The 144,179-nt window shown below is 46.4% G+C and overlaps 1 pseudogene; it reads left to right on the top strand.

Moving 5' to 3' along the window:
- Window positions 1-56,851: 56,851 nt before the first annotated feature.
- LOC147124301 (protein sel-1 homolog 1-like) lies at window positions 56,852-115,591 on the top strand (annotated as a pseudogene).
- The last annotated feature ends 28,588 nt before the right edge of the window (window positions 115,592-144,179 follow it).

Genomic DNA, 144,179 nt, shown 5'->3' with positions numbered 1-144,179 from the left:
AGTCGATTGTGGCGGATGATCCGAGCCGGTCCCCTCAGAGAGCCAGTGTGTCGTCCGACCATGGTGCAGGTGTCCTCTCTCGGCAGGTGAGCATTGCTCATGCCACCGCTGGAACGTCTGCAGTGCAGCTGCCACCACCTGCAGGGCACACTGCTTCCAGCCATGCCCAGTTCAAGCAGCCAGCTTCGGCGCCCTCCAAGCCCAGAGGTCATCCAGGCCGTCCCTCAGGGGCTTCTGCGCTTCCAGACAGTCAGCAGGCGTCCCCCAGCCTTGACGCCACCACTGGGGTTCAATTACGTAGGAGCTGCAGGGAGGGAAGGGGCCGACCGCGAAAGAGAAGTCAGTCTCCATCAAGGGGCCAGCAGTAGAGGGAGGTGCTGAGACATTTCTTTCTCCAAATTCAAGGACGCCCTCACCTGTTGTGATTGTTTGTGATGGTTTGTTTAGTTTTGCGGCTTTGCCAGAGAGTTAACTGTTATTTTGTTTATTATGGTTTCTGTTGACATGATGTTGTTATGCTGGAAGGAAGCACTTTTTTGACAATAAAGAATTTTTTAAATTTACAATGGTAATCGTAACTATTTACACTCATGGTGGCCTTCATAGGCTTTGTACGAGCCGAAGTGCGCAGTACGAATGACACCCATCATTCCGTCAGAGGGGCCTAGGACTGAGTCCTTATGAGCCTCTGACGGACGGCCCTTCCAGTTTCAGGAGCCCTCCCATCTTCCTCCTCCTCCTCCTCCTCCTCGTCCGCCTGCTCTTCCTCCTCCTCCTCCTCGTCCGCCTGCTCTGCTGGACCTTGAGGGTCGGCTGGCATTGGCTGGGTTCGTCGAATGGCCAAGTTGTGGAGCATGCAGCAGATGACGACGATGCAACCCACTTGCTCCGGCGAGTACTGCAGGGCTCCCCCCGAATGGTCTAGACAGCGGAAACGCTGTTTGAGCACACCAATAGTGTGCTCCACAATGTTCCTGGTCGCCTGATGGCTGCTGTTGTAAAGCTCTTCTGCCGGGGTGGCGGGCAAACGGAGTGGGGTCATGAGCCATGGGCAGAGAGGATAGCCCTTGTCGCCAAGAAGCCAGCCTCGTGGGTGAGCCGGGCCCTCAAAAAGGTCAGAAACTGAGGTCTGCCGCAGGATGAACGCATCGTGGCTGCTCCCAGGGAATTGTGCGTTGACTGCCATGATCATCTGGCGGTGGTCACACGCCAGCTGGACATTGAGGGAGTGGAACCCCTTGCGGTTGCGGAACTCCTCCGGATTCTGTAATGGCGCCCGCAAAGCCACGTGTGTGCAATCAATGGACCCCTGCACCATGGGGAAGTCCGCAATAGCAGCGAAGCCCTGCGCATGCTCCCCCTGCTTCTCCAGGGTCACAGGGAAGGTGATTAATTCACGCCTCCTTCTGTAGAGGGCAGCTGTCACTTGCTGGATGCAACAATGCACTGCAAATTGTGATATATTCGCGATGTCCCCAGTGGCTGACTGAAAGGATCCGCTGGCGTAAAAGTTCAGGGCAACAGTCACTTTGACGGCCACCGACAGAGAGGTCCTGCATCGTAGGCGCGGCTGCAGATCTTCAGCAAGCAGGTGGCAAAGCTCAGTCACAACCTCCTTACCGAATCTGAGCCTTCACAGACACTGCTCCTCCGACATGGTAAGGTATGACACCTGCTGCCTGAAAACCCTCGCAGCGTATCGTCGGATTGGGCGACCTCCATTGCCCCTCCTCCTTCTGGCCAATCCTGGCCCTCTCTCTCGCCGTCTCTGTGCCCTTCCAAGTGTCCGGCCATGAGGACGTTCCCCTCCAAAGCAGCTCCCATTGCTATGCCAGACAGGCAACACGCAGTAATGTCTAGCGCTCCAACTGCTCCGGACAGGGCTGCAGGTCCCAAGCCTCCGAAGGCTAAATCCGAAGAATTCTGTGCTACAGTAGTTCACCAACTCTCTCCAGCAACGCTCAGAATGACCAGGCCAAGTGGCTGCAGCTTTTATACTAGAGCTGTCCCCTTTAAATAGCGCCCCCCGACTCCGAGAAGGGCCTGGGAACGTTCCATCCAACTGTCACTAATAGCGCCAGGCAGAAAGGTTCTGGGCGCCACCGAATATCCGGTCAGGGGTGCCAAAAAGGCATTGCACACTGAAATGACGTCATGATCTGCCTGCGCACGCGGGCGCGTGCTAAGAGTTAGCGCAGGCGCTAAATGGATGCTCAATATGGGAGGTGGCGCTATCTTCACTGCGCCCGCCCGAACATTGGGTAACGCCCCAATTCTCGGGCTCTTTAGGCGCTAATCGCTGGCGCAAACAACCGAATTTCTAGGCCAAAGTTCTTAAGGAGCTTGAGACGGTAGATGCTGGGAGGATGTTTACCCTGTCTGCAGAGTCTAGAACTAGGGGTCACAGAATAAGGGGTCGGCCATTTAGGATTGAGATGAGGAGTAATTTCTTCAATCAAAGGTTTGTGAATCCTTGAAATTCTCTATCCCAGAGGGGTGTGGATGCTCAGTCATTGAGTATATTCAAGGCTGAGAGTGATAGATTTTTGGCTACTAAGGGAATCAAGGGATATGGGGATAGTGTGAGAAGGTGGAGTTGAGGTAGAAGATCAGCCATGATCTTATTGAATGGTCTACTCCTGCCCCTATTTCTTATGTTCTTATTGGAAAATTATGGGTGAAACTGCTTTTGATTTGACAGTTAATAATATACAGATCACTAAAAAATTACGGAACGTACTCTTTATTATACCAGAAGGGGGAGACAGAATCCTTAAATAGAAATTGGATATAATCAACAGAGTACTTGCTTATTGCTGTTGGATCTGTAAATTTCCTGTCTTTGAATAAAAAAAATTTGCACAGTAGAAACTTACACAGGGTGAAAAACAGCTCTTCTTTGCCCTTTTGTATTACCTGGCAAGAAATAAAGAAAAAAACAAAACTTGCATTTGTATAGTGCCTTTCATGACCTCAGGACATACCAAAGCTCTTCACAAATAAAATACTTTTGAAGTGTAGTCGTTGTTGTAATGTAGAAAATGCAGCAGCCAATGTGTACATAGGAGAGTTATGATGGGCTGTAAAGCGCTTTGGGACTTCCTGAGCTCATGAAAGGCACTATATAAATACAAGTCTTTCTTTTCTTTTCATAGCAAGCTCCCACAAACAGCAATGAAATAAATGACCATATCATGTCCCAGAATTTTCTGGAGAGCAGCATCGCGTGGAGTGGCCCGTTAGTCAGACATTTTCTCGCACCCTTCAGTTCAAAATATTTTTGTGTCGTAAATTGTTGGACCTGAGAGCTGATAACAGCATGAGGGCAGTGGGGCATCTGAGACCTTGGTGAATGACAGGACCAACAGTCCTTTAAACAACGAGATACAATGATAGACAAAGAAACAGAGGAACGACAGAGAAGGAAATCGGGTAATTTAGAGTCAAAACAGGTACAGAAAGAAATAAAGAGAGGAAAAGAAAGATTGGATTAAGAGAGAGAAAATGGAGTCAAAAAGGAGAAGTAAGAATTTAAAAAAAAAATTAAATTTTAAAACCTCTAAGAACAATTTACTACCTACAGGAGTGAGATGCCACAGTTTCAATTGTACCCTTTCTGGGCTAGAGAGGTTGAATGGCATTACAGGAACATATATCTTGTCATTAAAAAATCCTTAAGTAGGAGCCCTACCTTTCTGTGGAGAGTTTAATTCATAGTTCATTCACAAATGCAGCAATTTCTTGAAACTCACAGGCCATTGAGAGTGAGCTGTTGTTTTTGCGAAGCTAATGGGGGAGCAGCGAAAATTGTCCAGCAATTTGTGGTGATTCACAACTCACGGGGTGTCTCTTCTTTGAAATAGTGCTGTGGGATCTTTTATGTCCACCTGAGAGGATAGACGGGGCCTCGGTTTAATGTCTCAATGCGAAAGACAGCAATTCCAACAGTGCAGCACTCCCTCAGTACTGCACTGAAGTACCAGCCTAGATTATGTGCTCAAGTCTCTGGAGTGGAGCTTGATCCCACAACTTTCTGACTCAGAAGTGAGAATGTTACCACTCTGTCAAGGCTGACAAATAACAAATCTCATTTATATTCTTCCACATCACAAGGTTTCGTATGATGGGAAAAGCTTATAATGGGATGTCTAGTTTGGCTATCCATTCGATGGCCTCCTGAAATGCCAAGTGGAGAAATGAGGCACCCTTGTGTAAATGTCATAATGTATCAAGTACATATAGCGTGCCGATAGCCACTCCAATACCACCCTGAAATAGATACTTCGTCCTCAGAAAGTAGTAGAATAATATATTGCTGTGAGTTTATGGCAGCAATTCATTCTCAGCGTTATACTGATATTCATCAACCAAAGTGTATGATGTTGTTAGAATCACTTGGTTGAACCACTGACAATCATCTATTACCCTGTATATATTTATGCTTTGTATCATTGTAAAATTGAACAATTGAAGTTTCATTTTGGATTTGGCTCTGGTGGAATTTGAATGATGTGAAGCCAATTTGCAATGTAAACTTTAGATTTTTTAAAGGGCTAGAAATTGGGTACCTTAGCACCTCCTATTAGCACCTTTGGGGGGCATTAACGGGGTGCAAACGACTTTTTGCCCAGGTGCGGTGCCACTAACAACTCCCGCTAAATTCAGCGGAAGTTTAGCGACGGCGGTAACCGATAGCAGCCCACTCCGCTGCGCAGGCAATGATGACATCATTACCATGCGTAGCGCCCCATTGATGGCATGGCACCCCACTCCCTGGTGGTCCAGAGTTGTGGACTTGAGCCCTCCTCTTTAATGAGGGGAAGAGCCCTTCCATGTGGTAGCATTGCAGAAGGCACTGCCCCGATATTCGGGGTTAGCACTCTAAGAAGGAAGTGGAGCACTTGAATTAGCGCTCCACCTCCCTCTTGGGGAGCTAAAACTGAATTTCACGGTCGCCACGTTAATTAGCGCCAGGCACTAAAGTTAGCGCCCAGGTGATGTTAGCGCCCCAAAATGGTCGCTACCAAATTTTTCCCCCTAGATTTTTTTCAATTTATTTAGCTTTCTGTAACTGAAGTACAAATAATTGGAAACCAGAGGTATTCGACCATCCAGACTGTATCCAAACTGAGAGCTGTAGTCCGGGGGCCAGCCCTATTGATCACAAATAAAAAATGACAAAGAAGCTTCGGGAAAATTCATTAATAAGAAATCTGAGAACTGATGGGAATAAATAAATTAAAGAGATGTGACTAAATAATGTATGTGTTTAGTGGGATCAATTTAATCATTGTATTGAATATCTAGTGCAGACCTGAAATTTGAAACAATTGTCCTCTTCGACTTTTACATAAACCATGCAATTTCTTAATTTTTCTGACAGATAATCATTTTGAACATTATCTGTTGGCTCTATCCATGAGATCACAGGCCAAAGTTAGCAGGAGTGAATATTTCAACTAGGGATACCAAGTCAGGCTTCCTCCTTGCCTACCTCCAACCCCTATCACTTTGCTAAAGTTGTGTGTGCAAGTAATACTCTTAAACATTTAATTAAAATAAAAATATTAATTAGAGTAGAATATCCTCAATTCCAGAACGTTTAATGCAAAAGACTATATTCAGGGCTGGTTTTGTGTTATTGGTTGTTTTTTGGGTTGCCTACTTTTCAGTAACTATTGAGAGTCCTCTGTGTTAGCATGTATTCATTTAGTTCTCATTTTTGGAGAAAAGAGAGGAAGGATTTCAAAGTATATAGCTTTCTGTTCAGGCTCCTTTTCTGAGAAAAACATAAGGGGAAGTGGTAGAAAATATTCAGTTTCTTTATTCTCATAATTAACATTCAACCCTTTCTTTGGTCTAAGATCCAGTTTACTACATTAGCCAAAAATGAGATTAATTAAAAAGGGGAAACATGGGATAATGATTGAGACTCTCCAAGAACCAAGTTTCAAAACTCTTCCTCATTCTTAGATACAATGTAAGTGGGGAGCATCATAGCCAGGACTGATCTTAAGCACAGGTCAACTTGATAGTGAGCATAAACAGGAATTCTGGCTGATTTTTCCATTTCCCTAGCCCAATGGTGTTTAGTGTCCAAATTGCTGCCCAGTGAAGCTCAGCTAGCTGGTGCACATGGCTCAATTCCAGCACATTTACCAACTACTGGGGGAGCTGGGGAATCTTCTTTTGACAGTAACTGCTCAATCAAATAGAAAAGATACAAAGACAACAATTCCTAGAGTCCTACTAATTTTTGTTAAGAACTTTTGTTTTTGTTTTTATTCTTTTATTGGGAACGGGAAATCCTACACCTCATTCTTGGGAACTGACTGCAATTCTGAGAAATACAGCAAATTGGCAGATGTCCTACCATCATCATCAGAAGTATTGGAGAATTGCCATGCAGTCCTTACAAACTTGACAATGAACAACTTTTGAGTTTGATAATTGCTTTTGATAAGCTGTTGCTGTACAACAAATTCATAATGGTATATAACACTGCTGAATTGTAGTTCTGCATCTTTACCCTGCTGCTGGCTGGCACCCTGCATTAACATACTGCAAACTCCACTATAACATGTGGTGCTGCTGGCACAGTGAGCTGCAAGATCAGAGGAATAATCTCAAATACATGTTAGATTTGTTTCTATGTTTTCAGAAACTGTACAGTTGTCACACTTCCTGAGATATAGGAAATCAGTGAGAATGACACATCCAGGGTACAATAGAGCCATCTCTCTAATGGGACCTCTTCCCTTTCCTGGTTATAATGTAGTTTGTGCTAGGCAGGCACTTGTTACATAATGAGAAGACCTTATTTACAGTGATGTGACAAAGGTCAGAGCTGTACCAGTGTTTTGTCATCCCTGACCTTCAGATCACAAAAGTAGGAAATCTAAATGTGAAATAATTAGAATGTTGAACACCTTGGTCCATGCAGTAACAAAAATCACATTGGTTCACAATGATACTGGCACAATTTAGGTCCCCACCCATGATCATTGTACCTTCCATATGTGTGGGAAAGTTGGAGATTTTCTGATTCAGGATATATATGTTAAGAATCGTTAAGTATTTTTCCACTATTCAGCTCTTCACTAGGATGGAGTGGTCATCCTCTGCAGGGACGCTGGCCTTTACTGCCAGTCAGGAAGGAGTGGCACTGGGAGTCCTCAACATTGACTCCGGACCCCATGAGGTCTCATGGCTTCAGGTCAAGCATGGGCAAGGAAATCTCCTGCTGATTACCACCTACCACCCTCCCTCAGCTGATGAATCAGTACTCCTCCATGTTCAACGCCACTTGGAAGAAGCACTGAGAGTAGCAAGGGCATAGAAGGTACTCTGGGTGGGGGACTTCAATGTCCATCACCAAGAGTGGCTCGGTAGCACCACTACTGACCGAGCTGGTTGAGTCCTGATAGACATAACTGCCAGTCTGGGCCTGCAACAGGTGGTGAGAGAATAAACACGAAGGAAAAACCTACTTGACCTCGTCCTCACCAATCTACCTGTTGCAGATGCATCTGTCCATGACAGTATTGGTAGCAGTGACCACTGCACAGTCATTGTGGAGATGAAGTCCCGTCTTCACACTGGGGACACCCTCCATCGTGTTGTGTGGCACTACCACCGTGCTAAATGGGATAAATTCAGAACAGATCTAGCAACTCAAAACTGGGCATCTATGAGGTGCTGTGGGCCATCAGCAGCTGCAGAATTGTATTTAAACACAATCTGTAACCTCATGGCCTGGCATATCCCTCACTCTACCATTACCATCACCATCAAGTCAGGGGACCAACTCTGGTTCAATAAGGAGTGTAGAAGAGCGTGCCAGGAGCAGCACCAGGCATACCTAAAAATGAGGTGTCAACTTGGGAAAGCTGCAACACAGGGCTACATGCATGCTAAAAAGCAGAAGCAGCATACTATAGGCAGGGCTAAGCAATCCCACAATCAACGGATCAGATTAAAGCTCTGCAGTTCTGCCACATCCAGTCGTGAATGGTGGTGGACCATTGAACAACTAACGGGAGGAGGCTCCATGAATATCCCCATCCTCAATGATGGTGTAGCCCAGCACATGAGTGCAAAAGACAAGGCTGAAGCGTTTGCAACCATCTTCAGCCAGAAGTGCCGAGTGGATGATCCATATCGGCCTGCTCCTGAGGTCCCCACCGTCACAGAAGCCAGTCTTCAGCCAATTCGATTCACTCCACATGATATCAAGAAACGGCTGAGTGCACTGGATATAGCAAAGGCTTTGGGCCCCGACAACATCCCGGCCATCATGCTGAAGACTTGTGCTCCAGAACTAGCTGCACTTCTAGCCAAGCTGTTCCAGTACAGCTACAACACTGTCATCTATCTGACAATGTGGAAAACTGCCCAGGTATGTCCTGTCCACAAAAAGCAGGACAAATCCAATCCGGCCAATTACCGTCCCATCAATCTACTCTCAATCATCAGCAAAGTGATGGAAGGTGTCATCGACAGTGCTATCAAGCGGCACTTACTCACCAATAACCTGCGCACTGATGCCCAGTTTGGGTTCCGCCAGGACCACTCGGCTCCCGACCTCATTACAGCCTTGGTCCAAACATGGACAATGGAGCTGAATTCCAGAGGCGAGGTGACCTGAATTCCACAAGGCAGCATTGCACTGAGTGTGGCATCAAGGAGCCCTAGTAAAACTGAAGTCAATGGGAATCGGGGGGACAACGCTCCACTGGCTGGAGTCATACCTAGCACAAAGGAAGATAGATGTGGTGGTTGAAGGTCAATCATCACAGCCCCAGGACATCACCGCAGGAGTTCCTCAGGGCATAGTCCTACGCCCAACTATCTTCAGCTGCTTCATCAATGACCTTCCCTCCATCATAAGGTCAGAAGTGGGGATGTTCGCTGATGATTGCACAGTGTTCAGTTCCATTTGCAACTCCTCAGATAATGAAGCAGTCTGTGCCAGCATGCAGCAAGACCTGGAAAACATTCAAGCTTGGGCTGATAAGTGGCAGGTAACATTCGTGTCACACAAGTGCCAGGCAATGACCATCTCCAACAAGAGAGTCTAACTACTTCCCCATAACATTTAATGGCATTACTATAGTCAAATCCCTCACCATCAACATCCTGGGGGTTACCATTGATCAGAAACTTGACTGGACCACCAGCCACATAAATACTGTGGCAACAAGAGCAGGTCAGAGGCTGGGTATGCTGCGGCGAGTGACTCACCTCCTGACTCCCCAAAGCCTTTCCACCATCTACAAGGCACAATCAGGAGTGTGATGGAATACTCTCCATTTGTCTGGATGATTGCAGCTCCATTAACACTCAAGAAGCTCGACACCATCCAGGACAAAGCAGCCCGCTTGATTGGCACCTCATCCACCACCTTAAACATTCACTCGCTCCACCACTGGCATACCATGGCTGTAGTGTGTACCATCTACAAGATGCACTGCAGCAATTCGCCAAGGCTTCTTCAACAGCACCTCCCAAACCTGCGACCTCTACCACCTAGAAGGACAAGGGCAGCAGGCACATGGGAACACCACCACCTGCAAGATCCCCTCCAAATATATCGCCATTCCTTCATCCTCACTGGGTCAAATTTCTGAAACTCTCTCTCTAACAGCACAGTGGGACTACCTTCACCTCACATAGAATCATAGAAAGTTACAGCACGGAAGGAGGCCATTTTGGCCCATCGTGTCCAGAATGGCCAAAAAAGAGCTATCCAGCCTAATCCCACTTCCCAGCTCTTGGTCTGTAGCCCTGCAGGTTAGAGCATCCCAAGTGCACATCCAAGTACTTTTTAAATGTGGTTAGGGTTCCTGCCTCTATCACCCTTTCAGACAGTGAGTTCCAGACCTCCACAACCCTCTGGGTGAAGACATTTCCCCTCAAATCCCCTCTAAACCTTCCACCAATTACTTTAAATCTGTGCCCCCTGGTTTTTGACCCCTCTGCTAAGGGAAGTAGGTCCTTTCTATCCACTTTATCTAGGCCTCTCATAATTTTATACACCTCCCCTCAGCCTCCTTTGTTCCAAGGAAAGCAGACCCAGCCTATCCAGTCTTTCCCCATAGCTAAGATTCTCTACTGCCGGCAACATCCTTGTAAATCTCCTCTGTACCCTCTCTAGTGCAATCACATCTTTCCTGTAATGTGGTGACCAGAAATGCACGCAGTACTCTAGCTGAGGCCTAACTAATGCTTTATACAGTTGAAGCATAACCCCCCTGCTCTTATATTCCATGTCACGGCTAATAAAGGCAAGCATTCTGTATGCCTTCTTAACCACCTTATCTACTTGGCCTGCTACCTTCAGGGATCTGTGGACATGCACTCCAAAGTCCCTTTGTTCCTCTACACTACTCAGTGTCCTACCATTTAATGTGTATTCCCTTTCCTTGTTAGCCCTCCCCAAATGCATTACCTCACACTTCTCCAGATTGAATTCCATTTGCCACTGTTCTGTCCACCTGACTAATTTATTGATATCTTACTACAATCTACAGCTTCCTTCTTCAGTATCAACCACACAGCCGATTTTAGTATCACGGACTGCTGTGGTTCAAGAAGGCAGCTCACTACCACCTTCTCAAGGGCAATTAGGGATGGGCAATAAATGCTGACCTTGCCAGTGATGCTTACATCCCAGGAACGAATAAAAAAAAACATTGGGGATCAACCTTGTTGCTCTTGTCTGCATTACCTCTATCACTTAAATGTTTCCCTTTTTTCTTGGTAATCAGAAGAGGACACAATCCTCAAGGTGCAGTCTGAATAAAGAAGTGTACCCTTTACTTTGTTAGCTATGTAGTTCAATATCTTAATAGCTATGTTGATTGCTACTTTGCATTGAATGGACATGTTTAGCATCAAGTCAACTAAAACTTCTGAGTCCCTTTCAACTTCATCCTTAGCTATTTCAACACCTTTCATGGAGTACTTATGGCATTTTCCCTCCCTATGTGCGGTACTTTATATTCATGTGCATTAAATTTCATCTGTTATTTTCAGCCCACATTATATTTTGTCCAACTCATTCAATAAGTTCTATGCTGCCTCCTTTAATTACACTGTCCCTTCTAGTTTGGTAGCATCTGCAAATTTGACTAATATGCATTGAGTTCTGCTCCATCTTTTAAGCTAAACATCGCAACCATATTCCACCTCCCAGAATGCCCATGGCAAGATGAGAGGAATGTGGATCAGCTATTTATTATATCTAACACATCCATCACTCTTCTATTGCAACTATTTGTCACACAAGCAACTTCTGTGTGTCGCACCTAAAAAAAGGAAAAGAGAGAGGGGGTAATTTAACCTAACTCGCCAATGGGAAACCCACAGGATCGGGTGGAATGCCAGTTTTACACCCCACCCAATATTACTAAGAGTAAAATTGAGCTGGGTGTAAAACCAGTATTGCACCCAATCCCATTAGTTTCCTGACAAGCAGATTAGTTTAAAATTGCCTCCAGAGAAACCAATAAAATCTTTTGTACTCGAGAGCAATTAGCCTGCAATTGACCTCAATGTATGCTATTAACAATAATACTAACTTGCAACCTTAAAAGGACAGGCATAGGTAACACAATATAATGGTCTTGTCCTACAGCTAGAGTACTGTGTATAGTTCTGGTCACCTCATTACAGAAATGATGTGATTGCACTTGTAAGTTGCAGGGTTCTCAAAATTCCCGCACTCCCCAAGTTATGGATCAAGGGACCCTGTTTTGGACAAGTTATTAAAACCAGGGTACCCAAAATGGCTTCTGTTACCGCGTGACCAAAACTGACAGGATTTTTAAAGCAAGGTTCTGCAGGCAAGCAGGCCCGGAGACAAAACTTAAAATGCAGGAATCTGTGAGAACAGGACTCTCTGGAAGCCAGCCAGACAAAGTAAACACAGAATACGCATTCATTCGACTTGAATCCAATCAAGCTAGAATGGGCCCATAATCGTGGCCATTAGGTTTTTGCATGTTAATCGGTAACAGCTCCCAGTAGCCATCAAGTCAGGATGGGGACAATTAGGTCTTATCCATGACAAGCAACCAGGACATCGGGGCCATTAGACCCGGAGACAACCACTCCAAAAGTCGTTAAAGTAAATGGTTGTAATTATTCAAACAAGCCCACCAAAAGTTAAACAATGGACTGACCTGATTTGGTGCGCAGATAAGGAGTTGAAGAACGGGTATAATTGTAGGCCTATCGGTAGCAATCGCTCGCTTATCGCTCTTGACTCTGACCTCTTGCCTGTGGCCTTGGCCGGCTGCCGCTCATACTCGCGCCCTGGCCTCGTGGCGGGTTCCCTTCTTGCTCCTCGCAGCGCTCAACAACCAAGGACGCCCATTACACCGGGGCCAAACGCGGAAGGAGAACGAGACCCGAGTTCAAAAGCCACCCAGGACACACAGGCCACAAAAGGGACAGATGAGACGAGACGAGACGAGAAGAAGAAGGTAAACCGATAAGAGCAGAGAAGGGCAGCGAAAGACACATTGGTAAAAACCAAACGCTTAGTTATAAGCTGGCGTTTGGGGAAGAAATTGGCAGTGTATGTATGGACAGTGAGAATAAGTTGGCATTTGAACACTGCGAATAAGCTGGCGTTAAACGCGGGTGGCGGCGCCCGTGACGAATAAACCGGCGTTCGAAGCCTGAGTAGTAAAATCATCTAAGCGGTGAAAACCGCCAACCAACCCCCAACCGCAACATTACCGCCGACGACTGCCCGAGGGAGAAGAAAAAGAAAACCCATTGCGACGAGACGACGACGGTAGCTGAGGAAAAGGAGGGTGCTTCGCATCAACAACTTCAGCGCCGCGCCCTGAGACCACATGGCGACAGGGACCCCAAAGGACAGAGAGACCAGACCTCAAAACTCACAACCGTTAAGGCAACAGGTTTTGGATTGGTGAGCATGAATTCCTGGCCTCTCATAGCTTAATCTAGTTAGGTAATAGGGGGTGGGATTAAGGGTAAGGGGATTGTTAATGTAATTGTTTTCCCTCGATGTGCCGTGTGTTCCCCATTCCCGCATAAGTGTAATTGTTTATGCCTGTAATTTTCATACCAGTAATTCTCATAAGATTGTGTTTTATTCTACTTTAATAAAATCTTGGTTTTCTTACACCAAACCACTTGTCTACTCGATTTTCTGTATCGCCGCCTGTACCTAAGCCCGGTGTCTAGAACCCAGGGGGTGTGGGAGCGGTTTGAACCGCTCAGAGACAGTCAGAGGTGAAGCTGACAGGGTGCCCACACGACACCAAACCCCCTACAACTAGAAAGGGTACAGAGGAGATTTATGAGGATGTCATAGAGTCATAGAGTTATACAGCACAGAAAGAGGCCCTTCGGCCCATCACGTCCACGCCGGCTATCAGGCCCTGTCTAATCTAATCCCATTTTCTAGCATTTGGTCTGTAGCCTTGTATGCTATGGCATTTCAAGTGCTCATCCAAATGCTTCTTGAATGTTGTGAGGGTTCCTGCCTCTACCACCCTTTCAGGCAGTGAGTTCCAGGTTCCAACCACCCTCTGGGTGAAAAAGCTCTTCCTCAAATCCCCTCTAAACCTCCTGCCCCTTACCTTGAATCTATGCCCCCTTGTTATTGACCCCTTTACTAAGGGAAAAAGTTCCTTTCTATCTACCCTATCTATGCCCCTCATAATTTTGTACACCTCAATCAGGTCCCCCCTCAGCCTTCTCTGCTCCAAGGAAAACAACCCCAGCCTGTCCAGTCTTTCTTCATAGCTGAAGCGCTCCAGCCCAGGTAACATCCTGGTGAATCTCCTCTGCACCCTCTCCAAAGCAATCACATCCTTCCTATAGTGTGGCGACCAGAACTGCACACAGTACTCCAGCTGTGGCCTAACCAGCGTTCTGTACAGCTCCATCATAACCTCCCTGCTCCTATATTCTATGCCTCGGCTAATGAAGGCAAGTATCCCATATGCCTTTTTAACCACCTTATCCACCTGTTCTGCTGCCTTCAGGGATCTATGTACATGCACACCAAGGTCCCTCTGATCCTCTGTCTTGCCCAGGGTCTTACCATTCATTGTGTATTCCCTAGCCTTGTTAGTCCCTCCAAAATGCATCACCTCACACTTTTCAGGGTTAAATTCCATTTGCCACTGTTCCGCCCATCTGACCAACCCATCTATATCGTCCTGCAGACTGAGGCTACATTCCTCGATATTTACCACCGCACCAATTTTCATGTCATCTGCGAACTGACTGATCATACATAGAAACATAGGGCTAAAAATTCAGTTTGGGGCGCCCAGCTCGCCTGGGCGCCGGAATTACCGCTGCGCGCGGAGCCACTTGCGCCATCGGGATATTCAGTTTCAGCACCCCAAGTGGAAGCCGACCGCTAAACAAGGCTTTCGGCGCCCCGCTTGGGGGCGCCGAAACTGAATATCGGCGCGCAAAGTGCCGCAGCGCCACCCGCTGCGGCACGGCAGGCTGCAGTACTGCAGGCCTTCCTCCCACTGTTAAGGGGGAGGTGCCTGCAACAGCGCGATCCCCGCTCGCGAGTGCCGGCAAATGAGCCCGGCACCAAGGAGAAGTGCCGGGCTCTCGGGAAACAGCCGGCAATGCCGCGGGGGGGGGGGGGGGTGGTGGAAGGAGGCTGGGGACGGAGGTGCGGGCAGGCGGCTGCCGAAAAAGCGGCCGGCTGCACCTCCACCTTAACTCGCCCCACTACCGCCACAGGTAGGCCCCTGTGTACCGGTCGGTGTTTGCGGCCGGCGCGGAGGAGGCGGGCGTGACCAAATATGGCCAGCGGGGCGATAGCGGGGCGCTGCACACACCGATGACGTCATCGATGGCGGCGCAGCGCTACAGGCTAACGCCGCCATTAGCGCCCCGCTAAATATCGCGGTGGTTGTGGCCAGAGGCGCAAAAGCCCTCTTTGGGTGCAAACTGGCGGCGCAGGCCACTGAATTTCTAGGCCATAGAAACATAGAAGATAGGAGCAGGAGTAGGCCATTCGGCCCTTCGAGCCTGCTCCGCCATTCAATGAGATCATGGCTGATCCTCCAAATTCAGTACCCTGTCCCTGCCTTCTCCCCATATCCCTTGATCCCTTTAGCCTCAAGAAATATATCCAACTCTTTCTTGAATATACTTAATGAACTGGCCTCCACCGCCCTCTGTGGCAGAGAATTCCACAGGTTCACCACTCTCTGGGTGAAGAAATTCCTCCTCATTTCAGTCCTAAATGGCTTACCCCTTATCCTTAGACTATGACCCCTGGTTCTGGACTCCCCGGCCATCTGAAACATCCTTCCTGCATCTAGTCTGTCCAGGCCTGACAGAATTTTATAGGTTTCGATGAGATCCCCTCTCAATCTTCTAAACTCCAGTGAGTATAAGCCCAATCGACACAATCTCTCCTCATACGTCATTCCTGCCATCCCAGGTATCAGCCTGGTGAATCTTCGCTGCACTCCTTCCATGGCAAGAACATCCTTCCTCAGGTAAGGCGACCAAAATTGCACACAATACTCAAGGTGTGGTCTCACCAAGGCCCTGTACAGCTGCAGCAAGACATCCTTGTTCTTGTACTCGAACCCTCTTGCTACGAAGGCCAACATACCATTTGCCTTCTTAACCGCCTGCTGCACCTGCATGCTTACCTTCAGCGACTGGTGTACAAGAACACCCAGGTCTCTTTGCACTTCCCCTTCTCCCAATCTATTGCCATTCAAATAATAATCTGCCTTCCTGTTTTTGCCACCAAAGTGGATAACCTCACATTTATCCACATTATAGTGCATTTGCCATGTTTCTGCCCAATCACCCAACCTGTCCAAATCGTACTGGAGTTTCACGACATCCTCCTCACAGCATACCCTCCCACCCAGCTTTGTGTCATCTGCAAATTTGGAGATATTACATCCAATTCCCTCGTACAGATCATTAATATATATTGTGAACAGTTGGGGTCCTAGGACCGATCCTTGCGGTACCCCACTAGTCACTGCCTGCCACTCGGAAAATGACCCGGTTATTCCAACTCTTTACTTTCTGTCCGCCAACCAGTTCTCTATCCAAGTCAATACCTTGCCCCCAATCCCAATGTGGTGATTATTTCCTATGTTTAATAAGAAGTATTGTGATTGGTGAATGGGGTGGTTGTTCTCTGTGTTAGTAAGAAGTATTGTAATTGGTTGTTTGTTTCTACCTTGAGATATATGCTGTAAACTCATTGGTAGTAGATGTCAGGTGATTTGTGGTGGCCATCTTAAATTCAGTTCTCTCCAGTCATGGTTGGAGACTGGTGTTGAAAGATGTGCTACTGGATTTTTAAAGTTAATAAAGCCTAGATTAGAAAGGCAAATCTACTCTTTATTTCACCCATGTGCCTTAATTTTGCACGCTAATCCCTTATGCGGGACCTTATCGAAAGCCTTCTGAAAGTCCAAATACACCACATCCACTGGTTCTCCCTTATCTATTTTACCAGTTACATCCTCAAAAAATTCCAGTAGATTCGTCAAGCATGATTTACCTTTTGTAAATCCATGTTGACTTTGTCCGATCCAGTCACTGCTTTCCAAGTGCTCTGCTATTACATCTTTTATAATGGACTCTTGCATTTTCCCCATTACCGATGTCAAGCTTACCAGTCTATAATTCCCCGCCTTTTCTCTACCACCTTTTTTGAATAGTGGGGTAACATTAGCTACCCGCCAATCCATGGGTACCGTTCCAGAGTCTATCGAGTTCTGGAAGATGACCAGCAATGCATCTACTATTTCTAGGGCCACTTCCTTAAGTACCCTGGGATGTAGATTATCAGGCCCTGGGGATTTATCGGCCTTCAGTCCCATCAATTTTCCTAACACCATTTCCCTACAAATACTGATTTCTTTCAGTTCCACCCTTTCATCAGACCCTATGTTTCCCGGCATCTCTGGGAGGTTATTTGTGTCCTCCTTTGTGAAGACAGAACCAAAATATGTATTTAGTTGGTCTGCCATTTCTTTGTTCCCCATTATAAATTCCCCCGATTCTTTTACATTCACATCCAAATCATTAATGTAGACCACAAACAGCAAGGGACCCAGCACCGATCCCTGTGGTACCCCACTGGACACAGGCTTCCAGTCACAAAAACAACCTTCGACCATCACCCTCTGCCTTCTGCCACTAAGCCAGTTTTGGATCCAATGTGCCAAGGCACCCTGGATCCCATGGGCTCTTACCTTCTTGACCAGTCTCCTATGCGGGACTTTATCGAAAGCCTTACTGAAATCCATGTATACCACATCCACTGCACTACCCTCATCCACACACCTAGTCACCCCCTCGAAAAATTCAATCAAATTAGCCAGACACGATCTTCCCCGGACAAAGCCATGCTGACTATGCCTGATTAATCCTTGCCTCTCCAAGTGGAGACTAATTCTGTCCCTCAGAATTTTTTCCAATAATTTCCCTACCACTGATGTTAGGCTCACTGGCCTGTAATTCCCTGGTTTATCCCTACTACCCTTCTTGAATAATGGTACTACGTTAGCTGTTCTCCAGTCCTCTGGCACATCCCCTGTGGCCAGAGAGGTTTTGAAAATTTGTGTCAGAGCCCCTGCAATCTCCTCCTTTGCCTCACACAGCAGCCTGGGATACATCTCGTCCGGGCCTGGGGATTTATCCACTTTTAAGCCTGCTAAAACCGCTAGTACCTCCTCCCTCTCGATGCTAATATGTTCAAGTATATCACAGTCCCCCTGCCCGATTTCTATGGTCTACAGATGCAAAAAATTCATTTAAACCCCACCTACATCTTCTGGCTCCACACACAGATTGCCACTTTGTTCCCTAATGGGCCCTACTCTTTCCCTAGTTATCCTCTTGCCCTTAATATACTTATAAAACACCATAGGATTTTCCTTTATTTTGCTCGCCAGTGTTATTTTATGGCCCCTCCTCGCTCTCCTAATTTCTTTTTTAAGTATCCCCCTGCACTTTTTATACTCCTCTAGGGCTTCCTCTGTCTTTAGTCCTTTGTATCTGCCAAAAGCCCCCCTTTTTTTCCTAATCCATTCTCGTATATCCCTTGACATCCAAGGTTCCCTGGGCTTGTTGGTCCCACCCTTGACCTTTACAGGAACATGTTGCCATTGTACTCTCTCAATTTCCTTTCTGAAAGACTCCCATTTCTCCGATGTGGATTTTCCTACAAGTAGCTGATCCCAGTCCACTTTGGCCAGATCCTGCCTTATCATATTAAAATCGGCCTTCCCCCAATTTAGAACCTTTATTTCCGGTCCATCTCTGTCCTTTTCCATGACTACCTTAAACCTCACCGAATTATGGTCACTGTCACCAAAGTGCTCACCTACTAACACTTCTACCACTTGCCCGGCCACATTCCCTAGCATTAGGTCCAGTACCGCCCCCTCTCTTGTAGGACTTTCTACATGCTGGCTCAAAAAGCTCTCCTGGATGCACTTTAGGAATTCTGCACCCTCTAAGCCTTTCACACTCTGACTATCCCAGTTAATATTGGGGAAGTTGAAATCGCCCACTATTATTACCCTATTATTTGCACAGTTCTCTGAGATTTGCCTGCATTTCTGTTCCTCTATCTCCCCCTGACTGTTTGGGGGCCTATAGTACACTCACAGCAAAGTGCTTGCCCCCTTTTTGTTTTTAAGTTCTACCCATATGGCCTCATTAGAGGAACCTGTTAATATATCATCCCTCCTTACAGCAGTAGTTGACTCCTTAATTAATATTGCAACACCCCCTCCTCTTTTACCTCCCCCCCCCGTCTCGCCTGAAGATTCTATACCCCGGAATATTGAGCTGCCAGTCTTGCCCCTCCCTCAACCATGTCTCTGTCATAGCAACAATATCATACTCCCATGTGTTCATCAACACCTTCAGTTCATCCACCTTATTCGCAAGACTCCTTGCATTAAAATAAATGCCATCCAGCCTTGCCCTACTCCCTTGTGCTGTTACATATTTGCTCTGCCTTCCAGGCTGACTTGTTTTTTCCTCTATATTTGGCTGTACATCACCCCCTATTATAGCTCCACTCTGTATCCCATCCCCCTGCCAAGTTAGTTTAAACCCCCCCCAACAGTGCTAGCAAACCTCCCCGCAAGGATATTTGTCCCATTCTGGTTCAGGTGCAACCCGTCCGACTTGTACAAGTCCCACCTTCCCCAGAAGCAGACCCAGTGATCCAGGAAACTAAAGCCCTCCCTCCTGCACCAACTCTTTAGCCACGTATTCATCTGCTCTATCCTGCTATTCCTATACTCACTAGCACGTGGCACCGGGATTAATCCAGAGATTACAACCTTTGAGGTCCTGCTCTTTAATCTGCTACCTAGCTCCCTAAATTCTTGCTGCAGGACCTCATCCCTCTTCCTACCCATGTCGTTGGTCCCAATGTGAACCACGACCTCTGACTATTCACCCTCCCCCTTCAGAATGCTCTGCAGCTGTTCAGTGACATCCTTGACCCTGGCACCAGGGAGGCAACAAACCATCCTGGAGTCACGTCTACGGCCAAGGAAATGCCTATCTGTTCCCCTTACGATAGAATCCCCTACCACTATTGCTCTCCCGCTCTTTTTCCTCCCTTTCTGAGCAGCAGAAGCACACCAGGAAGTTGGATGCTGCTGCCTTCCCCTGGTAAGTCATCCCCCTCAACAGTATCCAAATCGGTATACCTGTTTGAGAGCGGGATGGCCACAGGGGTCCCCTGCACTACCTGCCTGCTTCTACTGCTCTGCCTGATAGTCACCCATTTCCCTTCTGCCTGTGCAGCCCTTACCTGCGGTGTGACCAACTCACTAAACGTGCTATCCACGACCCTCTCAGCATCGCGAATGCTCCAAAACTCACCCATCCGCAGCTGCAGCGCCTCAATGCGGTCTGCTGGTAGCTGCAGCTGGATGCATTTCCGGCACACATGGTCGTCAGGGACACCGGCAGCGTCCCTGAATTCCCACATAGCGCAGGTGGAGCATAACACGGGGCTGGGCTGTCCTGACATGACTTACCCTTTAATTAATTACATTTAATCCAATACCACCAATTAAAGATATACTCTAGGGCACTTGTATGGCAGAAGTCCCCGCTACACCAGAGAGACCCTAGAAAATATAAACCGCAGAATTGAAGTTACCTTACAGCTAAATGATACATTTAAGGGCTCTGGTTTATAAACAAACTATAAACCACAGAGTTTAAAAAGAGAGAAATACTCACCAACCAATCACTTACCTGCTTTCTGGTGACGTCACACTTTGATTATTTTTTACCTCTCTCCTTCCCTCTGAGTTCCGAGTTCGGAGACTGGTACGCCTTACCTGGTCTCTGGAGCCTTTTATAGCGCCGCTGCCGCTCGAGTTTCCCGCCAACGCTCTGAGGCCTTACCTGGTCTCTGGCCAGGACTGGAGAATTCTAGCTATAAGGAAAGATTGGATAGGCTGGGGTTGTTTTCATTGGAGCAGAGGAGGTTGAGGGGAGACTTGATTAAGGTATATAAAATTATGAGGGGCCTAGATAGAGACGAGAGGAAGGACTTATTTCCTTTAGCAGAGAGGTCAATAACCAGGGGGTATAGATTTAAAGTAATTGGTAGAAGGATTAGATGGAATTGAGAAGATCTTTTCTCACCCAGAGTGTGGTGGGTGTCTGGAACTCACTGCCTGAAAGGGTGGTAGAGGCAGAAACCCTCATCACATTTAAGAAGTACTTGGATATGCACTTGAAGTTTCGTAAACTGCAAGGCTACGGACCAGGAGCTGGAAAGTGGGATTAGGCTAGATGACTCTTTTACGGCTGGCACAGACACGATGTGCCGAATGGCCTCTTTCTGTGCCATAAATTTCTATGATTTTCTATGATTCTATAATTAGCATATCCTCCGCAGGAGCATCATTTGCCTTATGGGACCGCTGCACAAGGGTCGGTTTGGAGCCACTGCATTTTACTGGACAAACATATCACTAAATCCGCTTGGATTCCGTGACTGGCTCGGGTTGCCTGGTCCTAATGCCATGGAAGATCTGATAGTACAAATTATATTTGTAAGTGTTCTGCTAGGCGCAGAGGTGTTACTCAGATTGCTTTTACAGAAATTCTAAAATAAGGTAATTATTGAGACTTCTTGTGGAGTATTTCTTTAATAAATATCTAGTTCAATTGTATAGGCTGTATCTTATTTCAATTGAGCAGTCTGAGTAGACCATTGTTCATCTTCACAAGCAGATTGTTACCACGATAGGGCACTGTGCTTTCAGCAGCTGTAAAAAATTAGTTTGCACAAGGGACATAAGGTTTTAGAAAATAGAGAAAATGTAATGATGTAAGCTACTAGAAAACAAAGTGATACCTTGGCAAATCAAATAATCCAGCACTTTAGTTGATAAAAATCTTGTGAGAAAAATGATATCCACTCCTGTGAAGTGCCCTGGGATGTTTTACTACGTTAAAGGCGCTATATAAATGCAAGTTGTTGTTGTTGAGAAACTCTGAAATAGTGAAACCTTACTTTCTTTCTCCAGAACAATACAATACGCTAAATAAATTATGTTATTACAGCTTTCTTTGCAGAGGAATGAGGTTATAACACACCAAGGTATTAAAGTATGCGTGCAATTTATCAGCTGTGAAGTCAAACGAATAAAGGAGGTTGGTGACTTCGTTGTCTGGTTGGGTAACCTTAATGTCTGTCTGGATGGCCCAGGGTTATTAAAACCACAGAGCTCACAAACTGTGAACCGCACCTATTTTGAAGAGCGTAGTCATGACACATTTTCTCTGAAACTTCAAAAAAATTGTACTGCATCTTCAATGACTTCAATAGCTTATGTACAACTAACACGATGACTCGTAAGCTCTAATATTAGGGTGTCAGCCGTGGCTCAGTTGGCAGCACGCACCTCTGGGTCAGAAGGTTGTAGGCACTACTTCAAAGAAGAGCAGAGGAGTTCTCCCCTGTGTATTTTTCATAGTTCTGTGAACCTGCCCTACTCTTGCTTACTCTTTCTTAATTTTCTAATTTTGTTACGAAATCATTAAGTAAGATTAGGATGAAACAATAAACTGAGGCTCTGCCTACCCTCTTAGATGGATGTAAAAGATCCCATGGCACTATTGAAGAAGAGCAGGGGAGCTCTCCCAGTGTCTTGGCGAATATTTATCCCTCAACCAACATCACTAAAACAGATTATCTGGTCATTATTACTTTGCTGTTTGTGGGACCCTGCTGTGCGCAAATTGGCTGCCGCGTTTCCTACATTATAACAGTGACTACATTTCAAAAGTACTTTATTGGCTGTAAAGTGTTTTGGGATGTCCTGAGGTTGTGAAAGGCGCTATATAAATGCAAGTCTTTCTTTCTTACTTTGGGTTACTCCTGATGCAATTGAATTATATCAAGGCACACCTTTAAAAAAATTGCTGTACAGGCCTTAGAAACAGCAAAGGACACACAATATTGCAACAACCCAGTTTGGACAGCTGTAGACGCTGGAAACATGACCATGGAGGAAAAATAAAGATGCAAGCATGGAAAACTGAAGGAAATGGTGAAAGTTGCCCCCTTCACCTCTTCCCTTCTCCAGCTGCACTCCATAAAGAGCCTTGTAATGATCACATTGTTAGTAGTCCTCTGAAATTTTAAGGGGAAAAAATTGTCTTTTTGATAAACAGGATCTGAGTGAAGTCATCTGTCCTTTAATTTACATTTACAAAAACCAGATGAGCTAAAATAAATGGAAAGTATGTGTTTGCAGACACTGGACAATCACATAAATTTATTAAGCCAAGATGCTGTTTCCAGCTGGCCAAAGAGTATTAGATTACTGCATTCAGTGTGTTTTCAGTGGATAAATACAACTTGATCTTTACAGCCTCTGGGTCCTGTATAATCGAATTATGGCACTCAGCAGACATTAATATAAAATATTCTGGTATAATATTACCTAAATAAATAAAAAGGAAAGAAAAAGATACTGCAGCATTTGTGTCTTGAGGGCATCATTGCAGAGATCTACAAATCAATGTCTGTCTGTCCATTTCTACTAACAGTTCTCTTTTGGATTATCCTGCTTGTCACTCATATTGGTGTGTGAACTGGTGATTATTTTATATGCAGTCTGTAGGATATGGTCACAATTTACTTTGTAAAATGTGTTTTTGCCTGGAAAAGAATCCTGCTATTTCACAAATACATTGACAAAATCAATACAAGCATGTGTTTACCTATTTTGTTCCCCCTACCCTGTAAATTCTGGATACCGGACATCTGGTTGTGGTGCAGGAAGGACATGAAGACTGTTTGGTGGATCCTTATTTGAATTTAGTGCTGATTACGGATTCATTCTTTAGAGATCTCTGAATCTGATTTCAGTCAGGATTTAAAACACTTTTTTTTCACCTTTGAATCTGAACTCAATCTGCATTTGGGATTCTATATTTGAAATTCTTGATTCTGAATTTATCTGTATGTGATATTTGAGATATCAGAATCAGAATTCAGTTCTGATTTGGGACTTGGTATTTGACATTTCTGAACTCAATTCAGGTCCTTTAGATTTCCATGGAGCACCTTCAATTTTTTTCAAAGCAGCAACACCTATGCTCAAATAACCTAAATCTCTTTTACCTGAAACAGTAAGGAAATGAAGTCTGAAATCCAAATGAATTACTGGACATGTATAGATCTGAAGAGAACAACTTGATCCATTTAAATACAAAAATTACTTTAGAGTGGGTTGCTATGGGAAGGTAGCCGAACAGTAGCCCAAAAAAGGCTCAGTACTGTGTTGCATCATTGCTGTATTCATGAAGCAATGGCAACTAAACCCAAGCTACTATATTCTTACCACCAGCATCAGTAGGTAGAAAAATACATTTCACTGAAAAGCAATGAGACCTCTGCATCTAAAAGACACCTGTTTCCATAAAAAGAGGGAATTTTGTGCCTCAAGAATAGAAATAAAGAACAACAAAACCACCTGGAAAAACAGAAGTAAACGTGACACTCCCTCAAACCTTGGCTGATGTACAGGCCCTGAGGCTGGAATGGCTGTAGTTTAGGAAATGTTTTGGTGTGAGCATGGCTAAAAAGAAATACACTCATGTGGGTACTGCCAAAGTACAACAGAAACACACCTTAAAATAATGGTGCAGTTCTAATGAGCAGAGGGTGCTGTTTTGTGTCTTTTGAGTAGTGCAGGCTATAATGGTAAAATTAAATGTAAACTATGTTTAGTTTGCTAAATGGGTCAGTTCAGGCTTTTGTGACAGACTAATGGTTAAAACCAGACATTATTATAGACTGTCTGACAAATTGATTCTGTAAGAGTTTTGAGGCAGTTACATTTTGTTTTAGTTCCTCAAGCAATAAGGAGAAGATTTTTCAAATTAACAATGCTATTTCAACTGACAAATTCTGTCGTGTTGCAATCTTCCATACTTGTCATAATGGTAAATAAGTGTCGATAAGCTGAATAAAAGGATCCCTTGTACATATTTTAATTATTTTCTTTGATCTTTTTTCATCATTACAAGTGATATAGTGATCATGCTATTCCTCAATCTGACTGAAGCAATATCTGTTCTTTTTAATTTGTTCCCTGGATGTGGGTGACACTAGCAAGGCCACATTTATTGCCCATTCCTAGCTGCCCTGAAAAGGTGGCAGTGGGTTTTCTTCTTGAAGCACTGAAGACTTGGTGGTGATACCACTCCCACAATGGTGTTGGGTAAGGAATTTTAGCATTTTGACATGATAGCAGTGAAAGAACAGCAGTGTGTGTCCAGGATCATGGGTGAGTTGGAGGGAACTTGTAGGTGATGGTATTCCCATGGTGTAGCTGTTCTTGAACTTCTTCGTGGTAGAGGTCATGTGGCGGGGATGTACTTTAGAAGTAAGCTTGGCATGTTTTTGTGGTACATCCTACAGATAGTACATGCTGCAGTCACAGTGTGCCTGTTGTGAAGGGGTGAATATTGAGTTCAGTGGCAAGAGTGCTAATTAATTAAATTGGTTTGTTCTGGGTGGTATCAATTTTCTTGAGATTTGTTAAAGATGCACTCATCCAGCTAAGGGGTAAGTATTCCATCACACTCCTGACCTAAGCCTTGTAGATGGTGGAGAGGCTTTGAATGGTGAGGAAGTGAGCCATTCTGTAGAGTACCCAGACTCTGCCCAGCTTTTATAACCATGGTGTTGACATTGCTGGTCCAGTTAAAGTCCTTGTCAAAGGTGACTCCCAGGATGTTGATGGTGGGGGACTTGACAATGGTGTCACTGTTGAGGGTCAAGGTGAGGTGACTGAGTCTTGTTGGAAATAATGATTACCTGGCCTTATGTGGCATGAATGTTACCTGCCATCTGTCATCCCACGTCTGGATGTTGGAGACAAAAAAATCTGGGCCTGAGTGTCAGCTGACCACTCAACTGTTGGGGGAGGGGCCATCTCAGCTGAATTCAGCCCTGTTCTAACCTGACATCCACACATGCACACTTTTCAGCAAGGATCATTAGATAGCAATCAGAAGTGGGAGTGATGGCTGTTTCTTTCTCCCTCCCTAGTTTGGAGAAACTGAGGCCAACAATGATGCCCTCATGATAGCAAAATACTGTGGATGCTGGAAATCTGAAATAACAGAAAACGCTGGAAAAACTCAGCAGGCCAGGGCAGCATCCATGGAGAGAGAAACAGAGCTAACGTTTCAGGTCGATGACCTTTCGTCAGAACTGGAAAAAAGCAGGATGCCCTCACCACTGGCCAGTCTGAGATTAGCTAACTCAATACTGACAAGAGGTTCAACCAGAGATCTTCCTGGTTTGTTTGCCTCAGACCATCCCTGATGACGCTTTTAGCTACTGAACTATCGCAGAGGCCAATGTTGCATATTTTAATAACATTATTTATCCAAATATATGACTGTTGCTCCTTTTGAAATATCAATGATTTTATGACTTTTCATTGTCTGATGGAGATCTGTTCCTTACTGACCATTGTTAACATGTAAACTTGAACAGTGAATTTCAGCAGGCTATTCGAAAAAAGGAGGGCGGTATATTAAAAACCCAATGTAAACTTCACCCAGAAGGAAATTCTCAGTCTGTAAGTGACACTAAGCAGAACAGTTGAGCATTTGGCAATATAACAGTACATCACCGGAAGAGATCAAAACTGATTATCAGTTTCATTAATAAGGATGTTTAAATAGGCTCCATTTATATGAAAAGTAATTATCTTATTTTTGTATAATATATATACTGTTGATTGTTCACACACAAATAAACCTCAGAAACAGCTAACCACTTTAGTGAAGTGTAGTTTCTAATTCTCTCCTGAAGATGCTGACTCCTGCTGTGGTATGGTTCCATGGGTTCTCGCAGTCCTCCACTACCTCACCCACGTGCCATTCTTCACAGTAGGCTTTTGATCAAGGAGGAAATTAAATTTGAACCCAATGTGCACACACAAGCACTTTCCAATGGGAGTCACTGGATAACAATCAAAAGCAGGACCTCTATCTGACTTTTCCCTCTCTAGCCCAGGGGACTGTTTCTCTGTCTGAAATTAGCTAAATCAGCACAGACTGAAAACTGAACCCGAGGCCTTGATGGTCTATATGGTTTAATATTACACTGGCAGTGCCTTAGCTCACTAAGCCATGGGGGAAGCTCATAAGCCATAGTCTTATTATCGGACAATTTTATGGAATAGTGAGGAGTATGGACAGACTCACTCAAAATGCTTGGAACACTTTTAATTATATCATTACAGTTACTGTGAAGATGGTTTTCACTATAGGGACATTGCCAGTGAAAAATTGGCATTTTTCTCATCTGTAGGATTTGAGAGAGAAAAAAAGATTGAATGGGAGGCAGAAGGGCCTCAGCTTATCAAGAAACCTGCCCCTCATGTGTGTAAATAGCATTACAAGTACTATTGTTACACAGCTTGGATTATACATATTCTGCACTGAAAATAAATTGCAGTGGAGTCTGTTGCATCCGAAAGATGCATCAAAAGCAACTCAAAAGAGGCAATCAGCTCCATCTACACAAGAGTTGTAACTCTCATGTCCCTGCCATTTGTAAGTAAAACAGTGAGAAAAAGGGATAATAGAGAAGAGAACAAATATAACCTCGAGTATTAATTTTGTTCTAAAGTGGAAAAATTGGTTCATAGAATCATTGAATAGTACAGCATAGAAGGAGGCCATTCGGCCCATCGAGTCTGCACCAGCTCTTTTGAAGAGCAATCCAGTTAGTCCCACTCCCCTGCTCTTTCCCCATATCCCTGCAATTTTTTCTCCTTCAAGTATTTATCCAATTCCCTTTTGAAGACTACTATTGAATCTGTATCCACCACCCTATCAGGCAATGCATTCCAAATCCTAACCACTCCTTGCGTAAAAAAGGTTTTCCTCATGTCACCTCTGGTTCTTTTGCCAATCACCTTAAACCTGTGCCCTCTGATTATTGACCCATCAGCCATTGGAAACAGTTTCTCTTTATTTATTCTATCTAAATCCTTCATGATTTTAAACACCTCTATCAAATCTCCTCTTAGCCTTCTCTGCTCTAAGAAGAACAACCCCAGCTTCTCTAGTCTATCTACGTAACTGTATTCCCTCATCCCTGGAACCATTCTACTAAACCTCTTCTGTACCCTCTCCAAGGCCTTCATGTCCTTCCTAAAGCATGGTGTCCAGATTTGGCCACAATACTCCAGCTGGGGCTGAACGAGTGTTTTATATAGGGTTAGCATAACTTCCCGGCTTTTGTACTCTATGCCTCTATTTATAAAGCCGAGGATCCCATATGCTTTATTAATTGTTTGCTAACCTGCCCTGCCACCTTCAAAGGTTTGTGCACAAACAGCCCCAGGTCCCTCTCTTCTTGCACCATTTAGTGTGTATAGTCTCTCCTCATTCTTCCTACCAAAATGAATCACCTCACACTTCTCCGCATTGAATTTCATCTGCCATATGCCCACCCATTCCATCAGCCTGTCTATGTCATCTTGAAGTCTATTACTATCTTCCTCACCATTTATTACACTTTCAAGTTTTGTGTCAACTGCAAATTTCAAAATTGTGCCCTGTACCCCAAGTCCAAGTCATTAATGTATATCAAAAACAGCAGTGGTCCTAAAGCTGAACCTTGGGGAACACCACTGTATACCTCGCTCCAGTCTGAAAAACAGCCATTCACCACAACTCGATTTTTTGTATCCCTTAGCCAATTTTGTATCCATGCTGCTACTGCCCCTTTTATCCCATGGCTTCAATTTTGCTAACAAACCTAATCTGTGGTACTTTATCAAATGCTATTTGAAAATCCATATACACAACATCAACTTCACTGCCCTCATCAACCCTTTCCGTTGCCTCATCAAAAAAACTCAATCAAGTTAGTCAAACACGATTTTCCCTTAACAAATCCATGCTGGCTCTCCTTTATCAGTCCATGCTTGTCCAAGTGGCTGTTAATTTTCTCTCGGATTAATATTTCTAAAAGCTTCCCCACCACCGATGTTAAACTGACTGGCCTGTTTATAACCAGGTTTATCCTTCTCCCCTTTTTTGAACAGGAGTGTAACATTTGCAATCCTCCAGTCATTTGGCACCACCCCTGTATCGAAGGAGGGTTGGAAGCTTGTGGCCAGCACCTCTGCAATTTCCACCCTTGCTTCCTTTAGCATCGCATCCAGACTGGGTGACCTCTGCACTTTAAATACTGACAGCTTTTCTAGTATATATTTTATCACATCCAGATTCCCGGCAACCTCCTCATTTACCATAGCTTTGGCAAAGTCCTCTTCCTTGGTAAACACCGATGCAAAGTACTCATTTAGTACCTCAGCTAAGCCTTCTGCCTCCACCAAAAGATCTCCATTTTGGTCCTTAATTGGCCCCATCACTCCTCTGACAAGCGACAGTAATACTGTTTAATTGGTTTGCAGTTAATTGTTTGTTCACCTTTTAATATAAAGTTTTACACATTCATAATTTATGCCATTGATACCACAAACAACTCAGAGATTTTCTAATGTAATGGCATAACATGAAATATACTGTTTGGTGCATTTAGTTAACAGCAACTTTCAAACTGTGGGGCACTAAATAGTACAATTTACTGCTGTGCTTGGGTGTGTTTCAAAGCTGCAACAATTAGTAAAGTGGAGAGTTAACCACACAGCCACCAAGGGGCTGGTAATGAATTACTGCTCTGCTATCGAGTTGATTATTCTAGATCGAATCACATGTTTATGCTCCTGTTTGTGGATTTACAGAATGCAGGAATCATTTGCAAACTCTGAGAGATTTATTGCATCGCCAACATCTGTTTTAAATTAAAATCAGGCTGTCCTGTTTGTTACACGCCAGTAAAACCTCAGTAGACGGTATAGTAGGTAATGTTCTAAAGTGCAGACTAATATTTGTGATACCATCTCAATATTATTCATTACTCTCAGTTAATATCTTTTTTTGACGTTAGGAAACAAGAGGCAACGATTATTTTAATATAAACTATTCAACAATGGAAAATAGAACAAAGCTTTATTTTTAACACAGCAGCTATCAATTGTTTTCTTATTTTCAAACATTTGGCTAAAATATTAACATAGGAAGAGTTCATATAAGAAACACCAAAGTCCAAAAGCTGTTTTTTCCCCCAAAAAATTCTTTTTATAGTTACAATATTGAATCGTTTGGAACCATGTGCCCAACTTACATTGTTGTATTGACATGGGCACTGCTGCCATACCGACATCCAGATCTCTCAGGGCAAAGAAAGTGGGAACAGAACTTCAGCCCACCCTTACCACAGTGGGAGTTCTCAGATTGATGTTTTCAGGGTGGAGACCCTGCGTTTTCGGGACCCGCCTTCGACGGTCCTCTTCTGCCTCTTTCACGTCGGAACCATGCGCCAGGCCCCAAGGAAATTTGAGACCCACCTCTCTATATTTGTTTTTGAACAAATAGATGAATTTTCTGTGCATCAATGCGAGCAATCTAAGTGCAGGGAAAGGAGATCATTTTGCACTTTTCGCACCCATGGCTAATAATGTGATCTTGGTGCTGAGGCCGCTACTTTATGGCTGCTGCTCACTGAGCTGACCTTGACATATAAAGTGAGGTCAGCTCACTTAAGTACATTTTCAGTGCTCCGGGCACACAGCACATGACCTGCTAGGAATACACAAGCTTCAAGGGTGGAATATCCGGTACCAGGGGCTCTTAAAGGGGACTGACTACAAATTTTCAAAATGACAAAAGAAAGAAGTAGAGGCAGAAAAACACCATTCCAAGATGCTACTCTGGAGATGTTACTTCAGGAGGTGCTACAAAGAAGGTTGGGTCTTTTTGGAGTGGAGGAGCAAGAGTATTACCAGAGCAGCTTAGATGGAGTTTTTTGAATGAGTTAATGCCAGCTCACCTGTGCCCTGATCCTGGGAGTAGGTGAGGAATAAGTTTGGCTACACTAGGTTGCCAGAGTATGATCCCAACTTGCAAAATATTGCAATGTTCCTTTAAAAAGCAGCTTCCTACGCACTTCACTGTAACCTTGGTGCAGCATGGCAGAGGGACAATGGACAGTTCTCTAGCAACTGCTCACCTACTTTCCAAATATACAGGCATGATCATGTTTTACCAGTGCACTCTGCATAGTTTCCTTCAAAAAGCATTTTCACTGTAGGCCATTACATGTGGCAGGCAACCAACACCAAGTACACCGCAAATGCAACCTGATTTCCACTTGTTTACACACTCACATAAGGCGGCTGCTTGTCTGGGTGACACACGGGGTAGATTTTGTCTTTTGAGCCTCATTGCTGTCCAGTGGTGTGCTCCAGCACACATCTCTAACCATGATGAGGAAGTCCCCAGGGAAATGCCAGGAATTGGTATGGATAAGAGGCATCTCTCAGGGCAAAGCCACATCCATATGGTCCAACCACCCTGCTTAAAAGCTACATAGCATAGAGACTGAGGCAGCCACCCAAGGTGTCAGCAGCGCCAGGGCCATCTAATAACCCAGCAAAAGGAGCTACTAGGCCACTTCTATTCCTAGACACTGACACGCAGTAGCCATCCACCTTATTTCCTCACACAAAAGCAAAATACTGCAGATGCTGGAAATCTGAAATAACAACAGAAGATGCTGGAAACTATCACCAGTTCAAGCAGTATCTGTGGAGAGAGAAATAGAGTTAACGTTTCTGGTTGTTGACCTTTCATCAGTTTTATTTCTGTAGGGAATTCAAGGGATTGATTATCTTTGTCACTTAACATGTTTGGGGCCTTGGGAAGGTCCACAACAAGCAGGTGTGGCTTCCACCCATCCTAAGCTGGCGGAATTCCCGGGTGGATCAGGATTCCCTAGACACCAAACCAAAGCTGCCTGCAGATGTAGGGAGAGGGAGTGGGCAGAATTTAGGATGCAGCATTACTAGGGTCACAACCCAATGGATTTGGGTTCTACCCAAGAATACTGCTCCTACCCACCACTCACCCACCACCCCCACCCCCCACCCCAGCGAGCAATCTACCTGAGTTGTGCCTTTTCCCACCGTTGTAATTTTGGACTCTGTGTTTTTTCTTTTATCATTGTTTGCTTTCTACTTTCATTATCTACCAATCAAACTGAGCAAAAGTTTTCTCCCTGCCTCCAAATTTTCTGCCCAATCACATTGCAACAAAGAAATGTCATAGCACACTGCAGAAAAAAAAGCACAGTGATATTACCACCACTACGCTCTACATGTAGGCATAGAATTTAAATGTTGTAAATTCTGAGGTGAGTACATAAGAACATAAGAAGTAGGAGCAGGAGTAGGCCATACAGCCCCTCGGGCCTGCTCCGCCATTCAATAGGATCATGGCTGATCCGAACCTAGACTCACGTCCACTTCCCTGCCCGCTCCCCATAACCCCTAATTCCCTTATCTGCTAAGAAACTGTCTATCTCCATTTTAAATCTATTTAATGTTGCAGCTTCCACAGCTCTCTGGGGTAGCAAATTCCATAGTTTAACAACCCTCTGAGTAAAGAAGTTTCTTCTCATCTCAGTTTTGAAATGGCAGGCCCTTATTCTAAGATTATGCCCCCTAGTTCTAGTCTCACCCATCAGTGGAAACATCCTCACCGCATCCACCTGATCAATCCCCCTCACAATCTTATGTGTTTCAATAAGATCGCCTCTCATTCTTCTGAATTCCAATGAGTAGAGGCCCAGCCTACTCAACCTTTCCTCATACGTCAACCCCCTCATCTCCGGAATCAACCGAGTGAACCTTCTCTGAACCGCCTCGAGAGCAAGTATATCTTTTCTTAAATATGGAAACCAAAACTGCACGCAGTATTCCAGGTGTGGCCTCACCAATACCCTGTATAACTGCAGCAAGACTTCCCTGTTTTTATACTCCATCCCCCTTGCAATAAAAGCCAAGATTCCATTGGCCTTCCTGATCACCTGCTGCACCTGCATACTAACTTTTTGTGTTTCATGCACCAGGACCCCCAGATCCCTTTGTACTCAGTAGATCATCATATACCCATAGGAATAAAATGGCAAAGAGAATACCAACACAAATCTTCAACTCCATTTATGTGTAAGATGTAGAGACATCTGACTCAATTTAAGTACCGCACCATCCCTACATCTGTCTGGATTCTACTCCCAGACCCACCTGTGCCCTAACTCGCAGGCCCACCCCAAGTAACTTTGCTCCATATCATCCTCAAACTCTGCTCCCTTCCAGCTTCAGCCACAGATCCCAGGCAATGCGTCCACCTTAAAAAAGTAAAGGCACTAATTAAAATAAAAATAATAGGGTTGAATTTCCTGCTTGTCTGCCGTAACTTTGTCAGAAACCTCGAAGAAGTGGCGTAAACGGCCCTTTCTGCCAATATTCAACCGAAGTTATGGTGGATGATTGAGAGAACCCTCAAGGAAATCTCAGGCTCACATGTTTTAAAAGAATATAAAGTTTTGAGTATATTTAGGGGACTGTGAAACAGATTAGCAACCGATTTCATTAACTGGTTCTTAAATAGCTTTCATTCTGTAACACACCTTATATATTATTTATATTTTTACTGAGCTGCTAGAAGCCATTTACTTATTTTGGTCCCTTTTACAAATAACACTGTTTAAGTGGAAATCAATACTCCCCACAACATGTTGCACACTGTAGGATCAATTAGACATGAATCTGGATGAAGTAGTCACTCATTTATTACTTTATCCTCAGCAGTGAGGATCATGTCATAGTAGTACAGCTGTAGTGACACAAGAGCCAATTTTGCAGCTTCATGGTTCTGGTGGGGTGCCTTGCCTGTCAGGAGTGCATATCTGTAACTTGTCTACACCATGCACATGTAGTTTGATATACAATGCCAGTGGGAGTACACAGTCGGAAAAAATACCTCTGCAGTTCACTAATGGCTAGTGCAGTGCTATATCACATGGTGCATTGACATGCATGGATTACAAAGGAAATGAGTGTCTGTCCTTTGAATTAGCTCGCTGAGAGCTCTCTTCCACTGCCAGACTGTAGGGCAAATCATTTTTCCAAATCTGTCAACTCTTGTGATCTTTCATGTATCTTGTATGTGTTAACATGCATGTGCCAGAGTATGGTTAGAGTAGTTAAAATATATGGCCAAGAGTTTTCGCTTTGGGAACAATTGGCGATCCAGGTGCAAATTGCACTCAAAAGTGCGTTAGTTTTACTGAGTTCTTTTTTGCTCAAATTTCTGCTCAAACTCATTTGCATATCACCAAATGTAAAATCTTCCATGAACCAGCACAATCGGGCAATGTTTTAGGACATAATCTTAAAAAAAAAAATTTGCGTTAAAAAATATTCCTTGATATATTTAAGAGCAGTAACCTGGTGCACTTTCATTAATACAGCTAAAAATGGATTTATCACAAGAAATAAACATTTTTAATCAGAGTGTATAGTCCACCACCTTTGAGTAAACCAATTTTAAATAATTGCTTTAAAAACCTATACAGAACCATTTGCTAGTTACATTGGTGTACAGTAATGAGTTTCTTAGTAAAATAAAAAAAATATTTAAAAGCTTTTAAAACATGCCTATTGCATCTTTGCACCTAAAAAACTTAATTTTAAGAGCCTTCTCGAAGGCCCGCAAATGGGCACAATTAGCGGAAACTCGCAATGGTAATTAATTCGATCTGGGGGTCGTGGCCAGTTTTGTAAGTGGGCCGGCTTCTAGCACGATGTTTCTTCAACTATAGTAGAAGATCGAGGAAACTCGATCTGCACTGACATAATTTGCACTTGAAATTCCTAAATCTTTTGTGCTGGTTTGGTCGGATCTGGGTGAATTGCGCTGAAAAAACCACTGTATCCTAGCAGAAACTCCAGGCCATGATGTTAAAGAAAGAAAGAACTTGCATTTGCATAGCGCCTTTTATGATCTCAGGGCATCCCAAAGCGCTTTACACCCACCTCCCCCATTAAGTATTTTGATGTAGGAAACATGGCAGCTAATTTGAGCACAGCAAACTCTCGCTAACAGCAATTAGATAATGACCAGATAATGTTTTAGAGATGCTGGTTGAAAGATAAATATTTGCCAGGATACCAGGGAGAACTACCCTATTCTTCTTCAAATAGTACCATGTTATCTTTTATGTCCACCTAAGAGGGAAGATGGGGCTGTGGTTTAATGGCTCTTCTGAAACACAACACCCCCAACAGTGCAGTATCCCTCAGTACTACACTGGAGTGTCAGATTAGATTTAGTGCCCAAGTCTCTGGAGTGGGACTTGAACATATAACATGTAGATTGGGCTAAACAAATTAGTAACAATACTGTGGAGGAGGAATTCCTGGAGTGTATACGGGATGGTTTCTTGGACCAATATGCCGAGGAACCAACTAGAGACCAGGCCATCTTAGACTGGGTATTATGTAATGAGAAAGGATTAATTAGTAATCTTGTTGTGCGAGGCCCTTGGGGCGGAGCGATCATAACATGATAGAATTCTTCATTAAGATGGAGAGTGAAGTAGTTGACTCAGAGACCAGGGGCTTGAACTTAAATAAAGGAAACTACGATGGTATGAGGCGCGAGTTGGGTAGGATTGATTGGGGAATGTTACACAAAGTGTTGACGGTGGATAGGCAATGGTAAACATTCAAAGATTGCATGGATGAACTACAGAATTTGTTCATCCCTGTTTGGCATAAAAATAAAACAAAAAAGGTGACTCAACCGTGGCTAACAAGGGAAATTAGGGATAGCATAAGATCCAAGGAGAGGACATATAAATTGGCCAGAAAAAGCAGTAAACCTGAGGATTGGGAACAGTTTAGGATTCAGCAAAGGAGGACAAAGGGATTAATTAAGAGGGGGAAAATAGAGTATGAGAGTAAGCTTTCAGGGAACATAAAAATTGACTGTAAAAGCTTTTATAGATATGTGAAGAGAAAAATATTGGTGAAGTCAAGCGTAGGTCCCTTGCAGTCAGAATCAGGGGAATTTATAATGGGGAACAAAGAAATGGTTGACCAATTAAATACATACTTTGATTCTGTCTTCAAAAAGGAGGACACAAATAACCTCCCAGAGATGTCGTGGAACATAGGGTCCAATGAGAGGGAGGAACTGAATGAAATCAGTATTTGTAGAGAAATGGTGTTAGGGAAATTGATGGGATTGAAGGCCGATAAATCCCCAGGGCCTGATAATCGACATCCTAGGGTACTTAAGGAAGTGGCCCTAGAAATAGTAGATGCATTGCTGGTCATCTTCCAAAATTCTACAGACTCTGGAACAGTACCCATGGATTAGAGGGTAGCTAATGTTACCCCACTATTCAAACAGGTAGTAGAGAGAAAATGGGGAATTATAGACCGGGTAAGCCTGACATCGGTAGTGGGGAAAATGCTAGAGTCCATTATAAAAGATGTAATAGCAGAGCACTTGGAAAGCAGTGACCAGATCGGACAAAGTCAACATGGATTTACAAAAAGTAAATCGTGCTTGACTAATCTACTGGAATTTTTTGAGGATGTAACTGGTAGAATAGATAAGGGAGAACCAGTGGATGTGGTGTATTTGGACTTTCAGAAGGCTTTCGATAAGGTCCCGCATAAGAGATTAGCGTGTACAGTTAAGGCACATGGGATTGGGGGCAAGGTACTGACTTGGATAGAGAACTGGTTGGCAGACAGGAAGCAAAGAGTTGGAATAAATGTGTCTTTTTCCGAGTGGCAGGCAGTGACTAGTGGGGTACCACAGGGATCGGTCCTAGGACCCCAGCTGTTCACAATATATATTAATGATCGAGACGAGGGAACTAGATGTAATATCTCCAAGTTTGCAGACAACACAAAACTGGGTGGGCGTGTGTGCTGTGAGGAGGATGCCGAGAAACTCCAGTATGATTTGGACAGGTTGGGTGATTGGGCAGATGCAGTATAATGTGGATAAATGCGAGGTTATCCACTTTGGTGGCAAAAACAGGAAGGCAGATTATTATCTGAACGGCAATAGATTGGGAGAATGGGAAGTGCAACGAGACCTGGGTGTCCTTGTGCACCAGTCACTGAAGGTAAGCATGCAGGTGCAGCAGGCGGTTAAGAAGGCAAATGGTATGTTGGCCTTTGTAGTGAGAGAGTTTGAGTACAGGAACAAGGATGTCTTGCTGCAGTTGTACAGGGCCTTGGTGAGAGCACATCTTGAGTATTGGGTGCAGTTTTGGTCACCTTATCTGAGGAAGGATGTTCTTGCCATGGAGGGAGCGTAGCGAAGATTCACCAGACTGATACCTGGGATGGCAGGAATGACGTACAAGGAGAGATTGGGTCGATTGGGCTTATACTCGCTTGAGTTTAGAAGAATGAGAGGGGATCTCATTGAAACTTATAAAATTCTAACAGGACTAGACAGACTAGATGCAGGAAGGATGTTCCCGATGGCGGGGGAGTCCAGAACCAGGGGTCACAGTCTAAAGATAAGGGGTGAGCCATTTAGGACAGAGATGAGGAGGAATTTCTTCACCCAGAGAGTGGTGAACCTATGGAATTCTCTACCACAGAAGGCAGTTGAGGCCAATTCATTAAATATATTCAAGAAGGTGTTAGATATATTTCTTAAGGCTAAAGGGATCAAGGGATATGGGGAGAAGGCAGTGACAGGGTACTGAATTTGGATGATCAGCCATGGTCTCATTGAATGGCGGAGCAGGCTCGAGGGGCCGAATGGCATATTCCTGCTCCTATCTTCTATGTTTCTATGTTTCTATATAACCTTCTGACTCAGTGGAGCTACCAGTGAGCCATGGCTGACTCCTGAATGACTATGCCCAATAAATGGTTGTTTTTGCAATTCAAAGCTATTAATATGATTAAAGTTGAGTACTTCATGATTGTTCCCCTTCAAAACCTGTGGGAGCTGAATTATTTTGCAGTGCCCCCACTGCCGCCACGACTGAGATCAGTGTGCTCAGCAGAGACTAGGGATTGAATCTAGGACCTTCTCAGTTTACATGACTCTGTACCACTCTATCCAGTGAATCAACTCACTGGGCCATTAGAAAAGCCCCAAGAGCAATTGTTGTAAAAATAAATTCCATTTATAAAATCATAATGAGCCTTAAAAAAGCTACAAAATCAATTGGGGTGACTTTCTCGTTGCTGGTAGTGCTTCTAACTAATGGAACCTGAAAGCAGCAGTGTTACGCACATTAAATCAAATCAATTCTCCATTCATAGAAAACATAGAAACATAGAAGATAGGAGCAGGAGTAGGCCATTCGGCCCTTCGAGCCTGCTCCGCCATTCAACGAGATCATGGCTGATCATCCAAACCCTAGCACTCGGTCTCTACACCAACAGCCATCCCACCCAAGCCCCGTAACCCCGTAACCCCACATATTTAATCCCCCCTAACACTAAGGGCCAATTTTTATCATGGCCAATCAACCTAACCCGCACATCTTTGGACTGTGGGAGGAAACCGGAGCACCCGGAGGAAACCCACGCAAACACGGGGAGAATGTGCAAACTCCACACAGACAGTCACCCGAGGCCGGATTTGAACCCGGGTCCCTGGCGCTGTGAGGCAACAGTGCTAACCACTATGCCACCACTTTCCACCATGGGGGAAAGTTTCTTTGGGGCTTCACCCACTGCGCCACCATAACTGCGGCGGATGTTCGGTTAAAACCCGTTTACGCATGTAAACAGGGTTTCCGCTGATCTTCAGCCAAAGTTACGGTAGTGCACAGTTGGAGTAGCCCTGAGGATATTCATCCCCATGAGTTTACAGCTTGGGAAACAGATTTGCAAACCTGTTGTAAAAACACTTGTGAAACTTATTAGCTGAATAGATCCAATCAAAGCAGGACACATTGGTCGCAAAATTCCTTGGTCCAGCAAAAGTGCAGCAAAGCAGGGTTTCTGTCTGGCTGCAACCAAGGACGTGGAGCCCATTCCAAATCAAGGGGACAGTGTCATGTAAACGTTTGGCAGAAGGCATGCCCCTGTACAGGTGAAACAGAGGCAGCTGCCTTGTTGATGCCCCAGATAATCGGAGTGGAATATGAGGCTTTTAAAGGGCCGAAGAGAAAGTGCCCCATTATTTTTTTGGGATCAATTACCTATGCCAGGAAATATTTGGGGGCCTTTGGAAGGCCCATTGTGGAACTCGCACTCACTCTCTACAGAGGGTGCAATTGACAGAATTCTGGGGTAGCCCGCGAACTCCTCCAGATACGCCCCCAAAGCAATCCTAGGTTGTAGGGTGGCAGGTGGAAGACTTGCCCATTCCTTTACTCACTAGAATTTGGACCACTTTATACATGGGGCAGAAATCTGGCAGATTCGGGCTCTGTGCTAAATTGCACTCCCCCTTGATGACTTGTCCGCTCAATGTCACCCTTGGATCCCACAATTTTGGAACCATTACATTTTTTGATCAATTAGGGGCACATATCACTTATAATTCCAGCTCAAAGCTGATGCTAAGGAGATGAATTTATCATCACACACAGCAAGAACACAACAACATGGATTTTGCTGCTGTTGTAGCTGTCATCATCCTTTCAGTTGAGAAACAGGGCAAATTGGAGATGAGGGACCTTAGGCCTTTTCTGAGGGAGAGGATCTACAGGGTTAAATATGATACTTGGGAGTGACAGATTATCAAGGTCTTAAGAAGTTGAAACATTCCAAGGATGCAATTACTAAATTGTGTCAATAGAATGCTGCAGCGCCAGGCATTCCAAATGTGGCTGATTCATTCTTCGAATTGAATCGCAGGTTTATTTGAACAGCAATTGGAGAGACAACAACAATTCTACACCATTTTAGAAGTGTATCATTAAGAAAACAAGCCAAATAGGGCTGTCACGTCAAAAGTGTTAGTTGTTTCACCTGGTGCAAGTCTGCGTCAAGATCAACAGTTAAAACCCAACAAGGTAGATGAGCGATGAACCCTAAAATAGGCACAAGTGACACTGCATCTTATTTTAATACATCAGAAACAGATAAAGCTGGAAGTTGTTCCAATATCTGACAATACATTTGTACTGTTTACATAAGAACATAGGAAATAGGAGCAGGAGTAGGCCATTCGGCCCTTCGAGCCTGCTCCGCCATTCAATTTGTACTGTTTGATGTTCCTGTTTTGTCAGATATTGAAATGAGAGTGGTATTGAAATAGAAACTGGAAATACTACAGATTGTACATTCCAAGGTGAACCTTAGTACCAGGTCTCAGCCTTGAAGACTGCTTTCAGCTGTTGCTGCTGTTCTCTCCAGCTTGATGATTGAACAGAATCTTCTTTGTAGTTTAGAAACCAGCAAAACTTTTCCATAATTCCATGCTTTGATTTGTTGTCGGTACCTTTCTACCTAGACACAATTTAGGACTCAGAACTCAGAGATTCAAACATGAAGTGCTTTATTGGAAGGAAAGGAAGTTCTGGCAAGTTCCGAACAAAGAGAGCTAAACTTAACAGAGAACACCCAACCATTTATCTCCTGTGACAGCGCCACCACAGGTGGGAGGAGAACACACAATACATAACATTTCCTCCCCTCTTAAATGGAAGGTCCACATTATTCCTCAACAGGTAAGTTACTTTCAATGCACTCAACGAATCTAGGGTAGAGGTAGACTGCCTCAACCCCTGACTTTACCCTGGGGTTTATTCTGCCCCAGTCTTGTGGGTAAGTCACTAAGCCTACAGATCCAAGCGTCTTGGAGGCCGCCGCTCTCTGACAGGATACCGGCGGTCATCGCTGGCTTTCACAGCAGTAGGCATTGACACAGGCCTGGATGGAGAAGGTGCCTGTGTCAGTCGAAAGTCAGGAGTTTGCACAGGTGGAACAGTCTCTTTGACTTCCTGTGTTGGAGAAGAGCACTGTGGCAAAGGATGCTGGTTTGCGGTATCATTCGGAAACAGTTCAGGCCAACCAGCTGTTGGAGCCTCTGTGGCTGTCTCTGCTCCTAGCAACAGTTGATCTGTGTGTCTTCTCCAGACGACGTCCTCAGCAGTCTCAACCGTGTAAGACACAGGGCCCATCTGCGCGATCACCGTAGCAGGAACCCATTTCGATCCAGTGTTGTAGTTTCGAGCTAGGACATGCTCTCCCAGATGAAACCGTCTCTCCTTGGCTCTTTTCTCTCTCTTTTCAACTTGAGCTTGTTGTTGACGATGGACAACCTGCTCTGCCCTTGGAGGTTTGAGTAAGTCAAAACTTGTCCGCAACTGCCTCTTCATCATGAGCGAAGCGGGGGAAGATTTGGTTGTGGCATGCGGCTCATTCCTGTAGGACAACAGGAAGCTGTTCAGACGTTGGTGGATTGAGCCCTGACCTTGCGATGCCTTCAAGGCGTGCTTTAAAGTTTGCACGAACCTTTCTGCCTGGCCGTTAGTAGAGAGATGATAGGGCGCAGACCTGATGTGTTGGACACCATTCACATGCAGGAAGGTTGCAACCTCTGTGATACAAATTGTGGACCATTGTCACTTACGAGTTGTTCTGGTGAGCCATAACGGCTGAACATCTCACCAAGTTACTCAATTGTTTTCTATGCCATGGTAGACCTCATCACAGCGACCTCCGGCCACTTGCTACGAGCGTCTACAACCACCATAAACATCTTCTCTTCGAAAGGACCGGCGAAGTCCACATGTACTCGCTGCCACACTTCTGCAGGCCAATCCCAGGGGTGTAGGGTTGCCAGCTGTGGAACATTCCGGACCCTTTGACATGGGGAACATGTTTTGGCTTTCTCCTCAATATTCCCATTGAGACCTGGCCACCAGAAGTAGCTTCTTGCCATTTCCTTCATCCGAACCATCCCACTGTGGCCTGTATGAAGTTGTTGCAGTATAGGTTCCCTCAGAGGTGGCGGAATGATGACACGGCGTCCCCAAAGAAGACAACCTGCCTGGATGGAGAGCTCATTTCTTTTTGAAACGTAAGGTTTCAAACTAGGAGAATCTCCTATAGCTCTCCCTCGAATGACATCGTCCATTACCTCAGACAGGACTGGATCGTTGCGGGTGTACCTTCGCACCTGAACTGCAGTGACAGGTGCTCCCTCCACTTGTCTAAAGTAGAAGATGTCTATCTGACGAGGCTCTGGGGGAGTAACAGGCAAGGGTAGCCTCGAGAGACCGTCTGCGTTGCCGTGCAAGTCTGATTTGCGATATTTGATGTCGTATGTGTGTCCTGACAACAGTAAAGCCCACCTTTGCATCCTGCTTGCAGCGAGAGACAGAATTCCGGTGTGGGGCGAGAAGATTGAAGTCAATGGACGGTGGTCCGTCAGGAGTGTGAACCTTCTCCCAAACAGGTACTGATGAAATTTTCGAATTCCAAAAACGATTCCCAAGGCCTCGCGCTCGATCTGCGCATAGTTACTCTCGGCCTTGTTCAAGGTGCGTGATGTGAAGGCGATAGGTTTCTCTTCACCCGAAGGCATGATGTGGGATATGACTGCTCCTACACCATATGGTGATGCATCACATGCTAGCTGCACGGGTAGCTTTGGGTCGAAGTCTGTCAGGACCTCCGATTTCAGCAATGCTTTCTTTGCTTGGGCGAAAGCTTCGTTGCACAGTTCAGTCCATTTCCATGTGTTGCCTTGACACAGCAACTGATGTAACAGCTTCAGCAATGTTGCTAAGTCTGGAATAAACTTCCCATAGTAGTTAAGTAGCCCCAGAAATGAACATAACTGGCTCACATTCTGGGGTGCTGGGGCCTCCACAATCGCCTTGACCTTTGACGGCGCCTTATGCAGGCCAGTAGCGTCAATCACATGCCCCAGGTACTCAACTGAAGACTGAAAGAATTCACATTTGTCTTTACAAACTCTGAGTCCGTACTCTTTCAGTCGTTGTAGTGTCGCATCCAAGTTCAGAAGATGATCCTCCTCATTTGTCCCAGTGACAAGGATGTCGTCCAGGTAGCACTGGACTCCTGGCAGTCCGCTCAAAATCTGATCCATTGCCCTTTGGAATAGAGCAGGGGCCGACGTAATTCCAAACGGAAGGCGGCAGTAGCTGTATAGCCCCTTGTGTGTCACAATTGTCAGCAGCTCCTTTGATTTGTCATCGACATGCATTTGTAGATAAGCCTGGCATAAGTCTATTTTGCTGAACTTTTGCCCTCCGGCCAGGCCCGTAAAAAGATCATCAATGAGGGGAAGAGGGTACTGTTCCGCAGACAGCACCGGGTTAATAGTCACTTTAAAATCCCCGCAGATTCGAACAGATCCATCCTTTTTCAGGACAGGAACAATGGGTGTGGCCCATTTGCTCACGCTCACAGGCTCCAGGACTCCATTCTCGACTAAGGCCTCCAAGTTAGCCTCAACTTTTGGCCTAATTGCATAGGGTACAGGTCGGGCTTTGTGAAACTTCGGCTTGCTGTCAGGTTTAATGTCCAGTCTCACGCTGATCTTTTTCATGCTCCCAAGTTCCCCATTGAAGAGTTCTGCATGTTTGTTTAACACTGCAGTCAGAACTGACTCCCCTTTTGACATCATGCGGACTGCAGGCCAGTCCAGCGTGATTTTCTCTAGCCACGCATGTCCCAGTAGCGATGGGTAATTTCCCTTTACCACATATAGTGGCAGTTTTGCAGTCTGTCCGTTTAATTTAACTTTCACCTCAATGACGCCTCTCATGGCCACAGGTTCGCCGGTATACGTCTTTAGCACAATGTTTGTCGGCTGAAGGGTAAGATGCTTTAGCATTTTGTTGTAGACAGTGTCTGAAACAAGGGACACAGCCGCGCCTGTGTCCACCTCCATCCGCACTGATTGTCCCTCCACCAGTGGTGACACCCAGTAGCCATTTGAATCACCTGCAACCGTCAGTATGTGCACCTCTTCCTCCTCAGGGGTGTCGCTCCCCTCTGTTTTGCTTGTTCCATCATACTGCACTGAATGAACACTCTTTTTCCTCTCTTGTCCAAATACAGACATTTTGCTTCCATGCTTCCCAGCTCTGTCTGTTCTTTTTTTACCTCTACAGGCACGTTCAATGTGACCCTTTTTGCCATAATTTCAGCATTCCAGCTCCGTACACCAGCAGTCATTAGCGTGATGGCCCGTTTTCCCACAACGGTAACATGTGCCGTTCCGCGCACCTTTAGGCTCAGACGACACCTTGTGAACTCTCCCTGTTGAACTCAACTGGTGAGCCTCCTTTTCCGCCATCTCCATGGAGACACTAACTTCAATGGCCTTTTCAAGAGTAAGGTTGTCCTCAGTAAGAAGGCGCTTCTCTGTGGCTGCATTTTGCAGACCACACACGAGTCTGTCTCTAATGGTGTCCTTCAGCACCTCCTTGAACTCGCAGTGTTCTGATAACCTTTTTAAAGCAGCAATAAACATCGTCACTGATTCTCCCTCCTCTTGATTCTGTTTGTGAAATCTAAATCTCCCAGCAATAACCAGAGGTTTTGGTGAAAAATGTGCTCCAAGAATTTCCACTAGTTGCTTATATGTTTTAGTTCCTGGCTTATCTGGCTGCACGAGGCTGCGAAGTAAATTGAATGTCTTCGGCCCGATTACACTCAAAAAGGTAGGCATGACCTTTTCATTTGCCACCGCATTCGCCAATACAAAATAGTCACAACGTTCCGTATATGCGCTCCATTGCTCCACATTTTCATCAAAATCACCGATGTTTCCTAATATAGTAGCCATCTCACGTTTCAAATTAAAATTTCTGTTTACTCACTGCACCCGTAACGTACACAGATTCATCCGCTCCTCGTTGCCACTTGTTGTGTCGGTACCTTTCTACCTAGACACAATTTAGGACTCAGAACTCAGAGATTCAAACATGAAGTGCTTTATTGGAAGGAAAGGAAGTTCTGGCACGTTCCGAACAAAGAGAGCTAAACTTAACAGGGAACACCCAACCATTTATCTCCTGTGACAGCGCCACCACAGGTGGGAGGAGAACACACAATACATAACAGTATTAACTTATGTGCATCCCCCTCACTGAACTCTCTCCTTTGCATAGGTTTCAGGAATTGATGCCTCTTCCAGACCTCCTGGCCACAGCCTCTTCCCCAGTCAAAGCTACTCATGTTGCATGAATATGGCTGTACTGCTTTTTTCAAGGCTTCTAATCGGCTCTGCAGCCAAATTCCTGCGTGGTAACTTCAGGCACTTTTGCATTTGATATGGCATCATGGATCTTCGATTCTGCTGTTAAGATATGGAGGTATGGAGTTGCTTTTTAGCTATGTAAACATGAAGGGATGGCCCACAGATATCAGTCTCCCGTGATCCCAACTATGCCAAATTTAAAAATGTTTTTACAAAGGTGAAGTGTTTCCTGCTTGTTTAGGTGCAATCACAGCTTGCAATGATTTGGTGCTTTAATTTATCATTGGCAATAAATTAAGGTGCGCATTGGCAATAAATTAAGGTGCTGTTCATCAGAATATGCAGTATTAATGGCTGGGTAGTTAGCATATGCACTTAGTGCTGTAAAACGGTCTGCCTTAACGTCCACTAGTTGAAAAACAGGGCCCCAGGAGATCAATCTATCTAATTTGTCTCCTTTATTGTGTTGTGTCTACCACAGCCCTTGAGATCTTAAAATATTCCTAAACCCTCAGTTAGTAAAATACGATGGAGTTTTTACAGTTTAGGACTGCAGCCGGCAGCATATGTGCACATATCTCTCAATTGGTCACGCTCCACCGTGTAAAGCACCGATGTTTTGGGTGTTGATAGCATCGTAGACCCAAGATAATGTGCCGTTGTATCATGGGGTGAATATTAACCTCAAAATACGTGTGGGTTGGGGTCGGGTGGGAGGTTAAAGATTTAAAAAACTGAATCCCGACCCCAGCCCGCCTCCAACCCATCTACTTCTGGTTTTAACGGCGGTGGGACAGGGGGGTGGGTAACCAACCCGCTCCCAGGAGGCGTGTTGCCAATTTAAATATTATAATGGGGCTGGCGTGCTGCGTGGTGATCCACCATTACAAATTTAACTCTGGCTGGTCGGGTTTCCCGGCCTCAGGGAACCCGGCAGCTAAAGGCAGGCAAGGACTGCTGGATCCAGGAGGTAAGTGCCTTTACACTGACCTCCTGGATCCAGTGTCCCTGCCTGACCCACCCCCCGCAATCGGACGCCTCCTGAGGCCTCAGATCTGTAATAAGTGAACATAAGAACATAAGAAATAGGAGCAGGAGCAGGCCATTCGGCCCCTCGAGCCTGCTCCACCATTTAATGAGATCATGACTGATCCGATTTTGGCCTCAACTCCACTTTCCTGCCTGTTCCCCATAACCCTTGACTCCCCTGTTTTTCAAAAATCTGTTTATCTCAGCCTTGAATATATTCAATGACTCAGCTTCCACGGCTCTCTGGGATAAAGAATTCCAAAGATTCACGACCCTCTGAGAGAAGTGGTGTGGACTGTATTTGATTGACTTGAACTGTCCCAGCTGATATCAGTTTGAATTCTCATTTTCATTCTCTGCTCATCCCTAAATAATGTAAAAGGGGGGGTAAAACTTTTACTGAATTTTCAACATCGTGTCCTACCCATTGCAGTGTTCCTTCATGTTTTCTCCTCTCCTTTAGGTTCCCCTGTCATGCGTCACTCCCTGGCTGAGCAGCTGTTTAACCCGCTCCCAGCCTTCTGGCTATATTGCTCTGCAATCATTTACTTGGAGGTGCGCAAGACTGCAATGACACATTGGTTGATTCTTTCTCCCTGTTGTGAAATGTCCAGCCGTTGCTAATTTATGACAATTTTTTTTATCAGTAACATTAATTATGCCTTTTTACTAATCAAATGACAAAATAATCACACAGTAACTGTCACAATATTGAAGTCTCGGGAATATTGCCAGTCCATCATTACATAACTATTTATTTTATTAAGAAAAAGGACAGGAACTTAAAGCCTCTAGTCAATGTTCTACCGATGTTGATAAACAACTGTGCCATCTCTTGTTGTTTAAAGTATCGTCAGAACTCCTCAAATGAACTATAGGTTAATAGCTTTATTCCAACCATCTCAAACAATGCAACTCAGCTCTAACTTCAGAAGAATTGTTGTAAGTGCTCCAGTCCTTTGTCAGTATGAATTCAGGTCCTATGAGAACTGACAACTATGAGATGGCCAGTTTTCTGTAGAAGTTAATTTATTTAGGATGCCTAACAATCATTAATTAGAAATGACATAATTTTCTGAATACTGACTCGGGACAAGGAATTTGATACCGCTCCACAGGGACATAACATTGTGGGCAGCATGCTAAAGATTTTACAACATGTGCTGGCGTGTACTTGGAACATTACCCCCAGTAACTTACTTCTGCTATGCTAGATTCAAACAGTACAGTCTGAAAATTCTACAGGAACTCGTCTGATAGCTGAAGAACCACCATCTGCCCACATACTTGGCTGTGAACCCCATTACAAATTGTGACATGGTCAATGTGGGCTGCTGGGACATGCAAAAATTCATGCAAAAATTCACCTTGTAAGATGGAGGAGAAGGAGGAGGGAGGGTAAGGGGGGGAGGGGGGATCCCCAGGGAGGGAAAGAAGGCAGGTGGGAGAGGAGAGGGCACTGGAGGAAACAGGAGAGAATAGGGAAAGGAGAGGGAAAGGAGGGAGGAAGGGGGAAAGGGAGAAGGAGGAGGGAGGGAGGGATTGGGGATAGGAAACCAGAGGGAATAGGGAAAGGAGTGGGGGGAGAGGGGAGGGGAGCGCAAGGAAATTGGGAGGGAGAAGGTGAGAGGGTGCTGTTTAGAGGACTGTGTCTCTACCTGGTTGGGGGGTGGGGCAAAGACTGGAAAAGTAAGCCAGCAAGGGATGGGGGTGGGGGGGGAGGGGTAATATTGAGGAAGTGGAATTGAGATCAGCAGAGGTAGAGTTATTGAGGCATGGCACAGCTCGCCATTGGGGGAGGTGAATACCAGCTAGTGGGGGTGGGGGGACGGGGAAGGTGAATAACAGCTAGTGGGGGTGGGGGGACGGGGAAGGTGAATACCAGCTAATGGGGGTGGGGGGATGGGGAAGGTGATTGTTGCGAATGGGAAGTACTGTTGAAGGGGTTACTGTAAAATGGGAAATGAAGTGGGATAGGGGTAACCTCTGAGTGAAAACTGCAGCCAGTATGGGTTAACGGAGGTGGAGGTGGGGTGGGTGGGGGGGGTGGGGTGGTGGGGGGGGGGGTTGAGGGGAGGCGATGGAGTGGTGAGGGGGGAAGGGATTATCAGCCAGTGGGTGGGTTAGAATGGGAAATGCAGGCAGCAGGGAGGATAAAGGAGGTTGGGAGGGTGGTGTTGCCAATGATGATTAAATGAGAATTTGAGCCAATGGTGGGGGGAGGGTTGGGGTTACGTGCAATACTGTTAATGTAAGCAGAACAGACAAAACCACTAAATGAAGTGTTAGCACCAGGAAGGGCTGGAGATACACCTCAAGGCATGCTTCTATTTTTAAAAGCTTCTTTACAAGAATAAACCACAGTATTTCTCTCACTGTTAACGTGGTCTGTGCTCCACACGTATGGTTTGAAAACATATAATTTGAAAATACATGGCACAAACTTTGATTAAAATAATTTTTGAAAACACAGGATCGATCACATTTCAAAAACACAATAGTATTAAAAATGAAAAGTCAGACTTTCTTTTAGTGCTGACCAGATTACTTACATGGTGTGTTGCCCTCACGTGTGAAATATTTAAGCACATGTCCCCTGCTAGAACAGACACTTATTCGGTTTCCTGTGCTTTATTTGAAAACCTATCTCATGGCAAATGTCTTCCACGGGGCAGACCCAGAGAGAGGAAAACAAGTCCAGAGCTGTTTTGTTATGCACACGTTCTGATCCCTGATCTGAAACGTGTCCTATTTTTAATGCTACACAAGAGCATATGAACTGAGGAAACTGCTTCAACCACTGGGGTTTCTTTGTTGGCTTCGCCTAATGGACCAAATTGATCACAGAAAAGGGATAGATTAAAAAATGTATAAAAAGATAAATTTGTGCTACATTGTAGACAAATGTGCTAATGAAAAACTGTGTTTACACTGCTCAATTTATTCTGGGTAAAACTCTTACAGCCTCCTCAGCGAAGAGACTTTCAGCCAAACAGTTCAATGTATATTACAGAACTCCTTCTATTGAAGGTGGTCCTGAAATATAGCCTGGTTCCCATGCTGCTGGATTGGCCCCATTTATACTATGGATGGATTAGGTAACAACAGATATCTGCACATGTGCAAGTCACAAACACAACTTTAGAGCAATCACACCTACGTGAATCTCAAGCATGCACACTAAACAAAGACTCACATTTCTGATTTTATGAATCTGCAGTGAATCTTCCCTCATGTTGGAGAAGTCCGTATAACCTGGCAATGGGGAAATCACTGTGCTGGCCTTTATGCATGGCCTGTAATATCAACCTGCATGCAGGCAACCCAAAATAATGGCCCAACACAAATGCTGCTGTCAGCACCTATTTAGATTTGCCACTGCCAGCATCCAGTGGTTGGGAGCACCAGGCGAACCCCTCCTCAAGGGGAGCCTTCTTGCCATGGAAGCAGCTGACTTTGTTTTGTATACTTTGCAGCATTGCCACAAAAGCATGTTTGCTGTCAGAGGCAATCCTGTGGAGTAAATAAAGTATTAGAGAAGCATCAGGCTTTTGTATGATGACTTCAAAGTTGAGAAATCCAGGAAAAACTACGAACCATTAAAATTAAACTCTTTGAAACCATTTATTTGTCCCTTGTGTACATGCCCTAATATGTACAGAAACAATATTAGCTTGAATATCCTTCATAGATAAAATGTTTTTATTCATGCTGTTCCTCAGAAAGCATAACCTGGGGGTTGCTGAGGTCTGAGTTGTGGAGTTCGGAAATTATTAGATTCAGTGATTGGATTCAGCACAGGAACAGTGATTAGATTCAGCACAGGAACAGTGATTGGATTCAGCACAGGAACAGTGATTGGATTCAGCACAGGAACAGTGATTGGATTCAGCACAGAAACAGTGATTGGATTCAGCACAGAAACAGTGATTGGATTCAGCACAGAAACAGTGATCGGATTCAGCACAGGAACAGTGATCGGATTCAGCACAGGAACAGTGATCAGATTCAGCACAGGAACGGTGATCGGATTCAGCACAGGAACAGTGATCGGATTCAGCACAGGAACGGTGATCGGATTCAGCACAGGAACAGTGATTGGATTCAGCACAGGAACGGTGATTGGATCCTGAGTGGCAGAGCGGGGTATAAAAGTCCCCAGAGACCAGGTAGGTTTACCAGTCTCTGAACTCGGCGGGAAGGAGAGAGGTAAAAAGTAATCCAAGTGTGACGTCACCAGAAAGCGGGTAAGTGATTGGTTGGTGCGTATTTCTCCCTTTTAAGCTTAAATCTCTTTGGTTTATAGTTTCTAAGGTGTGATATACACCATCTAGAATCGGGGCAGAGGATATTTAAGAATAATATTAATAAATTTAATTAATTACATAGAATGGGAGATCAGGCGATGTGTTGCTGCTGCAATATGTGGGAGCTGGTGGACACCATTGATGCTCACGGTGATCACATTTGCAGTAAGTGTTGGCTGCTCAAGGAACTCCGGCTCCGTGTTGAAGAGCTGGAGACCGAGCTTCAAACACTGAGACACATCAGGGAGGGGGAGAGTTACCTGGACTCTGTGTATCATGAGGTAGTCACGCCAATTAGATTAATTAATTCAGATGTAGTCCGTGGCCAGGGTCAGGATGTTGTGACTAGAAGTGAGGCGGGTACGGGGATCCAGGAGGTAGTGTTGGAGGAGCCGCAGCCCTTGCACTTGTCCAACAGGTTCGAGGCTCTTACTCCCTGTGGGGACAGGAGCAGGGACTGCAGGGAGGATGAGCAACCTGGCCACAGCACCGTGGAGCAGGGGGCCATTCAAGTGGGGGGAGTTAAAAGAAATGTTGTAGTGGTAGGGGATAGTATCGTTAGGGGGATAGATAGAGTTCTTTGCAGCCGAGAGCGAGAGTCCCGAAGGCTGTGTTGCCTGCCCGGTGCCAGGGTTAAGGACATCCCCTCTGGACTGGAGAGAAACTTGGAGTGGGAGGGGGAGGATCCAGTTGTCGTGGTCCATGTTGGTACCAATGACATAGATAGGACAAGGAAGGAGGTTCTGCTGAGGGAGTTTGAGCAGCTAGGGGCCAAATTAAAAAGCAGAACCACAAGGGTAATAATCTCTGGATTATTACCTGAGCCACGAGCGAATTTGGCTAGGACAAATAAAATTAGAGAGTTAAATGCGTGGCTCAAAGACTGGTGTGGGAGAAATGGGTTTTGCTTCCTGGGACACTGGCACCAGTACTGGGGCAGGAGGGAGCTGTTCCGTTGGGACGGGCTTCACTTGGCCAGTGCTGGGACTAGAGTCCTGGCGGATCATATAACTAGGGCTGTAGAGAGGGCTTTAAACTAACTAGTGGGGGGGAGGTTCCGAGAGAGCAAATAATAAAAATGACAACAGAGAAGGTAATAGACTTAGGTAGCAGTGGGGAAATTAAAAACCAGAGCGTGTCAGGAAGGGGCAGAAGGTATGGAGTAAAAGGTAAAGTAATAAAAAGGGCAAAAGCAGGAACTAAGTGTCACAAAACATCTTTGAAAGTTCTCTATCTGAATGCACGTAGCATTCGTAACAAAATAGATGAGTTAATGGCACAAATAACTACATATGGGTATGATCTTGTGGCCATTACAGAAACATGGCTGCAGGGTGACAATGCCTGGGAATTAAACATACCAGGTTATTTAACGATCAGGAAGGACAGACAGGAAGGAAGGGGAGGTGGGGTGGCTATGTTAATAAAGGAAGGAATCACTGTAATACAGAGAAATGATATTGGGTCAAAAGATCAGGATAATGAAACAGCTTGGGTGGAGGTAAGGAATAAAAAGGGGAAAAAAACACTAGTGGGCGTAGTCTATAGGCCTCCGAACAGTGGCAACTCTGTTGGACGGAGTATCAATCAGGAAATAGTTGAGGCTTGTAATAAGGGAACATCTATAATTATGGGGGATTTCAACTATCATATTAATTGGACAAATCAAATTGGGTAGAGCAGCCTTGAGGATGAGTTCATTGAGTGTATTAGGGATGGGTTTCTTGAGCAGTATGTAACTGAACCGACCAGGGGGCAAGCAACCTTAGATCTGGTCCTGTGTAACGAGATGGGATTAATTAAAAATGTCCTAGTAAAGGATCCCTTTGGAATGAGTGAACATAACATGGTTGAATTCCATATTCAATTAGAGGGTGAGAAGGTTGGATCTCAAACAAGCGTGCTAAGCTTGAATAAAGGAGACTATGAAGGTATGAGAGCAGAATTGAGTAGAGTGGATTGGGAAAATAGATTAAAGGGTAAGACGATACATGATCAGTGGTGTACATTCAAGGAGTTATTTTACAACTTCCAAAAAAAATATATTCCACTGAGAAGAAAAGGGTGTAAAAGAAAAGACAGCCATCCGTGGCTAAGTAAAGAAATTAAGGATAGTATTCGACTATAAACAAGGGCATATAAGGTAGCCAAATCTAGTGGGAGGATAGAGGATTGGGAAAACTTTAAAAGACAGCAAAAAATAACAAAAAGATTGATTAAGAAAGGGAAGATAGATTATGAAAGTAAATTAGCAAAAAATATAAAAACAGATAGTAAGAGTTTTTATAGTTATATATAAAGAAAAAGGGTGGCTAAAGTAAATGTTGGTCCCTTAGAGGATGAGACCGGGAAATTAATGGTGGGAAATATGGAGATGGCAAAAACACTGAATGAATATTTTACATCAGTCTTTCCAGTAGAAGACACTAAAAATATCCCAACACTGGACAAACAGGGGGCTAAAGGGGGGGGGGAGGAGCTAAACATGATCAAAATCACTAAGGAAGTGGTACTCGGTAAAATAATGGGACTCAAGGCGGATAAATCACCTGGACCTGATGGCTTACATCCTAGGGTCCTGAGGGAAGTGGCGGTAGGGATTGTGGATGCATTGGTAATAATTTTCCAAAACTCCCTGGACTCGGCAAAGGTCCCGGCAGACTGGAAAACTGCTAATGTAACACCCTTATTTAAAAAGGGCAGTAGACAGAAGGTTGGAAACTATAGGCCGGTTAGCCTAACATCTGTGGTAGGTAAAATTTTGGAGTCCATTATTAAGGAGACAGTAACAGGACATTTGGATAATCATAATTTAATAGGACAAAGTCAGCATGGTTTTATGAAGGGGAAGTGATGTTTGACAAATTTGCTGGAGTTCTTTGAGGAAGTAACGTATAGGGTGGATAAAGGGGAACCAGTGGACGTAGTGTATTTAGACTTCCAAAAGGCATTTGACAAGGTGCCACACAAAAGATTATTGCTTAAGATAAAAAATTACGGGATTGGGGGTAATATTCTGGCATGGATAGAGGATTGGCTATCTAACAGAAGGCAGAGAGTTGGGATAAATGGTTCATTCTCAGACTGGCAATCAGTAACTAGTGGTGTTCCGCAGGGGTCAGTGCTGGGTCCCCAACTCTTTACAATCTATATTAACGATTTGGAGGAGGGGACCGAGTGTAACATATCAAAGTTTGCAGATGATACTAAGATGGGAGGGAAAGTAGTGAGTGAGGAGGACATAAAAAACCTGCAAGGGGACATCGACAGGCTAAGTAAGTGGGCAGAGATTTGGCAGATGGAATACAATACTGGAAAGTGTGAGGTTATGCACTTTGGCAGGAAAAATCGTAGAGCAAGTTATTATCTTAATGGCAAGAAACTGGAAAGTACTGAAGTACAAAGGGATCTGGGGGTCCTGGTGCACGAAACTCAAAAGGTTAGTATGCAGGTGCAGCAAGTGATTAAGAAGGCCAATGGAATGTTGGCTTTCATTGCTAGGGGGATAGAATATAAAAATAGGGAGGTATTGCTTCAGTTGTGCAAGGTATTGGTGAGGCCGCACCTGGAATACTGCGTACAGTTTTGGTGTCCATACATAAGAAAGGACATACTTGCTCTCGAGTCAGTACAAAGAAGGTTCACTCGGTTAATCCCGGGGATGAGGGGATGGACATATGAGGAGAGGTTGAGTAGATTGGGACTCTACTCATTGGAGTTCAGAAGAATGAGAGGCGATCTTATTGAAACATATAAGATTGTGAAGGGGTCGGATCGGGTGGATGCGGGGAAGATGTTCCCGATGATGGGTGAAACTAGAACTAGGGGGCATAGTCTTAGAATAAGGGGCTGCTCTTTCAAAACTGAGATGAGGAGGAACTACTTCACTCGAGGGTGGTAGGTCCATGGAATATGCTGCCCCAAAAAGCTGTAGAAGCTACATCATTGCATAAATTTAAAACAGAAATAGACAGTTTCCTAGAAGTAAAGGGAATTAAGGGTTATGGGGAGCGGGCAGGAATTTGGACATGAGTCTAGATTCGGATCGGTCATGGCCCTGTGGGTAGCGGAGCGGGCCCAGGGGCCATGTAGCCTGATCCTGCTCCTATTTCGTGTGTCTAATTCTGTTAGATTCAGGAGATGGTTCTGTGATAGTGGATTGGCGGTTAGGATCAGATCAGCCATGATCTTATTGAATGGCGGAGCAGGCTCGAGGGTCCAATTGGCCTACTCCTGCTCCTATTTCTTATGTTCTTATGTTCTTATGTATGTTCTTATTCAGCACAGGAACGGTGATTGGATTCAGCACAGGAACGGTGATCGGATTCAGCACAGGAACAGTGATTGGATTCAGCACAGGAACAGTGATCGGATTCAGCACAGGAACAGTGATTGTATTCAGCACAGGAACGGTGATTGGATTCAGCACAGCAATGGTGATCAGATTCAGCATAGGAATGGTGATTGGATTCAGCACAGGAACGGTGATTGGATTCAGCACAGGAACAGTGATTGAATTCAGCACAGGAACGGTGCTTGGATTCAGCACAGGAACGGTGATTGGATTCAGCACAGGAACGGTGATTGGATTCAGCACAGGAACAGTGATTGGATTCAGCACAGGAACAGTGATTGGATTCAGCACAGCAATGGTGATCGGATTCAGCACAGGAGTGGTGATTGGATTCAGCACAAGAACGGTGATTGGATTCAGCAGAGGAACAGTGATTGGATTCAGCACATGAACGGTGATTGGATTCAGCACAGGAACGGTGATTGGATTCAGCACAGGAATGGTCATTAGATTCAGCATAGGAACAGTGATTGGATTCTGTAGGGGGTTTCTCTTGCTTGCTCTGGTCTCCTGCCAGGCTTCTTGCAATAATTACCCGTGAGTGGTTCGACCCACTCGCCCCTACGGTTCTCGACCTTGGACTTAGTTGCAGGGAGCTGTAGTGCAGAAAAACTCAATAGACCAGGTCGAATAGCACGAAATGGATGCCTTTATTGAACAGTTTGCAACATTATAAAATACATGTCGTATGCACAGATTAAAGAAACTACAAGCATGCACACATCTATAAACTTAACTTTATAGAAATGGGGAACACACGGCACATCGTAAAAGGGGTAACACATTACAACTACCCTTAACCCCCTCCCCTAGACCGAACTAAGTTTCGAATTGAGGAACTCGGGATCAAGCTCACCACTTTAAGAATTGCGAAAAGGGGTTCACAGCCTTTCGACACCGCTTGCTGTTGTCACGTGGGTTTGGAAGCTTCTGGCGCAGCTTGTTTTCCTCTTGGTTCTCCTGCGATGAGGCAGCCGATACAGCCTTGGTGAGCGCTCGCCACGGATGAATCTGTTACCGACGTGACTTTAAGAACTGGATGCACATGGATGAATCCAGTACCGATGTGATGTTGAGACACTGGAGTGCTGGGCCCTGAGTGTCTTCTTCTCCGGCCTCAGTCGTCGATCTCTCGATGGTCTTCCCCGGGGCGGGACGCTGGTCCCGAAAAGCCCTTTTTATGCAGTCATAATTGTCCTTCTGATTTGAAGCAGGGCTGGGGTACAGGGTGTCTTATTCTTCGGCCTGGGTCGTCGATGATCTCCCGACAAAAGTACCCGGGCCACCCTCGTTGTCTTCCCGTCGTGGCTGGGCCTTGCCTGGCCGAGCTGGCTTCCGAGCCGAAGTCTTCTCGTCGTCTTCTCGTCGTGGCCGGGCCTTGCCTGCCCGAACACCGAACACGTTCCGATACCGAAGTGCTGTCTTAACCGAAGAGTCTGTCCTGAAGCGTTCTGATGGAAGCGTTGAAGCAAATGAAACTACGAAGCGAAGCTACTGATAGACTTTTCAATCCACAGTTATACCTTTTTGGAACATTCTTATCTCCCGCCAAATCATAGTCCTGTCTTTGTAATAATTTTGGCGGGCAGAACTCTCTGCAGGGGTGTTTTGTCTTCATAACGGGAGCTGGTGATAGCTTAACTGGCCTTCCTGGGCCGATAATGTCTTTGCTTTGTCACCGTAACTCGGTTTGTATATTGATCGGTCTGGAGATTGCCCTTGATGGCTGTTAAACGGCTTTTCTTTGTACAGTAAATGGGTTAAAATGTCCATTCAATTGTCCGCCCATTTCTTGATGGGCCTCATCCTGCTACCCAAATCGGTCCTGTACTTATAATCTAATCAATACGTATACTCAGTTCCATGAGTTTCGGCTTCCCGAAACTGGTTTTCGCGGGCTTTAATGTCCTCAATCCACAAGCCTGTCTGGCTTGCAGTAACAGAAATTCAAATGGTCCCAGAAGCTGGTCACGAGGTCTGGCGGCCATTTTGTGTGCCCTTTTATCAAAGGTTTCTCTGTACAAGCTTCTTTTTGGTCAATAAAGCTGTCTTATTAACCCTAATTTCCTGCGTGATTATTTAATGAAAATTTCACGAATCTTACAATTCAGCACAGGAACGGTGATTGGGTTCAGCACAGGAACGGTGATTGGATTCAGCACAGGAATGGTGATTGGATTCAGCACAGGAATGGTGATTGGATTCAGCATAGGAACAGTGATCGGATTCAGCACAGGAACAGTGATCGGATTCAGCACAGGAACAGTGATCGGATTCAGCACAGGAACGGTGATCGGATTCAGCACAGGAACGGTGATCGGATTCAGCACAGGAACAGTGATTGGATTCAGCACAGGAACAGTGATTGGATTCAGCAATAAATGAACTGGTGCAGTAAATGAACTGGAAGTTGACCTTTGCATCAGTCACACAGGAATGGCGGAACAACTTAATGCATTCAACCAAACATTAAGCTGTGAAAATGTATTTAATTAAAAATATAAGAAGTAAGGACAGGAATTATAATGAAATTAGAGTAAATAACTCCAAATGGCCTCCTTCTGTGTTATAAAGTCTATAATTCTATTTACCTGTTATATAATGAACTAGCTGGGGGTGCCCGGCAGTGCCGAGGCTTTTTTGAGGGCATGTTGTTGTTGGAAGAGAGAGAGGGAGCGACTGGGGGGAAGAGAGAGAGGGAAGGAGAGAGAGAGAGAGAGGGAAGGAGAAAGAGGGAAGGAGAGAGAGAGAGAGAGGGAAGGAGAGAGAGAGAGAGAGGGAAGGAGAGAGAGAGAGAGAGGGAAGGAGAGAGAGAGAGAGAGAGAGAGAAGGAGAGAGAGAGAGAGAGAGAGAGGGAAGGAGAGAGAGAGAGAGAGGGAAGGAGAGAGAGAGAGAGAGAGGGAAGGAGAGAGAGAGAGATGGAAGGAGAGAGAGAGAGGGAAGGAGAGAGAGGGAGAGATGGAAGGAGAGAGAGAGAGGGAAGGAGAGAGAGAGGGAAGGAGAGAGAGAGAGGGAAGGAGAGAGAGAGAAAGAGAGAGAGGGAAGGAGAGAGAGAGAGGGAAGGAGAGAGAGAGAGATGGAAGGAGAGAGAGAGAGAGAGGGAAGGAGAGAGAGAGAGAGGTAAGGAGAGAGAGAGGGAAGGAGAGAGAGAGAAGGAAGGAGAGAGAGAGAAGGAAGGAGAGAGAGAGAGAGGGAAGGAGAGAGAGAGAGGGAAGGAGAGAGAGAGAGGGAAGGAGAGAGAGAGGGAAGGAGAGAGAGAGAGAGGGAAGGAGAGAGAGAGAGGGAAGGAGAGAGAGAGAGGGAAGGAGAGGGAGAGAGGGAAAGAGAGGGAAGGAGAGAGAGGGGGAAGGAGAGAGAGGGGGAAGGAGAGAGAGAGAGAGGGGGAAGGAGAGAGAGAGAGGGAAGGAGAGAGAGACAGGGTGAGAGAGAGATGGGGTGAGAAAGTGAGAGAGACGGGGGAGAGAGAGAGAGAGACTGGGGGAGAAGAGAGAGAGAGATTGGGGGGAGAAGAGGGAGAGAGAGAGAGAGAGACTGGGAGTGTGAGAGAGAGAGAGAGAGAGAGAGACTGGGAGTGGGAGTGAGAGAGAGAGAGTCTGGGAGTGTGAGAGAGAGTGAGAGTGTGTGAGAGAGAGAGAGAGAGACTGGGAGTGTGAGAGAGAGAGAGAGACTGGGAGTGTGTGAGAGAGAGAGTGGGAGTGTGAGAGAGAGAGAGTGGGAGTGTGTGAGAGAGAGAGAGAGAGTGTGAGAGAGAGAGAGAGAGTGGGAGTGTGAGAGAGAGAGACTGGGAGTGAGTGAGTGAGAGAGAGAGAGAGAGATGGAGTGAGAGAGAGAGAGACTGGGAGTGAGAGAGAAAGATTGGGAGTGAGAGAGAGAGAGAGGGAAGGAGAGAGAGAGAGAGAGGGAAGGAGAGAGAGAGAGAGAGGGAAGGAGAGAGAGAGAGAGAGGGAAGGAGAGAGAGAGAGAGAGAGAGAGAGAAGGAGAGAGAGAGAGAGAGAGAGAGAGAGGGAAGGAGAGAGAGAGAGAGAGGGAAGGAGAGAGAGAGAGAGAGAGAGGGAAGGAGAGAGAGAGAGATGGAAGGAGAGAGAGAGAGAGAGGGAAGTAGCTAACCATAAGCTACTACAACAAAAATAGAAAGATCATGATACAGGGGAATGTGGAAAATCTGGACTCCTTCGAAAAGGAATTCCCCCAGTTGAAAACTAAGGCAGACACAAAGAGGACCAATGGACAGAAACAAAAGAGAGTCGAACAGAGGATGATGAGAGCCAAGTGGAGGAAGAAGAAGAGAGACCAGCAGAGGAAAACACCTCCCTGCCCATCTCCACCCCCCCCACACCTCTCAACGAAAACAAAATGATGAAAGAGAATCTGGCCAAACTAGAACTTGATTTCAACGAATACAGAGAAACACTGGCCAAGAATTTGAAGGAGGAATTCAAACAGCTAAAAACGGAACACGAGTCCACCATCCACAAACTGAGAAAGACCATAGAGGAGCAAAGAAATGAGATCAAAGAACTCCGTACTCAACAAAACAAAACGAAGGAGACCGTAGAAAGGCTCAGCAGGCAACACAAACCTCTTAAGGTCCAAAAACCTGAGGACACAAAAACACACACAAGGACACAGAACCCGCCGGATGCCACCCCACACGAAGACACACCGAAAGCCACAAACCCCGCTCCAACCAGCCCTCAGTCGAGTCATGCCCAGACTACTGCTACCCAGTCCTCACACACAGGAACACAAAAACCGACAGATACCCCCCCAAACGATGACACACCGAAAGCCCCAAACCCCGCTCCTGCCACACAACATATCCCAGAAACCCAGCCAACAACCAGCCACCAGGCGAGTCCTACCCAGACTACTGTTACCCAGTCTGAAAAACCAGCCCCTCAGGCGGTCCTGCTGACCGACTCCAACGGAAAGTTTCTGGACCCCCAGAGGCTGTTCCCAGACCATCAAGTCCTGAAAAAATGGTGCAGCAACACAGACCAAGCAATGAAGATCCTGAACAAAGAATCCCTTGGAAGCCCCAAATGGATTGTGATCCACACAGGCACGAACGACCTACGCACCCTACAGGAAGGCACTGCTAGGGCGGTGAGCAGGATGGCGGAAAAGGCCAGCAGGGAATTCCCCGAGGCGCGGATCGTGATCTCCACACTACTGCCCAGAAAGGACACCCCAGCCTATATAATCCACAACACCAACAGGGAGATCGACACGAGATGTTCTGTCCTCCCCAACGTCTCCCTGGCCCATCATCCAAACATCAACACAAGGGACCTCTATGACGAAATACATCTACTCAAACAGCGGATGTGGGTCTTCGCAAGAAACCTCATAAACACTGCCAAAAGACGCAGACCTCCCACCCCCTCTACCATTGGGAGCCCAAACAGGACCACCAATGTCCCCCACCCCCCTTTACAAAACCAACAACAGAACCGTGCTTTTATACCTGACCCAAGACCCCCCTCTAGACCACAGACTGTAGACCAAGAACTGAGAAAGATCATGACGATGCTGAACAGCCTGATAGAAAGCCGGAGAAATTATTAATATTGTTATTTATCATTATCATTATTGTTATCTTATCAGTATTATTACTATTATTAGATAGATATATGTGCATGCCTCATGAAATTTATACTAAATCATCATTTAGCATTATAGAAAATAGTGTTTCCACACTCATCCCACAAAATAGGTCCATTTTATTTCGTTTTATTGAACTATATAAATGCGTTCTTTCCACATAAGCTGCTGGAATATCCAGGGCCTCCGCTCCTCAACTTTTGGGATGAAGAGTACAGACCCTGAATTCCTAAAAGCTATAAAAGACATTGATATAATTGTGTTAACAGAAACATGGTGCCAAAAGGACGTGCCGACCCACTGTCCTCCAATGTACCATGAAATCATTGTGCCCTCAGTAAAGAACACTAAAACACGCAAGGGCAGAACCTCCGGGGGAATATTGGTGTGGTATAAGGGAGAACTGGACAAACACATCTCACCGGTAAAACAGGGAAAATCACACGTATGGCTAAAACTAGATAAAAATATAGGAATAGCAAAAAAAGATGTTTACTTATGTGCGATCTACATACCTCCAATAGAATCGCCATATTTCGAAGAGGAGTTATTTGATACTCTCCACATGGAAATCAGCCATTTCCAGGCCCAAGGAAAGGTGATAATATGTGGGGACCTAAATGCAAGGACCGGTTGTGAACCTGACTTCATAGACCCACAGGGAAACAACCATGTGTTTGGCCAGACCCCTTTAGATGTCACACCAGCCATCGCAAATCGGAACAACCTTGATCGTGAAATAAATAAAAGCGGTAGGGAGGTAGTGCAACTCTGCCGAGCCTTAGGCCTGTACATAGTTAACGGTAGGTTCAGAGGGGACTCCCTAGGGAGACTCACATACTCCTCAACTCTTGGGTCTAGTGTGGTGGACTATACAATCACTGACCTGGACCCCTGCGATATCAACTCATTCACTGTCAGGCAGCAATCCCCCCTCTCAGACCATAACCAAATAAATATGTACCTTAAACTTTCTGCCCAAACTACAGACACAAAAAAGGAACCCAGTAAGCTCCATAAAATAAACCAGACATACAGATGGGCCCCAGACAGTGGAGAAAAATTAATCACAGCACTAAAGTCACCTGATCTCACAAGTAAAATATCAAAATTTAAAGAAAACCCATACGAGATCACCAGAGATGGTGTAAACATGGCCATAGAGGATATAAATATGATCTTCCATGAGGCAGCTGTAAAAGCCGACCTTGTGAAACAGAAGAGGAAGCGTCACAAAAGACAAAATAAAAATAAGAAATGGTTTGACCACGAATGCAAAAATGCCAGAAAAGACCTGAGAAAAATATCAAACCAAAAGCATCACCAACCAAACAATCCGGACCTACGTACTAGATACAATGAAACCCTCAAAAGATATAAACACACCATTAGGAACAAAACACAAAACTATACCCACAAAATACTCGAAGAAATTGAAAACTCCACCAATCCAAAACAATTCTGGGAAATGTGGAATAACCTGAGTACAACACAATTGCAAGCATTACCAATCCAAGATGGAGACATCTGGAGAACACATTTTGAAAACCTCTACAAAGACATCCCAATAAACGAAACAAACCCAAGTCAACATCAGGTCACAGAAAAACTCCACACATTAGAAGCAACAATTAAAGACAACCAAAACCCTCTAGACTCCCCAATCACATGGAAAGAACTGGCCACAAAAACAAAATCTCTCCACCTAAAGAAAGCCTGTGGCCCAGACAACATCAAAAATGAAATGCTCAAGTTCAGCAATATGGAGATGCAGGGTGCTATACTCAAGCTATTCAACATCATATTACGCTCAGGCTGTTTTCCCGATATCTGGTGCCAAGGACTAATCTCCCCCATATATAAAAGTGGAAACAAATCAGACCCAAATAACTACCGCGGCATCTGTGTCAACAGTTGTCTAGGGAAGTTATTCTGCAGTATTCTAAATAGTAGATTACTTGATTTTCTTAACAAACATAATATCCTCAGAAAAAACCAAATAGGCTTTCTTCCAAAACACCGCACAGCCGACCATATCTATACCCTTCACACCCTCATTGGAAAACATATACACCAAACAAAAAATGGGAAAATATTCGCCTGTTTCATCGACTTCAAGAAAGCCTTTGACTCTATATGGCACGAAGGGCTCTATTATAAACTTCTTCAGTGTGGAATAGGGGGCAAAGTCTATGACCTTATTAAATCAATGTATCTGAAAAACAAATGCGGGGTCAAAATTGGAGACAAACGCACCGATTTCTTCACCCAGAGAAGAGGCGTCCGGCAGGGCTGCAATTTGAGCCCGACCCTGTTCAACATATACATAAATGAATTAGCAGACATGCTGGAGCAAAGCGAGTCACCAGGTCTCCGTCTCCTGGATGGAGAAGTGAAATCCCTGTTCTATGCGGACGACCTGGTTCTGCTGTCTCCCACAGAACAGGGATTACAGCAACAACTAGACCTACTCGACAAATACTGCCAAAATTGGGCTCTAACAGTAAATCTAAAGAAAACCAACATCATGATTTTTCAAAAAAGGCCCAGATGTCAGGAAAACAAATACCAGTTTACCCTCAGTGATACCACTATAGGACACACTATGAGCTACACCTACCTTGGTCTAACTATTACAGCATCAGGGAGCTTCAGCATAGCAGTGAATGCACTAAAAGAAAAAGCCCGGAGAGCCCTATATGCAATAAAAAGTAAATTCTACAACATCCATATCCCAATCAAAATCTGGCTCAAAATATTTGACAGCATAATCCTGCCCATTGCACTGTACGGTAGTGAAGTATGGGGCCCGCTAAATCACCAAAGCTACACTAAATGGGAAAAACACACAATAGAAGCCCTACATGCAGAATTCTGCCGAAGCATCCTTCGCACCCAAAGAAAAACGCCAACAAATGCATGCAGAGCCGAACTAGGCAGATACCCACTGATAATAAACATCCAAAAACGAGCACTAAACTTCCTAAATCACCTCAAATCTAGCTCCCCAGACACCCTTCATTTCAAAGCCTTTCAGACCCAAGAGCTAAACCCAGAAAAGAGTCCCCTGAGTCAGCTGCTACTGAAACTAAGTACTCAGCCGGACCCTGACCAGACCCAGACCAACACAGCTGTCCAAACACCAATCCGAGTGAACCAAATCATTAAACAATGCAAAGAAACCTACCTGGAACATTGGAACAAAATAACCGAAAGCCAAAGCAGATTAGAATGTTACCGGGCCCTAAAAAGAGAATATAAACTGGCAGACTACCTCACGACCATCAGAGACACAAAACAGAGACAGACCCTCACCAGGTACAGACTAAGCGACCACCAACTGGAAATTGAAAAAGGCAGATACAAGAAATCCTGGCAGCCTAGAGAGAATAGAATATGCGATCAATGTCTGGCTGGCGAGGTTGAAACAGAAATGCATTTCCTCCTAAAATGCGAAAAATTCAACACATCAAGAAACATATTATTCAACAAGCTAAGCCAAACAACCCCAGATTTCAAGGAATTGGATGATCTGTCAAAATTGAGATTAGTCTTAGGAGAAGGAGACAGACCATACCTTGGGGCCAAATATGTAACAACATGTCACAACCTGAGGACTGTTTAAAATTAAGACTGTTTAAAATTAATATTAAACGTACCAAATGAAGTACAAAGACTGTTTAAAATTAATATTGTTTAAAAGTAATATTGTATGTACCCAACAAATGTCAAATCGATTGACACCTACAGAATGTTAGAAAACTGTACCTTTTTGCAATGTAAGCTTTGGCAATATGGTTCTCTGTAAACTTTCATGCCAATAAAGCATTTGAATTGAATTGAATTGAATTGAGAGAGAGAGAGACTGGGAATGTGAGAGAGAGAGAGAGGCTGGGAGTGTGAGAGAGAGAGAGAGAGAGTGGGAGTGTGTGAGAGAGAGAGAGAGAGAGTGGGAGTGTGAGAGAGAGAGAAAGTGGGAGTGTGAGAGAGAGAGAGAGTGGGAGTGTGAGAGAGAGAGAGAGAGAGAGAGAGTGGGAGTGAGAGAGAGAGAGAGTGGGAGTGTGTGTGAGAGAGAGAGTGGGAGTGTGTGTGTGAGAGAGAGAGAGAGACTGGGAGTGAGAGAGAGAGAGACTGGGAGTGTGAGAGAGAGAGACTGGGAGTGTGAGAGAGAGAGACTGGGAGTATGAGAGAGAGAGAGACTGGGAGTGTGTGAGAGAGAGAAAGAGAGTGGGGGTGTGAGAGAGAGAGAGAGAGGGAGTGTGAGAGAGAGAGAGAGACTGGGAGTGAGAGAGAGACAGAGAGAGAGTGTGTGTGAGAGAGAGAGAGAGAGACTGGGAGTGAGAGAGAGACAGAGAGAGAGTGTGTGAGAGAGAGAGAGAGAGAGATTGGGAGTGTGAGAGAGAGAGATTGGGAGTGTGAGAGAGAGAGAGATTGGGAGTGTGAGAGAGAGAGAGATTGGGAGTGTGAGAGAGAGAGAGATTGGGAGTGTGAGAGAGAGAGACTGGGAGTGTGTGAGAGAGAGAGAGAGAGATTGGGAGTGTGAGAGAGAGAGAGATTGGGAGTGTGAGAGAGATTGGGAGTGTGAGAGAGAGAGAGAGACTGGGAGTGTGAGAGAGAGAGAGATTGGGAGTGTGAGAGAGAGAGAGATTGGGAGTGTGAGAGAGAGAGAGATTGGGAGTGTGAGAGAGAGAGACTGGGAGTGTGTGAGAGAGAGAGAAAGAGATTGGGAGTGTGAGAGAGAGAGAGATTGGGAGTGTGAGAGAGATTGGGAGTGTGAGAGAGAGAGAGAGACTGGGAGTGTGAGAGAGAGAGAGATTGGAAGTGTGAGGGAGAGAGAGATTGGGAGTGTGAGAGAGAGATTGGGGGTGTGAGAGAGAGAGATTGGGAGTGTGAGAGAGAGAGAGATTGGGAGTGTGAGAGAGAGAGATTGGGAGTGTGAGAGAGAGACTGGGCCGCCGCGGCCGCTCACCTGATGGCTTTGGGTCGGGCTCTGGGGCGGGGCTGTTGACGCTGCGGGGAGGTTTTGTGCGCGGCAGCTCCCGGCACAGCCCGCCGTGGCCGGTAACCTGGTGGCTTTGGGTCAGGCTCTGGGGCGGGGATGTTGATGCCGCGGGGAAGTTTTGTATGCGGCAGCTCCTGGCACGGCCCGCCGCGGCCGGTGACCTGGTGGCTTTGGGTCAGGCTCTGGGGCGGGGCTGTTGACACCCCGGGGAAGTTTTGTGCGCGACGGCTCCCAGCATGGCCCGCAACTCAAGGCCCAGGCTTCCCAGGGTGCTAGGCTGCGCCCGACGCCAGCACAGCCGCTCAAAATGGCCGTCAAAGTAGGCGAGCCTCTGGGCAAAGGGCAGGGGATCTCTTCATTTCCTACTGTTGCTAAATACAATTTAAAACCCAAATAAATTGTTATTTTCCTTAGTTCCCTAACACACAGAAAGTGTGGCAAAAAAATTGTGAAGAATCAAGATGGCGGCCACTGACCTCGGTTCAGAATGATAAGGCCCGCCCACACATGCACCGATTGGTCAACCGTCAGGTCACTGAACTGTAGGATTGGTCAATCGTCAAGTCACTCAACACTCAACTGTAGGATGGCCCGCCCGCACGCGCAATGAACCCGCCCCCGTGACGCAGCGATTGGTCAACCGTCGGTCAACTGTCAGGTCGCTCGACCGTACGATTGGTCAACCTTCACGTCACTCAATGCTAATGAGCAAATGAGCGGAACTTTTCCCATTTAATGAGCGGAATTTTGAATGTTTTTTGGATACCGTGGGCACGATTTTTGTCTGATGGAAAAGTAAATATGCCTATGACCGGTCCGTAATCGTAAGCTTTCTTTTGATGTGCCACGCATGTAGGTACGCTCTATAACTTTCGAACGTATAGAGAATGAACAGACAGACAGACAGACAGACAGAAGAGGTCTTTTATAGATATAGATAATGTGACGGCAGAATATAAGAAATCACTCTTATAGAATCATAGAATCATAGAAAGTTACAGCACGGAAGGAGGCCATTTCGACCCATCGTGTCCGCGCCGGCCAATAAAGAGCTATCCAGCCTAATCCCACTTCCCAGCTCTTGGTCTGTAGCCCTGCAGGTTACAGCATCCCAAGTGCACATCCAAGTACTTTTTAAATGTGGTTACGGTTCCTGCCTCTACCACCCTTTCAGGCAGTGAGCTCCAGACCCCCACAACCCTCTGGGTGAAGAAATTTCCCCTCAAATCCCCTCTAAACCTTCCACCAATTACTTTAAATCTGTGCCCTCTGGTTTTTGACCCCTCTGCTAAGGGAAATTGATCCTTTCTATCCATTTTATCTAGGCCCCTCATAATTTTGTTCACCTCAATAAGGTCTCCCCTCAGCCTCCTCTGTTCCAAAGAAAACAGACCCAGCCTATCCAGTCTTTCCTCATAGCTAAGATTCTCTACTCCTGGCAACATCCTTGTAAATCTCCTCTGTACCCTCTCTAGTGCAATCACATCTTTCCTGTAATGTGGTGACCAGAACTGCACACAGTACTCTAGCTGAGGCCTAACTAGTGTTTTATACATTTGAAGCATAACACCCCTGCTCTTGTATTCTATGCCACGGCTAATAAAGGCAAGCATTCCATATGCCTTCTTAACCACCTTATCTACCTGGCCTGCTACCTTCAGGGATCTATGGACATGCACTCCAAGGTCCCTTTGTTCCTCTACACTACTCAGTGTCCTACCATTTAATGTGTATTCCCTTTCCTTGTTAGCCCTCCCCAAATGCATTACCTCACACTTCTCCGGATTGAATTCCATTTGCCACTGTTCTGCCCACCTGACCAATTTATTGATATCTTACTGCAGTCTACAGCTTCCTTCTTCAGTATCAACTACACAGCCGATTTTAGTATCATCTGCAAACTTCTTAATTATACCCCCTATATTCAAATCAAGATCTTGATATATACCACAAAAAGCAAGGGACCTAGTACTGAGCCCTGCGGAACCCCACTGGAAACAGCCTTCCAGTCACAAAAACACCCATCAACCATTACCTTCTGCTTCCTGTCTCTGAGCCAGTTTTGAATCCAACTTGATGTTTTGCCCTGGATCCCATGGGCTTTTAACTTCGTGACCAGTCTGCCATGTGGAATCTTATTAAAAGCCTTGCTGAAGTCCATATACACTACATCAAATGCACTACCCTCAATTCATGGTATTAATGCTTACTTCATACATAATAATCTTTTCTGAATATCCACACATTGATTTTTTCTGGTTCTGTATATTTCAGAATAATGGAGGAGCAGAATGATTTCCGTTTAAGGATTATACAATATTCATTTATTATTTTGACTGGATTGTCTGTCCTTTGAATATTTGGATGCCTTCCAATGGAAAAATCCCAAGCCAAGTAGCTATTAACTTTCAAAGCAAAACAATTAGAAATGTCTACCCCATTTGCTTAAACTTGGAAATGATTCAAAACGCAAAACATGGCACTTTCAATCATTAAAATTGATATTACTTGTTTTTTTTTGCAGATAAGGTACGGCAGGCTGGGGTCCTCATCTGTGCTAAGTTAGCTATCTCAGCCAAACAGGAGTTGGGCACTACAATAACCTCAGTGCCCTTGTGCTAGGGAAGGGGAAAAATCTGCCAAGGTTCGCATCTGTGCTCGCTACCCATTAGTTTTTGCTGTAAAATATGTGTGTGTGTGTGTGTGTGTGTGTGTGTCTATGTGTGTCTGTGTGTGTGTGTGTGTGTGTCTGTGTGTGTGTGTGTGTGTCTGTGTGTGTGTGTCTGTGTCTGTGTGTGTGTGTGTGTGTGTACACATCAGCTGATGACAGGATTGAATGTGGTTGAATACCAGTGTTGAGGCTTACACTTGAAGAATAGCCCATTGGGTGATACCAATGGGTGGCATGTGCCTGTGATATTCACTCTAGAATGAGTCAGTGCCTTCAGGAGAGGATAGCAGACAATTGGAGTGGGGGAATGTATCACCCCGCCCCCCCCCCTCCAAAAAGTTGCTGACATCCAGGAAATAGCTGGTTAACAGACGCTGCAGGCCAACTTAGTCGTAAATTTAGGAACTATTTTGCACCCATTCATCCTATTCACCATTACCTTTCCTTTTAACTAATTGAGACTAGTTGAGTAATTTCTCAATTGTTACAACTTATATACCTATTCTTTAGGTAACAATTATGCAATGGTGTGACATAGAGGAAGAAAACGCAAGGAGGAGGTTCAACCATTTCACAATATCTCTATAAATGTTAACATATAACTTGATAATCCAAGCCACTGCCAATGTCAGCACTTTTCAGTATTTTACTCATGGTGACTGAAAAATGCTTACTTATTACTCACCATGTTTAACTGTTGTTCTGGTTGTAAAAATATTTGCATAACAAAAATAGCCTAGAAACTGCTGTTAGTATGGGTGACTAAAGTTTTCTAGGAGAATTCTCGCCTGCTTGTTAACACTCAATATTGTCATTTTAGCTACATGCACTAAGTTTAGAGAAGACACCTTAACGTACACTCATCCTCACTCTCCTGTTTCACCCAACGCCAATGTACAAGAAATTGATAAATCACTGGAGTCAAAGACAGATCAACGGAGTGAACAAAAGGAAGAACATCCAATTGGAGCCTATCTAGTTGCTGGGCAGACCATGGACTCCACAGGAGATCTCTGGGAAGATATGAAGAACACCAGCGTACTACTTCCGATGAAAAAAGTCTAACCGCTGATGATATGGAAGATGTTAAAAAAAGATCCAACAGCATTTGGTGGCATTGCTGATGGTGAGCCCTGTGTGTTTCCCTTCCTGGACCAACAGCACTTGAGTTGTACTACTGATGGATGAGACAATGAACAATTTTGGTGTGCAATAACCTACACCTACAATTGGGACCACAAGTGGGGATTTTGTGAAACTGAAGAAGAAGCCAGTCAAAGAAAACTTGCACAAGAGGCAGAGAGAATTTTCATCATATTGGAATGAAATGCGGAAAAGAAGGATATCAAATACTTGTGAAAGCAGCTGACATGGGAAATGCCAAGGCCATGGAGAAGGTGGGCTTTGCCATGCTGTTGGGTGATTGCCTGAAATTAAACATTGGAGCAGCTAAGAATTTATTTGAGCTGCTTACAGAGCAGGGATCTCTGAAAGGTCAAATAGCACTTGGATTCCTTTATGCGTCTGGAGTGGGAGTCCATTCAAGTCAAGCTGAGGAGTTGGTATTTTGCACCTTTGGAGTGCTTGGAGGAAACTTGTCACATATGATTTTGGGTTATAGATATTGGTATAGGAATCCCTCAGAGCTGTAAATCTGCACTAATGCATTACAAACTAATGGCAAATTATGTTGTCAATTATATACTTTTAACTGGTGGTTCAGAGAATTTGTCTTCTTGATGAAGCAGAACACTCTGGTGTTGGCAGTGGATGCTGGAAGATGACTTGATCCAATACTACCTATTCATGGCTGAACAGGGAGATGTCCAAGCACAGGTTGGACTTGGTCAATTGCATTTGCATGGATAACGAGGTGTGGAACAAAATGATCAGAGAGCCTTCAAGTACTTTAACCAAGCACCAGCTACTGGAAACTCTCATGCAGTGGCATTCCTTGGAAAGATATATGTAAAAGGTAGTAATGTTGTACCCCAGAACAATAACATGCTCTTCATTACTTCAGGAAATCAACAGAGATGGGTAATCCAGTTGGACAGAGTTGCCAAGTGGTTCACTTTTATGGAAAGGGTGTCCCAGTGAATCATGAATTGACACTGAAGTACTTTCAGAAAGCTGCTGAACAGGGGTGGGTGGGTGAACAGCTCCAGCTGGGTTTCATGTATTGCGATGGTGGAGGTGTGAAAAGAGATTACAAACAAGCCTTGAAGTATTTTAACCTTGCCTCACAAGCTGGACACATACTGACTTTTTATAATAAAAACAGAAAATGCTGGAAATACTCAGCAGGTCAGGCAACATCTATGGAGAGAGAAACAGAGTTAGCGTTTCAGGTCGATGACCCTTCATCAGAACTGGCTTTTTATAACTGGGCTCAAATTCATGCACAAGGCAGTGGAGTTTTCAAGATGGAGTTTTCGAGATGGCTCCTAGGCTGGCTGCTCCCAAGGGGGCTCCTCACTGTGCTCCTCTATCCTTGGCAATCCGCTGTCATCCTTTTTCCTTTCTCTCCCAATCTCCCCATTTCCATTGTTTAAGTTCCCCTGGCTCTAATAATGTGTGCATTTTAGCCCTAATTACAAGTTAACTGCTAGTTTAAACCACCACTGCCCATCCCCCTACCATGCCCATTCCCTGCTTTTCTCATTGAGCTCCTGGATCGCTTCTAAAATTTGGCTTCCAAATTCCTGGATTTCTCAGGACATCAAGACTATGCTTCTGCACTGGACTATACTGGTCTACACCACAAGACTCATCTGCTCTGTCTCTGATCTGCTGCTCTGTTGTGCTGTCAGCTGTGGCTCAGTGGGTAGCACACTCACCTCTGAGTCAGAAGGTTGTGGGTTCAAAATCCCACCCCAGGGACTTGAGCACATAAAGCTAGGCTGACACTCCAGTGCAGTGCTGAGGGAGTGCTGCACTGTCGGAGGTGCAGTCTTTCAGATGAGATGTTAAACCGAGGCCCTGTCTGTTCTCTCAGGTGGATGTAAAAGATCCCATGGCACTATTTTGAAGAAGAGGAGGGGAGTTATCCCCGGTGTCCTGGCCAATATTTATCCCTCAATCAACATAACAAAAACAGTTTATCTGATCATTATCACATTGCTGCTTGTGGGAGCTTGCTGTGTGCAAATAGGCTGCTGCGTTTCCTACATTGCAACAGTGACCCACTCCAAAATTACTTAATTGGCTGTAAAGCGCTTTGAGATGTCCGGTGGTCGTGAAAGGCGCTATATAAATGTAATTCTTTCTTTTTTAATTTTAAAGTATCTTTGATCAGCTTATAGCCCTTACCCCACCGCTGCTGTTCCCTGCTGAGCCTGTGACTGGCCTACTGGTTCTACTGGTTTTCCAGCTTCAGGCTCCTGGCTAGTGTCTGGTTCCTGGCTAGTGTTTTACTCTCCTGGGCTGAAGTAATTTTCCCCGCCGCTTCTGGATCGTATGCTGACCTCCAACTTCGTCATCATCTTTCTGCCCCGCAACCGATTCTGCGCATTTTCTGGATCTTCATTCCCGCAAAAATATCTCCATCCTCTGAAACTCTACCCTTCAAATAGCCTCTGGATTTCACTCACCCGCTACATCGGTCTGTGAACTTGGACAACAGTTCGTCGATGCTCCATGCTGACTCCACCCTACCAAGGTCAACTTTATCCCATCACGGGACCTCAGACTTTAACACTGGACTCTGTCCTAATGTCTCCTATCTATTCCCTGTTACTACTAGGATATACGTATATCCTAATAATTGCTAAGTAACCAGGCCTTTGTAACTTGAGTTTTCCCTGTGTCCATTCACGTGCGCATTTTGGCTGTCACTTCTATTTCCACTTTTTTCCCCCCTTTTTTACTTCTTTTCTCTCTACCCCTCCTAAACCCCTCTCTCCTGTCATCATGCCTCCTTTCATTTCTCTCCTCTCGGGTACTCTGCATCCCAAATTCCTACCCCAACCCTTAAGTATTCCTTGACCTTTCTACTCTCCTGCCACCATCCCAAGTTTGACTCCCTCTTAGATGAGCCTCTAGCTTTCCTCTGTGCCTCTCTTGGCATCCTCCGAAGGGCCCGTCGAGGCACTTTTTGCTGCCTCCTTATGAGCAGCAACCCCAACTTCCACACTCTCTCGCGACCTTTCCGCCCAGCGCGCCTGCTGGGTGTTAATCTTGCCAATCTCCTCCCCGTCCAACTCAGCCCTCCCAGGGCTGACCCTGTGGATTCTGCCAGCAGATCAGCTATCACCGCCCCTCTCCGCATCTCCCTCCAGAATGCCCGTTCACTTGTGAACAAAGCCCTTGCCATCCATAAGCTTAATGTGGATGAATGCATCGACATCATGGCATTGACGGAAACCTGGCTGAGGGGTGATGACACCTTCCCCTGAAATGAAGCCTCCCCACCTGGTTATACCATCCACCATTTGCCCCAACCAGACTGTCACGGTGGCGGTGTGGCTTATATCACCAAATTTCACCTTGGTCTGTCCTCCTACTCCTCTGGCACTTTCTCCTCCTTTGAGCATCTCACCTTGTTCCACCCCTCTCACCTCATTTAAAATCCTCTTTCTCTACCGCCCACCCAAGTACCATATAAATGTTTTCACCGAGGTATCTTCACTGCTTTCCTCCGTCAACCACTGCACCGAGCGACTTCTCATCCTCGGTTCAACCTCCATCTCAATTCATTGTGTTCTCTCTCGTCTGAGTTCATTACCCTCCTGTTATAAATCTCATCATCAAGAAGTAATGCTGGACGGCCAGCTGGTGGCGCCGTCCAAGGAGTATAAATACTCGGGCGTCGGCCCCAGCTTGCCAGGGACATTTTGTAAGACAAGGAACTAGTGAAGTACAACTAGACCTCCATGTTCTGAAACAAGTTGATTAAAGCCTTGCTTTATGCTCAAACCAAGTGCGTAGTGAGTTTTATTACGTCAATTTAATCAACTTGATATCGACTCCACGCTTTGGGTGATTTCGGGAACAGTTGGCTACGACTCGAACCATAGAAGGGAACTCAGACAAGTAATCGATCCATCATGGAGAAACTACTCAGCCCCGCCCATCTCGACCTGGACCCGAATTCACTTACAGCTGCTAAGGTATGGAAACACTGGTATCGTACTTTCAGCAACTTCCTCAGGGTGTGTGGTGAAAATGTTCCTGATAAATTAGAGATACTTGCGAATTATGTATCCCCTCATGTGTTTGATTATATCAAAGACTTTGTAGACTATGACGCCGCTATCCAAATACTACAGCAGCTATATGTCAAGTCCCCAAATGAAATTTTTGCTCGGCATCTACTGGCCACAACTCGACAACAACCCGGGGAATCACTTGACGAATTCCTTCAGAAACTTCGCAGGCTCAGCAAGGATTGGAATCTTAAAGCTGTTACAGCTGAGCAGTACCAGGAGGAGTTAATTCGTGATTCCTTTATTAATGGGATTGTGTCTCCCTTCATACGTCAGCGTCTGTTGGAGAATAAAACCCTTAAGTTACAGGCTGCCTATGACCAGGCATGTTCTCTGGACTTAGCAAAGAGGAATGCAGATACCTATCTTTCACCACGTGCACGGGCTGCTGCTATCACTTTTAGTGACTCCTTTGATAGGCCTCGGGCGGAAGCCCTCACGGATGACGACTCCAACCTGGCTGATGGCAACCCTACCCTAGAAACCTACACTGATGACGACCCCGCCCTAGCGGCATCTTGGCAATCCGGAAGGATGTGTTTCTTTGTGGAGGTGCGTTCCATTATAGGAAATTTTGTCCTGCTTGTAACGCAACCTGCAATCATTGCAGCAAGAAAGGTCACTTTTCTAAGGTATGCCAGTCAAGAGCTATTGTTAGTAAGAAAGGCCACTTTTCTAAGGTATACCAGTTGAGAGCTCCTGTTAGTTTTGCAGCTACTATCTATAAAACTGTTCCTCCCCCAAGAGCCACTACTAAGGTTACAGCTGCAATCTATAAAACTGCCCCTCTTCCCATCACAGCTGTTTTTCCCCAAAGTCTTTCCCATGCAGCCACAAAGGTTTCGGTAAATGGACACATTTTAAGTGCACTAATTGACTCATGCAACTCTGACAGCTTCATTAGTGAGCTGGCTGTCAGTAAGTTAAAACTGCGTATTTACCCCTCGGACAGGGAAATTGCAATGGCTCTGACGACACTGACCACCAATTCTTCCGGCTTTTGTCTTGTCGACCTTATCCTCAATGGCCGCACTTATTTCTCCACCTGGCTCGGGGTGCTCAAGAACCTATGCAGTGATGTGCTCCTGGGACAGGATTTCCAGAAACAACACAAAAGACTCACTTTTGAGTTTGGAGGGTCAAAGCCAGAGCTTACTATTTCCAAAGTACCGTTTTGTGCGCTTTCGGCGGCTTCTCTCGACGAGCCCTCCTTGTTTGCCAATCTTTCCCCCCAATGTAAGCCCATAGTCACTAAATCACGACGTTTCAGCCAAGATGATCGAGCCTTTATCAAGGCAGAAATCGCTCGCCTTCTAGCTGATGGTATCATTGAGCCATGTTCATCTTCCTGGCGGGCTCAAGTCGTCATTGTTAAAAATCCTCTGAAGCAACACAAGAAACGTCTTTGCATTGATTACTCGCAAACTATTAACCAGTATACCAACCTGGATGCCTACCCACTACCACGCATCGATGACATGGTCAATAACCTTGCCAACTACAAGGTATTTTCAACTTTTGATTTAAAGAGCGCATATCATCAAGTACCGTTAAAGGACTCTGACAAAAAATATACAGCCTTTGAGGCCAATGGTCAGCTTTACCAGTTTTGTCACCTTCCATTTGGGGTCACCAATGGGGTGGCTGTCTTTCAATGGACAATGGATAGCCTAGTCAAACAGGAGAACTTAACGGACACTTTTCCATATCTGGATAATATCACCATTGCTGGTCATAACCAGAAGGAGCATGATGCCAACCTCCAGAAATTTTTTGACGTTCTCTTTCGTCGCAACTTAACCTTAAATGAGTCCAAATCTGTGAAATCAGTACCATCAGTCAACATCCTTAGCTACTGGGTGGGCAACAGTGTCATCAAACTGGATCCGGAGCGACTTCGTCCGCTTCAGGAGCTCCCTCCCCCTACGAATCTCGGCTCTCTTCATCGGGCACTCGGCATGTTCGCTTATTATGCGAAATGGATACCCCACTTCACTGACAAGATCCAGCCCCTGCTTCACGCTAAGTCATTTCCATTGGAGCCAAAGACTATTTCAGCTTTCAACCTCCTCAAGCGACAACTGGAAACAGCCACACTTCGTTCCACTGATGAAAATCTTCCTTTCGTGGTCGAGTGCGATGCATCGGATGTGGCGATCTCTGCTACCTTGAATCAAGGTGGTCGACTCGTTGCATTTCTGTCCAGACCTTTGCAGGGTAGCGAGCTCCATTATCCTCCTGTCGAGAAGGAGGCTATGGCCATCATCGAAGCGGTACGTAAATGGAGTCATTTTCTCGCTCGTCACCATTTCACACTTATAACCGACCAGCGCTCCGTGGCCTATATGCTGGATAACCGGAAACGCACTAAGATCAAGAATAACAAAATACAACTCTGGAGAATGGAATTGGCTGCCTTTGGATACACCATACATTATCGACCCGGCAAAGAGAATGTGGCCCCGGATACCCTCACGCGGGCATTCTGCTCTTCTATGTCAACTTCGACTCTGGCGGATCTTCATACTGACTTATGCCATCCTGGCGTTACCTGTATGTTGCACTTTGTGCGATCTAAGAATTTCCCATTTTCTATGGAAGATGTGAAAAGAACGTGCTCCTCCTGTAAAATTTGTGCGGAGTTAACACCACAATTCTTCCGTCCATCGGATGGCTCGCTCATACACGCTATGCAGCCTATGCAGCGACTCAGCATTGACTTTAAAGGGCCATTGCCTTCCTCAATGCGGAAAACCTACTTACTGACTATGGTGGACGAATATTCACGCTTTCCCTTTGCTTTCCCCTGTCCCAATATGCTTACTTCCACAGTGATCAAATGCCTTGATCAAGCCTTTTCCTTTTGTGGTACGGCCAATTTCATCCACTCTGATCGGGGTCCCTCCTTCATGTCAAGCGAACTCAAAAGTTCTCTCTCCCAACGGGGAATCACCACAAGTAAAATGACACCGTACCATCCCATCGGAAACGGACAGGTTGAGAGATACAACGCTATCATTTGGAACGCTGTTCGTCTTGCGCTGAGGTCACGCAATCTACCAGACAAGCAGTGGGAAACTATGCTCCCTGATGCGTTGCATTCCATCAGGTCTCTCCTTTCTGCTTCTACCAATGTCACACCTCACGAGCGATTCTTCAGCTTCCAGCGTCGCTCCACCCATGGGACGTCTCTACCGTCATGGTTGGCAGCTCCAGGCCCCCGTGCTGCTCCGAAGATTCGTCCGATTGTCGAAAACTGATCCTCTAGTCGACGAGGTAGAACTTACGGACGTCAACCCCACGTATGCACACGTGCGGTACCCGGATGGCCGGGAGTCCACCGTTTCGCTCCGGGACCTGGCTCCCTGTCCGGCCGGTTCCGCGGACCCAACTGATGGAGGGATCCGCAGGGATGAGGCCAACACTCTGCGCTCCCCCGAGGATGATGCCCTACCGGGGACATCGAGGGATCTGCCGGCTGCCCCACCAGATCCGCTCGGGGAGCCAAGCGCTCCCTGTGGGATGACCACCCCGGGCCAGGACGCCGGTCAATCCCCGGCTAACCAATGGGACGAAGCCAGTTCTGCGCCTGTGGGGACCCGCACCCGGAGTCACGATCTCCCCAGCCTCCCTCGGGTCGATCAGAGCAACACGGGCCCTGTCGATCCACCGGTACGGATCAAGCGGTCCAAGGACCAAGACATGGTCCGGGGAGACGTGCCTTCTGGCCATAAACAAAAATCTAAAAGACTGCGGCTATTCGTGGTCCGCCTAATCCGTTAAGAGGAAGTCGTCGGACTTCCAAATCTTTTAGGCAGGACGTATATTACAATGCCCATTTTTCCTGGAACCCCATGTTTGAATCGCTCCAATCAGATTTCTGCTCCTGCCACAGTATCAAAAAGGTTATCAAAGTCACAAATGGTTCCATCATATGTGACTGTGACAGAGGTAAACTAACCCTCCTCATCCTTCTCGACCTGTCTGCAGCCTTTGAAACAGTTGACCACACCATCCTCCTCCAACACCTCTCCTCCGTTATCCAGCTGGGTGGGACTGCAATCGCCTGGTTCCATTCTTATCTATCTAATCGTAGCCAGAGAATCAACTGCAGTGGCTTCTCTTCCTGCTCCCGCACTGTTACCTCTGATGTCCCCCAAGGATCTATTCCTATTTTTCATCTACATGCTGCCCCTCGGCGACATCATCTGAAAACACAGCGTCAGTTTCCACATGTACGTTGACGACACCCAGATCTACCTCACCACCACCACTCTCGACATCTCCATGGTCTCTAAATTGTCAGACTGCTTGTCCAACATCCAATACTGGATGAGCGGAAATTTCCTCCAACTAAATATTGGGAAGACAAAAGCCAGTGTCTTAAGTCCCTGCCACAAACTCCTTTCCTTAGCCACTGACTCCATCCCTTTCCCTAGAAACTGTCTGAGGCTGAACCAGGCTGTTCACAACCTTGGTGTCATACTTGACCCCAAAATGAGCTTCCAACCACATATCCGCAGCATCACTAAGACCGCATATTTCCACCTCCGGAACATTGCCTGACTCTGCTCCTGCCTCAGCCCATCTGCTACAGAAACCCTAATCCATGCCTCTAGATTTGACTATTCCAACGCACTCCTGGCCGGCCTCCCACGTTCTAACCTATGTAAACTTGAGGTCATCCAAAACCCGGCTGCCAGTGTTCTAACTCGCACCACATCTCGTTTACCCATCAACCCTATGTTCACTGACCTACATTGGCTCCCAGTTAAGCAACACCTCAATTTTTATAATTCCCATCCTTGTTTTCAAATCCCTCCATGGCCTCACCCCTCCCTATCTCTGCAATCTCCTCCAGCCCACAACCCTCCGAGATATCTGTGCTTCTTAAAACCTACCTCTTTGACCAAACCTTTAGTCATCTGCCCTAATATCTCCTTTTGCGGCTCGGTGTTTGTTTGATAACGCTCCCGTGAAGCACCTTGGGACATTTTACTACATTAAATACTACTATAAGCGCATGTTGTTGTTGTTGTTGTTGTTCCTAACACTTTGTAAACTAGGTATGATGTATTCAATGGAGTACCTGAGTGAAACCACATTCCCAGAGATGTGGCTGCAGGTTGATTTAGCCTCTGATTCACAGGTCCTATGGGAGTATGTCTCATGAATGTCACACTGCTGCTTTAGAGGCTTTGGGTTCAAAGCTACAAGATGTTTTCTTGTCCAGCTTTAACGTTCTGGAGATTGGAAGGAGATAACCTTGAAGTCAGGATTCACAGATCTCACCACTGCCCTGATGTCTGCTTTTATGCAGATCAGTGGAAATGCTGAGCGAGTGCACAGTAACAGTGGCATGGCTGGAGTAGGTAAGGATGAGACTGCTGTTTATTTCAGCATTTCTGTTTTATTTCAGATTTCCACAATTTGTACGTCATAATAAGAAACAATGGCTAACTAGACTGAAAAATAAATACAGAGCTATGTAAGGCTTAAACAGCTCAAGTCAGGAGCCACTTGCAACAGCAGGATTCACATGTGCTATGTATAAGCCCTGTTCACATAATGAAAATAGCAGGTCTTACTCAAATGCATGTAAACACTTTTGGAATTAGTTCTTTGATATCATAATCACTGGTTCTTTTATAACATGTCTGCTACTTAGTCCTGAGGCAAGCCTCTAACAGACCGCAGTCCAGGTGCATTTTTCTCCACCTCATTCGTTGTGTTCCTTTCTTCTTCCGACAAAACTTCTGGTTATTTATTACATGCTATTTATATTGGTTTAGTAATATAGATGCCAGGGAGATAAAAGCATTGAGGTCAATAATGCAGTCTGCAGCTTCCATAGAAACATAGAAACATAGAAAAATAGGAGCAGGAATAGGCCATTCAGCCCGTCGAGCCTGCTCCGCCATTCAATATGATCATGGCTGATCCTCTATCTCAATATCATATTCCCGCTCTCTCTCCATACGCCTTGATGCCTTTTGTGTCTAGAAATCTATCTACCTCCTTCTTAAATATATTCAGTGAATTGGTCTCCACAGCCTTCTGTGGTAGAGAATTCCACAGGTTCACCACCCTCTGAGTGAAGACATTTCTCCTTATCTCAGTCCTAAATGTCCTACCCCATATCCTGAGACTGTGACCCCTCGTTCTAGACCCCCCAGCCAGGGGAAACATCCTCCCTGCATCCAGTCTGTCTAGCCCTGTCAGAATTTTATATGTTTCAAATAGATTCCCTCTCATTCTTCTAAACTCTAGTGAATACAGACCTAGTCGACCCAATCTCTCCTCATACGACAGTCCTGCCATCCCAGGAATCAGTCTGGTGAACCTTCGCTGCACTCCCTCTATGGCAAGTATATCCTTTCTTAGGTAAGGAGACCAAAACTGCACACAGTACTCCAGGTGTGGTCTCACCAAGGCCCTGTACAACTGTAATAAGACATCCTTGCTCTTGTACTCAAATTCTCTTGCAATGAAGGCCAACATACCATTTGCCTTCCTAACTGCTTGGTGCACCTGCATGTTTGCTTTCAGTGACTGGTGTACAAGGACACCTAGGTCCCTTTGTACATCAACATTTCCCAATCTATCACCATTTAAATAATACTCTGCCTTTCTGTTTTTCCTACCGAAGTGGATAACTTCACATTTATCCACATTATATTTCATCTGCCATGTATTTGCCCACTCACTCAACTTGTCTAAATCGCCTTGAAGCCTCTTTGCATCCTCCTCACAACTCGCAATCCCACCTAGTTTCGTGTTGTCAGCAAACTTGGAAATATTACATTTGGTTCCCTCATCCAAATCATTGTTAACAGGCAGTTAATAGGCTTTAACCCCTTCCCGCCTCCAAGGAGATGGGATCCGGGGCAGGACGGCTTCCCGCCTCCTGGCAAGCAGGCACGGAGGTAGGTTGGGGGTGGGTTTGCCACCCGCCCCCAAATTCTGCAACATTCCCGGCAGTCCCACCTCCATACCCACCTCCTCAGGGCTGAGAAAATCCAGCCCTAAGGCCTACTCATGGCAGTATATGCACCGTGCCATATAGTGCAGTTTCAAGTGCTGTTGTACATAAGAACATAAGAACATAAGACGTAGGAGCAGGAGTAGGTCATTTGGCCCTTTGAGCCTGCTCCGCCATTCAATAAGATCATGGCTGATCTGATCTTGACCTCAAATCCACTTCCCTGCCCGTTCCCCATAACCCCTGACTCCCTTACCTTTCAAAAATCTGTCTATCTCCACCTTAAATATATTCAATGACCCAGCCCCCACAGCTCTCTGGGGAAGAGAATTCCAAAGATTCACGGCCCTCTGAGAGAAGAAATTCCTCCTCATTTCCGATTTAAAAGGGTGCCCCATTATTCTGACATTATGCCCCCTAGTTCTAGATTCCCCCACGAGGGGAAACATCCCCTCTGCATCTACCCTATCAAGCCCCTTCAGAATCTTATATGTTTCAATAAGATCTCCTTTCATTCTTCTAAACTCCAATGAGTATCGGCCCAACCTGCTCAACCTTTCTTCATAAGGCAACCCCTTCATCTCCGGAATCAACCTCGTGAACCTTCTCTGAACTGCCTCCAATGCAAGTATATCCTTCCTTAAATAAGGAGACCAAAACAGTACGCAGTACTCCAGGTGGGTCTCACCAACACCCTATACATTTGTAACAGGACTTCCCTACTTTTATACATAGAAACATAGAAGATAGGAGCAGGAGTAGGCCATTCGGCCCCTCGAGCCTGGTCCGCCATTCAATGAAATCATGGCTGATCGTCCAAATTCAGTACCCTGTTCCTGCCTTCTCTCCATATCCCTTGATCCCTTTAGCCTTAAGAAATATATCCAACTCCTTCTTGAATATATTTAATGAATTGGCCTCTACTGCCTTCTTTGGTAGAGAATGCCACAGGTTCACCACTCTATGGGTGAAGAAATTCCTCCTCATCTCTGTCCTAAATGGCTTACCCCTTATCCTTAGACTGTGACCCCTGATTCTGGACTCCACGACCATTGGGAACATCCTTCCAGCATCTAGTCTGTCTAGTCCTGTTAGAATTTTATAAGTTTCGATGGGATCCCCTCTCATTCTTCTAAACTCCAGCAAGTACAAGCCCAATCGACTCAATCTCTCTTCATACGTTATTCCTGCCATCCCAGGTATCAGCCTGGTGAGTCTTCGCTGTACTCCTTCCATGGCAAGAACATCCTTCCTCAGATAAGGCGACCAAAACTGCACACAATACTCCAGATGTGGTCTCACCAAGGCCCTGTACAACTGCAGCAAGACATCCTTGTTCCTGTACTCAAACCCTCTTGCTACGAAGGCCAACATACCATTTGCCTTCTTAACCGCCTGCTGCACCTGCATGCTTACTTTCAGCGACTGGTGCACAAAGACGCCCAGGTCTCGTTGCACTTACCCTTCTCCCAATCTATTGCCATTCAGATAATAATCTGCCTTCCTGTTTTTGACACCCAAGTGGATAACCTTGCATTTATCCACATTATATTGCATCTGCCATGCTTCTGCCCAATCACCCAACCTGTCCAAATCATACTGGAGTTTCTCGGTATCCTCCTCAAAGCACACACGCCCATCCAGCTTTGTGTCGTCTGCAAACTTGGAGATATTACATCTAGTTCCCTCATCCAGATCATTAATATATATGTTGAGAATAGCTGGGGTCCAAGGACCGATCCCTGCGGTACCCCACTAGTCACTGCCTGCCACTCGGAAAAAGAGACGTTTATTCCAACTCTTTGCTTTCTGCCTGCCAACCAGTTCTCTATCCAAGTCAATACCTTGACTCCAATCCCATGTGCTTTAATTTTACACGCTAATCTCATTTGCGGGACCTTATCGAAAGCCTTTTGAAAATCCAAATACACCACATCCACTGGTTCTCCCTTATCTATTTTACCAGTTACATCCTCAAAAAATTCCCGTAGATTATTCAAGCACGATTTACCTTTTGTAAATCCATGTTGACTTTGTCCGATCCGGTCACTTTTTTCCAAGTGCTCTGCTATTACATCCTTTATAATGGACTCTAGCATTTTCCCCACTACCGATGTCAGGCTTACTGGTCTGTAATTCCCCGTTTTCTCTTTACCACCCTTTTTGAACAGTGGGGTAACATTAGCTACCCGCCAATCGATGGGTACTGTTCCAGAGTCTATCGAATTTTGGAAGATGACCAGCAATGCATCTACGATTTCTAGGGCCACTTCCTTAATTACCCTAGGATGTAGATTATCAGGCCCTGGGGATTTATCGGCCTTCAATCCCATCAATTTCCCTAACACCATTTCCCTACAAATACGGATTTCTATCAGTTCCTCCCTGTCATTAGACCCTATGTTCCCTGACATCTTTGGGAGGTTATTTGTGTCCTCCTTTGTGAAGACAGAACCAAAGTATGTATTTAATTGGTCTGCCATTTCTTTGTTCCCCATTATAAATTCCCCTGATTCTGACTGCAAGGGACCTACGCTTGACTTCACCAATCTTTTTCTCTTTACATATCTATAAAAGCTTTTACAGTCAGTTTTTATGTTCCGTGCAAGCTTACTCTCATACTCTATTTTCCCCCTCTTAATTAATCCCTTTGTTCTCCTTTGTTGAATCCTAAACTGCTCCCAATCCTCAGGTTTACTGCTTTTTCTGGTCAATTTATATGTCCTCTCCTTGGATCTTATGCTATCCCTAATTTCCCTTGTTAGCCACGGTTGAGTCATCTTTTTTGTTTTATTTTTATGCCAAATTGGGATGAACAAATTCTGTAGTTCATCCATGCGATCTTTGAATGTTTGCCATTGCCCATCCACCGTCAACTCTTTGAGTGTCATTCCCCAATCAATCCTACCCAACTTGCACCTCATACCATCGTAGTCCCCTTTATTTAAATTCAGGACCCTAGTCTCTGAGTCAGCTATTTCACTCTCCATCTTAATGAAGAATTCTGACATATTGCGATCGCTCTGACCCAAGGGGCCTCACACAACAAGATTGCTAATTAATCCTTTCTCATTACATAATACCCAGTCTAAGATGGCCTGATCTCTAGTTGGTTCCTCGACATATTGGTTCAGGAAACCATCCCGTATACACTTCAGGAATTCCTCCTCCACAGTACTGTTACTAATTTGGTTAGCCCAATCTATATGTAGATTAAAGTCACCCATGATAACTGCTGTGCCCTTATTGCACGCTTCTCTAATTTCCCATTTAATGCCAACCCCGACCTCCGCATTACTGTTTGGAGGTCTATATACCACTCCCACTAACGTTTTCTGCCCCTTGGTATTTTTCAGGTCTACCCATACAGATTCCACATCATCAGAGCTACTATCCTGCCTTTCAATTGTGTTAATCCCCTCTTTAACCAGCAATGCTACCCCACCTCCTTTTCCTTTTTGCCTATCTTTCCTGAATATTGAATACCCCTGGATATTGAGTTCCCAGCCTTGGCCAGCCTGGAGCAATGTTTCCGGAATCCCAACCATATCATATTTGTTTACCTCTATTTGCGCAGCTAATTCATCCACCTTATTACGAATGCTCCTTGCATTAAGACAGAAATTCAGTTAGGGGCGCCCAGCTCGCCTGGGCGCCGGAATTACCGCTGCGCGCGGAGCCACTTGCGCCAGCGGGAAATTCAGTTTCAGCGCCCCAAGTGGAAGCCGGCCGCTAAACAAGGGTTTCGGCGCCCCGCTTGGGGCGCTGAAACTGAATATCGGCGTGTAAAGTGCCGCAGCACCACCCGCTGCGGCACGGCAGCCTGCGGTACTGCAGGCCTTCCTCTCACTCTTAAGGGGGAGGTGCCTGCAACAGCGCGATCCCCGCTCGCGAGTGCCGGCAAATGAGCCCGGCACCAAGGAGAAGTGCCGGGCTCTCTGGAAACAGCCGGCAATGCCGCGGCGGGGGGGGGGGTGTAGGAGGCCGGGGACGGAGGTGCGGGCAGGCGGCCGCCGAAAAAGCGGCCGGCCGCGCCTCCACCTTAACTCGCCCCACTACCGGCACAGGTAGGCCCCGTGTACCGGTCGCTGTCTGTGGCCGGCGCGGGGGAGGCAGCAGCAACCAAATATGGCCAGCGGGGCGATAGCGGGGCGCTGCGCACACCGATGACGTCATCGGTGGCGGCGCAGCGCTACTGGCTAACGCCGCCATTAGCGCCCCGCTAAATATTGCGGTAGGTTTGCACAGTGGCGCAAAAGCCCTCTTTGGGCGCAAACTGGTGGCACAGGCCACTGAATTTCTAGGCCAAAGCCTTCAGGCTTGTTTTTTTAACGCTCTTAGATCTTTTAGAATTATTATTTACTGTGGTCATGTTTGATTTAAACCCTTAACTTCTCTGCCTGCCTCTTTTGTTTTTCTCCTTCCTGTCTTTTGCTTTTATCCTTGTTTCCCTTTCCTCTATCTCTCCGCTCAAGTTCCCAACCCCCTGCCATATTAGTTTAAACCCTCCCCCAGAGCACTAGCAAACACTCCCACTAGGACAATCCTCTATCCATGCTAATATAGTACACCCAACCCCGTGAGCTCTTATCTTGTGTAGTAACCTTTTAAGTGGCACCTTATCGAATGCCTTCTGGAAATCCAAATACACGACATCTATTGGTTCCCCTTTATCCACCCAGCTCGTTACATCCTCAAAGAACTCCAGCAAATTTGTCAAACATGATTTCCCTTTCATAAAACCATGCTGACTCTGCTTGACTATATTTTGATTTTCTAAATGTCCTGCTATCACTTCCTTAATGATGGACTCCAGCATTTTCCCAAATGACAGATGTGATGCTAACTGGTCAATAGTTGCCTGCTTTCTGTCACCGTCCTTTCTTAAATAGGGGCGTTATATTTGCGGTGTTCCTGTCCGCTGGGACCTCTCCAGAATCCAAGGAATTTTGGTAGATTATAACCAATGCATCCACTATCTCTGCAGCCACCTCTTTTAAGACTCTAGGATGCAGGCCATCGGGTCCAGGGGACTTGTCCACTTTTAGTCCCATTAGTTTGCCTAGTACTTTCTCTCTAATGATAGTGATTGTTTTAAGTTCCCCCCCCCACCCCAATAGCCCCTTGATTATCCATTATTGGGATGCTTTTAGTCTCTTCTAACCTGAAGACCGATACAAAATATTTGTTCAAAGTCTCCGCCATTTCCCTGTTTCCCATTATTAATTCCCCAGACTCATCCTCTAGGGGACCAATGTTTACTTTAGCTACTCTCTTCCTTTTTATATACCGGTAGAAGCTCTTACTGTCTGTTTTTATATTTCTTGCTAGCTTACTCTCATAAGCTATCTTCTCTCTCTATCATTTTTTTAGTCGTCCTTTGCTGGTTTTAAAAAAATTCCCAATCCTCTGGCCTTTCAGTATTTTTCGCAACATTGTATGCTTTTGTTTTCAATTTGATACCATCCTTTACTTCCTTAGTTAGCCACGGATGGTTCATCCTTCTCTTAGAGTCTTTCTTTCTCACTGGAATATATCTTTGCTGAGATTTATGAAATATCTCCTTAAATGTTTGCCACTGCTTTTCTACCTTGTAATATATTTTCCCAGTCTACTTTAACCAAGTCTGCCTTCATACCTTGTAATTACCTTTGTTTAAGTTCAGGACACTAGTTTGAGACCTAGCTTTCTCACCCTCAAACTGAATTTGAAATTCTACCATGCTATGATTACTCTTCCCAAGAGGATCCTTCACTTCGAGATCATTAATTAATCCAGCCTCATTACACATTACCAGATCTAAAAAATAGTCTTCTCCCTGGTTGGTTCCGCAACATATTGTTCCAAGAAACCATCCCGTATATACTCTAAGAACTCTTCCTCAAGTCTACCTTTGCCAATTTACTTTGTCCAATCAATATGAAGATTAAAATTTCCCATTAATTTAGTTGTACCTTTCTTACAAACCTCTATTATTTCTTGATTTATACTCTGTCCTACAGTGTGGCTACCATTTGGGGGCCTGTATACCACTCCCACCAGTGACTTCTAACCTTTATTATTTCTTATCTCCACCCAAACTGATTCTACATCTTGATCTTCTAGGCCAATATCATTTCTCATTAGTGCACTGATCTAATCCTTTATTAACATAGCTACACCACCTCCTTTTCCTTTCTGCCTATCCTTATGAAATGGCAAATACCCCTGAATATTCAGTTCCCAGCCTTGGTCACCTTGCAACCACGTCTCTGTAATGGCTATCAGATTATACCCATTTATTTCTATTTGTGCTGTCAACTCATCTATCTTGTTACAAATGCTGCGTGCGTTCAGATATAGAGCTTTTAATGTTGTCTTTTTACCATTTTTCCCTACTCTGACCCCTCTTTCTGATGCACTCTTATGTGTATACGTTCTGTCGCTTCCTGTCAAACTCTGGTTTTTAGAGCCTGTGTACAAAATGTATGCATGGCTCATTGAGGCTCCCATTGAATGAAAATTACGCACAAGTCCCCTAATGCACTTGGAGAGGCTAATGAGTGCTCCCAATACTCAGGGCCTGTTTGCATTTGGTGCTTCAAGGGAACATGCAGCAATATTGAAATTTGGCCTTGCTGGGCGGCCCTCTCCTCCATTTGGGACCATGCCTCCACTCACATCACCCTTCCCACCCCCCCACCCCTACTTCCTTCTGTGTCCGCACCTGGAAAAAACTCTCTCCCAACTCTGTTACAACTACACTTACAAAATCCCAACTGTCCATTCGCCACAACATTTCTGCAGCTACCAGCCTGCTCAGCCACACCCTCACCACCACTTCTGATGCCCTTGTCCCTATTAAAACTATTACTCTCTCTCACCCTGGCCCCCCCCCCCGCTACGGCCCTCATCTTCACTCCCTTAAGTCCAAGGGACGCAGACTTGAACGGATATGGTGGACAAGTGGTTTAGCCATTCACCACCAGATGTGGCTGGATCACATAAAGCATTATTGGGTCCTGCTCTATTCTGCAAAAGCTGCTCGCTGTTCCAGGATCATTGTGGAATGCAAAGATAACCCCCAGCTTCTATTCTCTACTGCTAACCATTTTTTAAATGCCTCTCCCCTGTCTCCTTGAACCTCACCTCCAACACTAAGTGAGGAGCTCATGAACTTCTTTGTCTCTATGACTTAGACCATCTGATCAAGCTGCCTCTATCACTTCCCTTCCTTCCCCTAGCCCATCGAGCCTAACTTCCTCTAAGATTCCCCCTTACCCTAGCCCTGAACTCACATCTTTCTCCAGTTTCTCTCCGGTCTCCCCTCATGACCTCTCCATGCTCATCTTGTTCAGGAGACCCACTTCCTGCTCCCTTGACCCTATTCCCACTAATCTGCTGACCACCCAACTTCCTTTTCTTGCTCCCATATTAGCTGACATTGTAAACGGTTCTCTTTCCTCAGATCCTGTCCCCCTCTCCTTCAAATCTGCCGTCATCACCCCTCTCCTCAAAAAAACAACCCTTGACCCCTCCATCCTTGCAAACTACTGCCCTATCTCGAACCTCCCTGTCCTCTCCAAAGTCCTTGAATGCGTTGTCGCCTCTCAAATCAGTGCCCATCTTCCCCAGAACTCCATGTTTGAATCCCTCCAATCAGGTTTCTGCCCCTGCCACAGTACCGAAACAGCTCTCATCAAAGTCACCAATGACATCCTTTGTGACTGTGACAAAGGTAAACTATCCCTCCTTGTCTTTCTCACCCTGTCTGCAGCCTTTGGCATGGTTGACCACACCATCCTCCTCCAATGCCTTACCACTGTCATCCAGCTGGGTGGGACTGCATCGTTTGGTTCCATTCGTTGTAAGATTCGCAAAATTCAACAGATTCCCCAAAACCAAGAAGATTATCCTAAAGAAGGGATTTTTGGACTGCTAATAAACCATGTCAGAATGGTATAAAAATATTGGGCCAAAGGGAGATTTAAAATCAAGGGCCCCAGGATTTTGGTTTCTATTTTTAAAAGCATGTTCGAGCCTGTGGAAGAAAAGGGGGCTGCAACAAAGGATTGGCCTCTGTAAATGGACAGTTTTGGGTATTGGCATTAGCCAAGCTGTCTGGGGACTATCTGGGCTGTCTCAGTCATTTTACATCAAGACAATCGACCAACGGAAGAGCAGTTCTCGCCCAAAATTACAGAACCATCCAAAGTATACATAATGCAGAACATGCCACCAACCAACAAAAGAACCTTGGCCCCCCCACAGGAAAAGACAAGTGTTACTGCAATTAAACAAGAGGTTAAACAATCGCTTAAAAACAATTAAGAATCGATGGGACCATCTCAAAACCACTTCACACAATCTTAAACCAATTAAGATCGATGGGACCATCCCGAAACCTGTTAAACAATTTTTAACCCATCAATGTTAACGAGCCCACCAAAACTAACAATGAGACAGAGCTGATTTGGCGGGCAGATTAGCAGGCCTCAAACAGTATAATTGAAGGCCTGTTTTCACAGCAGTCAGTTCAAAACGGTGGGAAGAGGGCAAACAGTGGAAGAAAAGAATTCAAGAAAGCAGTGCTGGAGGAAGTTTGTTTCATCATTCATGTCAAATCAAGTCATCAAGTTCAGTCCAAGAAGAAGCTCCCTCTCGAAGAAGTAGCACACCGTCGGAGATCTCGCGGCAGACCAGAGCCCCACGAAACAAACAAACAAATATTACCAGCAACCGGGTAATATTGGGCCATCGCGACCAACAAAACCCAACTCAGAAGAAAACCGAAGATCCGCAAGTTTTTCCACTCTACAATCTATCCTGACTTACCCCTGGTAAGATTTTATTGAAAAGACTCTAAACCCTACTTCTAACCAAAAGTAATTGGGTACTCACCTGATAGATCCAATACGCACCCTACCACATCAGCGGACTCGCGAAGACTGACCAGCCACGCAGGTGAAGTCCTCTACCGCGTCCGGGGTATGGCAGGCCCTAACCGACACATCTAGAGAACCCTGAAATTGCGAACCTCTACAACTGTCAAAAGAAGTCATTTTAGTGAACACTATCCCTGGTCCTCTGGAGCCCAACTTAGCTAGTGAAGTGGGATTGGGAGGGGTGAAATATTCTGTCTATTGTTATTTTCCCTCGTATATTCCGAAGTGTTCCCCCAATTTAGAGCGTTAAGATTATTGTGTTGTATAATTTTCTTTCTCAAATAAAGATCTTATTCCTTTCACCAAAATTCAGTTGTCTGCTGCACTTTTCGTCACAACCCCCAAATAAGTCCTAGGTCTAGAACCAAGGGAGTGGGAGTGATTCGAACCGCTCGGGTCAGAGGTGAAGCTGACCTGCACACCACCCCTTACACGTATCTATCTAATCGTAGCTAGAGAATCACCTGCAGTGGCTCCTGCATCGTTACCTCTGGTGTCCCCCAAGGATCTATCCTTGGCCTCCTCCTATTTCGCATCCACATGCTGCCCCTTGGCGACATCATCCGAAAACACAGCATCAGTTTCCACATGTATGCTGATGACACCCAGCTCTACCTCACCACCACTTCTCTCGACCCCTCCACAGTCCCTAAATTGTCAGACTGCTTATCTGACATCCAGTTCTGGATGTGCAGAAACTTTCTCCAATTAAATATTGGGAAGACCAAAGCCATTGTCTTCAGTCCCAGCCACACGCTCCCTTCCCTAGTCATAAACTGTGAACAACCTAATTTGCTGCTTCGGAGGAAGTGACTCAGACACACTACTCACTGATAAGCTGAGAGATCAAAATGGAGGACGTGCCTTTGGTATTTTGAAAATCTTCTGACTGAGCACATTAGTGGCAGGATATTTCCCAGTTCATTGTGAAAATGTCTGAACATTATGCCCGCAAAGATTCAGAATTTTACAATGACTCATTCTCTACTCCCCTTACCCCCACTTCCAGTTCCTACTTTTTTCCTCATATAGAGTTGTTTTTCTCCATATTTACTAAACGATTACAACTGCAGGTTTCTGTAGTTTCTAGATGTGTTTTTATATGTGTGCATTTAAGGGGAAGATAGATCAACATGAGGGAGAAAGGTATAGAATGGTATACTGATAGGATTAGATGAAGAGGGGTGGGAGGAGGCTTGTGTGGAGCATAAATGGGTGGCATAGTGGTTAGCACTGTTGCCTCACAGCGCCAGGGACCCGGGTTCAAATCCGGCCTCGGGTGACTGTCTGTGTGGAGTTTGCACATTCTCCCTGTGTTTGCGTGGGTTTCCTCCGGGTGCTCCGGTTTCCTCCCACAGTCCAAAGATGTGCGGGTTAGGTTGATTGGCCATGATAAAAATTGGCCCTTAGTGTTAGGGGGGATTAAATATGTGGGGTTATGGGGTTACGGGGATAGGGCTTGGGTGGGATGGCTGTCGGTGTAGGGACCGGGTGCTAGGGTTTGGATGATCAGCCATGATCTCGTTGAATGGCGGAGCAGGCTCGAAGGGCCGAATGGCCTACTCCTGCTCCTAGTTTCTATGTTTCTATGTTTCTATAAACACTGGCATAGACTTGTTGGGCTGAACGGCTTGTTTCTGTGCTGTACATTCTATGGTTAATGGTAATGACTCCATCCCTCTCCTTAGCACCTGTCTGAGGCTGAACCAGACTATTCGCAACCTTGGTGTCATATTTGACCCCAAAATGAACTTCTGACCACATATCCACATCATAACTAAGACTGCCTATTTTCACCTTCATGACATCGCCCATCTCCCCTCCTGCCTCAGCTTATCTGCTGCTGAAACCCTCATCCATGCCTTTGTTGCCTTTAGACTTGACTATTCCAACGCACACCTGGCTGGCCTCCCACATTCTACTTTATGTCAACTTAAGGTGATCCAAAACTCAGCTGCCCATGTCCTAACTCACACCAAGTCCCATTCACCCATCATTCCTGTGTTCGCTGACCTACATTGGCTCTCGGTTAAGCAACATAACGGCCAGAATTTTCCGGGGTGTCAGTGGATGGGATTGGTGGTGGATCGGATGGGAAAGTGGTTTTCAGGAACCCGCTGTCAACCTGTCGCAACGCACCTTTCTCAATGTCGGGTCTGTCAACGCTGAGCAACTAATTATAATGTACTTACCAGACCCTTAACAGGCTTTTTTTACCTTACTTTTTAACTTTAACTTCATGGCCACGGGAACCATGCTGTTCGGTGACCACGTCTGTCAACCTGAGGCGGGAGTTCAGTGGCCATTGCTCCAGCTGTTTACTTGGCAGCTTCAAATGTACAGTAAAAGCTCCCACCATAGAGATATCTTTCCTCAGCCACAAGCTGTTCCTCACTGCATTTCCACAACAGATTCAGCTTCAAGTCTTTCCACAAGTCTCCATCCAGTCTCACCTCATTACCTCTCTCAATATTGACAGGTCGCTTCTGTCATCTGTACTTCACCTGCCATCTATTCCAGCAGCATGGGTGCCATTTATACTGTCTCACCTTGGTCCTCAGAATCAGATCACAATGAGCCCCAACACCTGCAGCACCAGGCACACCAGCAGCACCAACAACACCAACCTTCTCCGCAATCACCTGATGCTGCATAGGACAGAGGGCATCAGCACCCGAACACATTGTTGTCCGGGAGGCCAGGAATGGCCTTATCATGGCCAGATTTACTTAACTTTACGCTTTACACCCTGGCTACCACATGATGTGCCAGGTTGGCATCACCCCACACCAACACCATAAAGCATCCCTACAAAGACCAAGTCATTCCTTTCACACTCATAAGCATATGGAGGGAGTCATAGGAGAACCTGGGTGCTGCCCTCTGCCTCTGTGCAGTCATTGTCAGTGTTTGCAGCACTTCAATGCTGTAGAACATTGATAGCACAAATGTCAAAAGAAAGTTGGCCATGGTCCCTTTAAGGAAACCGTTTGATGACGCGTCATGAATGATGTCACCAGATCCACTCCTTCCAATTGGCCCGGGAAATGCTCTGGGCGGGCTTAACAAGCCCTATAAATGTAAATTCATTTTAGACAGCGGGATGGAGCCAGCAGTGGGGCCGCGACCCGCCACCGACATTGCCTGCCCCAGACTGCTGAGGTAAGGAAAATCCTGGCTAGAGATTTTAAAATTCTCATCCTTGTTTTCAAATCCCTCCCTATCTCTGCAATCTCCTCCAGCCCCACACCCCCCGATATATCTGCGTTCCTCTAATTCTGGCCTCTTGAGCATCCCTGATTATAATCACTCAACCATTGGTGGCTGTGCCTTCTGTTGCCTAGGCCCTAAGTTCTGGAATTCCCTGCCTAAACCTCTCCGCCTCTCTACCTCTCTTTCCTCCTGTAAGACGCTCCTTAAAACCTACCTCTTTGACCAAGCTTTTGGTCATCCGCCTTAATTTCTCCTTATGTGGCTCGATGTCAAATTCTTTTGTCTTATAATACTCCTGTGAAGCGCCTTGGCACGTTTTACTATGTTAAAGGAGCTATTTAAATACAAGTTGTTGTTGTTGCCTCATTGCAGGACCTCCTGCCCTATGGTCTGCAATGCTCAATCAGTGCAATGCATATTTCTCACAGAGACCATTGTGGGGCCAAAATAATCAGGGACTGTTTTAAGGGGCGACATTAGCCCTTTAACAATTGCTAGCACCCAATAATTCCTCCCCACAATTTCAGCGCTTTCTCAGCATATCATGTGCTATGCAGTGGCACTTACTAAAATTAACTGACCTCATATTATAGGGCAAGATCAGTTGGGAGCCCTGCAGTTACAGCCAATACCCGATGTGCAGTGTTCCTGGTGCCAGTGCGCAGGACTACATTATCAGCCTCATTATCTACTTGCAGATAGTCACAATCTAGCTTGTAGCATTATTTGAATCGCTTCAGACTTTATTCAGAAAGATCGACGGTATTGTTAAAGAGGCTGAAAGCAAAATAAATAGTTTTAACATTACAGAATCTTTTAAACTTTTTTGACAAAATTGGAAATTAGGTAACAGTACTAGTTTTGTTTTTCACAAAAGTAATGAAAGAAATATTTCAATTGACTGCGTTATACAATTTAATCCCAAATGAGAAAGCAAAATGCAGCTCACTTGTAATCGTGCTGCATGTGACCTTTCACACTCATGAATTAAGATGAGTTACGCATCGTCACACACGTATTAGCATTCAGTCACAGCTCAATGCCTGTCATATTAATATTAAGTAGTTTATAAGCTCCATTAATAATTCAGAAATAGCAAACAGTTTCATTCTGAAGTGCTAACTGTAATGTATGTAATGTACATATACCTTAAGGGAGAGAACTACTTTTTACAGCTCCTGTATACTGTAGTACCGGCAGTGACCACACCTGTATATAAACCCTGAGTAGTGATCTGTACAGTTACTTCTAGAGTAACCCTCATTCAGTAAACACCTGTTGAATCGTTCCCTGCAGTCTGATTATTGAAGGACACAACATTAAGATACACGGATATAACATTGGCGACGACGCAGATTCGAACCTACCTGCAACTCTGCATCACCTCCCAGGGATTCGCTCCTGGAGAACAGTGGAAGGAGGTCGAGTCCAGAAGCACGGGCGTCGACCACGGGCAACCACCCAGTCATCCAGCGGAGATTTGAGCATCGCAGGGGAGGCTGTCAAGAGCCAGGCTTGGCTTTCCAGTTACGGTGGTCCAGCGAAACGGGCTGGCAACAGGTACTGCGCAGACCCTTCCCGGACAGCGGTGGCTAGAGCCCGACCGAGCGGCACAGAAAAAGGCCGAGCAGCGTCGACGGGGGAGAGAGAGAGGGCACAGCGCACAGGGCGCAGCCGGTGTTCAGGACTGAGCGGCGTCAACGGGGAGAGAGACGAGAGAGAGCAGAGCGCAGCCGGTGTTCAAGGGCCGAGCAGCGTCAACGGGGGAGAGAGGCGCGCAGGAAAACGCGAGGCGCTGCCATTGCCACGAGGACCGCAGAGAGCGGCATTGGCAGCAGTGCAGGAGCAGCGCACAAAATCCACAGGGCGTCGCCATTTGCCACGAGGACCGCCGAGAGCGGCGTTGGCAGCAGCGTGGGAGACGCCATTTTAAGCCGCAGCGAGGAAGAAAGGAAGGCGCGGGAGACGCCATTTTAAGCCAGTCTAACCACATCCAAAAATGCCGAAGAGTGGCAGTATCACAGCGTTCAACAATGAAGTCGAAGATTGGACAACATATGTCGAACACATAGAAGTATACTGCAAGGCGAATGAAACATAGAAACATAGAAGATAGGAGCAGGAGTAGGCCATTCGGCCCTTCGAGCCTGCTCCGCCATTCAACGAGATCATGGCTGATCATCCAAACCCTAGCACCCGGTCCCTACACCGACAGCCATCCCACCCAAGCCCTATCCCCGTAACCCCGTAACCCCACGTATTTAATCCCCCCTAACACTAAGTGCCAGATGACAAGAAAGCGCTGGTATCGTTGAATTCAATGGGTGCAAAAATGTATGGCTTACTACGAAACCTAGTAACCCCAGAGAAGCCAGTAGAAAAGGATTTTGAAAACATAGTGTCAATCCTACAGGACCACTTAAACCCCACACCGCTGCTGATAGCAGAAAGATTTAAGTTTCACAAAAGGAACCAGCGTAAAGATGAAAGTAATGCTGAGTATTTAACGGAACTGCGCAAGCTATCAAAACACTGCCAGTTTGGAACGGGACTAGCAGATACTTTAAGGGACACGTTTGTGTGTGGGCTTCAAAGTGAAGGAACCCAGAAACGGCTTCTATCAGAAAAGGATCTTACGCTGGACAAGGCTTTCAGCATTGCAGTATCACACGAAGCAGCAGCACGGGGCGCTGCAGAGATACAACAGAGACCGCAAGAATATGGCACAAATGAAATGTCATATGGAACAGTGAAGTGCTATCGCTGCGGCAGAACAACACATGACCATTATGATTGCTGGTTCAAGGACAAAGTGTGCAGACAGTGTGGAAAAGTAGGACACATAGCAAGAGTCTGCAGGTCGGGAAAGAAAACCAGCAGCAAGAAATCTCCACAGGAGAAGTACAAGAAGGTACATAAGGTGACGGAGAGTAGTTCAGACGAACAGAAAAGTGATACAGACTCCGGAAGCAAGGAGCTGTGTTGTCTGAAACTACATAATGTGATCAAAACGGAGGATCACCAGACTATCTGGGTCACGCTCAAGATAGCAGGAGTCCAAGTGAAAATGGAATTGGACACAGGATCAGCCCTAACAATCATAAACCGAAGGGACTACAAGCGGCTATTCTCACATATACCCTTGAGAGGTACAAAGATTGTCTTGAAGATGTACATGGGGCAAAAAGTCTACCCCAAAGGAAAAATAAGGGTGAACGTTATATATAACGGCAAGGAAACACCAAAAATGGACCTATATGTATTGCCAGATGGAGGACCACCACTACTAGGACGTGAATGGATCTGGAAGATACAGCTAGATTGGCATTCCATACAAGCACTGACTGTAGATGCCAAAAAGGACGGCGACGTCACACCTGGACGACTGTCAAAAATGATAACTGACGCACAAGAAATGTTCCAGCAGGGACTCGGAACACTAAAAGGCATAACAGCGATGATCAAAATAGAGGAAAATGCAAGCCCAAAGTTTTTTAAGGCCAGACCGGTACCTTATGCGTTCCGCCCAGCCGTCGAAGCAGAGCTGGAGGGTTTGGAACATTCAGGAGTACTGTCCAAACTGGACTGGAGTGAGTGGGCTACATCTATTGTTCCTGTAATGAAGAGGTCGTTGAGTAATACGCCTGGGGAACCAAAGAAGGTTCGCATCCGTGGGGACTTTAAGGTGACAGTGAACCCAGCCCTTCACACTGTACAATATCTGCTTCCGCGGATTGAAGATATTTTCGCCTCGCTATCTGGAGGGAAACGCTTCACTAAGATTGATCTGGCCCAGGCGTACCTGCAAATGGAGGTAGAAGGAGCCTCGAAACAGTACCTCACGATCAACACTCATAAAGGTCTCTACCAATACAACCGGCTGGTGTTCGGGGTAGCATCAGCTCCGGCTATTTGGCAAAGGGCAATGGAACAAGTCCGGCAAGGGATTCCAGGGACCCAGTGTTATTTGGACGACATCCTGGTCACGGGCGAAAATGACAGTGATCACCTCGCCAACCTGGAGCAGGTGCTCACTAGATTGAAGGAATATGGGCTCCGAGCTAATCGCCACAAATGCGAGTTTTTCCAGAAGCAGATCTCGTATTGTGGCCATGTTATTGATAAAGAGGGGTTACATAAGTCCCCTGAAAAGATTGAGGCAGTAGTCAAGGCTCCAGCACCGGAAAATGTGTCACAGCTGAGGTTGTTCCTCGGGCTGGTGAACTACTAACATAAGTTCTTGCCGAATTTGTCTACCGTACTACACCCACTGAACACCCTACTGCAAACGGGGGTACCATGGAAGTGGAGTGACGAATGTAAACGAGCTTTCCAGAAGAGCAAAGCATTGATCACATCAAAAGAGGTGTTGGCTCATTTCAACCCAGCACTACCAATTCGGTTGGCGTGTGATGCCTCACCCTATGGCATTGGAGCGGTGCTGTCGCACAAATTCCCGGACGGCTCGGAGAGGCCAGTAGCCTTTGCGTCTCGGTCACTAACCTCAGCCGACCGTAACTACGCCCAGATTGACAGGGAGGCCCTCAGCCTAGTGTGGGGAGTGAAAAAGTTCAATCACTATCTGCACGGGCAGATGTTCACCTTGCTGACTGGCCACCAACCACTTGTCTCCATCTTTAATCCAAAGAAGGGCGTTCCGGTGATGACTGCGCAACGGCTACAAAGATGGTCCTTTTTTCTAGGGGCGCACCAATATGAAATCGAGTATAAGGGCACGAAACAGCATGGAAACGCTGATGGGCTATCACGCCTGCCACTGCCTACTGCGGAGGAAGCACCAGCAGTGGATCCTGTCGAAATATTTCATTCGACTATAATTGAATGCTTGCCAGTAACTAACGCTGGTATAGAGAAGGAGACCCGAAATGACCCGACACTGTCTCGGGTATATGATTTGACAGTGAAGGGATGGCCAGCACATGGCGACTCACTGTTGCCAGCATTCTCATCCAGAAGAGAACAACTGTCAGTATGCCAGGGGACCTTGATATGTGGATCCCGAGTGGTAATTCCACCCAAGTTAAGGGAGAGAGTGCTCAATGAGCTTCACGAAGGTCATCTGGGAGGGGTGAAAATGAAATGCCTTGCTAGGGCTTATGTGTGGTGGCCGGGGATCGATCAGCAAATCGAGGACCTGACAAAGAGCTGCTCAGGATGCCAGAAGTTCCAAAATGCACCACCACCTGCCCCTCTACACCCATGGGAGTGGCCCTCATCTCCATGGCAAAGGGTGCATATTGATTTTGCTGGTCCATTCATGGACTCAATGTTTTTAATAGCCGTGGATGCGAACTCGAAATGGCCTGAGTTGATCAAAATGTCCTCCACCACCACGGAGAAAACTATTGCAGTCCTACAGACCATTTTTGCCAGGGACAGCTTGTCAGAGCAGATTTGCTCTGATAACGGACCACAGTTTGTGTCCGAAGAGTTTCGAAGATTTATGAAAAGGAATGGGGTGAGGCATTACACATCCGCCCCGTATCATCCAACCACAAATGGATTGGCTGAGAGGTTCGTACAAACCTTTAAAAAAGCAGTAAAAGCCATGTGCGATGACGACATTCCACTGCAGCATAAGGTGGACAATTTCCTGTTAGCCTACAGAAATGCGACACATGCAGTCACCAACCAGGCCCCGGCCATGATGTTCTTTAACCGAAGGTTGAGATCTCGTCTGGATTTGCTCAGACCAAATGTACGAAGAGATGTTGAGAGTAAGCAATTCCAGCACATCAATGAGAAGCCGACAAGGAGCTTCAATGTAGGGCAACCAGTCTTGGCCCGTGACTACCGAACAGAGAAATGGCAACCCGGAATGATATGCACACGGCAGGGGCCACTAATGTACACAGTGGATGTTGGGGAGAACATTGTGAGACGCCATGCTGACCAGATCCTAGAGTCACAGGAACGAGTCAACCCCATGTCTCGGCCATACGTACCTGGTGAGGAACCCGACGTACAGGTCGCATCTACCTCAGAAACAATAGCATTGGAAGCTGATGAATCAACTGACGACAGGGTGCTAGAATTGCCTCTGCACCAAGAGCGAGACACTCGGGAAAGGCGTTATCCAGAAAGAATCAGGAAGCCTCCCCAGAGACTGAATATATGAATGGACTATTTTCATATAACATTGTATATTAAAAATGTTAATTGTTAAATGAGTATTATGGTACTGTTAATCTAAAAGGGGAGGAATTGTAATGTATGTAATGTATATATACCTTAAGGGAGAGAACTACTTTTTACAGCTCCTGTATACTGTAGTACTGGCAGTGACCACACCTGTATATAAACCCTGAGTAGCGATCTGTACAGTTAGTTCTAGAGTAACCCTCATTCAGGAAACACCTGTTGAATCGTTCCCTGCAGTCTGATTATTGAAGGACACAACATTAAGATACACGGATATAACACTAACCAGAGAAATCTTTAACAGTTTTCGCAGCCATACTTTAGGCAGATTCTAATTTGATTTAAGTTTGTTCTTGGATAGAGCCGTAAGTGCTCACTGACAAAACAATTGTTGTTCAAATAGGTATTGGATTATCTCAGTTCATTTCTTTAAGATATGCTATCAAGCTAATAGTGTTACAGAATACCTGCAGTCTTGATCTCCAATAAAAGAGAGTCTAACCATCACCACCTAGAAGGACAAGGGAAGCAGCTGCATAGGGACACCATCAGCTCCAAGTTCCCCTCCAAGTCACACACTATCCTGACATGAATCTATATCATCGTTCCTTCATCATTGCTGCGTCAAAATCCTGGAACTCCCTACCTAACAGCGTTGTAGGAGTACCTTCACCACAAGAATTGCAGTGGTTCAAGAAGTAGGCCCACCACGGCCACCTTCTCAAGGACAACTAGTGATGGACAATAAATGCCAACTTTGTTAGCGATGCCCATATCCTCAGAATGAAAATATATATATAAATGGTACAAGTGTGTTTTCCACAATATGGCAATCAAATGATGAAGCTGAGGGGCAGAAATCGCTCACTGTTGCCATGGAGCCTTGCTAGATGTGGGCATGGCTTGGAGATAGGAATACAATATTGTAGCCCCAATTCTGCACCCAGGGTTGAATCTAGTCCAGCTCCATGCTGGCAACACAATCATGGGGACATGCGTGGCACGGCCTGGCAGTTGATCCTGCCATTTACCTGACCTCGGCAGGTGGCCTCAGGGCCACGCAAATTTCTGCCACTTCACATCGATTTCCCACCCAAAATGGGTGGAATATTTGTCAACAGCATTTAAATGAGGCCCAAGAGTTGAATTACTCCGAGCCCTTCTTTTCTGTTGCAGAGGTAAGTTTTGATCTGACACCGAAGCTCAACCACCGAAAACTGGCCCTTAGTTAAAATCGGGACCAAAAATATGAGAAATTTTAAAAGCCAAGCTTGTCTTCCCATAATCATTTACCTTCTCCTAGTTTTTTCAACCCTGGTGATGTTCTATCTCTCAGAAACACCTCAAAACTCTTCACATACATACTTATTACTTTAAAATACAGTGACTGCTGTTAGCCTTGACCTAGACTTCTCAGTTTAAAAAATAATGCAGCACTAAGGGGAGAAATTTGATTATCCCCCAAAATGGGCGGCAAGTCAGCAGAAGGATTGCTCCACATGCTGGCCTGAGACCTCAGCCAAATTAGGGAACGTAAGATAAGCTTGGAAGAGAATGATGGGCTCAGTTCCGTGCAGCCTGGGCTCAGTTCCGCGCAGCCTGGGCTCAGTTCCGCGCAGCCTGGGCTCAGTTCCGCGCAGCCTGGACTCAGTTCCGCGCAGCCTGGGCTCAGTTCCCCGCAGCCTGGGCTCAGTTCCGTGAAACCTGGGCTCAGTTCCGTGCAGCCTGCGCTCCGTTCCATGCTCAGTTCCGTGCAGCCTGCGCTCAGTTCCATGCTCAGTTCCGTGCAGCCTGCGCTCAGTTCCATGCTCAGTTCCGCGCAGCCTGCGCTCAGTTCCGCGCAGCCTGGGCTCAGTTCCGCGCAGCCTGGGCTCAGTTCCGCGCAGCCTGCCCTCAGTTCTGTGCAGCCTGCGCTCAGTTCCGTGCAGCCTGTGCTCAGTTCCATGCTCAGTTCCGCGCAGCCTGCGCTCAGTTCCGTGCAGCCTGCGCTCAGTTCCATGCTCAGTTCCGTGCAGCCTCTGCTCAGTTCTGTGCAGCCTGGGCTCAGTTCCGTGCAGCCATGGCACCTGAGGTGAAGATTAACAAATGTTGGGCCCGGAGTCATAAACTGTGTGAACTATTCTGAAGATGATAGAATGATAGAATGATACATCACAGAAAGAGAACATTCGGCTCATCGTGCCTGTGCTGGCTCTTTGAAAGAGCTATCCAATTAGACCCACTCCCCTGCTCTTTCTCCATATTCCTGCAAATGTTTCCTTTTCATGTATTTATCCAATTCCCCACTGAAAGTTGTTATTGAACCTGTTTCCACCACCCTTTCAGGCAGTGCATTCCAGATCATAACAACACACTGGGTAATTTTTTTTCCACATGTCGTCTCTGGTTCTTTTGCCAATGCCTTTAAATCTGTGTCCTCTGTTACTCTCACTTCTGCCACTGGAAACAGTTCCTCCTTATTTACTCTATGAAAACCGTTCAAGATTTTGAACACCTTTATCAAATCTCTCCTTAACATTCTCAGCCCTAAGGAGAACAACCCCAGTTTCTCTAGTCTCTCCATGTAACTGGTTGTCATTGTTGGAAGCCAATCATCTCAGGAGTTCCTCAGGGCAGTGTCCTCGGCCCAACCATCATCAGTTGCTTCATCAATGACCTTCCCTCCTTCATAAGGTTAGAAGTGGGAATGTTCACTGATGATTGCACAGTATTCAATTCCATTTGCAATTCCTCAGATAATGAAGCAGTCCGTGCTCACCTGCAGCAAAACCTGGAAAATATCCAGGCTTGGGTTGCTAAGTGGCAAGTAACATTCGCGCCACACAAGTGCCAGGCAATGACCATCTCCGACAAGAGAGAGTCTAACCACCGCCCCTTGGGAACGGTAGCATACTGGTTATGTTACTGGACTAGTAATTCAGAGGCCTGGACTAATGATCCAGAGTTCAAATCTATGGCAGCTGGCGAATTTAAATTCAGTTAATTAAATAAATCTGGAATAAAAAGCTGGTACCAGTAACGGTGACCATGAAACTATCGGATTGTCGTAAAAACCCATCTGGTTCACTAATGTCCATTAGGGAAGGAAATCTGCTGTCCTTACCTGGTCTGGCCTATATGTGACTCCAGACCCACAGCAATGTGGCTGATTCTTAACTTCCCTCTGCGGTTCAAGAAGGCGTTTGATCCCAATGTAAAATATCAGGATCAAACAACCTGACCCCAACTTGACATCAGTCCCACCTGTTTAAAATTTAACAAATATAAATCAGACCAATGATGAGGCTCCCACTAAAGGCAGTTGTGGGCCTTATTAACATTCAAAAATCGCGGCCCGATGACATCATCGGCACTGCAACTTAAATTTAACAGTAAGTGAGTGGAAGGCTTCTCTGTGGGATTCCTGGCAACAGATCTGAGCCAGAAGCTGCCAGCTGGCCAAGGTAAGTGCTGAAGATCAGCTCCTTTTAGCCCTCCTTGTGGGCAGAAGGAGCTTATAGCGTCCCCCAGCCCTGATTGCGGCCTTGATAGTTTTGCCCCCTCCTCCCAATGGTGGCCTCGATGTCCTTGTTCCCCCCCTCCAGCCATGTTCACGGCGCGGAGCCTTCAGCCTCAGCTGACTGACGAGGACCGTCCCCACGGTCCCTGGCTGTCGTCTCCTGCCGCTTCTTTTGGTCCTTGCCTGCCGGCCAGGTTGTCAATTTGGCCGACTGTCAGGTAGGAATCTGCAGCAGATTATTTAAATGAGGCCCTGCCATTTTGATCGACATCCCCGACTCTGCTGGGATTTCCCCCGCACCCTTCCTGCCTCCCTGTTAATATCAGGGCCTAAGTCTTAATAAATCTAACTACAGATAAATGCCAGACTGATGCATGTCCAAACAATGGGTTTGAGATTGAACTACACAAAAGCATCAATTAAACATTCTGGTCATGTCACATTATAACATGGTCCAAATAATGCAAAATATATAATTTTTAAAAGCACAGGTTGGAAGTAAATAGTTCCATTGGGAAATCCCGTGCACACTTACCACAATTTTCTGTCCAAAGTGTGCCATCGTGAGATTCCACTCCATGTCATTGAAACAATGGATTCATAACATCGCTGGGACAGAACTTCATGTTGACATTTAAGGGAGAATTTGAAAGTGTCTAATCATTGGCTGTCTCTAAACACCAGTGTAATACAGCAAGAGGGGACAACTTAAAGATATCAGTAAGTGTACAAATCCCTCTCTTTAGAACTTTGAAGGATTCCTGTGTCCTCTTTTAAACTGTTCATACTACATTTGGCAATTCACTTTGAAAACTGCCAGCAGGTTATCAAAACCATATGTTACTCAATGCAGCACACAATCATAAGGGATGAGGGAAACCAGCTATTTTATAAATAGCAAAGACCAAAACACTTTCCAAATAGCTTGAAGTATAAATTTATAACCTGGGTCATCCTGCCTCACAGGGGGAAAGGCAAGAGTGAATGCTTCCTTCCTGCCTTAAATCAAAGCCATCTTTGACTTATCAATTAATCAGTGAGCCTAATGTACAGAGAACAATTGTATGAAACTTTTTGGGGGAAAAATTCAGTATTGACCATTTTGGGGTGCTAACATCACCTGGACGCTAATTAGCACTGGCGACCGCAAAATTGAGTTTTAGCGCCCCCAAGAGGGAGGTGGAGGGCTAAATCAAGCACTCCACTTCTTTTTAGGGTGCTAATGTTGGAGAGCGGGGCGGAGACTTCAGCACACTGGGCCGTGCAGCGCTGCCGTGTTCAAAGGCTCCTTCCCTCCCTTAAAGGGACGGGCCATCGCTGCAGGCTCTGCAATAGAAAAATTACCTACCTGGAGCACCAAGGCAGCTGCGATCCTACGCGATCAGCCCGGCACTTAAGCAGGAACCCATGAAAAAAACTAGAACAGGAAAGGTAAGTATTTTTTCCACTTACCTCGGCCAGCTCGCCTTTAATCATTGCCCCTGAAGTGGCCGGCCGCCTGATGCACGCCTTCTGCAGCTGTCGGTGTTTTCGACTGGTGCTGCTGCAGGGAGCGGAAGTCAATTTCGGGTCCGGGGTGCTACCGGGGCGATGCGCACGGCGGTGACGTCACAATCTCCCGGCGAAGGAGATCGTGGCGTAATGCTGTAGCGCCGCCTCAAAACCCCCACTGAACATGGCGGGAGTCGATGTCAGCGCCGCACCAGGTCGCAAAGCCATTTGCGGCCCATTAGTGCCCCTGGGGCCCGAACGGGAGGCGCAAAGGCACCAATTTCACCCCCTTAATGAGCTAACTGTCTGTATAACCTTGTAGGTGGTGGAAAGGCATCTTTCCCTCATGTGATGTGTTAGACCATTCCGACTGCTGGAAAAAGGAACTTCAGTAAGAACTAGAAATCAATGCTGTATTTTAATCTGCTTGGCAAGCTAACTTGTTCTTGTGCTATGGATCTACGTAGTACAATGCTATGTTTATAACAGTTAAAAGGAACTGTGGGGAAGGAAGGAATAAATGTAAAAATGGGTAGTAAATCCCAAATGGATTCAGATTCAGAGTCTGAAATGATACCTTTTATTATGCTTAGGGGCTGATGCAGAATGGCGGAATATCAGTCCCTATTCGTGAATCGAAGACACAAACTTACTGAGATGAATGAGTCGGACAGTTATACCTGCTGCAGGCTTCTGTATCTGCTAAAATCTCATATACAACACTTTCACACATGTTCTTAAGAACGTAGGGTCAAAAATTGCAGTCGGAGGCGTACCTCCGGAGTACGCCTCCGACCCGTGAAAGGCATACGCGACTACCTGATGACGGCGAGGCTGCGAAAACTTGTGGTGTGAGGCTGCAAGGCGGAGGGCAGCGCAGTGGCCCACAGATCCAAGGGATTCAGGCGGTGCGGATGCGTACCTGGATCATGTGGGCCTAGTCCTCCAATCACAAAACAGAATTCGATTTTAATCATTTCCGAAGGGAATCCCGTAATGAGATTTAACGGAATCCCGAAATCAGATCTAATTACAATTTACAGGATTGGAATTTAATTTGTAAGTAGCTTCATTCCACCAACCTCAATAAAAATGTAATTTTTTTGCTAATAATTTTCATCATCATTAAACATACATTGACAGACCGGATTAAAATGTTGAACTTGCGGTGGATTTCAAAGGAGATTTGACAGAATGCCCTGATATTGACTCCCACCCGAAACTGGTGGGAATGACGTCACGCTGGCGGGTGGGTGTCAAAATTGGTGGGAGGTCAGGCTGCTGCTGGGGACCCACGGAACTGGATCCTGGCATGGTAAGTATGGATTGGTGGGGTTTGTAAGTCTGTGAATGGGGGATGGGGAAGCCTGAGGCAGGGAGGTCCAAGGTATTCTTGTGGGGCCAGGAGGAGCACTTAATTAAAATGGCAGTGTCGATTCCTTTGGGGCGGGCGGCCTTCTCGTGGCTGAATTCAGGTAAATGAAAAAAGTTGGCACCAACACCCCTGTCATCTGATGGTAATGAGGCAGACCGTGACATCAATCAGTGTGCAACGTTGATTTGACGCACAACCTGCTATTTTGGGTGTTGCTGCTCGGATGTACATCCTCTCCAAAGCACGTACAGCTGAACGCATGATGGACACCCCACCAGTGCTATTTATAGCAACTTTGAGGTAAGTTTTGCTTTTTTTCTTTTGTACTGGTTCCTGTACAGTTTATTTGAGCAGTGGCTTGGTATAAGACATTTACAAAGTTGTTAAAGTGTATGGGAAGTGCTGCTGGATGTTTGCAAGGCTTTGGCTCTGAAAGGAAGGCCTCTGGGAACACCACTTGCTCCCAGTCCTAAGGGCCCTAGTTGCAGTTCCCCTTGGGCTGCAGCATGACATGGAGATGCTCACAGAGGGAGGAGGAAGAGGAAGAGGAAGAAGCAGAAGAGGAGGAAGCAGAAAAGGGGGAAGCAGAAAAGGAGGAGGCGGAAGAGAAGGATGTGGAAGAGGAGGAGGAAGAAGCAGTAGGAAGGACGCAACTGAAACAGCCCCTTTCTGGCTCGGATATCGGTATAGAATCATCTGCCTATGGTACCAGTGAACGCAACCCCAATTCCCCATTCAACATTAATCCCACACCTTACCTTCCCTCTGTTACTGACCATCATAGCACCCTCTTGACCACAATGCTGTAATAAAAGCCACCACAAAGCACACTTTCCAATCCAACGTTATCCATATATGCATCCAATATTACATTTAAAAAATCAATTAATCACCCTTGTGCATTCCATTAGTGAGTATCTTGTGTCTGCCTTTGCCTATCCTAGTGCTCCTAAGCAGTGTTAACCCAGTGGCTGCAGCATGGCTGGTGGAAGGCTGCTGACTTTCAGTGGGAGAGAGATTGTAGATGGCCTTGCAGGACAACCTCGAGGAGCTGGTGGCTGGGAGTGTGAACAAGAACAATACCTCCTCCTCCTCCACCTCCTTCTCCACCTCCTCCTCCATTGCCTTCTCCATCTCCTCCTCCACCTCCACCCTCCCCCTCCTCCCAATGGCTGGTTAGGCTGGAATTGGGTGTCTGAAATGAGAAAGGCACAAGGCTAGGGTGTGGTGAGGGGAGGGCAGAGGCAAGAAGTGTATGAAACATAGAAACATAGAAGATAGGAGCAGGAGTAGGCCATTCGGCCCCTCGAGCCTGCTCCGCCATTCAATGAGATCATGGCTGATCATCCAAATTCAGTACCCTGTCCCTGCTTTCTCCCCATACCCCTTGATCCCTTTAGCCTTAAGAAATATATCCAACTCCTTCTTGAATATATTTAATGAATTGGCCTCTACTGCCTTCTGCGGTAGAGAATTCCACAGGTTCACCACTCTCTGGGTGAAGAAATTCCTCCTCATTTCAGTCCTAAATGGCTTACCCCTTATCCTTAGACTGTGACCCCTGGTTCTGGACTCCCCGACCATCGGGAACATCCTTCCTACATCTAGTCTGTCCCGTCCTGTCAGAATTTTATAAGTTTCAATGAGATCCCCTCTCATTCTTCTAAACTCCAGCGAGTATAAGCCCAATCGACCCAATCTCTGCTCATACGTCATTCCTGCCATCCCAGGTATCAACCTGGTGAATCTTCGCTGAACTCCTTCCATGGCAAGAACATCCTTCCTCAGATAAGGCGACCAAAACTTACACAATGTGCAGATTGTAAATCAGAAGAGATTGTGGGATGGGGGGGAAGTAGGATGTGAGAAGGAGGATAACATATGAGGATCCTGGCATCTTGTATTCTTTCAGCCTGCCGCGGGCTCAGCCATGCCTCTGCCAAGAATGGCCAGCACTGTCTATTCCAAGAGGGTGAGGTGATGCAGGCGAGCCTGTCCCCCGCTGGTTACAGTCTGCTGGCACCGGTTATGTGCCACCTTTTCCTTCAAGAGAAAGGGAAATGTGTCAGTGAGTGTGGTATAATATGTTTGGGTGATGTGGCTGTCATGGTTAAATAGCTGACAGTGCAGTCAAGCTATGAGATGTGGGTGTGTGGCTTGCAGCAGTGGTACGTGCGTGAGGGTGAGGCGACGCTAGGAATGTAAGGTGTGCCTCGTGTTTGGTAGAGATTGTTGGTAGGTGAGTAATGGGCGGGTTGTGCATTGAGCAGAGTGTGAGGCTAGTGGTGCAGTGTTTTTTAAATTTATTTATGGGATGTGGGCATCACTGGCAAGGCCAGCATTTATTGCCCACCCCTAATTGCCCTTGAGAAGGTGGTGATGAGCTGCCTTCTTGAACCGCTGCAGTCCGTGTGGTGAAGGTACTCTCACAATGCTGTTGGGAGGGAGTTCCAGGATTTTGACCCAGCGACGATGAAGGAACGGTGATATACTTCTAAGTCAGGATGATGTGTGACTTGGAGGGGAACTTAGAGTTGCTGGTGTTCCCATGCGCCTGCTGCCCTTATCCTTCTAGGTGGAAGAGGTCGCGGGTTTGGGAGGTGCTGCCGATGAAGCCTTGGTGAGTTGCTGCAGTGCATCTTATAGATGATACACACTGCAGCCACGGTACGCTGGTGGTGGAGGGAGCGAATGTTTAAGGTGGTAGATGGCGTGCCAATCAAGCGGGCTGCTTTGTCCTGGATGGTGTCGAGCTTCTTGAGTGTTGTTGGAGCTGCACTCATCCAGGCAAGTGGAGAGTATTCTATCACACTCCTGACTTGTGCCTTGTAGATGGTGGAAAGGCTTTGGGGAGTCAGGAGGTGATACACTCACCACAGAATACCTAGCTTCTGACCTGCTCTTGTAGCCACAGTATTTATGTGGCTGGTCCAGTTAAGTTTCTGGTCAATGGTGACTCCCAGGATGTTTATGGTGGGGCATTTGGCGATAGTAATGCCGTTGAATGTCAAGGGGCAGTGGTTAGACTCTCGCTTGTTGGAGATAGTCATTGCCTGGCACTTAATAGCACTGTCGATGACACCTTCCATCACTTTGCTGATGATTGAGAATAGACTGATGGGGCGGTAATTGGCTGGATTGGATTTGTCCTGCTTTTTGTGGACAGGACATACCTGGGCAGTTTTCCACATTGTTGGATAGATGCCAGTGTTGTAGCTGTACGGGGACAGTTTGGCTAGAGGTGCGGCTAGTTCTGGAGCACAAGTCTTCAGCACGACAGCCGGGATGTTGTCGGGGCCCATAGCCTTTGCTGTATCCAGTGCGCTCAGCCATTTCTTGATATCACGTGGAGTGAATCGAATTGGCTGAAGATTGGCTTCTGTGATGGTGGGGACCTCAGGATGAGTCCGATATGGATCATCCACTCGGCACTTCTGGCTGAAGATGGTTGCAAACGCTTTAGCCTTGTCTTTTGCACTCACGTGCTGGGCTCCGCCATCATTGAGGATGGGGATATTCATGGAGCCTCCTCCTCCCGTTAGTTGTTTAATGGTCCACCACCATTCACGACTGGATGTGGCAGGACTGCAGAACTCTGATCTGATCCATTGACTGTGGGATCGCTTAGCCCAGTGTTTAGCATGCTGCTTCCGCTTTTTAGCATGCATGTAGTTTGTGTTGCAGCTTCCCTAGGTTGGCACCTCATTATTAGGTACGCCTGGTGTTGCTCCTGGCATGCTCTTCTACACTCCTTATTGAACCAGGGTTGGTCCTGTTGTGTATGTACCTTTAAGGGAATAACTGGTCTCAGACTGCAGTACCGGCAGTGACCACCCCTGTATAAAAGGCCCTAGCAGGCTTCTGTAGTTTCAGTTTCCAGATTGTCTCCATTCAGTAAAGACTTGTTATAATCAACTCCTGCAGTCCGTGTCTCAATTATACACGGACATAATACTGGCGACGAGTAAGAAACGAACTTACCTGCAACTCGGCAGCACCTCAGACGACGTTATTGAAGGTCGAAGCCAGAAGAAAAAAAAAAGTAATCCAAAGAAACTCGAGAAACGGGCGTCGACCGTGGGCAACCGCCCTCCATATCATCGAATTGAAAAGTGCAGGAGAGACTGTTGAGAGCCAGGCTTGGATCTCCAGTCTGTGGTTTCCCAGCTAATCGGGCTGGTGGCAGGTAGTGCACTGATCCTTCCTGGGCTGCGGCGGGCTAGAGCTCGATCGGGTGGCTCTGCAACGGGGCCGGGCAGCGAGTCGGGAAGCAAAGAGAGAGAGAGAGAGGGTGGAGCACACAGGGCGCGGCCGGTGCTTCGAAGCCGGGCAGCGTTCGGACCTAAGAAGAGGGAGGGAAGTGTCCCAGAGGGTCCGCTCCATGACAGGAATGGTTCTTCAATTAACGGAGCAAATATTGAAGCGCGATAGAAAAATAAAAATACCGCGGAGCACGGCGTTGGCAGCAGCGATCGGGGAGGCGCGAAGACCATAGGGCGTCGCCATTACAGGATAGTAAAATAAATATAATCACCAGCAACAGCAGCGGCAGCGGCGGGAAAGCGCGGGAGGCGCTATCTTAACTCGGCGGGGAAGAAGGAAAAGTGCGGGAGGCGCCATTTTGATCCATCGGGGACGAAGGCAAAGCGCGGGAGGCGCCATCTTAGATTTTCAAGATGCCAAAGACTGGCGATATCACTGCCTTCAATAATGCAATAGAAGACTGGACCACGTATGTGGAAAGAGTCAAGGTATATTGCGAGGCAAATGAAATAGCCGATGAGAAAAAGGCATCGGTATTGCTAAATTTAATGGGCGCAAGAACGTACGGCCTATTGCGGGACCTGATTACTCCAGCCAAACCGATGGCGAAGAGTTTTAACGAAATTGTTGCTATCCTACAGGAACACCTAAATCCTACACCGCTGCTGATAGCAGAAAGATTTAAATTCCACAGGAGAAATCAGCATAAAAATGAGAGCAATGCTGATTACCTTACGGGACTATGCAAGCTATCAAAGCACTGCCAGTTCGGAGCAGGACTGGCAGATACCTTACGGGACAAATTTGTCTGTGGACTCCTGAGTGAAGGAACCCAGAAGAGGTTACTCTCAGAGAAACAGCTGACGCTAGATAAGGCTTTCAGCGTGGCAGTATCGTACGAAGCAGCAGCAAGGGGAGCTGCGGAAATACAACAAAAGCCACAGGAATACGGCACCCACGAAATGACACGGGGATTTGCAAAATGTTATCGCTGCGGCAGAACAAACCATGACCAGAAGGACTGCTGGTCCAAGGACAAAATATGCAGGCAATGCGGAAAGATGGGACACATTGCACGAGTTTGCAGGTCTGGGAAGAAGACCAACGACAACAAAAAGGCTACTAAGGAACCGTACAGGAAAGTACAAAAGATGACGGACAGTAGTTCCGAAGACCAAATGAGCGATAGTGAATCCGGGAACAAGAGACTAAGCTGTCTCAAACTTCACAACATAATCACAAAAGAGGATCACCGAACCACTTGGGTCACCCTCACGATAGCAGGGTCCCAAGTCAAAATGGAATTGGATACAGGATCAGCTCTAACCGTCATGAATCGACGAGACTACGAGCGGCTATTCTCACACATACCCTTGAGAGAGACATCCATTGTCTTGAGGATGTATATGGGGCAAAAAGTATACCCCAGAGGAAAAATAAGGGTGCCTGTCGAATACAACGGCAAGAAAATACGGAAATTGTATCTCTACATTCTGCAAGATGGTGGACCACCGTTATTGGGACGTGAATGGATCAGAAAGATAAGTTTAGACTGGCACTCCATTCAGGCACTGACGGTGGCTGGTAAAAAGGATGACGACGTCACTACTGGCTGATTGTCAACAATCTTAGCTGACGCCAAAGAGGTATTTCAACAAGAACTGGGCACTCCCGCCTTGATAAAAATAGAGGAGAATGCAATTCCCAAGTTTTTCAATGCAAGGCCGGTACCATATGCAATTCGCCCAGCCGTCGAGGCAGAGCTGGAGAATCTGGAGAATGCAGGCGTGTTATCTAAGGTAGACTGGAGTGAGTGGGCGACACCCATCGTTCCTGTCATGAAGGAAACGTTAAACAATAAGTCTGAGGAGCCAAGGAAGGTTCGCATCTGTGGGGACTTCAAGGTGATGGTGAACCCAACCCTTCACACAGTACAATATCCTCTTCCAAGGATAGAAGATATCTTCGCCTCACTATCTGGAGGGAAGCGTTTTACAAAAATTGACCTAGCACAAGCATATTTGCAGATGGAGGTTGAAGAATCCTCTAGGAAGTATCTCACGATAAACACTCACAAAGGTCTTTACCAGTATAATCGACTGGTATTCGGAGTAGCATTCGCTCCGGCGATATGGCAAAGAGCGATGGAACAAGTCCTGCAAGGGATTCCGGGGACTCAGTGTTACTTGGACGACATCCTAGTGACAGGTGAAGATGACAGTGAACACCTTGCCAACCTAGAGCAGGTGCTCACTAGGCTACGTGAACATGGGCTACGAGCCAATTGCCCCAAGTGCGAGTTTTTTAAGAAACAGATATCGTACTGTGGCCACGTGATTGATGAAGAGGGGTTGCATAAGTCCTCTGACAAAATTGAAGCGGTAGTTAAGGCTCCAGCGCCTGAAAATGTGTCGCAACTGAGGTCATTCCTCGGATTGGTGAATTACTATCATAAGTTTTTGCTGAATTTGTCGACAATTCTGCACCCACTGAACGCTCTACTACAAACGGGAGTAGCATGGAAATGGAGCGATGAATGTAAGCGGGCCTTTCAGAAGAGTAAGGACCTAATCACTTCAAGAGAAGTATTGGCTCACTACAACCCATCACTAGCGATAAGACTGGCGTGTGATGCGTCTCCCTACGGCATTGGGGCGGTACTGTCACATAAATTCCTTGATGGTTCAGAGAGGCCGATAGCTTTTGCGTCACGCTCGTTAACTTCAGCCGAGCGTAACTACGCCCAGATTGACAGAGAGGCCCTCAGCCTGGTATGGGGGGTGAAGAAGTTCAATCACTACCTGCACAGTCAGAAATTTACTCTGCTAACTGATCATCAACCTCTCGTCTCCATTTTCAACCCTCAGAAGGGCGTACCGATAATGACGGCACAACGGCTACAGAGTTGGTCCCTTCTCCTAGGGGCACACCAATATGACATTGAGTACAAAGGAACTAAACAGCATGGGAATGCTGATGGATTGTCGCGCCTACCGTTGCCGACGGTGGAAGAAGAACTGGCAGTGGATCCAGTGGAGTTATTCCACTCGACTGTAGTCGAATGTCTCCCTGTGACGAATGCAAACATAGAAAATGAAACACGAAATGACCCGACACTCTCCTGGGTCTATGATTTAACGGTGAAGGGATGGCCAGCACATGGCGAACCACTGCTGCCAGCATTCTCGCCGAGAAGAGAACAGCTGTCAGTGTGCCGAGGAACCTTGATGTGTGGAGCCAGAGTAGTAATTCCACCCAAATTGAAGGATAGAGTGCTCAATGAGCTTCATGAGGGTCATCTGGGAGGGGTAAAAATGAAGAACTTAGCCAGAGCGTTTGTGTGGTGGCCGGGAATCGATAGAGAAATCGAAGAGATGACCAAGAGCTGTACAGGATGCCAGAAGGTCCAAAACGTCCCACCACAAGCCCCTCTACATCCATGGGAGTGGCCCTCATCTCCATGGCAAAGGGTGCACATTGATTTTGCTGGTCCCTTTATGGACTCGATGTTTTTAATTGCGGTGGATGCACATTCAAAGTGGCCAGAGGTAATAAAAATGTCCTCAACCACCACAGAAAAAACTATCACAGTCTTACGAACCATATTCGCCAGGAATGGGCTGCCTGAACAGATTTGCTCTGACAATGGACCACAGTTTGTGTCTGAAGAGTTCCGGAGGTTCTTAAAGAACAATGGTGTTAAGCATTACACATCCGCCCCATATCATCCAGCCACTAATGGATTGGCCGAGAGGTTTGTTCAAACATTCAAGAAGGCTATCAAGGCAATGTGTAATGAAGATATACCCCTGCAACACAAGGTGGATAACTTCTTGTTTGCCTACCGGAATGCAACACATGCGGTTACCAACCAAACTCCAGCCATGATGTTCTTCAATCAAAGACTACGATGCCGCTTGGATTTGGTTAAGCCAAACGTCAGAAGAGATGTGGAGAACAGGCTGTTTCAGAATATGAATGAAAGGCCGACCAGGAGTTTTAAGATAGGTCAACCAGTTTTGGCCCGGGACTACCGCACAGAGAAATGGCAGCCAGGAACGATCTGTACATGGCAAGGACCTCTAATGTATACCGTGAACGTTGGAGAGAGCATTGTAAGACGCCATGCTGACCAGATTCTAGAGTCGCTGGAAAACGTCAACTCCACACCACGATCTGATACACCTGGCGATGAAACCGAAGTACCAATTGCATCTACCGCAGAATCGGTGATATTGGAAGCAGACGAACCAAACAACGACATTGATCCTGACTCAACCTTGCCAGAAGAACCTGATATCCCAAAGAGGCGTTATCCAGACAGAATCAGGAAGCCTCCTCAAAGACTGAACTTATAATTGCTTAACTTCAACCAATGTATCTAGCAACCGTAATTGTAATTGTAATTAGTTATTATTTAGTTGCTAAATGAATGTTACGTACTGTTTATCTAAAAGGGGAGGAATTGTTGTGTATGTACCTTTAAGGGAATAACTGGTCTCAGACTGCAGTACCGGCAGTGACCACCCCTGTATAAAAGGCCCTAGCAGGCTTCTGTAGTTTCAGTTTCCAGATTGTCTCCATTCAGTAAAGACTTGTTATAATCAACTCCTGCAGTCCGTGTCTCAATTACACATGGACATAATAGGTCCCCTGGCTTGATGGTGTTTGAGTGAGGGATATGCCGGGCCACGAGGTTACAGATTGTGGTGGAATACAATTCTGCTGCTGCTGATGCCCACAGCGCCTCATGGATGCCCAGTTTTGAGCTGCTAGATCTATTCTGAATCTATCCCATTTAGCACGGTGGTAGTGCCACACAACACGATGGAGGGTGTCCTCAGTGTGAAGACAGGACTTCATCTCCACAATGACTGTGCGGTGGTCACTGCTACCAATACTGTCATGGACAGATGCATCTGCGACAGATAGATTGGTGAGGACGAGGTCAAGTAGATTGTTCCCTTGTGTTGGTTCTCTCACCACCTGCCGCAGGCCCAGACTGGCAGTTATGTCCTTCAGGACTCGGCCAGCTCGGTCAGTAGTGGTGCTACCGAGCCACTCTTGGTGAGGGACATTGAAGTCCCCCATCTAGAGTACATTCTGTGCCCTTGCTACTCTCAGTACTTCTTCCAAGTGGTGTTCAACATGGAGGAGTACTGATTCATCAGCTGAGGGAGAGCGGTAGATGGTAATCAGCAGGAGCTTTCCTTGCCCATGCTTGCCCTGAAGCCATGAGACTTCATGCGGTCTGAAGTCAATGTTGAGGACTCCCAAGGCCACACCTTCCTGACTGTATACCACTGTGCCGCCACCCCTGGTGGATCTGTCCTGCCGGTGGGACAGGACATACCCAGGGATGGTGATGGAGGAGTTTGGGACATTGGCTGAAAGGTATGATTCTGTGAGTACGACTATGTCAGGCTGTTGCTTGACTAGTCTGTGGGACAGCTCTCCCAATTTTGGCACAAGTCCCCAGATGTTGGTGAGGAGGACTTTGCAGGGTTGACTGGGTTGGGTGTGCCGTTACTGTGTCCGTAACTGTGTCTGTGGTCGATGCCGAAGTCGATGCCGGGTGGTCTGTCCGGTTTTATTCTTCTTATTATGTTTCGTAGCGATTTTTTACAACTGAGTGGCTTGCTGGGCCATTTCAGAGGGCAATTAAGAGTCAACCACATTGCTGTGGGTCTGGAGTCACATATAGGCCAGACCAGGAAAGGACGGCAGATTTCCTTCCCTAAAGGACATTAGTTATCCAGATGGGTTTTAACGACATTACTAGTTACCATTACTGATACCAGCTTTTTATTCCAGTTGTTTATTTAATTAACTGAATTCCCCAGCTGCCATGCTGGAATTTGAACTCATGTCTCCGGATCATTAACCCAGGCCTCTGTGGCATTAAAACTCCGGACTTCTGGGTTTCTGCGGTCTACCGGGACCCTCCCGCCCCAGGCGGCTCAGAAACTTAAAAATTCCTGCCCATGTCTCTGTAATGGCTATTAGATCAAACCCATTTCTTTCTATCTGTGCTAATAATTCATCTACTGTATTTTGTTGCGAATGCTTCGCGCATTCAGATATAGTGCCTTTAGCTTTAACTTTTTTCTATTTTTCCCTGATGTCACCTTAGTCACTGATGCCCGATTACCTTTGTTAAGCTCTCTGACTCTTCTTGACCCACTCTGCTTGTTTTTACCCAAACTTGGTGAAGTTTGGATAATACAGCTGGAAATGGGCTTATCACAACAAATAAGCATTTTTAATCACAGTGTCAATTCACCATGTGTGAGTGACCTGATTTTACAGGGCTATGGGGAAAGAGCAGGGGAGTGGGACTAATTGGATGGCTCTTTCAAAGAGCCAGCACAGGCACGATGGGCCGAATGGCCTACATCTGTGCTATATCATTCTATGATTTTATGAACCTAGGAGAGTTAAAGCAACAGTCCATAATAAGATCTATTTCATAATTTCTTAAGTGAGGAGTCCCATGCTCTAAAGAAATGTTTCCATTCCAAATGTCATCACTGTGAATTTACAAAAGCTTCAGATCTATGTAAATACTAAGCAGTGTATTTTTACAACAAACAATTACTTCAGATATTTCTCTTTTCTTTGCTTTTTAGGTCATGAATCAGGCAAAGAGCAAAAGGAGCTGCAGGCTTGGATAAATTCAGAACTTTCAGCAAGGACTCTGCATCTGGTTCCCATAAAATATATTGAAGATAACTGCAAGCATCAAGATTTCCTCTGGCACAACTTGAAAAGTGGTTGTAATTTCCTGTGCCTCATATCGAGTTTGCTGCTAGCAGCAAGGCTGTTGTGATGTCAAACTGGGTCAATTTGGTCAGTAATTATTTGTAAATGACAAAAATTATTTGCTGGAAACAGCAGTATTAAAGGGGTATTTCCACAATCCAGCCCTCCAAGCAGGGAGACGCGCTTGTAGCAAACACATCCCAGGAAATTTTGGGTACAGAAACACCCCTTAAGTTATCTCCCAAAAAGACCGCTCTGAAGTGACAGTAGGGTGCAGGAATCTTTCACTTCACATCTGTACTAGGCTAACTCATGCAAGTTATTAGTGCACAGCCGAATAGTTAATGAGGTACTGGGAAAACCAACTGTGTAACCCAGGGTCATTCTCACAGGCAAAGAAATAATAATCTGAGCAGTTTCCCAAAGCTCAGAGGAAAGACTTTTTATTCTTCAGGGAAAGGCACTTTTAGTTTAACAAAATAACTTTCAGATCAAGTGCTGTTCTGTGTTAGGCCGTATTATGTAGACTTAAATATATATATATAACATTGAAATAACCGTTGTCACCTGTGTTAGGTATGACTTATTTATGTAGATTTACCACACCGTAGAGTAGTAATAAGAACATAAGAAGTAGGAGCAGGAGCAGGCCATACGGCCCCTTGGGCCTGCTCCGCCATTCAATATGATCATGGCTGATCCGAACCTAGACTCACGTCCACTTCCCTGCCCGCTCCCCGTAACCCCTAATTCCCTTATCAGCTAGGAAACTGTCTATCTCCTTTTTTAATTTATTTAATGTCGCAGCTTCCACAGCTCTCTGAGGTAGCAAATTCCATAGATTTACTACCCTCTGAGTGAAGAAGTTTCTCCTCATCTCAGTTTTGAAATGGCAGCCCCTTATTCTAAGATTATGCCCCCTAGTTCTAGTCTCACCCATCAGTGGAAACATCCTCCCCACATCCACCCGATCAAGCCCCCTCACAATCTTATATGTTTCGATAAGATCGCCTCTCATTCTTCTGAATTCCAATGAGTAGAGGCCCAACCTACTCAACCTTTCTTTAAATGGATATACTTCTGAAAAATACAAAATCTATATGTGCTGGAAATGTGTGAGGAAACTTTCATCAGCTCATGTAGTGACACTAGATAGGTCTGTATGCATATGTATTGTAATGTCCGTGTGTAATTGAGACACGGACTGCAGAAGTTGGTTATAACAATACTGGAAAGTGTGAGGTTATGCACTTTGGCAGGAAAAATCGTAGAGCAAGTTATTATCTTAATGGCAAGAAACTGGAAAGTACTGAAGTACAAAGGGATCTGGGGGTCCTGGTGCACGAAACTCAAAAGGTTAGTATGCAGGTGCAGCAAGTGATTAAGAAGGCCAATGGAATGTTGGCTTTCATTGCTAGGGGGATAGAATATAAAAATAGGGAGGTATTGCTTCAGTTGTACAAGGTATTGGTGAGACCGCACCTGGAATACTGCGTACAGTTTTGGTGTCCATACTTAAGAAAGGACATACTTGCTCTCGAGTCAGTACAAAGAAGGTTCACTCGGTTAATCCCGGGGATGAGGGGATGGACATATGAGGAGAGGTTGAGTAGATTGGGACTCTACTCATTGGAGTTCAGAAGAATGAGAGGCGATCTTATTGAAACATATAAGATTGTGAAGGGGTTGGATCGGGTGGATGCAGGGAGGATGTTCCCGATGATGGGTGAAACTAGAACTAGGGGGCATAGTCTTAGAATAAGGGGCTGGTCTTTCAAAACTGAGATGAGGAGGAACTACTTCACTCAGAGGGTGGTAGGTCCATGGAATATGCTGCCCCAAAAAGCTGTAGAAGCTACATCATTACATAAATTTAAAACAGAAATAGACAGTTTCCTGGAAGTAAAGGAAATTAAGGGTTACGGGGAGCGGGCAGGAATTTGGACATGAGTCTAGGTTCGGATCGGTCATGGCCCTGTGGGTAGCGGAGCGGGCCCAGGGGCCGTGTAGCCTGATCCTGCTCCTATTTCGTGTGTCTAATTCTGTTAGATTCAGGAGATGGTTCTGTGATAGTGGATTGGCGGTTAGGATCAGATCAGCCATGATCTTATTGAATGGCGGAGCAGGCTCGAGGGGCCGATTGGCCTACTCCTGCTCCTATTTCTTATGTTCTTATGTTCTTATGTAACAGGTGTTTACTGAATGGAGACAAAACTGGAACTACTATACAAAGTTACTACACAGACGTATATACAGGTGTGGTCACTACTGGTACTACAGTATAGAGGGGCTGCAGAATATATTTCCTTCTTCAAGGCACATACACTACATGTATGATTTCACTGAGTTCCCCTTTGGCAATTCATTCAGCTTTTGTCATTTGTTCCATTTGAATTATAAACAAGGTAGAAGCAATGGAAGGGATGAAAATTGATAGACAGGATGTGCAAGAAAGGCTGGGTATGCTTAGAGTGGATAAGTCGCCTGGTCCAGATGGCTGCATCCCAGGTTGCTAAGAGAAATGGGGGAGGAGATAGCAGAAGGGCTTGCCATAATTTTCCAATCTTCCCGAGATGCGGCGGAGGTGCCTGAGGATTGCAAATGTAGGATTCTCAAAATTCCCACATTCCCCAAAGTTAGTAATAAAGGGACCCTGAAGGACAAGTTATTAATAAGGGTACCCTAAACAAAATGGCTTCTGGACCTCGTGGCAGAAGCCTGCAAGATTGGAAAGCAGGGCCCTGCAAAAATGGCAGGTCAAATTCAAAAGGGGCTTTTGAAAACCCTGACATGCCTGGGCCTGTGAAAGATTTGTTATTTCTGAGAGCCAGACAAGTAGACAATGCAGAATACGCATTCTTAATCAACTTAGGAAAGACTTAATCTTGAATCCATTTGCATAAATAATCGGTTACAGTTCGAAGAAGCTACCAAGCCAGGGAGACACCGATTAAACATTATGAATAACAAACACCAGAACAATAAAGATAATTTAGCAACGGGGCAACCACCCAAAAAGCAGTTAAGGTGAACGACTATAATCACTTTAATGAGTCCGCCAAAAATCGGGCAAAGAAATAACCCTGATTTGGCGCGCAGATAACGAACCTCCGAAATAGTATAATTGGAGGCCCACCGGTAACCAGAGAGACTAGAAGTGGCCAGAAACATGCAGTAAGCAAGCAAGCAGACGTGTGCAGCAAGCAGGCTGGAGCAGATGAATGGCAGGGCTGACGAAAAGCAGAGAAGGGCAGTGTGGAGAAGCGTTGGGGAACGAGCAGGCACATGCTCAGGTCCAGAGTAACTCGAAACGCAAGGAAGCGTTGGGTGGCACACGCTCAGGCCCAAAGATACTTGAAACTCAAAGAAGCAGAATGACCACGAGCACCGCGGTAAGAAAGGGACGGGTAAACCATACCTTCGGATCATTGCCACTGCACAGGTAGTGAGCCAGGCCACCGTGACCGAGCTAATACCGAAGACCGCCGACTGAACCCCAACCACGACAAAACTTCGACGACCAGACCACCACCAGAAGAACAAAACCCGAAGTTCTCCACTCTACAAGGTAAAGTACCCAACAAAGACTTTACTCCCTATCTCTAATGGAGGAAAAGAGGGTACTTTACTTAGACGACTCCACCACCGCGCCCTGGGACCAAGTGATGACGGCGGGCCCCAAAGGACACAAAGAGCGAACCCCAAAACCGCAACCTGCTTGATCGACAGGATTCGACCTGTCCAGAAACCCTTATTGGTGAGCATAATCCCTGGCCCCTCACAGCACAATTTAGACAGATATTGGGGGTGGGACAAGGGTAGGGGGATTATTATTACTGTGATTTTTCCCTCGTTGTGCCGTGTGTTCCCCATTCTTAATTAAGTGTACTTTTATATGCCTGTAACTATTCCAGTGATTTTCAGTGTTGTAATTTTATTATGCCTTTAATAAAAATACAGTTTTCTTGCACCAAACCAGTTGTCTACTCCAATTCTGTATCGCCGCCTGTACCTAAGTCTGGTGTCTAGAACCCAGGGGTGTGGGAGTGATTCGAACCACTCAAGACCAGTCAGGGGCAAAAGCTGACTGCACACACGCCACCCCCTACAGAAATGGTGACCGCGGCAGGACTCCGGCAACAGGGGTGCGATACAGTAGACACTAATTCGGGAGAGGAAACCATAATGGAAGAGAAGATTTCTGATTATGTATTCAGTAAAGTGAATATCACTAAGAAATAGATCACTAATCTGTTAAAGGCTGGGCGTCCGGTGGATGCTGCAGTTAAATGGACAGAAGGGAAGGATCATAGGAAATTCATAGAAAAGGCAGTCTGGCTGATATGCTTCAAGAAACAGATCCAGCTTTTGGACAGGCTCGTTGAAGCACAGGCACCCGAGATACGGGAGTCAGCCCTGGAAGTCCAAGACAGGACTCTAGCAGGGGAGAAGTTACTGGTAGCATTACAGGCCCTAAACCAGGAAAGGGTACAGTTAATGGGGGAGCATAAGGCCAGGCTGGAATATCTACAATGCCAGGTCACCGAGGCCAAGAGCAATGAGCTGAGGTTGTGGGAAAAGAATACCCGCCTAGTGAGACAAGTAAGAGAGCAGGAGGAGAAAGTAAAAGACATAAAGGCAGCCTATAAGTTAGCAAGCGAGCAGGGGTTTGAAGATGCAGATCATGGCCCCTGCTAGGAACAGATAGAGAATCTGAGCCTGACCCTGAGGAAGGCAAAGGGCATGGTGTGCCTCATAAGCCCGAAGGCAGCCCAGGCGGATTTTACAGAGAACGAGGGGAGAACGGTTCAGGCACAAGTGGTAGTGCCAAGGGACGACCCAGTTGAGGAACAGGAGGTCCCACGACCACCACCCGTCGCGCCAGGTTTTAGCGAGGTCTGGCAGCAAGGGGGGGGTGGAGTTAGGGGTAGAAGCGGAGGTGGAACAACCCCCGCAAGGGAGGCTGGAACCGGGGCCGATGTGCCCGGCCCGGCAGCGAAGGTTTGGCCCACCCGCTCGTGACGGGGAAGAGGGACCCCTCCAAAACCAGTTCGTAGTTCCCTATGGCACCCAACAGCTTAGAGCTATGGTAAGCCACATACCAAAGCTCACAGAAAAGGGGGACCCCTCGGTCCACTTCAGGGAAGTGGAACAGGCAGCCAGCATCAACGAGTGCAATGATGCCGAACAGGCCAAAATGCTGCTGTTCCCCCTGGAGGGTAAGCTCCTCCAGTCCCTTTCTGACCAGTGCAAGAAGGGACAGTGTGAGTATGGAGAACTCAAGGAGGAAGTTCTTGAGGCCATGGGGATGAATGAGGGAAGTCCTTTCTCCCGAGTGGAGAAGACAGTGCAGCTCGCAGGCTTTCGCCGACAGGTTGTGGCCGGTGTATAGGAGTGCCTGTACAGGGGCACCTAACCGGGCGTACCTGGACCGGGATCAGCTGGCCCACTGGCTCTGTTGCCTGGTGGCAAACAGCTTGCCACAGGTCAGGGCCAAGGCGGAAGTCTGGTTCAACCCCAAGAACCCCCTGACCGCCGAACTCACGGTGATCAGACAGTTGACCGTAGCTTATAGGAATGGTAGGGGAACCGATGCACACCCACCTAAGGGGAAGGTGCATGAAGTAAAACCCAGCCAGGGTAGGAAGGAGTGGCATCAGGAAGGGAATAACCCTTCCAGCACAAAGCTTAATTGTTATGGGTGTGGGAAGGATGGACACTGAAGGAAGGAGTGCAAAAACTCTTGGAAGGATAACAAGGGAAAGAATTCCCTAGCCCCAGCCCAAAAGACAGAGTTAGGAATCCCTCCCGCCGCGGTCGAGTCATTTTTGGACGCGATGAGGACCATATTGACGGGCCCAGGGAGGGTAGCAGCCATTACCGGTGCTCTGACCCCATCAGCCCCATCCAACCCACAGCCCTGACTAGAGCCAGCGCAGCCTGTTTACCTATGTTCCCTGCAGTATGATTTATGGAAGAGACCCCTCGTTGAGATGAAGGTAGAAAGGGTGAAGGTGATCTATCTGTTGGATACGGGGGCATCATGCACCGTGATCCATTTAGATAACCCCACCACCTCACCTCTATCTAGCGGGGTCCCATACAGTCTGTCGGGATTCACAGGCAAAGAACAGGCTGGCTCATTTTCCATCCTGCTGTCCATTCGTTTGGGTATACTCCGCTCTAAGTGGACCTGTATCCTAATGAAGTGGGAAATGGAGGGTGGAAAAGGGATCCTGGGAGCCGACTTTATTGTAGGCCACGGGATCCTGGTGGATTTAAGGAATCATTGCCTATGGGGGGCAAGTGCAGGAAAGGAAGGCGGAGTAGTAGTCATCCCAGGGAAAGAGGGGAAGGGGACCCTGTGCACCATGAAGCCTAAAGAGGGCTATAACCTCGAGCTCATGGTCAGTAATACCCCAAAGGAGTTCCAGGCATTTGTGCGAGCCCACCTGGCCACATTTGCCACACACAAGCACGACTGTGATGGGTCAACGGGTTCGAGGTCAGCGTAGACAGGGACCCCATGGCCCGACCACAAAAACAGTACAACTTCCCCAGGGAAGCGGAGCCAGACATGGAAGCAGCCATGTCCTCTTTAGTATAACGGGGGGTCCTGAGACCGATAGCCACCCACCTAAACTCTCCACTGTGGCCGGTTAGAAAGCCGGACAACCCCTGGAGGGCCACGGTGGACTATCGGGTGCTCAACAGTAACATCCCAGCCTGTGCACCCACGGTAGCAGCAGTTGCCGACCTGATAGGAAGTATCCCAGCATCCGCGACCACTTTCACGGTGCTGGATATTTCCAATGGGTTTTGGTCCTGTTAAGTCTGTGTGTTATAGTGATAATTACTACACAGACTACAAGAGTAAATTCAACAGGTCTTTACTGGTTGGAGGTAGGGACTATACTGAATACAATATTAATACACAGTGCTTATATACCGGTGTGGTCACCACCGGTATTACGTATACAGCAGCCAGAGAAAGTAGTACATCTCTTAAGGTGGAACAGGCTTAAGTTCTCTTAAGGTGGAACAGGTTACATACACCACAATCCTCCCTTTTTAGCTTAACAGTCATATCCCCATTTAACATAACATAATAACATATATACATATATAACTTCAGGTATAACAGTTCAAAGGTTCAGTCTCTCAGGAGGCTTTCTGATGCGGCTTGGATAACGCCTCTCAGTAGTCTCTGATTCTTGTTGTTGAGGTGCCTCCTCTATTTGGTTTCCAATGTATTGGGTGTCATCATCATCAAGTACATTCCCTGCCGAGGTAGATGCCTCAGGTTCATTAACGTCTTCCACAGTTGTCTCTGTCACAACCATGGGTTTGACCCTTGCTCTCGACTCTACCAGTTGATCCGCATGACGCCTTATCACATTATGACCAATATCTACTGTGTACATCAGAGGTCCTTGTCTGGCCCGAATTGTTCCGGACTGCCATTTTTCGTTTCCATAGCCCCTTGCCAACACTGGTTGTCCTACGTCGAAAGTTCGAGTGGTCTTGTTGTTAATATGCCGAAACTGTTTGTTTTCCACTTCCCTCCGCACATTTGGTTTTAACAAGTCCAACTTGGACCGCAACCTCCTGTTATAAAACATCATGGCAGGACTTTGGTTAGTCACTGCATGATCGGCGTTTCGATATGACATCAGGAACTTGTCGACCTTGTGTTGCAGCGGAATCTGATCATCGTTCATGGCCTTAATTGCCTTTTTGAATGTCTGGACAAATCTTTCAGCCAACCCGTTTGTCGCCGGATGATATGGGGCAGAGGTATAATGTTTTACTCCATTCTTCTTTAAGAATTGTCGGAATTCTTCCGATACAAACTGTGGTCCGTTGTCCGAACAGATCTGTTCTGGCAATCCGTTCCTTGCGAATATTGTTCTTAACACCGCAATTGTCTTTTCTGAAGTAGTGGTATTCATCTTGATGACTTCTGGCCATTTGGAATGTGCGTCCACTGCGATTAGGAACATGGAGTCCATGAATGGACCAGCAAAGTCAATGTGTATGCGTTGCCATGGGGCTGAAGGCCATTCCCATGGGTGTAGCGGTGCTATCGGAGGTGCATTTTGCACTTTTTGGCACCCAGCGCAGCTTTTCGTTAACTCCTCAATCTGTTGGTCAATACCCGGCCACCATACATAAGCCCTAGCAAGACTTTTCATTTTAACTCCCCCCAGGTGACCTTCATGCAGTTCGTTTAAAACTCTTTCCCTTAACTTGGGAGGAATAATCGCTCTTGTCCCGTACATCAAGGTACCATGGCAGACGGACAGCTGGTCTCGCCTTGCCGAAAATGCCGGTAACAGAGGATCACCCCGTGTTGGCCATCCTTTCACTGTCACCTCGTAGACTCTGGACAGTGTCGGGTCGTTCCTGGTTTCTCTTTCAATACTTGCATTGGTGGCTGGTAAACACTCGATGATGGTCGAATGAAATAACTCAACAGGGTCAACTTTCGTCGTGTCTTCTTCTTCAGGTAGTGGCAGGCGCGACAGCCCATCAGCATTGCCATGCTGTTTCGTACCTTTGAATTCTATTTGATATTGATGTGCCCCTAGGAAAAGAGACCATCTCTGGAGACGCTGCGCTGTCATCACCGAAACACCCTTCTTAGGGTTAAAAATGGATACCAACGGTTGATGGTCTGTCAGAAGTGTGAATTTTTGGCCCTGCAGGTAATGATTAAACTTCTTCACTCCCCATACAAAGCTAAGAGCCTCCCTATCGATCTGCGCATAGTTGCGCTCAGCGGAGGTCAATGATCTGGATGCAAACGCGACTGGCCTTTCCGTGCCAATTGGCAACTTGTGTGAGAGTACTGCCCCAATACCATATGGAGAAGCATCACAAGCCAACCGAATAGGCAGTGTCGGGTTGAAGTGAGCCAACACTTCCTCTGAGGTGATCAATTCTTTGCTTTTGCGAAATGCCTTCTTACAGTTTTCGCCCCATTCCCATGGTACCCCTTTCTGTAAAAGAGCGTTTAACGGGTGCAGTACCGTGGATAGATTTGGCAGAAATTTATGGTAATAGTTAATTAATCCTAGAAACGACCTCAACTGAGAGACATTCTCCGGAGCGGGAGCCTTTACAACTGCCTCAATCTTGTCAGGAGACTTATGAAGCCCCTCCCGGTCAATGACATGGCCACAGTACGAGATCCGCTTCTGGAAGAACTCACATTTCTGCCGATTTACTCTAAGTCCATACTCTTTCAGTCTGTTGAGCACCAGTTCCAAGTTTGCGAGATGTTGTTCATCACCATCACCTGTGATCAGAATATCGTCCAGGTAACATTGTGTGCCTGGAATTCCCTGTAATACCTGCTTCATGGCCCTCTGCCAAATTGCTGGAGCCGATGCCACTCCAAAAACCAGCCTATTGTACCGGTACAACCCTCGATGCGTGTTGATCGTGAGGTATTGGCGTGACTCTTCCTCAACCTCCATCTGCAAGTACGCCTGCGCCAGGTCTATCTTGGTGAAGTGTTTCCCACCAGACAATGAAGCGAAAATATCCTCAATCCGTGGAAGCGGATACTGCACCGTGTGAAGCACCGGATTAACGGTGATTTTGAAGTCTCCACAGATGCGAACCTTCCCTGGATCTCCTGGCTTGTTGCTCGCAGGACATTTCATAACGGGAACAATGGGCGTAGCCCACTCACTCCAATCTACCTTAGACAGTACACCTGAACGTTCTAGTGCTTCCAGTTCCGCTTCAACAGTAGGTCGTATTGCATAGGGTACCGGTCTGGCTTTAAAAAATTTTGGTTGTGCATGTTCATCAATCTTGATGTTTGCCGTAATTCCTCTCACTGTTCCCAGTCCCTACTGGAACACCTCTTTAGCATCATCCAATATTCTGGACAATCGTTTAGGTTTGACATCTGTTTCCCCGGAATCTACCGTTAGTGCCTTCAAGGAGTGCCAGTCCATATTCATTTTCCTAATCCACTCCCGTCCTAGTAGTGGTGGACCTCCTTCAGGTAGCACATATAAGTCCATTACTTGGCTTTCTTCGCCCTTGTGGACCACTTCTACCTCTATTTTTCCGATGGGGTACACTCTTTGCCCCGTGTATGTTTTCAATATAATCTCCGTATCCTGTAGGGGAATATGTTGGAATAACCTTCTGTAATCTTTCTTATTCATGACCGTCAATGCCGATCCAGTGTCCAATTCCATTTTTACTTGGACTCCTGCTATCTGAAGAGTGACCCAAATTGTCTGGAGATCTGCATCCTTACCAGCGTTGTGTACTCTTAAGCTATCCAGTTCATTACTGCTAGCGTCTGAATCTGACTTCTGTTCGGTCAAACTGTTCTTTGTCACCTTGTGTACCTTTGCGTATTTTCCTTGCGGTGACTTTTTGTTGCTGGTCTTCTTTCCTGACCGGCATACTTTAGCTATGTGGCCAAGCCTGCCACACGTTCTGCATTCTTGGTTTTTAAACCAACACTGGTTCTGATCGTGCGTTGTCTTTCCACAATGATAACATTTGACAGAACTCAAACCCAATTTGTTTGTACCGAGTTCCGGTGACCGTAGCTGCATTACTGCCGTGCCTCTCGCTGCGGCTTCGTGTGCTGCTGCCATAGTGACCGCCTTCTCAAGCGTCAGCTCATTCTCCTCGAGCAGTCGCTTTTGTGTATCCTGTTTAAATAAACCACACACAAATTTATCTCGTAGTGCCTCTGTCAGTCCCGTTCCAAACTGACAATATTTTGCTAGCTTACGTAATTCCATCAAATATTCAGCATTGCTTTCATTCTGCAGCTGCCTTCTGTCGTAAAATTTAAATCGTTCCGCTAGCATCAGCGGCGTGGGGTTTAGATGATTTTTCAGGACAGTAACAATCTCATCGAACGTCTTATCCGTCAGTTCATCTGGTGATAACAGGTGTTTCAATTGCCCGTATGTCTTCGCACCCATTAAATTTAATAATGTTAGTGCTTTATCTGCATCAGGAATTTTATTTGCCTCACAATAATTTTGTATGCGTTCTACATACATGGCCCAATCTTCGATGTCACTATCAAAGGTATTAATGTTCCCATGTTTAGGCATCGTTGCAATTTTTTGTATTTTTATGTTATCCAAGGTGGCGGCTTCCCGCTCTTGTCGTCGTCCTCCACCCACAAAATGGCGGTTTTCCTGTGCTTGGCGGTCTTCAACCGTCCCCCGACGCTGTCTCCGCTTCACCGCGGCTCTCGCGCCTTCAGTTTCCCCAGACGCTGCACCTTTTAGCCCGAATGCAGCACTTATCTCCGGTCGTGATCGAAGTCCCCGCGCTGCGCCTCTCGCTCGAAAGCGGCCCGGCCCTTATCTCCGGTCGCGATCGATCTCACCGCCCTTATTCCTCCATCTTCCCAGCCCCGTCTGTACAGCCAATGCGGTTGACTTTCTGTCGCGTCGCTGCCCGGCTTACCCACCACCGAGGTAGAAAAGAAGAAAGCTGACAGTCGCTGATGGAGGCTTCGAGGTCAGGATGTCTTCTGCACTCCGGTTTCTCGATGCCTGCCGCTCGACGTGTCTTCCAGTAGGGTGATGAGGGTGGAAACCTCTCTTCGACGTCCTGTCTGTGGACGAAGCCGCCGTGGAAATAACTGCCGCAGGGTAAGAATCGGACTCGTCGCCACTGTTAAGTCTGTGTGTTATAGTGATAATTACTACACAGACTACAAGAGTAAATTCAACAGGTCTTTACTGGTTGGAGGTAGGGACTATACTGAATACAATATTAATACACAGTGCTTATATACCGGTGTGGTCACCACCGGTATTACGTATACAGCAGCCAGAGAAAGTAGTACATCTCTTAAGGTGGAACAGGCTTAAGTTCTCTTAAGGTGGAACAGGTTACATACACCACAGGTCCATCCCTTTAAGGAGAGAGGATCAGTACAAGTTTGCCTTTACCTTTAAAGGGCAACAGTACACCTGGAACTGTTTGCCTCAGGGTTTCCACAATAGCCCTAGCATTTTCCATCAATGTATGGCAAACAGTTTAAAGGGCTTCAGCCAGCCCAGGCAGCTGGTGCAGTATGTGGATGACCTGCTCCTCTTCACCGATTCAAGAGAGGAGCATGGCCCACTACTGGCCGAACTGCTGGAGTTGCTCAGGCAGGAGGGTTTTAAAGTAAACCCGAAGAAAGCGCAGATCGGCCAGCAGGAGGTGAAATTCCTGGGCCTGACTGTACGCGCTGGGGAAAGGGCCATAGACAAAGCTAGAAGGGAAGTGGTACAGGAGTTACCAGTCCCGAACACAGTCACGGGAGTGCGATCTTTTCTAGGGCTAACCGGGTACTGCATAGACTTTATTGAGGACTATGCAGCCACAGCAGCCCCTCTGCTCCGACTCCTACATAAGGGAGTGGAGTGGGCTTGGGATGAGGGTTGTCAGGCAGCATTTGTCAGGCTCAAGGAAGATCTGCAGACCGCACCAGCTCTAGGGGCTATAGATGGGGGGAAAGAGTTCTTCCTGGAGGTAGCAGCCAGCGGGGACAGCCTGAGTGCTGTGCTGCTCCAAGAGTGGCACGGCCGGCTGCGGCCAGTGGTCTACTCCTCCAGGATAATCACGGATGTGGAGAAGAGCTACTCCAATTGTGAGAGGCACCTCTTGACCACACATTGGGCTGTGAAAAGATCACTGATCTTCACAAGCACCTCTCCCCTCACCCTCCTCACCCATCACACGCTCACCCAGATGCTCCTGGACGGGATAATCAAGGATGGGACAGTGAGCAGTGCCCGCATTGCTCGCTGGACCCTGCTTCTCTCACAGATGGATCTCAAGGTGAAGGGGCTCTGCGAGCCAAAGCTTGCAGCTAACCTGGTATATCCTGGAACAGCCCACCGGTGTTCCATAGAAGGGGTTTGGGAAGTGGACATAGGTTTGCGGGCCGGGATACACCCCACAGGCCGCGAAATCTATGGGAATGGCTCCAGCACAGTATCTGCTGGTGAGCGACTCACAGAGTGTGGAGTTTATGACCCAGCGGCAAACATTGCCCTGGCAATTAAGCTCCCCAGCACCATGAGTGCCCAGCAGGCTGAACTGTCCGCGGTAGTGTACGCCGTTACACACACCGAAATCTTCCCCACCCCATACACGATTTGTTCGGACAGCATGTTCACGTGCAATTCGTGTACGGAATACCTGGCCATCTTGTCCCGCCGCGGATACACCTCCGCTGACGGGAGACCCTTCACAGTGAAACCCCTGCTGGAGAAAATCTTAGCAGCAGTGGGGGAGGAAGGGGAGGTTTTCATCCATAAGGTGAAAGCCCATTCCTCCACAGAACCCCGTAGTCAGGGCAACCAGCAGGCCGACTTGCTAGCTAAGGAGGGTGCCCGCACAGGCACTTTCTGGGACCCATATGGGTCCAGTCCTATAGCAGCAGTCAGGGGTAGGAATGGGACACAAGGGAGTGCAGGGGTAGCTTTAGCCCCGGACCTTAAGACGGTCCAAACCCAAGACCCCGTCCTCAAGGCAGTCCTCAGTGCAGTGACTGAGGGGAAAAGGGTGGAGGGTCCTTACAGCACAGCAGCCCTCTCTGTGAAAGAAGGCATGCTGTTTAGGGGAGAACAATGGGTGGTACCACAGCAGCACCGGAGGGAATTCCTTCAACTGGCCCATGAGGGTCCAGGAGCGGGGCATCCCGGGCCTGAGACCACCTGGCAGTGGGTGGAACAGGCGGGATGGTGGCCAGGACTCAGGGAAGATGTCCGCGAGTTCTGTCCCAGCTGTCTGGTGTGTGCTGCTAACAACCCTGACCCCCACAAAAGGAAGGTACCTATGGGACACATTAGGAGGGTAGAGGGACCATGGCAGTCAATCCAGGTCGACTACATCGGGCCCCTACCCACTGCCCAGGGAGGCTATAAGTACTGCCTAGTCCTGGTAGATGTGTTCACAAAGTGGGTAGAAGCCTTCCCCTGTAGAACAGCCACAGCTCTGGGCACAGCCAGGACCCTGGTCAGGGAGGTGTTCTCGCGATGGGGGCTACCACAGTATGTGGAGTCCGACCAAGGGAGTCACTTCACCGGGCAGGTCATGCAGAATACCCTTAGGGTACTCGGCATCGAGGGGAAATGGCACGTTGCACACAACCCACAGTCCTCAGGGATTGTGGAGAGGATGTACAGGACCTTAAAGGAAAGGTTGAGGAAAGAGACGGTGGACTCACCCAGAAAATGGGCAGAGGTCCTACCGTTGGTCCTGATGGGGATCCGAGCCAGCCAGTCAAAAAGCACGGGGTATTCCCCACACGAGCTGATGACTGGCAGAGTTATGTGGACCCCCACCCATGTACTAGCCCCGGTGCTCACAGAAGGTCAGCTCAGGGAGGTAAACCAGGACAGGTTCGCCAGGAACTTCTTCGAGCACCTTAAACAGGTCCACGGGCAGACGGCTGGGAACATGGGAAGGCAACATCGGAGTAACCGATTGCTGTTAGAACCCCGAAAACACTACGAGTGGGAGATAGGGGATCAGGTTATGGTGAGGAATTTTGCTCTGGTAGGAAGTCTAGAACCGTTATACATGGGGCCCTACAGCATTGTAGACAAGGCAAGCCCCATGGTATACACCATAAAGATGCCTCGGCACATCAAATGGTTCCATATTAATCAGTGCAAATTGTTTAAGCCCGAGAAAAGAGAACAGCCAGTTGGGGCAAGGTCTGAGGATAGAAATCCTCAGCCTGCAGCAGGGAAAACTCACAGACTGCACAGGCAGGTGCAGTGGCTTGTTTTAGGGGAGGGGCTATCCCGCCCACCGCTTGGGACACGCCCCCACTCTTCTGGGATTTAGATGAGTTGGGATGTGAGGGCGAAGACCCTGCCCCTGACCCAGGCTTGGACGAGGTGGGACCTGAGGGCGAGGACCCTCAGCCTGCAGCATCAGGCTACGAAGAGTTACCTGCCCCTAGCACAGGTTTAGGAGAGGTAAAGGCTGAGGATGAAAATTCTCAGCCAGCGGCAGTGGAGAGCCCACAGACCGTACCGGAGGGGGCAGTGGCTCGGGTTAAAGAACCACCAGCTAGAAAAACCCGACTCGCCAAAGTCCCCAGAAAATCCCCACGAACGCCACAGCCAAGGAAACCGTGGTCACCGGCTCCCCAGTTTAAAAGGGCAGCCTCGCGAGTCAGGGATCGGTCTGAGGGCAGAGGTCCCCAGCCAGCAGCCGCAGGCTGCGAGGGACCAAAGGAACAGGACCGAGCAGCCACACCGAAGGGAGTAGTGTGCTGCAGCCTGAACAGGAATTAGGCTGGCCGCCTGGAGATGGGTGGCGGATGTACATAGTTTCTGTAATGCAATTTTAGTTATTGTTAAGTTTGGGTGTTAGTTTAAGTTTATACGAGGTGATTGGTAGTTTAAGTGTTATTGTTTAAGAATGTTTGTATTGGGTCGAGGTCGCAAGACTCGACTATGCTTTACCCAAGCCAGAGAATCTTCTCGGGACCTGGCTATATGCTCTTGTGTCTCTTTACAGAAGTGATTCCGAGATGAGGAAGGTTCTGCTCCTGCTCACCCTGGTAGGGGTGAGCATCAGTGACTGAGGAGACGTGCAGAACTCCCACATCTTTGGGTGTTCAGGAGAGAGAGCACCGATTGTTACCGCAGGGGGTGGCGAACGGGGTGTGGAGGAGCTCGCTATCTACTTCCACGTGCGAAGGTGGCCAGGGCAGCTGGGGTCCAATTCGACCCAGTGCTCCAGCCAGACCGGGTTCACGTACAGGGAGGCCTCCCTCTTGTGCCCCAGGGTACAGGTCGTTGCTACAAGGGTCAGTGTCACCGTGGGGAAACGTGTATGTTTGACATGCAAGGGACAGATTCCTTTGGATAGGTGGTGGTGGCTCAGAAAGCTGAGCAAGGATATAGGGAACCCCGCAGTCGATTGGGAACGATTGGGGAACAACACCCATCGGACGATTACAGGGAACCGAGGGGGATTGAGTGTGTGCTGGGACAAGTGGTGGGAACCGGATCAGGGGATTTATGTCTGTATGTGGGGGTCAGAGACGGTCAGCCACGCAGGCGTATCCATTATTTTCCGCCGGCAATGGCAAGATGCCGGGGAGGGGGTGGAGTGGGATTCCAGCCTGCATACGTGCATGGTCCCACACTCCCCGATCCCAGTAAATGCCACAGAACTTGTGACCCGTCCCCGAAAGCCCCTGCCCATGACTCAGGCAGCAAGGACACACAGAGAGGGGTGCCCTGCCACCACCAAGGGACCAGGGAATGGGCTGGTACTAGTGCCGATGGAACAGGTGCTATACCAGGGGGTACACTATGCGGTAGCTTCCATGATCCTAAACTTCACCAAGGTACAGTTACCTGAGTGGTGCCCCAAAGAGACAGAACAGCTATACCAGGCCGTGTTAAAAGAAATGTTTAGGAAATTCTATGAGTTCAATTTTGCCAATGTAGACAAGACAGAACTCTACACTACACACACGGAGCATTTTGGTAATGCAGGGAGACAAAGAAGGGGAGCCTGGAATGATGTTTTCACAGCATTTAACACAGGATCCTCTGTTATAAACAGCCTGGATGATATAGAATTGCAGACACAGATAAACGGTTTGAAAACACAATTGCGAAAAATCCTAATGGATGAAAATACCGTAGTAGGCTCAGAGTTACACGAGGACCAGGCTATGATGGTCCATTTAAAAGAGATCATTGCTGAGCTGGAGAGACACGCCAAGACTGTAAATGCCCTTATAAGAGAGGACAGAAATGCTTCAGATCAGGCTGCACAGAACGAGGTGTGCATACTGTATGGGGCATGGTTGCTAGGCGAGGGCCGCAGTAACCTGGAGGATTTAAAACAGGGTTTAGTCGCCTCCTGGATCAGCAACAAGCACCTTGCAGCCCTCCATCCATTTGAGAATGCACTGAGCCCGTGTCAACTCCGGCTAGCTTCTGAGGCCTACCCTGTCCCAGTAGATTGTGGGCGCTCTAACCACACTATTATGGGGATAGTAGTAAGGATGCTGGTCATGGGTGGGACAGCCCGACCCGCACTGGTATACAGGGTAGAGAACATTGGAGTCATTCAAGGGGGTGCACACATCCGTTTCACAGTGGTCCCACCTTATGTCATAAAGTGGGAGCAAGCTATGACAGGTACTGACCTCTCGGGGTGCCGGAGCTGGGGAGCACACATAATACTGTGTCCCCAGCACTTGAATGCCTATTCAAAACCACAGTGCGGGTTTAAAGCTGCTGGTGCAAAACCTATAAACTGTACCATGGAGGTAATGGCACAAGACCATGTTCCCCCACAGGTAGCATATATAGGAGGTGGGACATATTGTGTCACCACAGGTGCGCCCCACTACCAGCATGGACAGCATAGCTGGTGTCCGGTAAGTGACAGCAGTTTCTGCTTTAAACCCGAGGCAGAAGTTCAAGTGGCCCAGGAACGAATTGTCCCCATTCCTGAACCTTCCACCGTTCACCTCATTGTAAAGGAGAATTTCACCAACCTGCAAAAATATGTAGCACATTTTGGCTACGAAATCCCCCCCCATCAGAACATCTGACCAAGATACTAAAAGCAGTAATCGTCTCACAGAAACATTTCTACACGTTAGGGCAGAAGACAGTAGAGATAGGGGCCAAGATATCGGACATTGTAGTTCCACCCTGGGGGGACATTTCTGAAAATATAGAGGTCCCTTCATGGGTTAGAATGGCTTCCCACATCCTCGCGGTTTGCCAGCTGGGAATAGTATTGTAACTAGTGTGCACTCAGTGCAAGGGAAAAGGCCAAATACTAGAATTCCAAAATCAAAGGACTTGGAAAGAGCATTATGTTAAGGAGGAGGGAGATACGCCTGTTTGAATCTTTTATTTTGTATTTTTGAATAAAGATTGTTGTTTTTTTGTGTGTTTTTGTTATTTTTATTAAAGACTTTGACGTGTTATTTTTAATAAAGGTGTGTATGTACCAAGTGGTGCAGGTGTGTTGGACCGCCTCCATGCTTGGATGTGTGTAAACAACTGTATTCTGCCTATGTATGCTTATGTACACTACATTTTCGAAGAATGGGAAATGCATGTGTCGTGGGATTTTAGATAGGTAATTACAGGGAAGATTGGCTGTGGAGGGTCGGAATTTTGCTCACCTTCGTAAGTATGATACTTAAAGTGAGTTTTAGTATCAACAGGGGGGAGTGTAGGGTTCTCAAAATTCCCACATTCCCCAAAGTTAGTAATAAAGGGACTCTGAAGGACAAGTTATTAATACGGGTACCCTAACAAAATGGCTTCTAGACCTCGTTGCAGAAGCCTGCAAGATTGGAAAGCAGGGCCCTGCAAAAACGGCAGGTCAAATTCAAAAGGGGCTTTTGAAAACCCTGACATGCCTGGGCCTGTGAAAGATTTGTTATTTCTGAGAGCCAGACAAGTAGACAATGCAGAATACGCATTCTTAATCAACTTAGGAAAGACTTAATCTTGAACCCATCAAACCTTTGCATAAATAATCGGTTACAGTTCGAAGTAGCTACCAAGCCAGGAAGACACTGATTAAACATTATGAATAACAAACACCAGGACATTAAAGATCATTTAGCAACGGGGCAACCACCCAAAAAGCAGTTAAGGTGAACGACTATAATCACTTTAACGAGCCCGCCAAAAATCGGACAAAGAACTAACCCTGATTTGGCGCGCAGATAACAAACCTCCGAAATAGTATAATTGTACGCCCACCGGTAACCAGAGAGACTAGAAGCAGCCAGAAACATGCAGTAAGCAAGCAAGCAGACGTGTGCAGCAAGTGGGCTGGAGCAGACGAATGGCAGGGCCGACGAAAAGCAGAGAAGGGCAGTTTGGAGAAGCGTTGGGGAATGAGCAGGCACATGCTCAGGTCCAGAGTAACTCGAAACGCAAGGAAGCGTTGGGTGGCACACGCTCAGGCCCAGAGATACTCGAAACTCAAAGAAGCAGAACGACCACCGCGGTTACAAAGAGCCGGGTAAACCATACCTTTGGATCATTACCACTGCACAGGTAGTGATCCAGGCCACCGCGACCGAGCTAATACCGAAGACCGCCGACCGAACCCCAACCACGACAAAACTTCGACGACCAGACCACCACCAGAAGAACAAAACCCGAAGTTCTCCACTCTACAAGGTAAAGTACCCAACAAAGACTTTACTCCCTATCTCTAATGGAGGAAAAGAGGGTACTTTACTTAGACGACTCCACCACCGCGCCCTGGGACCAAGTGATGACGGCGGGCCCCAAAGGACACAAAGAGCGAACCCCAAAACCGCAACCTGCTTGATCGACAGGATTCGACCTGTCCAGAAACCCTTATTGGTGAGCATAATCCCTGGCCCCTCACAGCACAATTTAGACAGATATTGGGGGTGGGACAAGGGTAGGGGGATTATTATTACTGTGATTTTTCCCTCGTTGTGCCGTGTGTTCCCCATTCTTAATTAAGTGTACTTTTATATGCCTGTAACTATTCCAGTAATTTTCAGTGTTGTAATTTTATTATGCCTTTAATAAAAATACAGTTTTCTTGCACCAAACCAGTTGTCTACTCCAATTCTGTATCGCCGCCTGTACCTAAGTCCGGTGTCTAGAACCCAGGGATGTGGGAGCGATTCGAACCGCTCAAGACCAGTCAGGGGCAAAAGATGACTGCACACATGCCACCCCCTGCAAATGTGACATCATTGTTCAAGTAAGGACAATCCTAGTAACTACAGGCTGGTCAGTTTAACATCAGTGGTGGGTAAAGTTTTAGAAACATTGGCCCGTATTTTCTGATCCCTACAGGTGTGTACGAGCTGTGTAAACACCCGTAGGGATATCGGAAATGCCAGTTTCAGGCATGCGATGCGCATGCGCTGAAAACCGGCATTTCCGATCTGTCAAGAATCCTCTTGACAGATTGGACGTCTGCCCTGGAGAAGGACTTCTGTGGGTGGAGAGTTTCGCTTTCTGCAGAACCTCTGCCCGCTGAAAACCTTAAAACATCTTACGCCTAAGGCCTGCTTTTACCAGCATAAGAGTTCAAAAAAAATTTCACTCATTTATAATTTAAAAATGCTTTTATAAAAAAGGTAAGCTTATTTTTAGCCCCGTAAAAACCTTTAATTTTTTTTTCAAAAAATTAAATTTTAGTTTGAAATATTTAATTTAATGTAATTTTAACACATTTAAAAAATGAGATGGTTTTTAAAAATTTTATTTAATGTGTCTTTTTTCAGTGATCCCCATTGATACTTTTGACAGGTCTATCTGTCAAAAGTATGAAGGAAGATTCCCTTCTCCCATTGGCTCGCCTGGCCCACGTGATCCCAGGGATGCTTGCGAACCATATACGCCCCTGGGATACTTGGGCCCTGCGCATTTCGACTGTGGAGAGGCCCAGGATCGGAAATGGATCCACCTCGGGAGCCCTCAGGTAAGGGTGTAGATTTTTTCCCGATAGGAGGCATCTGCACGCAGGAAACTTCCTATTGGAAGTTACGGGCCAATAATCAAGGAAAAAATTAACAGGCACTTGGAGAGGTTTAAACTAATTAAGGAGAGCCAACACGGATTTGTAGAAGGCAGATCGTGTTTGACTAATCTAATTGAATTTTTTGATGAAGTAACAGGGAGGATCAATGAAGGGAATGCAATGGATGTTGTCTACATGGTTTTTAGGAAAGCGTTTAACAAAGTACCACATAGAAGTCTGGTTAACAAAGCTGAGGCTCATGGAATAGGTGGATAAGGAATTGGCTTAAGGACAGAAAACAGCGAGTTGTGGTAAATGTTTGTTTTTCAGACTGGAGGATGGTAGACAGTGGTGTGCCCAAAGGGTCAGTGTTGGGGCCACTGATTTTTTTGATATATATATATAAATGACCTGGATATTGGAATACAGAGTAGAATTTCTAAATTTGCCGATCACACCAAACTTGGGGGTGTGGCAAACAGTGAGGATGATACCAAGCGACTGCAACAGGACATAGAAAGGCTAGCAGAATGGGCAGACAAGTGGCAGATGGAATTTAATACAGAGAAGTGTGAGGCGATGCATTTTGGCAGAAGGAACAGGGAGAGGCAATATACACTTAATGGCATAGTTTCAAGAGTGTGCAGGGACAGAGGGACCTGGGAGTTAATGTGCATAGGTCCCTGAAGGTGGCAGAACATATTGAGAGAGTGGTTAGCAAAGCATATGGATCTTGGGCTTCATAAATAGAGGTATTGAGTACAAAAGTAGAGAAGCTATGCTGAATCTTTATAAAGTGCTGGTTAGGCCAGAACCAGAGTATTGCATCCAGTTCTGGTCACTACACTTTAGGAAGGATGTGAAGACACTTGCGAGGGTGCAGAGGAGAATTACTTGGAAATCACCCTGAGCCCTCTCTCTTGAACTTCCATTTCCCAGAACACAGAGGGCACACTTTAGGTGATCTCAGCAGATCATTAAACCTTTTTCGACACTGAACCCATGTGCGTCTGCACACAGACCTCGAACTCACCTCCTCAGCAATTTGCAGCCAAGCTGCCTTGGTTTGATGAGGAGGCCTCCTCCTTCCGTTTCCAGGGAAGAGGAGCTCCTGGTGTCCTATAACTCCCTCAACAAGGGCATGGAGAGAGCCCTCATTGAACCTGGGTGCAGCCCTAGTTATTGGGGCTGCTGTTCCTGCAGAAGCCTGCAACTTTAAGAGAAAAAAGCATTAATATTACTAAGCCAATGATTGGAACAAATCTGGCATCTTTTTCATTTCATAGTCAGATAATAAATTGATATATAAAAAAATCATAAATATCTTTCTGGAATAATATGACCAGCAATTTCATTCATTAAATTTTGTTCAGAACAGATGCTGTCAACTCCCCTTTCTATATAATACAGCACCAATCCATCCCATTGACATTTTTTTCAAAGGGGACATGGCCCCTTTAAATTTTCATTCAAACAACGCGTCATCAGACGCGATAAACTGACAGCCTCCAAGCAATTACCTGGAGGGACCCGCACGTCGGACGTAAAGAGGCCAATCAATTCAAAATAGTAAATGATGGGAGGCGGCAGCTGGGTGCAGGTCGGAAAGCTGCTGAGTAGCGGGCCCGCCCTCAACCCGCCTCCTTCATTAAAATCGAGGCCTATGACTCTATGACAAGCGCAACATTTATAGAAAGGTACAAAGAATAAGAAAGTGTCACAAAACAGATAGTAAGAGTTACCAAAATGGAGTATGAAAAGAAACCTGCAAGGGATATCAAAATCAACACAACATTTTTTTACAATTATATTAAGAAAAAGAGGGTAGTCAGGAGAAATGTTGGCCCCTTAAAAACTGATTATCAGAGATATTGTTAATGATAATAAAGAAATGGTGGACATGTTGAATAATTATTTTGTGCCAGTATTTACAGTAGAGGAAGAGAATAGCATGCTGGAAATCCCAAGGAAACTAATATTGAATCGGGGACAGGGACTCAATAAAATTGAAGTAAGTAAAGTAACATTAATGAAGAAAATAATGGTACTAAAGTGTGACAAATCCCTAGGACCAGATGATTTCCATCCCAGGATTTTAAAGGAAGTAGGTGAGCACATTGTAGATGCCCTTACTATAATCTTCCAAAGTTCTCTCAATTCAGGAACTGTTCCTTTAGATTGGAAAATTGCACCTGTCCCTCCACTATTTAAGAATGACGAGAGGGGGAAACCAGGGAATTATAGATCAGTTAGCCTAACATCTGTTGTTGGGAAATTACTAAGAGTCTTTAGGGTGACTGAACACCTCGAAAATTTTCAGCTGATCAGAGAGAGCCAGCATTGATTTGTGAAAGGTAGGTCATGCCTGACAAACCTGATTGAATTTGTTGAGGACGTGACTAAAGTTCAGGGGGGTTAAATGGGATAACCCCAAAAATGAGCGTGGGGATCACGGTATGCGATTAACCTGTGCCCGTTCATTGTGTTGCAGACAGCACGTAAAATTAGTGCTGCCTGCTATTTTAGATGATTGCTGTATGCAGCCAGCACTACCCAAGCTGTTGATTGGCTACGTGCAACAGCAGGGAGCCTGATATCGCAGGTGGCTAGCGCTACATAAAGGCAGCCTGCAACCCTTAAAGGGGAGGTGTATTGTGGATGCTGGAAGTGGTGGGAATCCTTTGTGAACTGAATCTGTGCTGTAAAATATTGAAGAATGGCTGAACGTCCAAGAGAGCAAGCACCAAAGTTTTCTGACAATGCACCGGAGGCCTTGATGCAAGACATGGAGCGAAGGACAGACATCCTGTATCCGCAGGGGGGAAGGAGGCCCTTGAGACATAGCCCTCCTTTACCAAGATTGCGTCCTGTGCACTTCCCATTGGAGGTATGCGCGCATATTTCGGGGCCCCATCTTCGAGTCTTATTTGACTGTGTAGAGCATAACAAATGGGTGCTACACTGACTAATTTAGCCCCCCATGAACATTTGGAATTGAACAATCATTACTTAATGATGGTTTTTACTTCAATAAATTAAAAGCTGAACCCTTGCATTATTTGCAATGCTTATTGTATTTTCTCAATTCCAAATAATTACTAGCACTACTGTATACTATCAGTATTACTAGCCCTCCATACATTGGCCTCGATATTTACGAGGATGTGAGGAGGGAACAGGGAGCGTGCTTGTGGGGGGAAGCCCATAAATCCCAGGATTGCGGAGGCCTTGCCGAATTTAACAGCAAAACCTCAATATAATATTTTTACTCCATACCCTGCCTGGTAGCTGGCCAGATTGATAGGCTGGCCAGCTGCCGGGTGAGAAAGCCAGCGGTAAAAGGCCGCAGCTGGGAACCACTGGGAACGGACCCCAGCAACCGGGAAATATCAGGGTTTGGTGTTGGGGTGGGACCAACAATCAGGAGGGAGAAGGATTGCGAGAAATCACGGGTTTGGAGGGGGGAGGTTGACCGATCATGGCAGAAGATTTGCCCAGGGGGTTGGGTGGAGCACCCCTGGCTCACAAGCAGTGCTGTCGTGGGGGGATCAATTTCCCCCCATTGTCTTACTGCTATGGCGCCAGTTCTCCCATCACAGCATCCAATTGTTCCTCAGATGATTCCTTTTTTTTTGCCTCCACTGCCCTACCTGGAGGGAAAAGTTTCTATTTTCTTTCTAGAACATTTACTATTCTTTACATATCTCAGTGATCTCCTTTTAAGGCTGAAAAGCCCAAGGGGCTGATTTTATTCTGCTGCCGTAACTGGGCAGGATGCAGGCGTTGCTGTCCACCTGTAATATCTTTCAGGTCTGAGCAAGGGTTTAGACCTGAAAGTTGTCTTGTGTTTTTCGTTGGATTGAATGTCTCGAGTGTTTTCTGTTTGGTTTCAGATTTCCAGATTCTGCAGTATTTTGCTTTTTGTTCATATTACTAAAAGCCACGTGATGTCAAGAAACGGCTGAAGACACTGGATACTGCAAAGGCTATGGGCCCTGACAACATTCCGGCAATAGTACTGAAGACTTGTGCTCCAGAACTAGCTGCGCCCCTAGCCAAGCTGTTCCAGTACAGCTACAACACTGGCATCTACCCGGCAATGTGGAAAATTGCCCAAGTATGTCCTGTCTACAAAAAGCAGGACAAATCCGACCTGGCCAATTACCGTCCCATCAGTCTACTCTCAATCATCAGCAAAGTGATGGAAGGTGTCGTCGACAGTGCTATCAAGCGGCACTTACTCAGCAATAACCTGCTAACTGATGCCCAGTTTGGGTTCCGCCAGGGCCACTCAGCTCCTGACCTCATTACAGCCTTGGTCCAAACATGGACAAAAGAGCTGAACTCAAGAGGTGAGGTGAGAGTGACTGTCCTTGACATCAAGGCAGCATTTGATCGAGTGTGGCATCAAGGAGCCCTAGCAAAACTGAAGTCAATGGGAATCAAGGGGAAAACTCTCCATTGGTTGGAATCATACCTAGCACAAAGGAAGTTGGCTGTGGTTGTTGGAGGTCATTCATCTCAATCACATGACATCACTGCAGGAGTTCCTCAGGGCAGTGTCCTAGGCCCAACCATCTTCAGCTGTTTCATCAATGACCTTCCCTCCATCATAAAGTCAGAAGTGGGGATGTTTGCTGATGATTGCACACTGTTCAGCACCATTCGAGACTCGTCAGATACTAACGCAGTCCGTGTCCATATGCAGCAAGACCCGGACAACATTCAGACTTGGGCTGACAAGTGGCAAGTAACATTCGCACCACACAAGTGCCAGGCAATGACCATCTCCAACAAGCGAGACTCTAACCATCTCCCCTTGACATTCAATGGCATTACCATCGCTGAATCCCCCACTATCAACATCCTGGGGGTTACCATTGATCAGAAACTGAATTGGACCAGCCATATAAATACTGTGGCTACAAGAGCAGGCCAGAGGCTGGGAATTCTGTGGCGAGTGTCTCACCTCCTGACTCCCCAAAGCCTTTCCACCGTCTACAAGGCACAAGTCAGGAGTGTGATGGAATACTCTCCACTTGCCTGGATGAGTGCAGCTCCAACAACACTCAAGAAGCTCGACACCATTCAAGATAAAGCAGCCCGCTTGATTGGCACTCCATCCACCACCTTCAACATTCACTCCCTCCACCACCGGCGCACTGTGGCTGCAGTGTGTACCATCTACAAGATGCACTGCAGCAACTCGCCAAATCTCCTTCAACAGCACCTTCCAAACCCGCGACCTCTACCACTTAGAAGGACAAGGGCAGCAGACGCATGGGAACATCACCACCTACAAGTTCCCCTCTGTTGTGTATGTACCTTTAAGAGAATAACTGGTCTCAGACTGCAGTACCGGCAGTGACCACCCCTGTATAAAAGGCGCTAGTGAGCCTCTGTTGTTTTCAGTTTCACTATTGACTTCCATCAGTAAAGACTTGTTTTGTTCAACTCCTGCTGTCCGTGTCTCAATCATTCACGGACGTAATACCCTCCAAGCCACACACCATCCTGACTTGGACCTGTATCACCGTTCCTTCACTGTCGCTGGACCAAAATCCTGGAACTCCCTTCCTAGCAGCATTGTGGGTGTACCTACACCATATGGACTGCAGCGGTTCAAGAAGGCGGCTCACCACCATCTTCTCAAGGGCAATTAGGATGGGCACTAAATGCAGGCCTAGCCAGCGACGCCCACATCCCATCAATGAATAATTTTTTTTTTTAAAAATTCACAAAAAATGGCACGGCATGGTTTGCTACACAATAACACCAGAACTAGATTGTCCTCTTTCAGGGCTGAATGTCATCTTCGGGGCAGAGTTCTGGCAGGACAGGACTTCTGCCCACCCCTTCGTATCTTCCCCACTCCCGACCAATTTTACTGGATTGAGGTTCATTACTCATGCGCAGCAGGCTCCTGGCGGGGTTCCCATTGCAGCACTGAAGATGCAGTTGGGCACTTAAAGGGGAAGAAGAGTCCTGAAAAAATTAGCAGCCAAGGCTAAATGGCGATCAAAATGGAGAGGGAGGAGGCGGATGCATAGTCCTTTCCCTCCACTGGGTTCTCAGGGCCATTCCTGCCTCTTCCTGGAACTAACCACCACCTTCCACATCGTGGTTCCATGGTGGCAGTATCTGGGGCAAGTGCCAGGAAAATATACAGAGGACCCAGGCCCTACCTCACCACTGCCATTTTCAGCTGATGGGTGGGGAGTTAGTGGCCAGCAGTGGCCCTAATAGGGGTGGGGGGATGGAAATCCAGGTCGAGGCAGTGACGTGGTGGTAGGTTCCATCACCAGCTGCTACCCCACCCCACCCCCACTTAAGGCTGGATCATGGAGGAAAGCCCAGCCCATAATGTCTACATCAGGAATCCAAGGGAGATTCCAAGCCATTCAATTCAAATATACGCATCCTGTGGATTTTGTTTGAATATATGTTTGAGTTTAAAGGTATAAATTTAAATTTCTGTTGTCCCCGTTGAATGTTTAAAATATATCAAAGTCTGTTTTGTTCCAATTTGTTAGTCGGCGTTGAGCCATCGGAGAGATGTATCTTTCTTCTTAGGCAGTCCCTCGGAACTGAGGATGACTTGCTTCCACATTAAAAATGAGTTCTCAGGTGACTGATTAGTCCAATGCGAGCGGGACCTGCAGTCTCTGTCACAGGTGGGGCAGACGGTGGTTGAATGGACGGGTGGGTGGGGTGCTTGGGTGGACGTGCGCTCCTTCCGCTGCCTGTGTTTGGCTTCTGTTTGCTCCCGGCGAAGAGACTCAAGGTGTTCAGCGCCTTCCCAGATGCTTCTCCTCCACTTTGTGCGGTCTTGGGTCAGGGGTTCCCAGGTGTCGGTGGGGATGTTGCACTTTTTCAAGGAGGCTTTGAGGGTGTCCTTGAAGTGTTTCCTCTGCCCACCTGGGGCTCTCTTGCCGTGTCGGAGCTCCGAGTAGAGCGCTTGTTTTGGGAGTCTCGTATCGGGCATGCGGACGATGTGGCCCGTCCATCGGAGCAGATCGAGTGTGGTCAAAGCTTCGATGCTGGGGATGTTGGCCTGAGCGAGAACACTGACATTGGTGCGCCTATCCTGCCAATGGATTTGCAGGATATTGTGGAGGCAGCGTTTGTGGTACCTCTCCAGTGCTTTGAGGTGTCTACTGTACATGGTCCATGTCTCTGAAGCCTACAGGAGGGCGGGTATCACTACTGCTCTGTAGACCATGAGCTTGGTGCCTGGTCTTCAAGCACTCTCTTCCTCAGGCAACCGAAGGCTGCACTGGCACACTGAAGGCAGTGTTGGACTTCGTCATCGACGTCTGCCCTTGTTGACAGTAGGCTCCCAAGTTATGGAAAGTGGTCCACGTTGTTCATGGCCTTGTCATGGATTTTGATAATCGGGGGGCAGTACTGTGTGGCGGGGGTTGGTTGGTAGAGGACATTTGTCTTAAGAGTGTTTAATGTAAGGCCCATGCTCTCGTATGCTTCAGTGAAGGTGTTGATGATGGTTTGGAGTTCGACCTCAGAGTGTGCGCAGACGCAAGCATCGTCTGCATACTGTAATTCGATTACAGAGGATAGGACGACCTTGGATCTGAACTGGAGGTGACAGAGGTTGAACAGTTTCCCGTTTGTTCTGTAGATTAGCTCCACTCCAGCGGGGAGCTTACTGAGGGTGAGATGGAATATTGCAGCCAGGAAGAGCGAGAAGCGCGTTGGTGCGATGACACAGCCTTGCTTGACCCCGGTCCATACGTGAATTGGGTCTGTGGTGGATCCGTTGGTCAGAATCACGGCTTGCATGTCATCGTGAAGCAGGCGGAGGATGGTGACAAACTTTTGAGGGCAGCCGAATTTGAGGAGGACACTCCATAATCCCTCACGGTTGACAGTACCGAAGGCCTTTGTGTGGTCAAAGAAGGCCATGTACAGCGGTTGGTGCTGTTCCCTGCATTTCTCTTGTAGTTGATGCGTGGTGAAGATCATGGGGGAGAAACTCGGTATCGCTCCGTTTGGGGTGCAATTATCGGCTGGGCGCAAAGTTTAGCGCCTGGCAGTAATTATCGTCTCCGACTGCAAACTTGGCTTTTATCGCCCCTGGAGGTGATTGGAGAGCTACATCAGGTGCTGCACACCTG

Source organism: Somniosus microcephalus, chromosome 1 (genome assembly GCF_052327205.1).
Source record: "Somniosus microcephalus isolate GS21.2 chromosome 1, FLI_Smic_1.0, whole genome shotgun sequence".
Taxonomy (NCBI): Eukaryota; Metazoa; Chordata; class Chondrichthyes; order Squaliformes; family Somniosidae; genus Somniosus; species Somniosus microcephalus.
Note: the sequence above shows the minus strand (reverse complement) of the source record. Positions and strands in the feature narration are given on the sequence as shown.